General features: G+C 46.3%; 11 protein-coding genes across 15 annotated transcripts in view; 6 read left to right on the forward strand and 5 right to left on the reverse strand.

Moving 5' to 3' along the window:
* Window positions 1-931, reverse strand: part of foxd2 (forkhead box D2) — a 122,939-nt gene extending 122,008 nt beyond the window's left edge. Inside the window, exon 1 of the mRNA XM_076039655.1 lies at window positions 1-931. This exon is cut by the window's left edge and continues 1,322 nt beyond it. Within this exon, the coding sequence (XP_075895770.1) occupies window positions 1-443 (443 nt within the window). The 5' untranslated portion in view covers window positions 444-931.
* Window positions 932-4,723: 3,792 nt separating this feature from the next.
* On the reverse strand, window positions 4,724-6,211 carry foxe3 (forkhead box E3). The gene has a single exon (XM_076039314.1). The coding sequence runs from the start codon at window positions 6,167-6,169 to the stop codon at window positions 4,901-4,903; it is 1,269 nt and encodes a 422-aa protein (XP_075895429.1). The 5' UTR covers window positions 6,170-6,211; the 3' UTR covers window positions 4,724-4,900.
* Window positions 6,212-13,646: 7,435 nt separating this feature from the next.
* haus8 (HAUS augmin like complex subunit 8) lies at window positions 13,647-16,749 on the forward strand. The gene is made up of 10 exons (XM_076039508.1): window positions 13,647-13,802; window positions 14,204-14,271; window positions 14,406-14,467; window positions 14,629-14,755; window positions 14,900-15,010; window positions 15,101-15,204; window positions 15,331-15,489; window positions 15,787-15,928; window positions 16,177-16,318; window positions 16,527-16,749. The coding sequence occupies exons 1-10, from the start codon at window positions 13,738-13,740 to the stop codon at window positions 16,648-16,650; spliced, it is 1,104 nt and encodes a 367-aa protein (XP_075895623.1). The 5' UTR covers window positions 13,647-13,737; the 3' UTR covers window positions 16,651-16,749.
* Window positions 16,750-17,044: 295 nt separating this feature from the next.
* Window positions 17,045-19,578, forward strand: sac3d1 (SAC3 domain containing 1). The gene is made up of 4 exons (XM_076039430.1): window positions 17,045-17,137; window positions 17,786-18,191; window positions 18,311-18,593; window positions 18,753-19,578. Exons 1-4 carry the CDS (start codon window positions 17,109-17,111, stop codon window positions 19,217-19,219), a joined length of 1,185 nt encoding a protein of 394 aa, XP_075895545.1. The 5' UTR covers window positions 17,045-17,108; the 3' UTR covers window positions 19,220-19,578.
* Window positions 19,579-21,301: 1,723 nt separating this feature from the next.
* Window positions 21,302-59,894, forward strand: cpamd8 (C3 and PZP like alpha-2-macroglobulin domain containing 8). The gene is made up of 44 exons (XM_076039653.1): window positions 21,302-21,520; window positions 23,946-24,097; window positions 24,413-24,435; window positions 25,167-25,332; window positions 25,627-25,679; window positions 26,252-26,269; window positions 26,979-27,033; window positions 27,144-27,257; window positions 27,430-27,514; window positions 27,611-27,719; window positions 27,792-28,019; window positions 28,124-28,294; window positions 28,371-28,499; window positions 29,222-29,423; window positions 30,589-30,755; window positions 32,009-32,158; window positions 32,533-32,694; window positions 32,819-32,961; window positions 33,702-33,764; window positions 34,649-34,880; window positions 36,241-36,394; window positions 37,441-37,571; window positions 37,758-37,809; window positions 37,912-38,210; window positions 38,530-38,607; window positions 38,699-38,855; window positions 38,948-39,124; window positions 40,427-40,508; window positions 43,882-44,038; window positions 44,642-44,716; window positions 45,813-45,978; window positions 46,680-46,766; window positions 46,849-46,985; window positions 47,607-47,762; window positions 48,491-48,553; window positions 49,766-50,055; window positions 50,141-50,228; window positions 53,183-53,257; window positions 53,457-53,562; window positions 53,767-53,877; window positions 53,961-54,173; window positions 55,982-56,056; window positions 57,964-58,168; window positions 58,707-59,894. Coding segments are annotated over exons 1-44 (5,643 nt in total). The 5' UTR covers window positions 21,302-21,434; the 3' UTR covers window positions 58,708-59,894.
* Window positions 59,895-60,935: 1,041 nt separating this feature from the next.
* cimap1d (CIMAP1 family member D) lies at window positions 60,936-64,091 on the forward strand. Its single transcript, XM_076039436.1, has 5 exons — window positions 60,936-62,065; window positions 62,161-62,238; window positions 62,740-62,850; window positions 63,223-63,336; window positions 63,545-64,091. Exons 2-5 carry the CDS (start codon window positions 62,199-62,201, stop codon window positions 64,030-64,032), a joined length of 753 nt encoding a protein of 250 aa, XP_075895551.1. The 5' UTR covers window positions 60,936-62,065; window positions 62,161-62,198; the 3' UTR covers window positions 64,033-64,091.
* Window positions 64,092-64,126: 35 nt separating this feature from the next.
* cks2 (CDC28 protein kinase regulatory subunit 2) lies at window positions 64,127-66,366 on the reverse strand. The gene is made up of 3 exons (XM_076039437.1): window positions 66,208-66,366; window positions 65,590-65,717; window positions 64,127-64,607 (listed from the first exon to the last, which is right to left on the reverse strand). The coding sequence occupies exons 1-3, from the start codon at window positions 66,264-66,266 to the stop codon at window positions 64,564-64,566; spliced, it is 231 nt and encodes a 76-aa protein (XP_075895552.1). The 5' UTR covers window positions 66,267-66,366; the 3' UTR covers window positions 64,127-64,563.
* A 953-nt stretch (window positions 66,367-67,319) lies between these two features.
* Window positions 67,320-79,797, forward strand: shc2 (SHC (Src homology 2 domain containing) transforming protein 2). 2 transcript variants are annotated; one of them, XM_076039429.1, is made up of 13 exons: window positions 67,320-67,532; window positions 69,632-69,877; window positions 72,859-72,929; window positions 74,967-75,027; window positions 75,295-75,414; window positions 75,758-75,811; window positions 76,049-76,100; window positions 76,308-76,434; window positions 77,302-77,482; window positions 78,086-78,176; window positions 78,358-78,531; window positions 78,618-78,946; window positions 79,059-79,797. In XM_076039429.1, the coding sequence occupies exons 2-13, from the start codon at window positions 69,734-69,736 to the stop codon at window positions 79,185-79,187; spliced, it is 1,533 nt and encodes a 510-aa protein (XP_075895544.1). In that variant the 5' UTR covers window positions 67,320-67,532; window positions 69,632-69,733; the 3' UTR covers window positions 79,188-79,797. The 2 variants fall into 2 exon arrangements, with proteins under 2 accessions (XP_075895544.1, XP_075895543.1); XM_076039428.1 differs by lacking the exon at window positions 67,320-67,532 and having other exon boundaries at window positions 69,045-69,877.
* Window positions 79,798-80,503: 706 nt separating this feature from the next.
* ankrd24 (ankyrin repeat domain 24) lies at window positions 80,504-91,547 on the reverse strand. Its single transcript, XM_076039507.1, has 22 exons — window positions 91,424-91,547; window positions 91,124-91,254; window positions 90,563-90,651; window positions 90,415-90,479; window positions 90,249-90,306; window positions 90,027-90,097; window positions 89,841-89,947; window positions 89,477-89,649; window positions 88,899-88,921; window positions 88,550-88,639; window positions 88,238-88,357; window positions 88,013-88,132; window positions 87,760-87,889; window positions 87,472-87,644; window positions 86,653-86,816; window positions 85,608-86,377; window positions 84,384-84,700; window positions 83,785-84,018; window positions 82,162-82,338; window positions 81,924-82,085; window positions 81,758-81,823; window positions 80,504-81,312 (listed from the first exon to the last, which is right to left on the reverse strand). The coding sequence occupies exons 1-22, from the start codon at window positions 91,493-91,495 to the stop codon at window positions 81,244-81,246; spliced, it is 3,381 nt and encodes a 1,126-aa protein (XP_075895622.1). The 5' UTR covers window positions 91,496-91,547; the 3' UTR covers window positions 80,504-81,243.
* Window positions 91,548-93,371: 1,824 nt separating this feature from the next.
* shdb (Src homology 2 domain containing transforming protein D, b) lies at window positions 93,372-117,082 on the forward strand. Of its 3 annotated transcripts, none has more exons than XM_076039337.1 (8): window positions 93,372-93,568; window positions 97,571-97,948; window positions 99,770-99,920; window positions 102,531-102,752; window positions 111,084-111,161; window positions 111,824-111,998; window positions 113,105-113,224; window positions 115,768-117,082. In XM_076039337.1, the coding sequence occupies exons 2-8, from the start codon at window positions 97,622-97,624 to the stop codon at window positions 115,952-115,954; spliced, it is 1,260 nt and encodes a 419-aa protein (XP_075895452.1). In that variant the 5' UTR covers window positions 93,372-93,568; window positions 97,571-97,621; the 3' UTR covers window positions 115,955-117,082. The 3 variants fall into 3 exon arrangements, with proteins under 3 accessions (XP_075895452.1, XP_075895451.1, XP_075895453.1); XM_076039336.1 differs by lacking the exon at window positions 93,372-93,568 and adding an exon at window positions 96,605-96,855; XM_076039338.1 differs by lacking the exons at window positions 93,372-93,568; window positions 111,084-111,161 and adding an exon at window positions 96,608-96,855.
* A 6,217-nt stretch (window positions 117,083-123,299) lies between these two features.
* On the reverse strand, window positions 123,300-126,507 carry s1pr3a (sphingosine-1-phosphate receptor 3a). 2 transcript variants are annotated; one of them, XM_076039341.1, is made up of 2 exons: window positions 126,198-126,507; window positions 123,300-125,330 (listed from the first exon to the last, which is right to left on the reverse strand). In XM_076039341.1, the coding sequence occupies exon 2, from the start codon at window positions 125,165-125,167 to the stop codon at window positions 123,983-123,985; it is 1,185 nt and encodes a 394-aa protein (XP_075895456.1). In that variant the 5' UTR covers window positions 125,168-125,330; window positions 126,198-126,507; the 3' UTR covers window positions 123,300-123,982. The 2 variants fall into 2 exon arrangements, with proteins under 2 accessions (XP_075895456.1, XP_075895455.1); XM_076039340.1 differs by having other exon boundaries at window positions 126,180-126,507.
* Between the last annotated feature and the right edge of the window lie 6,850 nt (window positions 126,508-133,357).

Consider the following 133,357-nt stretch of genomic DNA (forward strand, 5'->3'; position numbering starts at 1 on the left):
TTGAGGGAGAGGTTGTGGCGGATGGAGTTCTGCCACGCCGGGAACTTCTCCCGGTAGTAGGGGAAGCGGTTGCTGATGAACTCGCAGATCTCGCTGAGAGTCAGGCGCTTCTTGGGGCTCTGCAGGATGGACATGGTGATGAGCGCGATGTACGAGTAGGGGGGCTTGACCAGCGCGCTCTTCCTGGGTTTGTCCGCGATCACGGTGCCCACCTCTGCGCCGGAGCCCATCTGGTCCGAGGGGCACTCGGAGCTGCTCAGCCCGGGAGAGGAGGCTCTCTCGGCGGCGTTCTGCGAGTAGTTGTCGTCCGAGTCGTTGTCCAAGTTGTAGTCGTGGTGGATGTACTTCCCGTCCTTGCCCACGGATACGTCGCCTCCGACCACGTCAATGTCCACATCTTCGGACAACGCAGAGCTGTCGGACATATCCGCCCCTAAAGTCATCCTTGAAGACGCCGCTCCGCTGTCTCCTCTCTCCCAGAGTTCCTCCTCCTCCTCCTCTTACCTCCGCTAAGGTCCGGTCGACTGAGTGAGAGCGCGAGCACACACTCCCCTCCCTTTTCCTCTTTCACGAGCAGCAGCAGCTTCAGCTCCGGCTACAGAATATGGCACGCATGGCTATAATCTATCGGGCGGGGGGGAACAAATAGCAATTTGACCTGTTGATGTGGAGTGCCTTCGTTCGTCCGGGTCTGGTCAAACAGCGGCTGCAGCACTGCGTTCTCAGGAAACTTCTGAAGTCGTTCAGGAGAGGGAGGGGGAAAAAACAAAAACAAAACAAAAATGGACCTCACAGCAAAGTTGCTTCGGCTTCAAAACGCTTCGGTCTCGGATCGGATTCCGTTTTCACCCACTTGAAGAGACAAGTTTTGGGTAGCCAAGGGTCTTCTCGTTTCGCACGGGATAGGGACGTATCCAGCCACACTGTCACACTCTGCTCCTAAGCCCTCAAAAGGTATATATAGGACCCCGCTGGTCACGTGGTGCTCGAGTCACTGTTACCAGGAACTAAACGGTATCACTGTGCAGAAAAGTAACCTTTAGATCCGCGTTTCGACCCTAAAATAATAATATTTATTCACTTTAAAAAAAATCACATGAAAATAAATATTGAATATGTAAATCGACCACGTGTTTTGATTATGTTATAATTTATTTTTGCTACGTTTCATTATCATTAAAAAATATGATTTATTAACATGCTGTAATTGAGGTAATTGACAACATACGACAAATGTCCTAATTGAATCAGTCATTGGGAAAAAAAAATCAATCGAATACTAAAATGCTCACTTTATATTATTATTTTACTCTTTTGAATATGGTTCGGACTCATTGACGCCAAAATATTTTTTTAGTGAAGACAAAAAGAAGAAGCCTCCGAGGCGCGGCTGTAAGTGGGATGATGGTGACCTTCATTTGAAAAAAAAAAACAGACCTGCTACAAGCACAGACAAGGAAAGGAAAGGAAAGGAATCTACACTAGAAATGAAATACGATTGATTTGAAAATGTATACTTATTCACTGTTTAATTCAATTTAGAATTTTTATTAGCTCGATTTAACATCAAAATGCGTGAAACTCAATATTAAAAACATTTCTGATTTAAACAGTGTAATTGCTTGGCTAACACTACATGTTCATGTAAGAAAACGAAGCTCATTATTAACTTCGGTATCCATTTTTTTTTTTTTTTTTTTTTAATTGTTTTTTCCCTTCTTTTTTGTTGTCTTTGGTTTTCCAGACACAGACTTACTTTTATTTTCGTCTCACAATATCGTACATCTGCACGTCCCTCGGTTTGGCACGGCTGGAGGAGGACACACACACACACACAAACACACACACACACAGCGGGCTGCTGCAGTTGGTCTTCATCGGCGGTGAAGGGACGAGATGACAACATGTAATGTGACCTGTAATGTCTGCGGGATTATCGAGAGCAGGTTGACATTCCACCTCATTAGGCTGCACAGACGCCAAATTAATGCCACGCGTGCGGCAGCGCGAGTCTAACGGCTCACAGACTGTCAGTTTGTCACATGTTGAATTCACATGTTGTGACTGTTGGCATAAATGTTTTCCCTCTTGAAAGCGTTTTAGACCGTAAGTTTTTTATTTTATCTTTTTTTATTTTTTTTGCTTTCGTGTATATCGATTTTATTCAAGGTTGCATGTCTGTACGTGAGTCTGTGTCCACTCCGTATTGAAGGAAATCGCTGTTCCAATGAGGAATTCAGTTCAAGTGGAGCTTGTTACGATGGCCGTGTGCTCCCCCTTTGTGACCTTCCCGAGACAGGGCCATTAGAATGCGAGTAAGACGCGCTGACACCTGACAGCTGCCCAGATCCGGCAAGTAGCTTTGAACCATACACTTTAATGTAATCACTATTTTAGAAGGCATTAATGTAATGGAAACATTGTCAGTATTTCTTTACTCATTCATTCATTCATGCATTCATTCATTCATTCATTCATTCATTCATTCATTCATGTTATTGCCCAGCACTGTAAGTGCTATTGTTAACTGCGAATTTTAAATATCTTGTGTCGATAAACAATATTCACGTTGTGTTGTATACTTAAATAATAATCTTATTTTAACAATTAAGAATATGTGTATTATTACCAAGGCTGCTATACCTGATGATAGTTTTGTCATGCATTATAAATGACGCTCTCCTTTGTATTCAGCAGCTCAGAATTTAACCGTACGTAATGGAATAATATTAGCTCTCTAATAGTTTCAGTTATGTGTACACCATCTCGTTAAACTCCAAAACCGGGCGCTGCTTTTCAGGCTCGGTCAAGGTTTGATCCCCATCACCACGTCCTTGATGAACCGGTTGTACAGTAGCTGCAGTTTGTGGTGCCGGAGCGCCCTCTGCTGTGTGACAGAGAAGACTGAAACGAGTGAAGTAGGATGTTGGATTTATCAAGTTTATTACGGACCAAAAGCAAGCGTGATATTGTCATCATTGTGTTTCAGTCTAAAGATGTAGAATGTTTAAGACATGTGCCGACAATGTTGGCGTACGAATGCAGTTTAATGACTTAGAATGTCTCTTTTTGCAATGATGCAAAATTTCGAAATTATCCAAGTTCAAGCGCCATATGTTGTCATTCACTGAAAGTTACAATAGTGAAAACTATGGATTCTTAATGAAGAGAATGGATGTAAACCAATGACGTCGGTCATGTTGGTGATGCAAATCGACTAAGAAACGCAACTTCCTTACGAAATCTGTGACGAATCTGACGAACCATTTTGTCTGCGCGTATAGCAAGTCATAAGTATATGAGCTCCTTAGTATTGCCCCTTTGGAGTTTTAGCGTAATGAATGTAACCCAGGGTAAGCGAGCTACTGAATATAGTTGACAATTTGCTTCCATCTAGCGGTCGAAGCTGTCACAATAGTGTTACCCCGAGCGATATTCACAATCTAGAATGGTCACTCAGAGCGTTGATTGGAAATGTAGTAATGAGATAGGTCAAATTCATGTTGTGTCTTGTCATTCTTCGTGGTCACGTGATTCATATGGGGGTAGCAACCAGACTGTTTGTTGTTTGTTTTTTTTGCTTGCTTGCTTGCTTGCTTGGTTGTTTGTTTTACTTTTGACGGTGTTCTGCCAAACACTGACAGGTTTTATAATCTTGTTTTCGCCGCCTTCTGGTTTGCTTATCTTTTTTTTTCTTTTTTTTAAATAGTATTTTTGTTGGTAAAATATTTTACCCCTTCCACTTTTCGTTAATTTATTGTGAACCACTGATGTTAGGAAGTCATGTCGTATTTAATATTAAATTACAAAACGAAAAAAACGGAAATTATTGCTCACACGAGGGATTATATATTGTTTATCTGTACCAAAAACGTATAACAATAGAGCTTCTGTCTCTGATTTGTAATTGCATCATTTGGAAATTAATTATGCAGCATCGAAATTAAAAAGTGTCACTCGTTTGCAATTTCCAATAACTTTTAACAAGTCAATCAAATGAATTTAAAATCATTTTATATCAAGAAAGGCACGTACATTAATATACATTATTATTTGTAGTTGGGAATGGACATGATCAAGAAATCAATGATACAATTTAAAGTAAGACATGAGATTGCAAATCTGTAAAACAGCTTGTTTGAAATGTCCATTTCGTTTACTTAACGGTTGTATTAGTGCATCTTTATTAGTGGACACTGAACTGATGGAAAACCATGACAAACTGTTGTTTACTTGCGTTCCATTCCAACAACAGGTTTTCCATAATCATTTTCACCACATTCTACTACCTTTGCCATGTGTTCTATGGCGGAGACGTGTCAGTTTTAACGGATTACATCTGTAAATGACAAAAACATATCATATGTTCGTGTTTTAAAATGAATTTATTTATGGGGCGACGTTGTCACCATTTATCAGCATTTATAGGAAAAAAATATTTACAAAAGAAAGAGATATACGACCTAGATGATGAAACTAACACATGTAAACTTCAATAAAAACAAAGATGTATGAAAAAACATAGATAAAATAAAAACAGTGATGGAATGTGTCAAATGGATTTTAAATGGCTTCGCACCTTTTACAAAAGGAATGTATTTTTTAAAGGCTCGGTTGTTTATTCACTTCTTTGCGGGGACTGTAGGACAATATCTTGTATATTTTGACAGGAATTTAAAACTAAAATATAATGAGATTTTGGTTGTTTTTTTTTTTATATATATATATACAGTCGCCAATTTGTCTGCATCTAATCCAAAATGCATGTCGTGTCTGAGAAACCATAAGGATTCCCTCAGAGCTGGAAAGGTTCGTGATAAATTTTCAACGAAAATGTTTTGGGTTTTTTAAAATCACAATTATTGTCATCATCGTCGTTTGTATAGCTGTCGTTATTATTTTACATATACCGCTCTAATCCTGACGCAAAGTTGGCTTGTCTCATGTAGCTGTTGTTGTAGGAGTTCATGGGGCTCGGGAGGCCCAGCAGCTGCTCCGTGTGCTCGGCGCACGACCCGGGCCGCAGAGCCGGCAAGGAGATACGGTTGCCCGAGCAGTACACCTGCGATCCGCCCTGCGAGAAGCCGGATTGCGTCATGGTGGACAGATTCGGAGGAGAGGCCGAGGAGGAGGCGTACGGGTACCCGGCAGCCAGGTTGGACGACAGGTTGCCGCTGTTCCGGTTCAGCATGTTGGCCGAGGGGTTCACAGTCTGGCTCTGGAAGCAGGCGGACGGCTCGGTGCCGTTCACCGAGCAGCTGGAGGTCATGCTGGTGCCCAGGTCACCCGCGCCCAGGCCCAGCGCCTGGGAGCCCAGCTCCCCTCCGGGCCCACCCTGCATCACCGTCTGCTGACTGATGATGTTGTCGATGCTGAACATGCGCGGCTGCCCTTGTCCGACCCCGGCCGAGGTCTGGTAGTGGTGCAGCATGGCCGGATGCGGAGACGTGGCGGTCAGCTGGGAACCGTAGCCCGAGCCGATCCCCGCGTACAGGGTGTTTGGGTACGAGGGCCTGCTCATCGGGGTCGGCGTGAACGCGCTGGAGCTCTGCATGTAACCCGGGTAGGTGCTCACATCCGTGCGCTTGAAGCGTTTCCTCCGCCGCAGGAAGCTGCCGTTGTCAAACATATCCTCCGCGGCCGGGTCCAAGGTCCAGTAGTTGCCCTTCCCGGGTCTGCCGGGCTCCCGAGGGATCTTGACGAAGCAGTCATTGAGGGTGAGGTTGTGACGGATGGAGTTCTGCCACTTCTTGGAGTTCTCCCTGTAGAAGGGGAAGCGCTCCATGATGAACTTGTAGATACCCCCCAGGGTGAGCTTCCTCTCGGGGGAGTTGGCGATCGCCATAGCGATGAGGGCGATGTAGCTGTAGGGAGGCTTGCCCCTCTGGACGGGCCTCTTCCTGCGGCGGCTCCCGGTGGGCAGGTGTTCCTCGGTCTGGCCCAGAGCGCCTCCATCCTCCGTGCCCGGACTGCTCCCGCGGGGCTCGGACTTGATCAGAACGTTGTCCTTGGTCCGGGCCTGCAGCATCAGAGGCGGCGGAGGAGGCAGCGGTGAGTCCAGGCTGACGTTCGGAGACATGATGACAGGACTCGCCTCGGCGGGCGAGTGCTGAGTCTCAGCGGTCATGTTGCACATGCCAGAGAAGTAGGTGTAATTTGCCAGATTCATAAAAATAACCAGTTGTGGCGATCGCCTCGTTGCAGGAAAAAAATAAAAATAAACACCCAATCAGGTTTGTTTGTTGTTGTTGTTGTTGTTTTTAAATCGCAGTGGAAGTATAAACTATGACGGCCGATTCCCCCCTCTATGTTGCTCTGGCCGAAAATAGCCCCTGTCCTGCCCTGACGTCTGGGCTGCTGCGTGTCAGTCCAGGTGAGAGGAAGGCGTTGACAGTTTTATAAAGCAGGGCGGGACTGACGCCACAGCCTGGCCAGTGACGGTGGAGGCAGGAGCACAAAAACCCAGCAGAAGTTTTATTTCTCCTCTAATCAGTTACACTGGACAACTGACATCTAATCAAATTGTTATCACCAAAACGTGGTTTAAATGATAAGCAGCTTGATTTTCAATTTTTGATAGATCTGCTGATTGACACAAGTAATCACATATAGGGAGAGTGAAATATAAAAAAAAATGCAGAAAAGAGAAAGAAAATTATTATATATGGAGCAGCCAAAAAAGCAAAGCAAAAGAAAGACTTCAATATGTAAACACATAGTAAAACATGAAATCGTTTTTTTATACATACAAAAAGCAGAGGCCCATAATTAGACAATTTAATATATATAAAGGAATAAATCAGAGTTTTCTTTATCAGTAAATTGTCATATAAACTGGTTCAGAAATAGTTTTTTTTTATTATTCTGTACCAGGTAAACAGAGTGTCAAAACTTTTTGATTGGCCCAAATAAACATCTTCACAAATGAGGCTGAATATCATCTCAAAGCTCCACACCACACACTACGTTGTCTGCAAATACACTGGAATTGATAATATACGGAAGCTGATAAATGTCTGAAAACCAAAGTAGAACAAGATGAAGGATTTTGGAATCTAATGATGGCCTCTCCCTTTTCCCCTCCTATTCAACCTATCTCCCTCTCTCTTTCCCCCTGCTTTCACTGACAGCTCTGTGTATATCCAGGGCAGAAACAACACTCGCACAGCCGCTCCGTGTTAGTCCAAACCCAACAGCCAATCCACCGATTGAAAAATAAAAACAAGCCACTGAAAACAAGCAATTGAGCTATCAAAGCTTTTGGGGAAGAAAAGTAAATATCCCCTCATTACATTTTCATTTTTGGAGAGCGATAATCAAACAGAGGCCTGCTCAGAGTGAGGAGGTGTTGTCTTATGGATTTTGTAAGTGAAAACACGGTTGTGCACACAGTTTGTATGCAGACAACACCGTTTAAACACTGGCATATGATAGTGCTTCTAATTGATTATTTAGGCAAATAGCAGGGTCGGGGTTGATTACAAAAGGGAAGAACCACAGAGCGGGGACCCGCTGCCGTCGCTTTTAACCACACAGGCCGATGTGTTGTGGCCTATGGGCCGCCTGGCCTGAGCCGAACACTGCAGAGTGATCATTTCAGCGATGCTATAGTTCAATTTGGGGTGGACACAGAAGAAAAAGTCAATAAAGGGCCATCATAGTTTAAGTGGAATCCTTCCAAAGCTATTTTAAGAGATCTTGGCAATCACCAGCCCATCATGATTTGATGCTCAAGTAGATTTTGGACCATATTTTAAAACCTTTCACACACTCTAGTGCACTGAATCTGAGGTGTTCTGAAAATAACATTTAGATTCGATGGTATATCAGTGGAAGATTTTTTTTCCAGTCCATCCTTTCCAACTATTACTTGAAATAAAATTTAAAAAAAAACAACAAAAACCTCAATGAATTCAAGTCAGTCATCTGACTGACATCCAGTTTGTGTTGATTTCTGACTCATTTGAATTGCATCTATCTATGTATGTTTTCCATTTTATCTATGTGAGCATCTTCCACAGCCTGATGTGGGGAATTGAATTCCATTCTAAGTTAATGCCTCCTTCAATGATTAGGAGTTTAAAGACGATAACATTTTTTTTGGTACATATGTAATCTCTAAAATAATAATTTATATATTTTCTACTCCAATGCTGGATTATAAGGTTATAAAAAATGTTTAAAAAATTAGGATAACAGGGCAAAGCACAAAAGATGACACACTTGTTCACCATTTTGTTTTTGGTTTTTTTGGTTGTTGTTTTTTTAAGCATCCAGAGATGTTAGCAAAATCAAAGTGGTTAATCATCCCTGGCTAGTGCTGGCCACAGCACTGACATCAAGTCGCTTCCCCCCACCCCATCCCACCCTACAACACCCACACATACAAATGTTTGGAGCGTTCCCAACCCAGCCGCAGCTCAGACATCACTAAGCCCAGCTAGCTACTCACAGCCAGTGGCTAACAGCTTCAGACAGGCGTGGGAGCGCGGCCGTATCCAAGCAGGATCTGGCCCCAGAGCTGCCAGGTCAGGCAGGACAAACAGGGGCTCAGGCCAGGAAATAGGCCCTATGCCTCAGGGTCCGCGGCCTCTTGTTAATCCCCTCTTCTGCTAAACCACCCCAGCAGAGCCTCTCTGCACCTCAGCGCTTCACATCAGGCTTATCCTCTTATTATTATATCATATCAGATCTTTAACCAGATAAAAAAAAAATATTTGAAAATAAAAAAACACTTTTTTTTCAAGGGCGACCCGACCAGGTGGGTTGTACAAAACTACACAATACATAAACACAAAAGAATTGGAAAATGTATGATAAACATTTTACTCTAAATTCCCATGAATAAAAATTGTTTATATTAATCTATGAACTCAGTTAAATGCAAACGCATGCATGGTGCTGCCAGCCCATTATGCTGGGATTATTTTGAGGATGTGAAGTTTCAGGGGCAAATTACAGTTAAATTTAAAGAAGTTATCTTCTGGTGGAGCCATCAAGAGAAAAGCTGTGGTAGGTGTTGGATGAATCCTGCTTTGAATTGTGCTGATTTTTAAAAGTACAGTAGGTGTTTCAATGTACATTTTTTTCAGTGTATTGACATAAAATACCCCAATAATTAGCATTTTTATAAACATAATAAACTTGTCAATTCACAATTTGTGTGTGTAGCTCAGAACGTGGATCTGCTCAGAGTTTCACGATTTAACCCTGACAACATGGCTGGTATAAAAAAAAAGATGTGAGCTGGATCAGGAGGAGCACCAAAATCAGGGAATGACACTTTGATACAGTAACTGTTTCCAATTGACTGACAAGATAAAAGTGACACTGGGGTCATCAATTCTCTGCATTGTAAGGGTCAATCAGTCTACCAGCCTGGTTGCATTGTATCTTGATATCAATCAGCATAAGGAACTCTTTAGGTAGTGTTTAACACTAACCTGTCCTCTTATATTACATCACGTTTCCTATGTTTTAGACAACAAGATCAAATGTCGATCAAAATGATTGAGACAGAAAACATAGTGGATGTGCATCTGAAGTTACTAATGCAAGTTGCAATGCAAAAAAAGGAAAACACAGAGTCAAACATTCTGCTGGCTTCTATTTGATGTGACCAGGTAGTTAGTGTGTGATGGCTGTGCAGGCGTCCTCCCTGTTTTCTGTGAAGTCCTGCGCAACATACAGGGGACAAGGCAGAGCTGCTGAGTAAACACTTGGAGTTCATTCATTCGCAAAGTGGCTTCAGGGGATGTTGAGTCGGGGGGGTGTGAGAAAAAGAAGGGAATAAAAGAGCGAGTGGGAGACAGTGAGAGAGAAACGCACGAGAGAGCGCAACCTTTTTCTTGCTCAAGCTCATCAAGTACGGGCCAGGGCTCCTGAAAACGCAGGGATTACCAGAGGACTGGCTCTGTCCTGGCCCGGGCCGCCTCTGCTCGCTCCTGAACTGCACGCTACACTGCTCCCATAAAGCACCGCGCACGGTTCTCACACACATACACACGAGCAAGTCGTGTTTGCTGCATGGTTTTCGCCTCGTATCCATGCGTTGGGCAGATGGACTGTAACGTGTGGGTAAAAGAGGCAGCTTTCAACATCCTCCCCTGACAAAACATGTTCTTCCTTCTAGACAAGTTTTTCCCATTAGACCCTGTAGAACATTATCTTGGCCTGGTTCAAGGTATTGTCTCAAAATATCTGTCCCAATAAATATTGTCTCGTGTACATGTACAGTAGGTCTCCATAGGAGGTGGTTTTTGCTCCATTTGGTTCTTCTATAACTGTTTACTGAGTTTTACTCAGTGAACTGAGTTTTATCACTTGAGAAAACCTCTTGAAATGTGTTTGAGGGGTCCAACTAACCATTTGCACAGAATAAAACTGAGCCTCATCTTAAAGCTCATAGAAAATACCATGTCCCTCATATACATCATCAACATGTTGCAATAATATGTCAAAAAAACAAAGAACAAAAAGATAAAGCATTTGAAGTTGTGCCTCAAGGACAGCTTCCTCAACATTTCTGCTTCAGTAGATGGTCGACTCCATCCGACCTCCAGCCACCAGGAGGAAATCCTCAAGGAGCCTGCAGCACCAGAGGCCACGGATGTGACGGTTCCTCTACATGAGCGGACGGCACTTCCTGCAGAGATAATGACAGCAATTTGCAGGTAAAGAAGCTCAAACTCGTTGACAAATTTGGCGCTGAAGTGAGAAAACAGCTTGTCATTAAAACTGGATAAAAAGTTATTTATGCATCTTTAATGTCAGCACGTGCTGCAGTCAGTCTTTCCTCACTATTTGTCTCTATGGTTGCCAGGTTGAAAGAGTAAATAATCTATAGAGGTTAATATGTTTAGCAGCACGTGATTTTTTTTTATTTTTATTTGGATTTTTCTATTGGTTATTGGATGGTTTATCTTAGATGTTTCGTGGGCAGCACGCCTTTCCAACAGAATAGTGGCCTCTTGGCACCTATTTATCCTTCAGCTACAACCACTGTGGAAATGCTGGACCTCTCCTGAGCCCAGCCTTCCTCCTTTGTTGATCCAACAGTATGTGAGATAAGACAGCGAGATTGAATTCAGATATCTCACTGATATCTGTAGATCCTGGTTATTGGCTTGACAGTGCATGTGTGTGTGTGTGTGTGTGTGTGTGTGTGTGTGTGTGTGTGTGTGTGTGTGTGTGTGTGTGAGTGTGTGAGTGTGTGTGTGTTTGAGGCATTCCTGGAAGGCTATGTGGACCAGACTGGCTAGTGATGACTAACAGTTTACCGCAAGGGGGAAGAAGGTCTGGTGTGTGGGCTGCATGGGCGGATTTGTCTGTCTGTATGTGTGTGTGTGTGTGTGTGTGTGTGTGTGTGTCCGCGCGCATGTCTAATCATTTGTGCATACACGCGGTAGCAGGATGAACCACAACTCTTTTTTCTTTCCTTTCTTTCTTCCCAGCAGGAATTTCTGAGCTGTTTCATCTCACCTTTTCATCCCGCTGAAAAGCTGTGAAGAGTATCAGTGAGGTCACTGTGACATAGACGATTCCTTCTTTGGACGTCAGAGTATCGGATGGGAGGGGAGGGAGGGGGAGAAACACGAAGAAGGTGGGCTCCGGCAACACACAAGGACTACCATTCAGCGACCCCCCGTGTCCCCCACAGTGCTGTCTGTCGTTCGACCTGCACTGCTCACTATTCCACTTCGGCCATGGACCAGATCTTGCTCCTCTGCTCTGGGAAAATCTATGGGAACAGCACCTTAGCATGAACATCTAGATTTTTATTCTGATACGTGAGACCATGGATTAGATCCAAAAGACTTCATATCGCTCTTGTGGCCTGCTGCTGGCATTGCTTGGTGTTGAGAGACAGCTGGCCGGTGTGCAGGCTCACAACAGCCATGTTCAAGGCGTCAGCAGAGAGAGAGAGAGAGAGAGGGAGAGAGAGAGAGAGAGAGAGAGAGAGAGAGAGAGAGAGAGAGAGAGAGAGGGGTCGGGAGGAGGGAATGATAAGACCTGGCCTTTAGACAGACAGATAAAGTGTCACTCATGTACACATGCGCATGTGCGTGCGCACACACACACACACACACAGCGACAGAGATGTGTTTGTGACAGTTTTGTTTTGGTGCCAAGTCCAAGTGCTCAACCCTCATCATGAAATTTTCATTAAAGCAGAAAGGTCAGGACTCCCTTTTGCCTCAACTGCATCCAGTTTGCAAATATGGCTGAAAACGGCCGATACAACCAAACGGATTTAAGTAAAGCACTGTTAAAATTACAGTAACTGCAGGACCCCCGGAGGACGCATGCTTTGACACAAGACACTTGACTGTATTGAGAACACAGTCTCACGCCCGCTCTCATTGCATTGTCCTTCCTGTCGTCTGAGTGCTGCTCAAACAGGTGGGGTCAGTGCCCACTGTGCTCCTTAGGACTCGTGCACACATCCACAACCAAAGAGCAAACAAACACTGTGGCAAGGAAAACAGTACATTTGCCATCATCCTCACAGCTGCCAAAAAAGAAAAGAAAAGAAAAGAAAAGAAAAGTTCATTTTTACACATTTTCTTATGTAATTTGATGCCCCACAGGAATTTATTTTACAGAATAGCATTTTGTTTTTATTCCTGCTAATTGATGTCCCCATTAACAGATCAGTGTTTCACAGCCTCTCATCTGTGTATTGTTGACTTGGATTACACCCACCCTGTCACTGGCACTGATCTGAAAATGGATGGTAGAGAAAACAGAAAAAACAAGTGCATAGTTGTATGACAGACTAAATACATGGTCAATAATATTGTGTAAGTATACTTTTTTCTTTGTTATTATTTTTATAGAGCAAATAAAAGAGGGACTAAATTGTTCTGTAGAACGACTTTGTTTGTTATAACTTTCTTTAATTATTCTGTTGTGTTTTTTTTTTTTTATTTAAAAAGCATCTGTTGACTTATTTATGTTTTAATTGTTTTTGTGATTGGGAGGGATTTAAGTCATTGAGGAGCCCTGAGGTTATCCTGGATGTGAGATCTGAGTCATCTGCTAGTATAATGGGAGTACATTTAAGAATTCTTCTTAATTACACTTTTATGCGCTTTGTTTGTTTTTATTTTTCTGTAAATAATTTCCCCACTAACTTATCCTTGCTCTTGAATTTTGGCTGCACCATCTGTCTTTCTTTCTTTCTTTCTTTCTTTCTTTTTCTTTCTTTCTTTCTTTCTTTCGAAACCACAGCATATTCTAACAATATAGTGAGTCATTAAACGACGGTATAAGACGGTCAGTGGTAACATTAGGACGTGTGCGATCAAAAATGCTGCGCCTAATTTTACTCAAGTGTATAATGAATACCTTTACCCCCATCTAGCGGTTATTAGAGGAACGGTAGATTAGTAGTTTTCTAAATATGCGCAAATAATAATAATAATAATAATTATTATTATTATTATTATTATTATTATTATTATTATTATTATTAGTAGTAGTAGTAGTAGTAGTAGTAGTAGTAGTATAGAATTTACAGTGGTTTTTGTTTTTATGTTTTTTGTTTTGTTTCGTTTTGGCTGGGGGTAGTGGGGGTATCCCGATGCGTCATTCGGTTTAGTTTTTCTGGATAATTATAATTTTCAGCATTTCTTGTAGTTTGACTTTCAAAAATCAGAGCGCGGAACTGAAAGACCAGCTTTTGTCTCAACCGGTCATTAAAACAGGAGTACAGGCGGTTCGTTTCAAAACATCATGGCGTCGAGAAGAACGGCAGCTGCGTCGAGCGGTTTCAAAAGTGGTTCTACCGACGCTAAAAGGTTTTTACTCTTCTTTTTTTTTTCTTTTAGGTAGACGTAATGTTTATGCTCTAAAATGTGTCTTGTCTCTTTCTTTAAATTATTAAATGCTTTCTTACACGGTGACCTGCTCAGTCCGTCTCTTTAGTTCCAGGAAACTGCATATTTAACTTTTTGTTTTGTTCTGTTTGTTCCTTTGTTACCAAAATGTTTTTGTTGTCCATTTATTTGTAAGTTAGCTGAGCGTGCCAATAAGAACAGACTAAACGCTAGTAGTGTTTTTGGATGTCAACATATTTTGGACTTTCACCTTAGCTAATAGCTTAGCTTTGGATTGACGACAATTTTGTAAACAAACGGAAGTTCCATGGCTACGCATGATTATAAAACACAACGTCAGCTCTGTCTCTATTTCTTTTCAGCTCAAAAGCTGTGAGCAATGTCAGTAGAGCTAACAACACCAGTGGAGGTGGGAAGAAAAGTACCACATGTAGGTATTTCCCTATGTTTTGTTGTTGTGATTCCCATCTAATGCTGTTACACGATTGCTGCATTATGTTATACCGTGAAATGCCTTTAAGCTTGTTTGTATTTATAAAAAAAAAAAAAAAAAAAAATCTTTAGCTGGTGGGACAATTGTCAAGTCAAGATATATGCAGGCAGCTGAGAAAACGTCTCTTTCAAAGGTAATTCATTTTTTTTCTCAGTTGCTTCTTGTGACTGGTATGCCAGATGTATACCATTTGATCCATGTGTTCAATAAACATAGTAATAGAGATGACTCTGCGGATGCTGGGTTCTAATGTTGCATACTTGTCTTTTTATGCTCCTGTCACACTATGACCAGAGTACCTCACTGACCAATGAGTCGATGACGTTACCATTGAAGCCTTGTTCACCCAAACCAAGTGGCCTCAAAACAAAGTTTGGAACTCCCCCAAGACGTTCAATGGCTCCACAGGCTGCATTAAGAGGTATTTCCCAAATACTTGGAATTGTTTTTCGGATGTTTTCATTGTTTGGTAACATTTATTATCCAGCACTGACAGAGCAAAGATTACTCACTTGAGGACTACCAGTGGTTTTAATGCATTACTAAAATGTGTTAATCTCAACAGCAACAGGTCTACAGGAGGCTGAGACAACCCTGCTCAGGAAAAGTATTTTGCAGTCTACTTTCTCAGATGGACACTTCATCCAACCAGATTTTGATATCTCCGTCATTAGAGGTAAACTAATGACCACCCTTTTTTAAAGTTAGTTACAAATGTGATATGTTTTTTATTTTTTCTAATATGTATACAATGTATGTCACTCAGATAAAACAGTATTTGAAAGTGCAGCAGAAACATACAAAAATGCAGAGACTGACAAGGAACACATTGAGATGATGACATTCTTACTGGCCCACCTCACAGCTAAGGTGAGTCTCTTCATATATATATTTGAAAACCATCCCCATATTAGAACTTGTGATAAATAAAAGATTCCTAAGTGCCCCACAATGAGTAAAATTAAGGATCTGGCTTTGGCTCTGTTTTGTTTTAAGATGGAGAACAATTTGGGGAAGCTGAAAGCAGATGCAGAGGCAAGGATCCTGCAGGTAATGGAGGAGGAAGAGACCTTGCGTAAAGAGGTTCACAAGAAGAAGTGTCAGTACCTCTCCATCGTAACGGAGGAGCGGATCAATAAATGCCTGAATATGCAGGTCAGAATACCATCTTTTCTGGTGATTTTGTTAAAGGAAGTAGAAGTTAAACAGCTACATTTGCTTATTAAAGTAAATATAGGGATTTTAACCTCCTTGCCAGTTTACCTGCTTTATTAGTAATGGCATATTACTTTACAAAGCTGTGATAACTGTTTGTGTAAGAAGGGCAAAGTAAATCACAGTTACTAAAATTACAGATGTGTGTCTCTTCTGGATGAAATGTGATATTTAATACTATCTTCTTTCTTTCTTTCTTTCTTTCTTTCTTTCTTTCTTTCTTTCTTTAAACTTCAGATTGATGCACTTACTCCCGTTGCAGAAGCTGTGCAGGAGTTCACAAAGGATTACACAACTTTTGCCACAGCTGTTGACACCACCCGACACAAACTTCCCGTCAAGAACTTCTATATTGATAAAGATGGACGAGAATTTCTAGGTTTTTGGGATTGCACTTGTTTTAAACCAAAAATGATTCAGGAAATGCAATTTGATGCCAAACTTTCTATGCCAATCCCCCTAATAAAATCAACAAAAACAAATAAATAAATCTAGTCAGTGAATCAGTAAACATTAATTTGAAGGCTTAAAAACTGTATAGTGCTTTTTCTGGTCTACAGATTTTAGACAGTGCACATCTACTTATTCTACAGTTTGTTAAAACAGTCTTTTCTTTTCTTTTTTCAGATACAGCTGAGGCATGCCTGAAAGAGAAAGAAGAGCTGCTATTGGAGTGCACTGAAGGGACTTATGAAGACAACCGCACTTCTCTGGAATGTCTGAGGGAGATTAAAACAACATCGAAAGACATCAGTCAGCATCTGTCACGGTAGGCATGTTGTATAGAGTACTGGTTACTAGTTTGGACCTCACGCTGTAATAAATCTTCTGACGACATAGATATTGTATGTACCTGGCCCTGTATGTTTTTTCAAATGATCATCAGCAGTATTTTTTTTTACCAACTCATGAAAAAAGTGTATGTGGACTAACTTCGGTGTTTTGATTCTAATCAAACCTGTTCTCCATATTTCTAGTGCATTCTCGGAGTTACATGAGTTATCATCCTTGGTATGCCAACACACAGTTTACGCACAGCAATCCATGGAGGAGGAAAAGCTTGGGCCTACCAGACTTCATGAGCTGTATTGGGAGAAATAGTAAAGGATAACCTCTCGGAATGAAATAGATAGATCCGAACATTGTTCCGATGTTTGAAAATGTTTCACTGTTGATAAATAAAATAATTTAAAAAAAGAAATTAGCTTTTATTTTTATTGTTTTTTTGTCAAACATTCTTATCTGTCACAACTATAATTTAAATGGGTGGGGTGAGGGTGTGGGGGGAATGGATAAAGTTGTGGAAAAAATAAAATTAAATGTTTTGTCGTGTAAATTTATAATATTTTTAAATGATTTAATTCGGAAATGGTAAAACATTCACATTTCATTCACTGTCATAACGTTGACAAAGTCGGATACGTCGAGTTTGTTGTTTTTTTGTTCCGCCTTTAACTCGTCGCCTTCACTTAAGGAAGTGACGTAGGAGTTGAGCATAATAACAACACGTTTGATTGGACATTACTCGGAAGTTGGCGACCGGGCTTCTTGAAGTGCCAATGAGCCATAGGAGGGGTCCTCGTCGTGCGTGAGTATTGTTGTTTATGTCACATGTAACCGCACATTTCGGCCCCAAAGTACTTAGCAAATCTGTGCGTCTAAAGCTGTACAGTTTTTACCTCTGCCAAAAAGTGACCGTTTATTGTCGAAACTCCATTCGTGTGCGATCTTTCGTTCGCAGCGACTTGTTAGCTACCTGCCTTTAGTTGGCTAATGCCAGCAAGGGGACTCTTAGCTCATTATGAATTTATAGTATGCACTTGGTCGACGCCTTTATTTTCGAGCGATTCATTTATTCATTCATTCATGCATCTTGCCACGAAGTCGTTGAATTCTCGCAAATGTTTGCAGGAACGTTAAGTAGTAATGTGCTGCCCTTTTTAAGAAGACGAACAGTCCATATTCTGTGTTGACCAGATATGTGACTTAGCTCGACTTTACAACAACCCTCATGTCATTGATTACATATGCATTTAAAGGCAAAAAGAACGAATCGCTACAAATAGATGAATCTTAGTTTTGCATTGTATAGTTACAAATGAATAACGGTATAGTTTCTAAACACAAGAAACATGTAAGATGTTTTTTTTTTTCTCTCCGACCCCTAATAAAATTATTGAAATAGACACCCCACGGATGCATCGAGAGATATGTGACATTGTCTTTCTTTGAGCAGCTCTCAGTGGAGAGACACACATGCTGGAGGCGAGGAGGGAAATCGAGGGCAGTGGCGAAGCCGAGGCAGAGCACAGCCAAGGGTGGTGGATGACCATGAGAAGCAGCGGCGGCAGCAAAATGAAACCGTGCCCGAGGGCGCCTGCCAGACCATGTGTCCAGCACGTGAGCTGCGTGATCGTGAGAGACAGAACCGCCTGCACCGCTTTGAGATGTTGCCAGGCACAGAAGGAGATCGCTTACCCAGAGGAGACCCCTCGCGGGCAGTCAAAGAGTATTCCAGACCAGCAGCTGGAAAAGACTCAACGAACCCAAGTGACCTCCGCCCACCTGAGGTGCTGCTGAGAACTGTGTGCTACCTCATCGACAGCATTGCCTCTTCCCCTGATCTGCATCTTTGGACTGAGGCGAGTACTGCTATAGCGCCATCTAGCCCACACATCACTTACACTTTTGTTCTGTGACAGTTTAGTCAACATCTGTATTGTTAGCAGCTATATTTATTAGGTTTTATTTTGTGTTCCAGATTTACAGCTTTGTCTTCGACCGGCTGCGTGGTGTGAAGCAGGATATGATCATCCAGAGGGTGTCTGGGTCAAAATGCGTGGCCATCCTGGAGCGAACGGTTCGTTTCCTCATCTATGCGTCTTATCGACTCTGTGGCGAACCCCTGCGGCTCTACGACCCGTGCATCAACAACACGCACCTACAGGAGAACCTGAGCTGGCTCGTGAATTGCTATGCAACCAAAGCAGGACCACATCCAAACCAGGAAGAATTTCAAGCTCTTGGACTTTTATACAATTTAGGTTTGTAACCTTATTTGCTCTATTAATACCAGACAGAAATGCTAAAGGAATGCTAAATGATCAGATAAAACATTCTATTTAAAATATTAGTCATTATTTGCAAGAGTTCACCTGAGACTTGTTTTTGCTTTGAATTAATTGATTCTTTGCCTCCCGCAGGTTCAGCTCGAGCCACGCAGCACATCCTGGAGTTACCAGAGAAGCTCCGCAGTTCTCCCGCCGTCTCACTCGCCCTGTCCATCAACAGAGCTTTCTTGGAACGAAATCCGGTGTGTCTGCTCCGATTGGCTAAGAGACTAACCCTTTTGCAGACCTGCGCTCTACACCGTCACCTGGTGGCGTGTCGTAGAGACCTGCTGCTGATCTACAGCCACGGATTCAGCAGTCGCAACTGTCGCTTCCCGCTCGGCAGACTGGCTCAGCTTCTGGACTTGGACACGTCGCTCGCAGTGCAGATCTGTCTCGCTCACGGACAAGAGGTTGACCAGGACAATCAAGTGGTTTTCTCCAAGGCTACATTTGCCGAGCCCGAACAGGAGAAGCTTCACTGCAAATTGTATCACAACACAGAGGCCAAGAACAACCAGGACATATCTGTTGGAAACATTATTCACGGTTGTGCTTAAGATATTAAAAGAGGCATCATTGCTCTTTTAATATCTTATAACAACACTTTTAACAACAACTAATTTGTCACTATGTGATCCTTCTGCACTTCTTGTTTTTGATGGTTTCCTTTGGGTTCCCACTGGAATGGTCAAACTCAGTGCCTTTCCAGGAAAATATCTGAAAGTGTAAACTGTCAATACAAGATTTAAGCTTGATATTTGTTTATCATGTTAAGAAACCCTCTTTTCAGTGTTTGATCAACCTCTTTGTATGTGTTTTTAAATGTTTTCTTTGTGCTGTAAAGATCAACCTTGGTGAAAAATTCTCAGCAATTCTCAGATAAACCTTTCAATAAATTGTGTAAACTAAACAAAAATGTATTGTTTTCTTTAAAGTGCCATTTATACCAATTTCTAGATCTTTAACTGTCATTGCAGACTCCAGTTGAACAATCTTGAACTGAAATACTATCCAAACAAACACTGGATTTCCAGACTTCCACAACAAATTGAACATTTAGATCTCTGTTTACAGCCTCCCATAAATCATTCAGTTATAGCTTACAAATAGTGAGGATGTTGTTACAAGCCTGGGGAACATATCTGTAGCTGTGTTTGCATTAACGTGAAGACTTTAAATAGGACAAATTGAAAGAAAAGGAAGGCCTCATGGCGTAGAACCAAGAGCTTTTGATTGAGCTGTTTTTTTTCCCCCCGGGAGCCAAAGGTCGATTCACATGTACTTGCTGTCAGAGTTAGTGGTGAGTTAGAACATGTTTTAATGGAGATTTTGTGCTGCTTTTTGTTTGCTATGCTAATGTTTTGTTTTTATCTTGTTGTGATGTTTCGTTAATGTGTTCTTTCAATTGTACATAGTTGCATTGGGGTTGGCGTTTGTTTTGGTATTTTAAATTTAAAAAAAAATGATTTTATTGATATCATACACACAAGATTAGACAAAAATAATATAAGCAACAAAACAAAACAAAAAATGTCAGGAGCCTCTTGGGAGCCAAAAGAACCGTCTCTTTTTAAGTGAGCTGAGCAAAAAGAACCGCTTCTCTGAAAAGAGCCAGAATTTCCAGCACCAGTGCAGGAAGAAGCGGGCATCGAAAATGGATGGATGGACGGACGGATGAACGGATGGATGCTTTTGGCGGACTCTGGCTGCATGTCCCCTCCTTCGCCGGAAGAGGGCAGCAGCTCTCCGCGCTGCGCACGGAACGGCGAGCAGAGGAAACACGGCATAACTTCCCCTCCGGAACGTTTGCCTTTTGTGCTCCTTTCCCCCCGAGTTTCCCGGCTTGTTGGGGGGAGTCTCGTGATGTTTTCCGAAGCGAAGGGCAGCTTTACGAGGCCGGTGGCTCTGCGGAGATGGCAGCAGCAGCCGGCGGGTTAAAGCCGAAGGGGAACGGTGCAACGCGCAGGTTGTTGACCGCGAGCCGCCCGGGGACCGCGGGCTCCGGCACACTGGGAGCGAGTCATGCTGCTCGCAGCTAAGACGTGAGAGGAGGTATCGAGGTGAATGAAGCGCAGCCTCCTGACTTGTTGCGTTGGAAGGTGGGGGGTAGAATAAAACACGAGCCGCCGACTTCGCGGAGGGACAGCCGGGGGAGAGGCAGCGAGGCAGAGGCGGCGTGCGCGGACCCCCGACGCCTCTTTCTTTACATTTTGTTGCTCGCTTCAAGTGGGAGGACGCTCGCAATTTGTAATGCTGAAATATGAGAGAACGGGACCGGGGCGGGTGAAGGCACATGGGAGAGGACTGCCCGTGTACTTTTGGCTCTGAAAGGGAAAAATAAAACACGCGCAAGATTTGCTTGATTTTTTTTCCCTTATTTTCTTGAGTGGGGGGGGGCGGGTGGGGGGGGAGAGAGACGAAGTGGGATGATTAGAAAAAGCTGATCTTGGCTGCTGCTTGCTTTTTCTTGACGGACGGACGGCGCTTCTTTTTTGCGCACCTTTTTTGAAACAGCAGCCGAGCTGAATGGAGACACAGACCGAGAAAGGACTTGGACGTTTAATTTAAAGTTTGATTAAAAGAAGATCCTCGGCGCGCTCTCTCAGTATTCCCGGTTCTTTTTTCTCTGTTTTTCTTTCTTTTTTTCTTTTTCTTTTTTTTTTTTTTTTAACCTTTTGTGGAAAACGCTGATAATCCCAGCGGTTTTTTGTTTTGTTTTGTTTTTGTTTTTGTTTTTTTGTTGCTTTTTTATCACGGTGACCGACGCCAAAAATGTCGCGCTCGCCGCTGACAGCTTGGAGCCTTTGGTGGACTTTGTTTATGTGCAGCGCAAGCCGAGCGTCAGCACAGGACAGACAGTAAGTAGCCTGTGTGTTCATGTGTTGATCCGTAGTGGGAATCTCACAACAGCAGCAGTGTACAAATCAAATGAGTGGGGGTGAGGAAATGCAGTGATCGAATTTGGATTCTCGAATAATCTCTAAATTATAGCTCATAGTATCACAAAAATAATTGAATTTAAGGCTGGGGAGAACTGCTGCTCAGAATGGCCACAGACAGTTGCTGGAGGATGTGGTTTGTGTGTGGAGTCAGGTTGTCATGACTGATTTTCGAAATGCCATCACAGCACACAAATGAACTATTACTGAGTGAGACTTTATTGGCGCTGCGCAAGTTGATCCATCATCAAATAGAGTGATTTGCCTTTATTCCTGCAGCTGGCCTTTTGTTTTATAGGTAGCCTATCAAAACATCTCAGCATCTCAGTCAGTAATAGTTTCAAGTATTTTCACCGCATGACACAGATACTGACGAGTGCAACAGTGCAATCAGTTTTTATTGGAGCTGTGAGCTGCTGCACAAGTTGGTCCATCACTTGCAAATCAGTGGAGAAAAAAAACTGATTTAATCTTATTTACACAACTGCTCTTTAAACTGTGGTCTATGCATTGCAAACCACCTTAGAGCACAATGCATATTCTGGATTGCACAAACAATCCTTTGTGTTTACTTTTTTTTCTGCGTATAAAGTGTTGCCAGTGGCGCAAAGCTGTCCATGCTTTCTAAGTTGTTCATTCAGGCAGCTTTTACAGAGGCTGTGAGCAGTCACACCAGTTGATCCGTCATGCTCACTCTTTTGCTATGGTGCTTTACAGCAGAGGTTTCATCATTTCCTGCCTTATTCCATCCTTTATTGCCATCCAGGCCCAGAGTCACCGTGGGCAAAACTGACTTTTTTGTCCATGCTGGTGCCATCAGACGGGCTTCTGTCAGCCACCGTGGAGTCTCTCCTCCAAGGTCGTGCACGGGATACAGTGACTGTGTGCAAGATCTGCCCTGTGAATTAACCAAATATGACTCACAGTTGCGGGCACAAAAGAGCTTAAGTCTGGCATTAGGACCTAACCGGCTCAGTTCAGGCAGAAATTTGGGCAATAGTCTGAGACCATTAAACCATGTGACTGAATTAAAACGAAAAAAAAAAGCCTAAGACTATCAGGGAATATAATTCCTCACTGGCTACAGCTCAACTCAGGACAAAAAAAAAAGGTTGGGTGCAAACGATGAAGACTTGACTCCATGTGACTGAAGTAAGCGTGGTCTCCACCACCTGATCCGCGGCTCATCCCAGACGTGGTTCAACTCACTGTAGATCAAACACACCAAGTCAATTTCCTCGTATTATCTCCCCTCTCCTGAAGCCTTATTTTTCAGGGGATTTTCTCATGACTCCCTCGCTCCCTCTCAGGAACTGCGCTTGCCCGCGGCTGTAATGCCGTCGTGCCATAATGCCAACCACCTGATCTTTCTCTCAGGCATGCAATTGGGTTTTTGCACCGGAGGCTTTGCTCACTCCTAATTTGTCTGATCTACACTTAAGTTGTCCGAGGTACGGTGGGGTGAGCAGGCCTGTTTCTGACTTTGAGATCAGCAGCAGCACCCCCCCCCCCCCGCCCCCCCCTCTTCGCCCCCTTCCCCACGGGGCAGCGAGTGGATCTGAGCTGAAGGCGTCTTCTGCATGATGCATATCTTCGGCCATCCGCCCCGTGTGCCCGGACTCTCTTATTCCCAGCGCCACATGGTCCTGGCAGGACACACAGCGCAGAATTTACTCACCCAGGAGCATCTATTATTCTGTATCCGTTGCCTCTCCAGGTCAGGTGACATAACGACTTCATCTGCATAAGGCTCATTCGTTTCGGCTGAGGACAGTTGTGTGCAGACAGAGGACGTTGTGTGCCCTGCAACTTCAATGACGTGCTATTAAACCGGTACCTGAACGTAATCTTGTTTGCTTTTCTTGTTGTTTTTTTTTTAAGAGATGCCAAAGTTCTCTGAGAGGCTCCCAGTCTGGCCAATCAGAACGTTGGAGCAGGTGCCTCACTGACTAGCAGGCAAACTGGTCTTCGTTTGTGATCTCACTCTAATCTCATCTCGCTGGAACATGACGTCCCTTGTTGTCAGAGTTCTTACATGCTAACGTGAATTTGCGCCCCTGTAGGATTTCTTGCAACACACTCCTTAAACTCCTTAAACTGCAAATTGTGTAAATATTGATGCCACCCCAGCTGAAAGTGCTGCATTGGTGCCAGAAACCTGTGCTGCCCACTGACTCTCCCTCATCATCGTCCACTCCTTCCTCCACTTTAGTTCTCTTCTAACTAAACCCCCCCCTGTTCTTGTTCTTCTTCTCCTTCTCCTCCTCGCTTTCCCTCCTCTCCACTCTTCACCGTCTCCACACCTCTCCTTTTTTATTTTTCCTTCCCCTCCGCTTTGCTCCAGGGGCTACTTGGTGGCAGCGCCCTCCGTGTTCCGGGCAGGCGTGGAGGAGAGTGTGAGCGTGACCATCTTCAACGCCAAGGCTGAGACTCGCGTCCAGGTGCAGCTGTCGGTGAAGGGGCAGACGGTCTCCCACAGCCATGGCTCTGTGCTCGGTGAGAATCAGTGCTAAAAAACAAAACAAACACTTGAATTGGGGCGCTCAGATTTTCGCACAACATCAGGACAAGTTGGGCAACACACATTACTTCTGCACTCGTGCAGTGTTGTGATTTGTTTGAGACGCCCCAAACTCAGCATGCTGCTGTTGCTGGATGTCTTTGCTAACTCAGGCCTAACACCTCCAGGCGAACTGAGCCCCAGCCTGGCAGCTCTCGAACTGAATGGCTCAGATATGCTGGCTGCAGATATGGCAAAAACACCAAACATCAACTTATTGCATGTCTTTTTGTTGTTGTTGTTTTTTGCAGACAAAGGCGTCATCAAGCTGCAGGTGAGTCTGCAAACTTTTTATTATTTCTTGTTGTTGTCGTCCAGTCGTTGCGTTAATTGTTTTGATATGCATGGTCCTGTTTCCGGGGGGGGGGTTGAGGGTGGGGGGGCGGGTGACAGCTGCACAGTAGTGAGAGCCCCTTGTCTGTTGTGTGCACATTCCTGCAGGCAACATGCAAATCAACACCAACATTATTTGTCATGTAACATCTGTCTTTTCTCATTCGTGGGGAATAAGGTAACAGCCTCGACGTAATACGCAACAGCTGTTGACGTGCATGTATGGTCCGCCGCCCCCGAAGGCTGGAATAGATCAACCTAGTATACACAATTCAATTATTCCTCTCTTCTTTCTTTCTTTCTTTCTTTCTTTTTCTTTCTTTCTTTCTTTTACTGTCATTTTGCTTCCTCTGCTTCTCTGTCTTTCCCTTATCATTTTTTGTCCTGTCTTCTTTGCCTGTGTAGCTCATCTTTTTCCTTCACCGTTTTTTTTTGTTGTCGCTGTATTTTGTTGTTTTCATATTCTGCGGTATTTGCTCGCTGGAGATGTTTGAGCACAAGTCGTTCGTCTCGGTGAATCATTTGTAATTGCAGCCCTCGGGCTTCGTACGTCAATCCTTCCCACAAATAGCATCATTCGCTCACGCCAGCCTCGCTCTCCTCGCGTTTGCTTTCCTGTGTGCTAATGGATTTGCGTGCGTGCGTGTTTGTGCGTGCATGTGACCCCACCAGGTTCCCTCTGGGCTGAGGGGCCAGGCCCACCTGAAGGTGTGGGGCAACCGGCACCTCACAGAAGGAGGCTACATCTTCCACAACTACACCACCGTCACAGTGGAGAGCAAGGGCACGGCCGTCTTCATCCAGACCGACAAGCCCGTCTACAAACCCAAACATAAAGGTTCAGCCGTTGTGCACTCGGAAATTAATCAGACACTGATGGCTGAGATGTCGAAAGCCTCTTTTGAGGTGTCAAAACGATTAGCATTGTCTGGTGTGTTCTAATTGGGAAATGGCATTTTAAATGTATGGAATTAATCCGTACAGTTCATTGAAGTCGTTTTTTGTAATGTCCCTTTAATACTCCACCAATTCATCCTTTAACTTTTAGAAATACAAGATATGTATATGCATGAAGCTCAAGCTGCTTTATCTAACGGTGACCTGTATCCTCCTCTATTCTTTTCACCCTCAGTGCTTGTCAACGTCTACACGGTCACGCCGGACTTGAGGCCGGTAAATCACAAGGTGAGTTGAAAAAAACCTCGCACCGAGGCCAGTAAAGTGCGCCTGGTCGTCATTGCTGGGTGGAAAAAAACAATCAAAGAGAGCGAGCGCGCACTTTATCGACGAGCACGCCAGCTGGTCGGCTCTCTGTTTAGATTAGATCCACTCGAGCGAAGTGAAGCAACATGGTCCTGCACGTTAGACGTTTTCTCTCTCTGTCTCTCCCTCTGCGGCTGCTGGTATCAGGAGGAGGGACTCGCTCCCCCTGGAAGCGCAGAGAAATGTACAGTTACCTATTTACAGAAGCCGAGCTCGAGTCATTTCTCTTGGAATGTCAGCAATGGCTCCAAATATACAGCGCAGGACAGACTGTTTATTGATGTGTGCAGCTATAAAGGCCTCCGCCGCCGCCGCTGCTGCAAGAGAGAGCGAGAGAAATAGAGAGAGTGACTTTAACTGATGCACTATTTTTGTAAAGAAGCAGCGGGAGAGCAACGCTCTCTGTTGCTTTTTAACAGTTTCAGAATCATCATGTCTCCTTCTTGTCTTTCTCTTTTGTGTGTGTTGTGTGTTGTGTGTGTGTGTGTGCGCAGATGGAGGCGTATGTTTTGGTGAGTGGAGGCTGACGGGACCACCCAGGGACAGCGGCAATTTGAGTTCCCAGCCTGGTGGGAGATTACAGAGCAGGAGTCAGGGCAGCTTACCTAGATAACAGGGTGCTCTGTGGAACAGTACAAGGATAAACAACATGAAAGGAACCTCTTCTTTTTTCCCCCCTCCTCTTCTTCTTCTCTCGGTTTCGTCTTCATCTCCCCCCCCCCCCCCCCCCCCCCCACACACACACCCCTGACGCACACACACACACACACTAAATCCTCCCCCCCTCCCTCTCTTACTTTCTGGTCTTCCTTATTTATTGTCTCTCTCCCCACATGCGCAAGATGTTTGCAGAACAAATAGCGGGCTGCCGCTGCGGCTTCGTCCGAGGCACAGCCACTTTGCCGCGGCACGACTGAAAAGCTGTAGCGACGAAAAGCACATTGGCGCGTCGCCGACCCCTCCCCCCTCAGACACACCTGGCGGAGAGCTGAACTCTGCCGAGTGCGCTCATCTGATTTACTGCTTTCTTACTTGCGGCCTATACATTAACTGACGGGGAGCCGTAAAAGTATTTTTGCCGCCGAGTCTGAGGTCTGTGGGTCAAGTTCAGTTCAGAAGCTGATTCAGCGAAAAGTCGCGCCGCCGCACGCGGTCACCTTTGTCATCAAAAGAGCGACCGACAGACGTGACTTTTATTTCAATTCTGATCTGATCCACCAGGACCCAAGAGGATCCCGGATGGTGCAGTGGAAAGGCCTCAGATCCGTCTGCTGCGGTGAGTCTCATCTTTTTTTCCCCCCGCTGTGCAGGGTTTGTGCAGAGGACGCCTTGATGTTCCACTGTCTGTACGCATCTGTGACAACAACGGTTTCTGTGTTCTTTTAGGCATCGTGAACATGAGCTTCCCGCTGTCCGACCAGCCCGTGTTCGGAGAGTGGTTCATCTTTGTGGAGGTTCAGGGCCACACCTACAACAAGTCGTTTGAAGTGCAGAAATACGGTGAGGCCCGGTATTCGCAGGACGCATTAAAAGCAGCGTTTATCAAGTTATTTGTCACCTTCCTGACACATAAAAGTGTTCTCTTGAAAAAAGTTCTCTTGCGTTGTTATTTTTGGCATGAACCAATGTTCGAAATAAGCCTCAAATTACGAATGTGATACATGTGTTGCAGTGATGCCCAAGTTTGAGTTGGTCATCGATCCGCCGCCCTACATCCGCGACCTGAACTCCTGCGAGCAGGCCACCGTCAGGGCCAGGTGAGTCGCTCGAAACAGAACCATTCAGCGTGTTAAATTGAAAAAACAGGCGGGAACTTCAGTTCAGCATACGGCTCCCCTCTCGACATCATGCAGGTACACCTTTGGGAAGCCGGTGGCAGGGAAGTTGACGGTGAACATGACAGTGAATGGTGTGGGCTACTACCGCCATGAGATGGGCCACCCGGTCATCAAAACCATGGAGGTCTGACTGTTTTTTTCTCCCTGGTTCCACCTTGACGGAGAATTTTCCTCACTTCCTCTTGATTCTTTTCAGATTAAGGGCTCTGCAAACTTCAGCTTGTGCGTGAAGGACATGATGCCGGTGGACGTGGCCGACCACTTCAGAGGCTCCGTCAGCATCTGGGCGTCGGTGACGAGCGTGGACGGCAGCAGGCAAACCACTTTCGACGACTCGACGCCGGTCCACAAGCAGCTCATCGACATCAAGTACTCCAAGCACACACGCAAGCAGTTCAAGCCCGGACTGCCTTACAAAGGGAAGGTGAGACCCCCGTCGTCCGATCCGATTGGATGGTTGCTCACCTGCTTGTCTTTTTGTTTCCCTGACGTTTCCCGACTGTCTCCCGCCGACCGCTCCCCCCACAGATTGAGGTGAGCTACCCCGACGGGAGCCCGGCGGACGGCGTCAGGGTTCGCGTCAAAGCCGAGCTCACGCCCAAGGACAACGTCTACACCAGCGAGCTGATCTCCAAGGATGGCCAGGCCAGCTTTGAGATCCCGTCCATCCCCACCGCCGCCCAGTACGTCTGGCTGGAGGTCAGTTCCTGCGCTCGCCCAAGTGAATCTCGAAAAGCTTTTCGCTTGATACGCTACCGTCCTCTTTTGACGTTAGACCAAAGTGACGTCCATCGACGACAAGGCCGTCGGGGACCAGTACCTGCCCAGTTACCTGTCCATCAGCAGCTGGTACTCTCCCAGCAGGTGCCACATCCAGATCCAGAGTCCCAGCGCCCCGCTGAAGGTCAGAGCTACCAGCAGTTTAAGAGATTTTTATTTTCAGGGAGAATCCGTTTTGTTCCACCTTCGCTGTTGTTTGGCCTCGTGATGGAACTTTTCTCATTCCATACCACCAACTGTCCCACTTTAGTATTTACCATCCTGTTATATGTGAATACTGTTGACGCGTCCTTGGTGTTCTCAGGTTTCTAAACACACAGGTGCTGAGAGACTGTTGTTTTACAGCAGATAGTTCCCAGTTAGAGTACAGGAGCTGACTGTGTGAATGCAGGGGTATCTGCATAATACCCCCCCCCAAAAAAAGTCTGACCTCTACTGGCAGTGGGTGATGATGACAAAGGGATGTGGAAGCGATGAGTCTGTAGAGCGCAACGAGTGTTTGGGTGGTGCAGGGCTGCACATTAGAAGTACACGGACAAACCAAAGGCAGAGACAGACGGACGGATAAATCTGATGGGAATGAGATGAAACCATCTGATGGAAATTATTTTCATATTAATCTTTTTTTTTGCCGCCGACAATGACAGCAGGAAATCATAAGTGAACATGTGTGAGCAGTGAATGGAATGAGAGGATGGTATGAGAAAAATAACTTCAGGCCTAAGCATGCAGCCCTAAAAAAATTCTTCTGACTCAACCTTTGCCAAATCTTCTCAATGCCAGTGTATTTGTTTCTTTCTGCGTGTGTGTGTGCGTGTGCGTGTGTGTGCGTGTGTGTCCCTTTAGGTTGGCCAACAAGCAGAAGTTGCCCTGAAATCCACCTGTCCCTGTAATTTCACCCTCCACTACGAGGTGACGTCCAGGGGGAACATTATCCTGTCAGGCCAGCAGTCGGCCAACTTCACAGCCTCCCACCGGGGCAAGAGAGCCACCGTCACCTTTGATAAGAACGTCCACACCACCACAATGACACCGTCCCCTGCTTCTGGTAAGCATCGCTAGATTTTCATAGTTTACTAAAGTGGATCGCCCCTTGTGTGATACCGTGCTTAAGCACCTAAGTATGGGCTGTCAAGGCATAATAATAATATAATAACAATAATTGGCCAGACATTCCATTTTCAAGCTCAGTTTTTGTCAGTTTAAAAACATATACAGTGTATATATATGTGTGTATATAATATATGTATATATATAATATATGTGTGTGTATATATGTATATGTATGTGTGTATATGTATATGTATGTATGTATGTATATATGTATGTGTATATATGTATATATATATACACATACATATATACACATATGTATGTATATATGTATATGTATATATGTATATATATATATATATGTATATATATATGTATGTATATATGTATATGTATATATGTATATATATATATGTATATATATATGTATATATATATATATATGTATATATATATGTGTATGTATATATGTATGTATATGTATATATGTATGTGTGTATGTATGTGTGTATATATGTGTGTATATATATATATATATACATATACATATATATATATATACATATATATATATATATATATGTGTGTGTGTATATATATATGTGTATATATACATATATATACATATATATGTATACGTTTGTGTATATGTATATATACATATGTGTGTGTGTGTGTGTGTGTGTGTTTTCAATGGACAAAAAGTGAGCTTGAAAATTGAATGTCTGGCCAATTATTATGCCTTAACAGCCCGTACTTAGGTGCTTAAGCACGGTGTCACACAATGGGCGATCTCCTGGTCTGCGCTCGTGTATAATTGTGGTAAAACATGGAGATCTTTGGAAGAATGCTTCAGCCAAAATACAGTTATCGAGGGCTCATCACCATGTTTACATGCAGTCAGGTGCAGTTCCTGAAAACACTTCCTCAGCACTTGGAGAAGAGACAATTCAATTTGCTGAATTCAAGACGTGAATGATCTGAGTTCTACTGAAATTAAACACTCAAAGTTGATAACTCACTTAAAGACAGACTCATCGCTGTTCATATTAAAGGATGAGCAGGAAAATGACTAACCTTGCATGTTCGGTGGAAGTTTTCTTTCACGTCAGATTCATAATCTCATGCGATAGGACGCTTGGTTCATGTGCTGTTGGCAGGCTCTTCCTCCCAGCTGGAGATGGACAGCTGCGTCTCCTACCTCCACTTCCCGGTGGGCCATAGCATGGCTCCTCTCAGCCACCTGTTGGTCTACTACGTGAGGGAAAACGGGGAAGGCGTCACGGACAGCGTGCAGATCCCCGTCCAGTCCGACTTTGAGAACCAGGTTTGCGCAATTCCAGAAACTGGGTGCCGCCACGCTGCTCACCTGAACAGCAAATCCAAATGCAGTCGCTCACGTCGCAGGATGTCCATTGGTGGAGCGATAGGGGTTAGAAATCAGCTGAGAGTGACAGCGTGTTTGTGCAAAAATAGCACAGCCTCTAGCGTATGTGTCTGTCTGTGCCTTATTGCTTTACATATATGTATGTATATATCCACAACAACAGTGGCTTTAGGGCCCTTTTGCTATAAAAAATAATGTTTTTTCCTTCCAGTTGATTTATGATGCGCAGCAGGGTGCACCAGAGAAACATTTTCTCTTTATTACGCCCATTAACTTGCGTTAATCACAACAAGATATTTTTTTTTGCCTCATGGTTAATGTTGCATTTATACAAGGTTATTAAATGAATGGTTTAATTATGTAACAAATGGTAATAACGATAATAAAAAAAAAAAAAGCTCAATAAAACAGAGTGAAGCTAGAAATGCACCAACTGTGTCCACACTGTAATGTCTGTAAACAAACAGCTGTCTTGGCTCGGGACGGCTCCCCAGTTCCTGCCTACATTAGGTGGAGTTAAGTCCCTGAAGTATTTACAGCTCCCTGGTATGACATTACAACACTCTGCGCGTGCGTGTGTGTGTGTGTGTGTTGCAGCAAGAAGAGAGGGAGAGGGAGGGGGCCTTGTTTTTGCGAGGGCATGATTAGACAGCGGCCGCGCAGAGCTCAGAGGCAGATGAGTGGGGTCGTGACAGGGGAGGATGACAGGTTGCCGAGTGGTGAAAGCAGAGCGGCGGAACCGATTAACGGGGCTAATTTGTGACTGCACGCAGCCGGGGAGGGGTAGGGGCGGCGGGGGAGAAAAAAAAAGCAAACAGTTTTGATGCGTGAAAGTTTATGGGCGACTCTCGCCGTCCCACCCCCTCCTCCTCGTCCTCCTCCCCCTCCTCTTCGCAGCCTGTAGTTTTCCACTCTGCCCTTTTGTCCCTCACCCCACCGTCTCACTATCTCACTGTTGTGAAGTAACGCGTTTCTTTATGTCCCTTATGACATGGAAATTGTTACCACAAAGAAGCAGCCAATAAGCAGTCTTTTTGCCATAAGATTAAACTAAAGACTAAACCATCACTTGCAATTAAGCAAACAAATTAAAAAATGTAGCCGTGAATAATAATTTATCACATTTTCAAAATGTTGCTTGAGGTTTCGATCTCTGTATTGAGGCTGAGTCTGTGATCTTGGTTGTGTTGCAGGTGTCCGTGTCGCTCTCAGCCAATGAGTCCATGCCTGGAGACCCTGTGACTCTTCATGTTCGAGGAGACAAAGGTTCTTGCGTGTGTGTGGCCGCTGTGGACAAGAGCCTGTATCTATTAAAACCAGACTTCCAGCTCAGCCCAGAAAAGGTCTGAATTAAGATGTTTCAGCGTCATGTGTTATGTATTGTATGACTGATTGGTGTTTTGAGTCGAGGTTCCATATTATGGAAAATTCAACTTGTCAATGTTTTCCGACAACATTGTGTGTCCCGCTCTGTGAACTCCTTAGGAATGAGAAAAAAAGTCCCGTTATCACTCGCTTTTTTCTGTTGACTAATTGTACAAGGCTGCTCCACTCAAGAGTGGGATGAAAAAAAGAGTCTGAAAATAGATTTGATATGAGACCTTTAACAAAGAAATTCTGCGTTCCAGTGATACAATTACATTATCATCATACCGTCACACACACGCAATAATAATAATTCAGTGTATTTCCTTTTTCCCCTCTCTTTTCTTCGCAGGTCTTTAAAGAGCTGCTGGACTTTCAAGTCTCCGATGCCTTCGGCCTTCCCAAAGATGACGGACACTTCTGGTGGCCGGGCCTGTCGTCAAGGAGACGCAGGCGGTCCTCCGTGTTCCCCTGGCACTGGGACATCACCAAGGACGCGCGCTTTGCTTTCACAGTGAGAACACGCACTCACTCGTGGCCAAGTTGTCCAAGAGTAAAAAAAAAATTATTTTTTTTTAAAAGTGAGTTGTAATCTTCGTCTGTGTGTGTGCTGTTGCTCCTCTGTATGTTTAACTCAGGAAACGGGGCTGGTGGTGATGACAGACGTTGTGAGTTTGAACCACCGACAGACGGGCGGCATGTACACCGACGAGGCCGTTCCGGCCTTTCAGCCGCACACCTCCACTGTGGTGGCCGCCACGCACCCTCGACCCACAGCCAGGTAAAGCAGCGGCTTGAAAGAGATCAGAGACCATCAGAAAAACCCCAAAACATCTTTGTCATATAGAAGTTTCAGTTCCTGCTGTTAGTTCTGTAAGGTTCCACATTATAATGCTCAAATAAACAACAAATAGCTCTCCAGAAAATAACGTGTTTAGCCCTCTGTTTGCAGCCTCCTGCAAAAAGACTTGACGTCATCCTTCTGCTAGAACTGATGCTTTGTCGGTCCTCCGACATGTTTGGAAGGGTCCAGAAAAACGAGGGCAGGAGAAGGTGCAGCATTGGTGCACTTTGTGACATCACAAAGGGATGATCGCCAGAACTGTGTTTTAGCAGACATCTTCTGAATAGTGGAGCAGGGAAAAGAAGTGAAGGATGCTTTCTGTCATCTCAAGGGACACATTCTCCCAAAACTACAGCAATATTACTTTTGCACGACACAAGACCTTTCGTTTATAACCACTTCATGGAATTCTTCTAATACGCCTTGATTCATTTATGTATTTCCCTATCAACTCAACACCGCACGACAGAAATCATTGATCCCTGCAGACGCACACAAGGTTCTCCAGAATGCCGTGAATGCAACAAATACTTCTCATTCTAGCGCCGAACACCAAACATGTGGCCTGGGCGATGTCAGTGTAGAATTCAGAATAATATATTGTCAACTATGCTTTTTTTGTATTTATTTTGAACAGCTGAATCTTTTATTGATGCCAGCTTGCGTTTTGGTTGCAGAGCAGAGAAGCGCAGGCGAACATTTTTCCCCGAGACTTGGGTGTGGCACTGCCTCAACGTCAGGTATTCACACTCCTTCTATATATGTACATGTATAAAAAAAACATTTAAAATGTACGTCTTTGTGTGATTTTGTGCTACATGCCTGTGGCTCAACATATCAGGTGTACCAGATTGTCTCTACTTATGTGGGATGTACTCAGAATTTAGGGGGTTTGTGGTGGGAAGAGCAATAAGTAGAGCAGAGGAAGAGCAGCAAACAATGTCAGGAGGGGGGAGAAGAAGTGAGCTGAAGAGGAGTTCTGGTATTCACAAGACAGAAAGATGGAAACTGTATGAAATGATTTCACTTAAAAGGAAAGATGGCAGTGGAAGGTACGATTGGAGTCTGTGTGCGACAACCCGAATCTTCAAGGCTTTGCCTCCTGTTTTGGGTGTGAATGCGCTTCATTTAAAATGAGGATCTTGGAACAGGTTGTCACTCTCCCAGCAGCTCTTCATTCATTCTCAGCCAAAGCAAATCAACTGCCCATGGATCTCCATATGCTTGCTTCCATTGGATGGGTTTTCAACTCGCCCCCAAATTTCCTGTCAAGTCCAAAGCTTTGGTTTTTGGTCTATTAAAGTGCAGTTTGGACAACTTTGATCAAGAGGAAGGGTGTGCATGCAGTTTTTTAGATTTATTATGCCGTGTGACGGGTTTCCAAGACCAACATTTAATATGTTTTGCCAATAATGAGCTCAGCTCGTTTGAGTCAAAAGAGCAGATGGGGTCACTGCTCGACTGCACCTCACACCTATCCATTTCAGAGTGTTTGCTGTCGCTACGCCGGTGCAGGTGTTGTTGTTACTGTCGTAAAATTGGAGTAAGGAGGTATTTTTTTTGCCTACATCTACAACTCCAGTTATGTCAACAAAATCATAAACGAAACCTCACCTGTTTTCAGTTCTGAAACCGGGGAGGCCGAGCTGCGACTGGACGTGCCAGATTCGATCACCACGTGGGTGACGGAAGCCGTGTCCCTGTCGGAGGAGAAGGGCCTGGGCTTGGCGAGGAGGACCGAGCTTCGCACCTTCAAGAACTTCTTTGTTGACTTCACGCTGCCCTACAGCTTGATCAGAGGGGAACAAACCAAAGTTCCACTCACCGTCTACAACTACCTGCCAACCTGCGCAGAGGTAACTGGTTCACCAAGAGGCCAACGTCCTCTGTCCTTCTGCTGACATTGTCCATAGGTGAACGTTGGATTTCACCCAGTAACTGTATCTGGTGTAATTGCTGGGAAATAATGGTGTTTATTGGTGATTTTAATTGATTAGTTAGGTTTCAGTATTCTGCCTTTAATTTGTATGAAGAATTATCAGAATTTGCTCTGTCCTCTTTATTGGCCACCAAGCGGATTGTTTTCCTGCAGGGTTAGCCTGGTTGCTCCAGGTTGAGACTTCTCATATTGGTGACCTTGCGTTGTTCATGAGCGTAGCTTACCATGTATGCTAATGTCCCTAGCCTTGGCCAGGCTTGCTGTTGCTTCTTGTTGTCTTCGTCTTCCTCTGAGGCCTTTAGCGTCAGCTAGTTACAATTTTCCCCCCGGTTCTAAACCCCACTCAATGAATCTAATCGGGAGGGTCATTTTAAGATGAAAATGTTAATTCTGGATGGTTAGTAGGTTTTAGTGCAGTTATTTTACATTTAAAATCTTTACAACTCTTAAAGAGGAGGTGAAAAATGTTGTCAGGTCAGAGAGATGAAGACTTCCAATATTGGAATTTACCTTGTTTTTTTTAGGTGATGACTTTGGATGTAGTCTCCATTTTGGCAATGTGATGGAAACTTTTTCATGGCTTTATTTAGAAGGCGTTCCAGTGAGCAAAACACTGTTCATCACTCTTGTTTTGTGACTCCAGAACGTGCTGATAAACAAGGCCTGCTTCTGAGATCACTGCAGGTATGTAGGTCAAGGAGTACGCAGGGACTGGGAATGGTGGCCAACGGAAGCTCGTGTTTGTGAAGCGGAGATGTGAGATTAGCCCAGAAGTGTGGACTTATTTTCTCACTCGAGCTGCCCTCCAAACTCCTAAATGGGTTCATCCTGCGCATCACACCGGTGACATCACATGTTTGCAGATGAGCCTGTTAAATGATGTGCGCGTGTGCTGCCCTGATGTCATGTTCCATGCAAACCAGAGTAACCTTTGCTTTGATCCCCACCCCAGAAACATGTGATTCCGATATTTTATGTTCCATTATTTACGACTTGTGGCATGTGAATAAAGAGCAGTTAATTGAGCCCTGTGCATTGCTGAGCCCTCTGTGAAAATTGGACGATGAGCGGAACTCTGTTCTTCAGGGAGCTCGAGGAGCATGAGTCAGGCAGCATGGAAAATTCACAATGCGATTGAAAAATTCAGCGCTCTTAGGAGAACACGCTATATGAGGGAGGGGTGTTCCTGCGCACATGATGTAATTGTGGCCAGTCACAGGACATCAGTTGCTCCTGAACGGCCTGTCCGACTCCTCTCATGCCCTCCGCTCTCACAGGTTCACGTGAAAGTCTCCGTTCCAAAAGGCATCAAGTTTGTGGGCCACCCTGGAAAGCATCACCTCACCAGGAAGAAGTGCGTCGCCCCCGGAGAGGCCACACCCACGTCCATCGTGCTGTCTGTTACTGAGCTGGGATCAGCAAACATCACAGGTTATTGTTCTTTTATTCTTGGAACTTTTTGGGATTTTTTTTTGTTTTGGTCCCTTTACTACCACTTGACTGACACAACAGGCGATTTGCTTTAGCTGGATGTAAAATTTGAGCATTTTTGCTGGAGACTGTAAAGAGAGCGCTTAGAATGAAAAAAACACACACACTTTCGCGTTGTATCGCCACAACGGGTCACCATTGCGGCTCTGACCGTGCTGGACTCGCCCAATCGCGTCATTAGGAATCCTCAACGGCGCAGCGCGCCATGTCACGGCGCCCGCTGCGACGCCAAACAAAAGGGCAAACCTTTGACTCAAGGGAGCTCCTCTGGCCGAGGAGCCGCGACTGTGTGTGATCCCGTCACCCACGCAGAGTTGCTCACAGTTCCCTCCAGAGCACATGTGAGAACAAAGCCGGCCAGCAGTGGGGGAGCGAGCGGAGCTGTGCTGTGACACTCAGTGGCATGTTGATGAGTTTGCAGGTCACTGGCGGTCAATGGGCCCCCCACGGCCCCACTCCTAGTCCCCTGGCCTCTTGTCTTTCCCTCTCACTACACACGCACAAAGAAAGGACACTGGCACGGGGCCACGTTTCTGATGTTCTTCCCAGAAAGAGAACTGGGAGTCCTCTTACAGACATGTTTGTCCTGTGTAACATAGTATATGCGTCGGCCTGCGTCATCACTGCAACGGCCTCATTTGGGTCCCGCTGAGGCTGACTCGCGCTTCTTAAAGGCGATGCGCCCCAACCCCTCATGTTCGCAGACGCATTAACACGCTCACCTGGCAGTCAAAGTCCGCAATGCCACATGTAAGACGATCCGAATGTGTAAGGAAGGAAGTAATTGAGATTCGGAAGTACTTTGTGTACTTGTACTGTCTGTAGCGTATAGAAACAAACCTGAAAAAATTGGTCGAAATTCTAAACAGCTCAGCGGAGCATCCTTACGGATTATTTTCTCTCCGGGCTGCCACAGATCATGAGGCAACTCATGACTCATGACACATGTCAAAGGAGGCTGACTCTGCTCTCCCCTGATCCAACAGCCCGTGCCATTGCCTACAGCGAGCCCAGCTGTTGCTCAGACGGACTCCAGGCTGGCAGGACGGCCAATGACGTTGACGACAGAAGGACCCCAGTTGGTCTGGACTTTGTCCGAAGAACCGTCCTGGTGGAGGTAAGAGAGCCGGTCCTGATGGATGACTCAAGAGGCAGGACTTCCCTTTTTTAAAAAAAAAAAAAATTGCATTGATGTAAGAATGGCTGGGGAATGTCTATATTTACAAATATACTGTATGTATTTATATATACAGTACCTCTAATTTCTGTTGCTTGTCTACCTCTCATTTGGCTCTCCCTGTAGCCAGAAGGCCTGCCGAGAGAATACACTTACAGCGTCTTCTTCTGTCCCAACGGTCAGTGAATGCACCTCCAGCCGTATCTTTCCCTCAAGCTCATTTATGTATTTACTCAAAGACTGCACACATCCTGAATGCGTCTCTCGTTCGCATTACCAGAGAGAATCCACATTTCCACCCCCAACAAGTACGAGTACCAGTACGTGAAGAAGCCGGCCCGGATGAACCTGTTCCAGGTGGCGGTGAAGACGCACAACGACGCCCATTTCGCCCTGTCCGCCTCGCCGCATGACAGTGCAGAAATGATAGAGATCGTGCTCGGGGGCAGGCAGAACACCCGCTCCTGGATCTCCTTGGGCAAGATGGGCGAGCCGTTGGTCAGCGCGGCCACGCCGGGGATCCTCTCCTGGGACGAGTTCCGGAGCTTCTGGATCAGCTGGAAGGGAGGCGTCGTTCAGGTAGTACTGAACACGAGAATTTTTTTTCCCCAAAATTTCCATTTTATGAAATTTTGACTTAATTCTCAAAATTTCCACTTTTTGATTTTTTTTTCACGAAATTTCAACTTCATTCTCCAATTGGAAACTTGAAAAAAATTATTTCTTAATATTTTTTTTTTCTCTTCAAGTCATTGAAAAGGACATTGTTGATCCTTGGCTGAGTAGTATTATTAAAATTGATGGTTGGTTCTGGGAAGTGATTAAAAGAAGAGTGTTCCGCTCACAATCTTTTCAATAGAAGAGCACAAATCATGTCTGTCTCCATTGTCTCCTCAAGGTTGGCCACGGTTTACATCCCTCCAATGAATCAGTGATCCTGCAGTGGGCAACAGGCAACGGGCAGTTCCCTGCACAGGTATCTTAAACCCTTGTGATGTGTTTTTGTCAGTGAACATTTGTCTTGAGAGACCAAATGACAACATATTTATTTTTTCTTGTTCCCTCAGGTGCGTCACATAGGGTTTTCGACAGGATGGGGTTCTGTCGGGGAGTTTAAGATCTGGAGGAAGGAGGACTCTGACGAGAACCACAACGAAGCCTTCACTCTGGGTGTCCCTCACAACACGGTTCCCGGGTCCGAAAGGGCCACGGCGTTCATGATCGGTAACACTGACCGTCAGGAAGGGCTCTCGTTCGGATCAACGAAGCTGGCAGGGTTGATTTTGTTTTTTTTGTCTGTGCGTGTTGACCAACAGGCGACGTGATGGGCCCGACCCTGAATAACCTGGACAAACTGTTGCGGTTGCCCTTTGGCTGTGGGGAGCAGAACATGATCCACTTTGCCCCCAACGTCTTTGTTCTGAAGTACCTGCAGAAAACCAGGCAGCTCAGCCCAGAGGTGGAGAACGAGGCCACCGACTACCTGCTGCAAGGTCAGCAAGTAAAACATCTTCACTTCTTTTGGTGTTTACTAATTTTTTAAATAGTGATGTGATTCATTCCTCTTATTCTTGCCAGCCTCTGATGTGAAACATTTAGATGATGGACAGCCTGCTGTGTTTATTAACCTCTTCCCTCATAATTCTGCCATCTGACCGCAAGCAGTTTTTTGTGTGTGCGTGTGCGTGTGCGTGTGCGTGTGCGTGTGCGTGTGCGTGTGCCTGTGCTAAACCAAAGTTCCAACGTGCTCTCAAAGAAGCCCATGTGTCTGTAAAAGTGAAATCTGTGTTGAGCGGAAGGAATGTTTTCTAATCGTTGGCAAAAAAGCACCTGGTTTTTTTTAGCGTCTTGTTTTTGTGGTGCGAAGTTTATCTTGGACAAAGGTTTTGTTTTTTCCTTGGACCTGTTGACCGCTCCGACCAAGGAAGCCTGGCTGCCACATGATGATTCATGGCTCATGTTAAGAACAAGGAGCTGGATGTTGTCGTTCACACTTAACCCGGACTCCGCCCTCGTTTGACCTCGCTGACTCCAAGTCCCCTCTTACCGGGAAGACGTGGCTGCGGTCTCGCCGTGCTCTCGCCTTGGACGGCGGCTGACACGAAAATTCGGCCGGCTGGTTCTGTAAAGTACAAACACGAAAAACAAGTTGCCAACCAGCCCTTGAAGGTCAGAAAGAGAAAGAAACACCTGTTGAAGCGTCACCTTCTCTGGCCCTCCTCCCTCCTATAAAACACACAACCAGCAGTGCAGTCTTGTTGAGTTTGAACTCCAGCCAGACTTCAAACACTCACTGACGCTTTTCAACTTCATCATTTAACACAATTTTAATGTTCAGTGTGAAGTTTAGGCTGTAGCAGGAATACTCCAATTTGGACTTTATAATCCATTGGAAACGGTGTCTCGTGATGAGGGCAACAATCAGCTGACAAGCTGATCATCCAATCAATAAGCTCCATTAATAGCAGCCCACTTGAGTGTTTCAAATACTTTTCTATTTCAAATACTGTCTTCAAATGGTGAAGATTCTAATTTATCTCGTGTTTGGTTTTTTTGTTATTAATATCCGTTGTTCTATATGGTGCATTTTTTTAATGGGTTAAACCAGGTAGAATATTGAACGCACATTTTCTGTTTTGTTTCATGAACGTTTCACAAAAAAAAACTCTTATTGTGTGAAGTTCCAGGATCTCCTGTTGCCGCCGCCACCGCTTTGCAACCTGATAGACTGTGTGAAAAAAAGAGTGACTTCTCTCCCTCACTCTCTTTCTCATTCTCTTTCATTATCTATTCAGGCTACCAGAGGCAGCTCACCTACAAGCGGCAGGACGGATCCTACAGCGCTTTCGGAGAGCGGGATTCCTCTGGCAGTATGTGGTGAGTCGTCATAAGTGCAGCTCCTTCAAGTTTACACAGCGCACAGCGCCTGAACTGTGGCAGCATACTTCAGCTTTAAATGGGACAGAGGTTACCGGCCGAAGTGATTCTGTTTTTTTGTGTTTTTGTTTTCATCAGCGTCCCGGTATGCTCAAATTAATCTATTCCTCTTGATGTGTTTAAATCCCCGGCCAGTGTTTATTTCACATTAGCACATCCTGGGGGCAGGCAGGCAGGCAGGCAGGCAGGCAGGCAGGCAGGCAGAACCACCTTGTGGTATTTATAAAAACTCCAAGCGGCGCTCTGGGCCGGGCGCCGCGCTGTTAGCATCTTGAGGCACCGCGCACAATGTGCATACCTGGGGTTGATTTATGAGCTGAGGTGGGTATTGTGATGTTTAATAGAGATAGGGCGGCGATACCGCACGATACGTAAACGGGAGGGGAGGAGAAGGGGGCGGGATCGCAAACAAACCGCGGAGCTGGATCCCCCGAGGGTGAGCGGCGGCGTCGAGATTTATTGGCCGTCAATCAGGGGTTCATATCTGTGGCGCTCGCTGGACTCCTGCTGCTACGGCCCCTTGCACAAGCGCTAACTGCCTCCGTGGACACAGTAAATTGTGTGGAGCCACGACTCCCAATGGCTTTTTTTTTTTACGTTTGTTTTTTTTTTGGGACGTGACCGAGAGAGGAAATAACGGCGCACGCTTCGTTATGACTCAGTACCTGTGTGCGTAATTGGTAACTTTAAACTACCATGGAAACCTTGAACGGTTCTCGTGATGCCTGCAAGAGGATATGAGGATGTAACAAGCTCCGGTCTGGAGTTTTTGTTGGCACCCGGGCCCACGAGTGTGGCTTTGTGGGCACGGTTCAGATGGTGCGCCTTCGCTAACTCTGCATCAGGCACTTTATGAATCCGTCATCCGAATGTAAAACAAGCCCGGCTTTTGTTTTGGTTCCAGGGTTCACCAGAAGAGCGGAGGCGCAGAGAGGCAAAGCGAGTAAATGATAGCGTTTTTAAGCACGGTTCTGCACGTCAACAGCCTCATCGTCCACATCGTCCACATCGTCCTGCGGTTTGATTCTTTTTCCTCCCTCTCTCGCCCCCTGACCTCTGCCTAGCCCAGTGTGAGCGCACAAACTTTATCTTTTATCACCAAGCGCATTAAATGAGAGCCACCTTCTTTGGCCGTCCGTGACGTCTTCGAGAAAGCACTTCAGTTTCCACGTGTTCCTTTTACATTTGTTAACGCAGACAGATGGTTGGCAGCTGAAACAACACATTTTTTGACAAAGATGTCAAACGTGTGCTCTCCTCTCCAGTAACTCTTCACTGCTTTGCAGAAGTGGGCCAGTTACTTCTTCATTTTCTGTTGACAGTCTCTGTCCTTGGCTCTGCGTGTTGAGGCTGGCATGGCATTTGTGTCTGATCTGAGAGCGGTTAGCAAGGTTGGGGATGGAATACCAGAGATGAAAAGAACTGATATCTGCCGGTGTATTAACGTAATAGCTATTTGTGGTCATGTGCCAAGCTGGCACATAAAACAGTGGTTGCAATCCTGAATTGGCATGAGCTGATTTATTTAAAAAATGTACTAATGATAAAAAGAAAACCCGAGACGGTGTGTGCTGTGTGTGGTATGGCTGCAATGCATCTTTACCCTGTTGCTCGTTATTAGCCTGACTTGTTGCGTTCAGCTGGAGAACTAAACCACTTTCCATTGATTTCCATGCGAGGAGAGCCAAGCTTAAGATTCCAGCTACAGCAGCGTGATAGCAACTATCTCTTGCATAAGAACCTCATTAGTTCTATGCTAGTAGCATCAACTAAAATACAAGTTTTACCCAAAACTCCATCGAGATGATGATTTAAAAAAGTGTGAACATTAGGAGAGGGGGAAAAAAAACAAACTTGAACTGTCCTCCTCCGAGTCCAACTCATAACATTCCCCCTTTAAACCCATCCAGCCGGGCTTTATCATAGAGCACACCCATGTATTGTCTTTAAAAAGTCCCTCTCGGAACGTGCTTCTCTTCTCCCCTTTGAAGCACGGCGCTGGCTCAGGGTAGCTCAGTGAGGGGATTTGGAAGTAGGAAGTCAGGAAGTCAGAAAACAGAAGGCAGAGCAGGGGAGGGGGCAGAATCCGGAGAGAGGGTGACCAGAGCCGGAGGCCAAGTGGTGGAAGTCAGCCTGTCTAGTGCTTCCTTCCTCCTCTAAACTAAATCATATTTACACTCTCCAGTCCTCTTCCCTCGGGCCCGGCGTCCAAAGCCAGTGACACGGTATTACTTAACATTATAAAAAAATTCCTGGAGACCTTCATCCCTACTTTTGTCTCACGGGAAGATAAAGATCCAGGTATCTCCTAATGAAATTGGTGGGGTTTTTTTCCCCTCCTTATCTTATCTCTGTGGCTCATCTTTGGACTCGCTCCCACTTTGGAGCTGTGTTTAAAAAAAATAAACAAATAAACTAGAGTGCGACACGTTTTCTCTCTTCTCTTTGTTTCTATCTTGTCTTTCTTCAGTAAGCAGCTTACCTCATCCTCTCAGGCAGTTGTGGTCAGAGGTGCTGTAATGGAATATCTCAGTGGCGCTGGGAAGCTGTTGGCCAAAGGCTGCAGCTCTCTCTAGCGCTACCAGGAGGTCTGCTGTTTATGGACGAGTGTGTGTGTGTTTATTAGTTCAGCCGTGCCCCCCGGGGCTGACCTTGGCCTTTCTCGCCGGTTCCCCTGGTCCCTCTCCGTCATGGCCCACTAAAACCAAGGCCCATAAACTATCAGTACTGCACCTCAAGGACAAGCAGATCTGTGTTTGTCTAAGTACTGGAATTTATTATTTTTTATTTTTTTGGTGGAATCTCTGAGATACATGAAGAGAGTCAGTTGATGGGATAACCTAATACCATAAGCAAGGATTACTGCATCCCAATGTGGTTTTCAAAGTCTGGACACTCCTTTTCTGTTTTCCGGCTTTAAATCCTTCTGCACATCAAAATTTCCCATTTTATTCCGTTAGTCTTAGATTCAATTCACATGTTTATTTTTCATGGCCTCAAAAGATTTTTTTCACCCCAAAAAAAAACTGTTTATGGCTGCCTGTAAAAGTTCTTGTTGCTTGTTGTAACTTCCACATGTTTGGGAGAGGACAAAAACAAAGCGGTCTAGCACCTGGGGGAGGTGTCAGTGCCCTTTGTGACACCACAAAGGGCTGTTTTCCAGCATGTTTCAACACGCTTTCTAAAAGGCGGAGAAAACAAAATAGGCAAAGAGAACTGCCAGTGTCTTTTTCAAATCCCAGGTCGAATGGCTCTTTCGCAATGCTGGACTTTGAAATTTTAACTCGTCTTCCATTTTCTTTGCACCTTCTAGGTTGACTGCGTTTGTCTTGAAGTCCTTCGCTCAGTCTCGTGGCTTCATCTTCATTGACCCAGAGGAGCTTCGTGCTGCCAAGTCGTGGCTCATCAAACACCAGAGAGACGACGGCTCTTTCCCCGCCATGGGACGCATCCTCAACAAAGACCTCCAGGTACGCACAGCTAACATCCCGGTCAAGGGAGGAGGCTAAGGGCAAGAAAGCCACACCAAAATCCTCTGGAGTCGTTTGTATCTAAAGTCACAATCATGTGACTTCCTCTAACTAGAAACTTCTGGTGTGACTTTATTCCCTCTTTAAAAGGATGTTTAGTTTTCATTTGTGTGTCAGGAGAGGGTTAGAAAACTTTCCACCAAGATGGAACGATGACGAACAGAGTTGGCTTTACCTCATGGTTGAAACCAACATGATGCTCGGCTACGTGGCTATCGCTACGTCCGAGCACGTTTTTTGCAGCAGCTGCTGCTGCTTTTAGTGCTCGCCCTATCACCGTCACGCCAGCTGTCTTTTCATCTGTAAAGAAAACTGATTGGTTATGAGGTCCAAGAGTGATTAAAACACCATCTGTGGGATTCTGGCTGGATGGATGAGCAAGATTTTCTTTGCGGAAGTCTTAGCGATTGAGCTCTCCTTCAAAGTTAGAGAGCTAGTTTGTCAGCTAGTGATTATAAAGCTGTGGTGTTGTTCACTTGTTGGATTGTGTTTTATATCCGTAACTAGATTAACGCTGCTTTTTTTTTCTTCTTGTACCCACAGGGAGGGATCCACGGCAAGATCTCACTTACAGCCTACGTGGTAGCAGCTCTCCTGGAGACCGGGATCACCACCGAGGTAGGCCGTCCAACAAAAACAGCCCAGTGTGAGATCTCGGCGATGGGAATGCGATGCAAAGAATCAGACGCCGCGGCAGTACAAGTTGGTTCATGATGTCAGCAGTTTAGCGTTGCGAGCCTTTGATCGGTGCGGAGCTGCAGGTACAAGCTGCAGCGACCGTAGCCCACCAGCCAGCCGTCGCTATAAGTGCAGGTCATGTGTGGACGTATCTGTGCATTCCAGGTAGTTGTGAAGATGGATGTGCTGGCAGTCGGCCAATATTAATATCTGATAGCGCTCCCGACCACATCAAAAGATGCGAGCTGGCGTGCAGAGACAATTAGGTTCTGTGAGAGAACCTCGCTCGCATTCCTGACCGGGTTCCCGCCGCCTCCTCCCATGCTGCTCCACCTTTTCCACACGACAATGTGTTCTTGAAAGCACTCCACTCTAGTGGAATTTATTATAAGCTGTAAACATGTTGTTCAGTTTGATCTTTCTATTTTCAACATTCAAGGCCCCACATTTCACCAATTTTCTAATGCTTTGTCGGACCTCTCACATGCTTGGAAATCAGAAGGAACACCCGTCTTATCACTTACCTGAAGTGGTTATAGCTACCATTCACTTTGTGACATCACAAGGGACTTTTCACATTTCTTCGAAGTTCAGTGATTGTAAAAAGTTAAATGTTACCAGTTGTATGTATGTGGAAGGTATCAGTGCCCCTTTTGACATCACAAAGGGTCGTCCCATTGGCTAGCATGAACGTCAGGGCTGAAAGAGGACAGGATTAAATCACTGTTCTATTCACCTGGAAGCTACACAGCAGTTGTAATTGTTTTTGATCGATCCATTCACATCTTTTAGCACTTAAAAACTTGTTTTCTCCATTGTACGCAAATTCTCATCTGTCTAATAATCTGTGCAGTCCTGTTTATTGCATCCCGCATGAGTTGCCTTCAGAGCAGAGTCATACCTCAACCCGGCATTTGCACATTTAAAAAGAAGCAGGTTCTGAGCCGCGGGCTGAGAAATACTCCCAAGTAAATTCACCAAGTTCAAGTTCACATCTGTCATCACCTTCGCGCGTGTTTTTTCTTCGGCGCGGCAGGAGGAGAAGGTGGCCGTGGCCAAAGCCAAGAGCTTTCTGGAGAGGAATACCTATTCGGCCGATGACCCGTACACCACGGCCCTGTCCGCGTACGCCCTGGCTCTGCTGCGCAGCCCCTACGCCCCGGTGGCCCTGCACCGCCTCAACCACATGGCCATCACACAAGGTAGTTCCATAGCAAACATCGCCAGTGCGTCACCGCACATTCCCCCTATTTATGGTCTGGCAGCCTGGCCCGCAGATGTTTCCACAGGTGACACGAGGCACGGGGTTGAAGTGCCGAGCGGAAGCGCTGCGTGACAACGAGGATGATGCACGATCCAAGCGTGTTTAAAAGTGGAAATATTTTGCATATTTCCACGGTCACATCTTCTGCGAGAGTGCAAACCATTAGAGGAGCTGCACGCGGTGGAGTCCACTCCTCCTTTTCCCCCTTTTGCTTATCTCACTGGCTTTCCTTTGGCCACTTCCTGTCCTTTCTCTCCACTCGCTGCAGGGTTGTTGTGCAGCTTTTTGCAACAACATTCTCAGTTAATAGTCCCACCTGTTTCCAGATCTCCATTTTTCATCCGGGCTAGAGAAGCAGCAGTGTACGATTATTTGTCCAAAGAACTCTGCAGATAAAAAAAGCCTTCTGTTTACAGCCTTCTGCTAAGCTCAGTTTTAAGATGGACTTTTCCCATCTCTGGGAAGTTCGTTGACAGACTAGGTTACCACTGGTAAATTGATTGCACAACACTGAGCCTTTTAAATGAAATAACCTTCACATGCATTGCACGATTATTGGGATTGGGAAGTGTTGAACGCGATTAGCACTGTAGCATCGTGTCCCATGAGACTTTACTCTTCCTGTGTGTGACTTTGTAGACGGACTCACCCACTGGAGTCTGACCGGCAGCACCATGACGGACGAGGACACGTTCATGGGTTTCAGCGATGGCCTCTCTCAGTCAGGTATGCCGCACACATACTGAACCTCTTTGACGGTCCAAAGACAAAACTAAAACGCACTGCGTAACACTTGTTTGGTTCCCAGTGGTGTCGGCCGAGGTGGAAATGACTGCCTATGGTCTCCTGACTTACACCCTGCTGGGCGACGTGGCCTCAGCCCTGCCTGTGGTCAAGTGGCTCTCCCAGCAGAGGAATTCCTTAGGTGGCTTTTCTTCCACGCAGGTAGGCGCGGCTCTCTGCCGCCAGGGGTTGTTTGATAAGCTCATACAATCTATTGCCATTGTTGTTTTTTACTCTAAATATAATACATATACAATCTGAATATTATAGCAAGCTTCTCTACCAGACATGGGCAGACTACGGCCCGGGGGCCATATGCGGCCTGTTGAGATTTTTAATCTGGCCCGAAAATAGCTGTATTTCATCAATTTTTTTCTTTTTCTTTGTCTTTTAAGAGTCGTTTCAATAAAGAGCTAAATTCCTTGTGGGTTCAAAGACACATATTTTGTTGTAACTTTGCTTTGGATTTTTTTCAATGACATTAAAGCACATGTTTTCTACATATCCCATGATATATTTTTTTCTCCTATGAGGTGGTTCACCATAAGTTCCATCCATCTGCTGCTGTTTCATTTTCCCACTTTTGGGAAAAAAGTGAAAAAAAAAGAGCCTTTTTAGCTGCAGACTGTAAACAGAAGGCTAAATAGGATCTGGAGGATCTGTAGTCTTTACAGACTTTAAAGGCTGCTCCACTAAAGTCCGGCCTGCTGGGATATTTCATTTTATGCATTCACGTCAACGTTGGCATGTTAAAAAAAACAATGCCTTGAACCATGTTTGCAGGACACCTGCGTGGCGCTGCAGGCCTTGTCCGAGTACGCCATCCTGTCCTATGTGGGCGGAGTCAACCTCACCATCTCGCTGGCCTCCACCAACCTGGACTTCCAGGAGACGTTTGAGCTCAACAGGGACAACAAGAAGCTCCTTCAGAGCGCCAGGGTAATGGGAGTGCACCGTACAGTGGTGGTGGGCATGAGGAAAAAGCTCTTCTCAATCGAGTTTAGACACGAGAAGCCATTTGTCCTGCCAATAGCTCCGAGTCTGCTGCGTTTCAATAACAAGTAAGGCAAAGTTTTAATGACAGTGAGGATTTTCCCCACTTCAAAGGAGGGTTTTCTAAGTGCAATTTCAAAAGCTCCTTTCCGTTTAATGCAGTGATTAATGAGCAGCTATGCAGCAGAACCGCACTCTGGCACAGGACATTAATCTCTGTGTTCCTATGTCCGGCCGTTTAGTAGCCAGGACCTTTTAGCACTGCCAAACCAAACCGGGCTGAACTGGGCTGGATTTCCCGAAAGCACCTTGTTGGTGCGCTGACTCAATAGCTGTGTTTTATTGGCACTTTTTTGCCCCGAGATCACAAACTGCACAGTGTGGACGTAAAGCGCCTTGGCGCCGGAGCGCTGCTGCGCGGCCGCACTGGCTGCTTCAGGTGAGAGTGCAGTCGCTCCCCTCGGCCCGGTCTGCTCTCCCGCTGTGATTAGGGGTGTCAGCTTAATTAGGGGGCAATTAAAGCCCTGCTGCTTTGTAGCCAGGCCACCCCCAGTGGCGGTGCAGCAGTCTGCGTCGTGCACTCACTCGGCAAATGTCTCATTCAACATTTCCTGCAGCCTCTCACCCTCTTTTGTTTTGCATTTTTTTTCCCTCTGTGTTGCTCTTGTTTTCAGATCCCCAGTATCCCCACGGGGCTTTTTGTCAGCGCTAAAGGAGAAGGCTGCTGCCTCATGCAGGTACTGAAGGCGCACACACACATTTGCAGTCTGTTTCCCCCCCCGGGAGGAAGTGTAATGATTACCTCAGCAAGCACAAAATGTGGCCAAAGGTAAATGAATTGCCATTGCACCATAATGCCCCAAATTCCTTCCTGTAAGCAGGATTTAATCTGGGAGAGTTTATCCACTTTTGGAATGTGTTGATCGTGTCTGTTTATTCCTGCGGCCCCCCCTTGGAAAAAAAAAGAGGTTGCCGTTTACTTCCTGCCATGCATGAAACATCCTCCAATCTTATCGTCCTCTGTCAGCCTCTCACACACAAACACACTGCTTTTTTTTTTTTTTTTTTCTTCGCGCCACTCTTCCCCTCCCCACTTTCTCTCGGCCCTTCCCTCAGGCCGGCAGCACCTGGGTGTTCATAAAACACAGGCAGTCAAAGGATCTCCCTGTGCTGCCGTGTCTGTTTTTGTGGGCAGAGTGCATGTGTTGAGAGTTTTCCCTGTGCCGCGGAATAATTATTTATTATTTTTGCAAAAGACTCCCAGGAGACTGAATGATTTGCTCAAAAAGTGCAAAGTTCAAGGAATGTTTTTTTTTCTTTTTAATTGAAGTTTAAAAGAGCATTAAAGTTGGTAAGTTGCCCTTTTGAATGATGGCCCAGGTTAGGATCTGGTCTTCAGGATCGGCAGAAATGAAAACATTCACGCATATTTGAATGACTGTAAGGCCTCACCAGGGCTGAGTTTCATAAAAAGTCAGAACTGGATCCCTGCTGTGGATATTAGAGGAGCTGGGTGTCAATAAAAGTTTTTTTGTTTCTTCTTCTGTGTGCGCTGTAACACACAGGAATGCAGATAAATTCAAATGTGAACATCAACATGAACCAAAACAACAAAGGGATCCACTGATCCATAAAGCCAGTGGAACTGATCTGAAACACAGCTCCTATATTATTCACACCATTCAATTGAAACTCCTGCAAATCGCAATTGCACTTTGTCAACGTTTTAGAAATATCGCTTTTATTTCGCGAAAACTGTAATGGAAACGCAGCTACTGTTGCCTTGTTTTATCCTCTTCCAAACACATGGATGGTCAAACAAACCTGTTTTTTTCTGCAGATTTTTGAATAATGCACCTTGTTAGGCTGTTGCACTGTATTCCAGGAGAACGGTTACAATACAGGAAATCATTAATAGTGTTACACCTTGGCTGCCTGCGTGTCTGCAGATTGACGTGTCCTACAACCTGCCCGACCCGGTGTCCAAGCCGGCCTTCCACCTCAAGGTGGACCTGAAGGAACCTTATCAGGAGCGACACCTGCAGCCTCCTTCCTCCACCTCCTCTTCCTCCTCCTCCTCATCCTCCTCTTCCCCACGCCACCCTTCCTCGCGCCCTCGGAGCCGAGCCGACAACCGCTCCGAGCTGAACCGGAAGCGGCGGGCGCCCATCGACGACGACGACCCGGCGGCCCACCAGGACAAAATGGACTTCCAAATTTCTTTAGAAGTCTGTGCCAGGTTGGCCAAAAATTACCAATATAAAAAAAGACCTTGTGTGTTGTGAGAGTGGAGAATTTGCTTGAATGTTTCTCACTCCGTCCAGGTGGCTCCACTCAGGCTCCTCCAACATGGCTGTCATTGAAGTTCCCATGATATCCGGCTTCCGGGCGGATGTCGAGAGTCTAGAGAGGGTAAAAAAAAAAAGAAAAAAATCTCACCTCATGCCAACATCCTCATCAGCATCACCTCCAGGAGGCTCAGGACGAATCATTACCCTAAACACTCACAGACGCACTTGCAGGCTGTCGTTAGCTCAGAAATTGCTCGGCCGTCAGCAGGTAAATGCCCCGGCGAGAGGCGCAGGTAGAGAGGAGCGAGAGGCCGAGGAGATCGGCCCACATCTGGAGGCCATTTGTTGAGAAGCATTATGTCATGGAATTCATTAGATTCCTCCCGTTTCCCTCGCAAACTGTCGGCCTCATGTAAACACACACACACACACACACACACACACACACACACACACACACACACACACACACACACACATGCATCCCCCGTAGAAACACACTTCAGCAAACACCGGCAGGCATTAACATACGAACGACCCCTTCAGCAAGGGATTATTAACCGGAGCAGGACGGAGTGCAGCGTTGGCCCCCCCGCTTTCCATCGCCGTGCTGAGGGCTTGTTAACAGGAGCTCTGGGAGGCTTCCTTCCTTCCAATGGTCAACAGGCCCTCAAGTGCTGCATGTTGTGCACATGTGCGGCGTGAAAGTATTTCACGTCTCTGCGCGCACGCTTCCAGCGTGTCGTAGCGGCAGGAAAGATCGTTAATACAAAAATATTCCGCCTTTGACTTTGTTTAGTTATTTATTTATTTATTTACTTAGTTATTTATTGTTTATCGTGGTTTGTTTTTTCAGGGGTTTCTTGGAGGGTGTGGGGTGATTACAAGAGTCCAGTGTGCTCTGGCACTGTGGGGGTTACACTGTCCCAGGGTCAGGGGGCCTCTCTCTCTCTTCTCTCTCTCGCTCTGTGTGTGTGTGTGTGTGTGTGTGTGTGTGTGTGTGTGTGTGTGTGTGTGTGTGTGTGTGTGTGTGTGTGTGTGTGTGTGTTTGGTCTTGTAGGCCCCATCAAGACTTACGTAGGACAAAAGGAAGCAACAGATGAGTCGGTAAATGAAAGACTGAAGCAAAGAGGCAGCAGGCATCTGTCAGACAGTCAAAGTGAGGGTCGTGCCGTCGCTAAGAAAGTGTGAAATGCGTCCTGGGTTTCAGGGATGGATCCAGGTCAGCTCCCCTGCGACCCATCACACGCCTCTCCCCCTCATTACCAGTCACTTATAGGGCCCTGGGCTGCAGGCTTCCCTGTTTTAAGGAGCCACCTCTCTGGCTTCCCGGGGACATTTAATACACACACACACACACATGCTGCTGTGAGTGTGTCAGCAGAGGCTGACCCGGGTTGTCGTGGCTAACAAGCTCAGTTTACACCCCGCTGGCCTCCCTCGGAGTTTTACTGCCGCCTGCCCGACTGCCACTTACATTCCTCAATTTATGGTGGCAAGCTTGGCTTCTACAGTCATGTCTAGTTGCGTCCATGAAAGCCGCAGTCATAAGTGATTAGCAACACCGACCGAGCGGGAGCCACCGCTGGCCCTCTTATCGCACCAGCGCGACGATTATTCCGTGGATGTGTAATCCCGGGACGCGGCGCAGCTCCGAGATTCCTGCAGCGGGAGTTCACTGGCAGCGTCTGCCGCTAGGAAAACAATCCTCGTGTAAACAAAAAGACCAATTGTGAGGAGGCGAGCGCACGCGCGTGTAAGTGTGTGTGTGTGTGTCTGCCCGCCCGCCCGCCCGCCCGTCTGCGTGTGTGTGTGCGTGTGTCTCGGTGGCGCCAGCTCAGGCTGAGCACCTCATAAACCCCTGCTGTCCAAAGGCTGCCACCTTTGACAGAAGGAAAAATCCCCCCAGTGGGGAGATTCAGTTCTGCTGGCTCTCCGTGCACACGCTCCACATTTTCAGTCAACAGCTTCCCTGTGAGCCATTCGCACGCTGATATTAAGCAGATATAGCCACGTGTGTGTGTGTGTGTGTGTGTGTGTGTGTGTGTGTGTGTGTGTGTGTGTGTGTGTGTGTGTGTGTGTGTGTGTGTGTGTGTGTGTGTGTGTGTGTGTGTGTGTGTGTGTTCTTTGTGAATACGGTGCCACGGGGGTCGGGATACCTTTTTAACCAGCAGAGTCAGGGACGTTTCAGTCTCAGGGCAAAGGGCAATTCAGAGTTGCTAGTTAGCCTAGCGTGCATGTCTTTGGACCCTTGCAGACACATTATAGGTTCATGTCCCACTGATTGTCTCACACACCCTGAAGGATGTGAGATTTTTCCTCCTCGAATGAGTAGCAGAGGCGCTGCACTCTGGAATTATTAGGTGATCCAACCCTAAATACTCAGTGCCAAACAAGGAGGCACTGCTCACCATGTTTTTAATAGTCTTTGGTTCACACCTGGCCAACCAGGACACTCAGCCTGACATTGAGATACTCAAACGATACTCGAGGTTTACTCACATATTTCAATATATTTAAAGTACGCCTCGTGTGGATTCAATATAGTTTTTCTTATTATTTTATAACATTTGAATCACATAAAAAAAAATTTTTTGACATCTCCTGGGAAAAACAAGATAGTATTAGCCACTGAGCAAGCACCTAGCCCATGTTAACCCCACACAGACAGGCCATAGCTGGGAAGCGAAGCCACAACCTTCTAGCTAGCTAACTCTGTTCAAAACTTGCTAAGGACTACCCAAAGATTTGTCACAATATTATTCTCTTATTCTCACCGATTCCTAAACAGTGGGAGCATCAGAGCACTGCAGCACTACCGCCGATTGCTACAGTGCAGTCTACTGCCCAGAGATTGAAGTCATGCTACATGTGGAGCTGGTAGCCAGCACTTAGTTTTTTGCAGAGTAACACTTAAAACCGCTGAGCCAAAGATAATTGCCGCCATAGTGCGTCATTACGGACACAAAACATCACTTACACAAGCCAGCTCGCAATCCTCCTGCACAGATTCGCTCGTCTGTTTTTCTGCTTGCTGAGCGTCTTTTTTTTCTCCCCCTGCGTGTTCCCCAACAGTTGCTGATGGACAAGCGAGTTGGCCTGAAGAGATACGAGCTGAACGGCAGAACGGTCCTGTTCTACTTTGATGAGGTAAGCTGAATCCAAAAGCCACACAGTGCTGCGTCCACAGGCTCTGCTCTCCGCCGAAGAAGAGAGAAAGTGTGTCGCGCCGGAGAGACGGAAAAAAACAACAAAAAACAACCCCAAAAAACCGTGCGAGTGTTTGTCCGAATGTTTTCCCACGATGTTTTTGCCAATTCTTGTCCTCCATTTGTCACCTCCTCCTCAGATCCCCAGCCAGTGCATGACATGTGTGGCCTTCCAAGCTGTCAGGGAATACATCGTGGGCAAGACGGCGCCTGTTCCGGTCAAGATCTACGACTACTACGAACCAGGTGTGCCTCCGATGAATATTTTAAGAAGTGCTCTTTAAAGAGGAAAACACTCCGGCTCGCTCGCCGTGATTTACGAAGCAGTTCCTTTTTTACTGGAAATGGGATTCTTTTTAAGTTGAAGTCCCAGTTTTTATTTTTTATTTTTTGTGAATGTGTGTCATCGCTGTCTCCGCGTGACGGCTGAGGCCTGTGCTCGTCTCGCAGCTTTCGAGGCCACCCGCTTTTACAACGTCAGCGAGAGCAGTCCGTTGGCCCGGGAGCTGTGTGACGGACCGACTTGCAACGAAGTGGAAAGCTCAACCAACCAGTGGACAGGTGAGTCTGAGGAGTCTCCAGGTACATGTCCATGTTGAAAGTGTGTCATTCTCATCTGTTTGTGTGTGTGTGTGTGTTTGCAGGATTTGCACAGGCGAACCAGTGCAACAGCGTGTTTGGCTGCCTGGAGGAGCAGCAGTTTGAGCGCTGCACTTGCCACAGGGACTGCGGCTACGACGGGGATCCGGTGTGCGGGTCGGACGGGCAGCTCTACCAGAACCTGTGCCAGATGGAGGTGTTCGCCTGTCGGAACGGCACGCGCATCAAGCAGGTCCCGCTGTCCCAGTGTCCACAGAGTAAGACGGCTTTGCCTCGCGGATGACCTGAGCGTCAACTCCCAGGATCAAGTTAGGAATTAGTTCATGTCCTGGAAGTCCGGGCTGTCAGGGAAACAGAAAGACTCCAAGCAGTCAAAGCTTTGTTGTTCTCATTTTATGAAGTCTTTTTTGCAATGAACTAAAAACATTTTGGGGCCACTCGATGGGCAGAACTGTCACTTGACAGCTACTAGGTCATGGGTTCGATTCCCAACTGGGTTTTTTTTGTGTGTGCGCATGTAGGTTCTCTCCAGGCACTCCGACTTCCTCCCACAGTCCATCGACACAGACGTTAGGCTAATTGGAAACTGAATCGTCCGTGGCCGTGGATGGTTTGTTTTGTTTCTGTAGCCCCGCCCTGCACCCTGAGATGTTCACTCTTAGCTCATAATTTGGGTTTCTCGTCTAATCTGACTTCTTTCCTTGTCCCAGTTTACATGCAGCTGAGAAACTCTCATTTTTCACGGGACTGTGTCCTCCCTCCCCAACACTAGGGGGCAATATGAGTCTTTTGAGCGCGCTAACTTCCAGTTAGCCTCTTTCGTCGCACAATAACTAAACAAAGCAACTGGAGCGCGATACAACACCGGTGTAATGTCTGCACTGGTCTTCAATTTAACGAGTTTCCGCACCGAACAGCTACAGATGTGCTTCGCCACCGTCAGCGCATCGGTCAGAAGCTGGACTTCATTTCACCCAGATAAAAAAACTCAGTAAAATATCTATCAGCTGTCAACCTCTGTCAGCTACCGAGACTCGCAGCAAGCACCGCGTTCTTCGGGTATTCTCGTGTCTTGGCATTTGGTCCGTTGTGACACTTTTTAATTCTTCAGATGAGTCAATGGGCTTCCGCGCCGCTGAGGATCTCTGCTGCTCCTCCGCTCGGCGGCCAAATTCTGCGCCGGCGGAAACAGCTGTTCAGGTGCTGAGCTGATTACTGGATGAGTTTTTTTTTGTTTTTTTTTCCTGAGGAGAGCTAAACACCGTTCCCCCCATGCCCCCCCCCCCCAACCCCTTTGCTATATTACAGATTACAGGGCGCTCACCAAATGACAGAGTGCTTTTGTCCAGCCCTTTGAAAAATCCCTGTCACATTCCTTTCCGACGCACAGCCCAACAACAAAGAAGCCTTCATATTGTAGAGCGGATTGGGGGGGTGGTGGTGGGGGGGGTTGTGTGTTTGGGGGGGTGGCGAAAAAAGAGACATAGACAAAACTTTGGTGGGAAAAGTTTTGCGGTTTTCTGCCAGGCGGTTTGGAAGCCGGCGCGGTCATCAGAAGAATCGTGTTTTTGTTTTCCGCGGCCGCCTCCGACCTTGTTTGTTTGTGTACGCTGGCGTAGGGGGGCAGAGTCATGGCACCGTTTTAAACCCTGTTTGGAAAAAGAAAAAGATACAATTTGTTTCCACACTCGGCCCCCGTGGCCACAGTTAGGCCCCTGCTATTTTTGGAATGATCCTAATGCAGGCCTCCGTTGAGACTTTGTTGAGTGTACATCATTGTTTTGCCAATAAATTAAAAAAAAAACGGGGGGGAGTTTGTTTTTTTTTGCTCAGCGGGATGGATAATGCTTCCGGGCAGCGTTTCGATTATGCAAGTCAGGGGGGAAACTCTGCTGAATTCATTACCGCTTATTTAGGCGCTCTGCTGCAGCACATGAGAGCGATGTTGATGTGTGTGTGTGTGTGTGTGTGTGTGTGTGTGTGTGTGTGTGTGTGTGTGTGTGTGTGTGTGTGTGTGTGTGTGTGTGTGTGTGTGTGTGTGTGTGTGTGTGTGTGTGTGTTCCAGTGGAGACCACAGTGGACGACAAGCAGGCGACGGCGATCCAGGAGACGGAGCAGCCCTCGGTACCTGTGCACACAGGTGAGTTCTGCAACTTCTCCTCTTTGTGTCTCCTTTCCTTTCCAAGCTCGGCTTCCTCGACCTGCAGCTGCAGAATGTTTTTTTTTTTGTTCATTTTTTGTATTTTTTTCTCCCCCGAAGTTGCTTTTACTGCTGTGGCCGGTTGTGCTTTTAATGACGGCCTTCTCGTTTAACTGCTTTTGCGTCAGCAGTAAATTTGCACGCCTTATCAGTGCAACCCTGCAACCATTACTTAACAAGTGTTAGCTTCCCATATCGGTTAAATCCAAGCTGTAAAAATACATCGTTGGTGAATAAATTATATTGCACTTTGTGGTTTTTTTCTGATGTGATGGGGATATTTACAAAAGCAGGAAGAGGGAGCACATAGTTGTGCTCCTTGGGGTTCGCAGGAGATACGAGGGAAGGGGGAAAAATGGAGCTGAAGAAGCTAAATGGTGGGTTGGAGAGGTTGAGAAGGGGACGAGTGGATGGAGAGGTGGGGTTTTTTGCGGCGGCACATTCCCCCGCAGCCACATCATGCATCTGCGGCAGGGTGATAAATAGGTGGACACGTTTCACCCTGCAGGCTTGATTGTTGTTGTGCCATGAGCTCAGATCAAATGCCTCCTCCGGAGAGGCAGCCAGGGAATTTCTCATAGAATGTTTGGCTGCGCGCGTGGAAGGAGTTGGTAGCTGCGTTTCTTCTTCTTCTTTCTTTTCTTTTCTTTTTTTTTTTTTCTTCAAGCAAGAATCACAAAGACGCTGCGTGCTTTCACAAGTTGCACAAATGCGGTGCGTTCTGTACTTTCACCCTGCTGTACCTACACAGGAGTCCTGACTCATCTTTAAGTTGCTGTGTGTGTGTGTGTGTGTGTGTGTGTGTGTGTGTGTGTGTGTGTGTGTGTGTGTGTGTGTGTGTGTGTGTGTGTGTGTGTGTGTGTGTGTGTGTGTGTGAAGCCTGCACTGACTTGTTTCCCTGCCTGCAGCTCCCAGTAGCTGCCGCTCTCAGTCAAAGGCCTCCTCCGTACAAAAGCTAACACTTCACACTCACCACAGGAATGCTGTTATGGACACACACACACACACATTTATAGGTGTGTGCGCACACACATACGTCTTGCATGCTAGCAAATTACATGCACTCGCAATCAACGGCGTGCGGCTGTAACGCGGCCACGACTCCCCCCCGCCCCCGGTAATGATTATGTTGCTTCGAGTGCAGCCATTAGAAACCATTACAGTGTTGCAGACATGCCCACAGAGTGCGCTCAGAGCGTTGTAGGTGAGGCCGGCCTGTGCCAAGGAAATGACAGTTTCCACTGGAAGAGCGGAGGAAGCTGAAGCTCTGGAATTAGCTTCCCTGTGCAGACTTGTCTTATTAGCGAACCTGTGCCGAGGGACAGCAGCAGCAGCAGCAGCAGCAGCAGCGTGAGAACATGCTGCAGCCTTTCATCTGGCTCTTGATTTTATTTTGTCATGTCAATGCACTCTGGACAGATCAACTTTTACATTTGTCTAACACAAATATGTAAATTATACTTTTGCCTGAGTGCGCGTGTGTCTGTGTCTGTGTGCGTGCGCGCGCGCAAATTTCTTCCTCGCCACACTTGCAATTATAAAATCAGATTATCTGGACTCAACATAATTGCTGATGGTAAATCATGTCATGAAGCTGAGCCCTTGCCCAAGGCACAAGTCAAAATGCAACTTATTTTTAGTACACAGAGACCCCTACTGTCTGCTCTTGGGTATTGCTGCTGCTGCTGCTGCTGCTGCTGCTGCTGCTGCTGCTGCTGTTGTGCTGCTGCTGCCTACCGCCGCTTACTTTATGTTTGTCAATGCAGAGGTTTTTAAAAAGGCAAACTGAGCGCATACTGAAGGTCTCGCTCACTGGCCGCCGCGTCTCGTCTCGTTCTCCCGTCCAGGCGAAGAGGAGCAGGGCTCCATGGCCGAGGTGTCCTACTACTCGTACGAGTACGACCCCGATTCGGAGCCTTTCCTGGCAGACGCAGATGGGGGGGCCCATTCTGAGCTGCTGGAAGGCGGAGGCGACGTGGAGCAGAAGGCGCCCCGGCCGACAGACGTCCAGCTACTGCCCCTTCCGGACACAAAGAGCACCCCTCAGCGATGGTACGACGCACTCACAGACCGCAAACGCTCCCTGTTTGTCTGTAGGTTTACAGGTTCTACATGACACAGAGTTCTGGTATCGGCCCTTTGTGATGTCACATCGCACTGATACCTCTCCTAGGCCAAGATTATTGAAAACACCAAGCGTCAGGAAAGCATCAAGACTAAGCATCAGTTTTGAAGAAGCTTTTTTCTGTCTTTTTGTTTGCAGAAGGGTGTAAACAGAGGGTTCTTTTTCCAATTGAGTAGAGGACTATTAGTCAAGTTGCTCCACTGCAGTCCAGGCTGAAAAAGAAAATATACAAATCTGAAAATGGGGAAACTGAGACCTTGAAGGCCTCACGTAAACTAAGTTAAATGGGGCATTAATTGGTCTCTACAAGTAGGACTTTGCATATTTATAGTAAAAAATAAATAAATAAATGAATAAATAAATGCAAACCCAACAGAATGTTTTTTCTTGTTGTATGTTTATTATGCAGCTTAGCCATCGGTGACGTTTCCACCTAAACGTGTCCTGTTCTCTCTCCGTCCGCAGAAACGCTGAAGATGGGAGAAGCCATATCCACATCCAAATTGTACATTACTTGTGAATATGCCAGTGAATGGAAAGAGAGAGCGAGAGAGAAAGAGAGAAAGAGAGAGAGGAGCGACTTGGGGACTTTCTCAGTTTCCTGAAAAACGAAGAGGCGGAGTCTGGAGAGCGGGAGCGCGACTGTGTGAGAGTGTGTGCGACGAGGCGTTTGCCAGTCCGGCCGTGAGCTTGTGTTTGGATGTAGATTGCGTATGAGTGCCGTTGAAGCTAGTCACTTCTCTAGACTTGGAGATTTTCTTCCTCCGGACCCCCCTCCCCCGCCCGTCACCGATAGGCACCATAGCGTCTATGTTATTCACTCTTCTGCCTTTATAATCACTAGCAAGAAATAATCAAGTATTTATGTTTGTAATTACACCTTTACGCAAAAATATTTTTGTTATATTTTCTATCTGTGGTATTTATTTGTAGCTAGATGTCGTATCATGGTTTTTTGATTGTCTTCATCACCGCTCGCCCGCCTGTCCATCCATCCATCCATCCATCCATCCATCCATCCATCCAGCCAGTCGACTTCACACCCGCCTGGTGTCTCTCAATCCAAACTGAATGTCTGGTCTTACACAACAAGCTTTAACCTGATTATTGAAATGTTTGATGGAATCCCTGAGCAGGTATCCTGCTGGAAAGAAAAAAAGACATGTGCTCACCACATGCTCGGAAGAGACACGGGCTCAGATGTTTCCCTCACCGCGGCGCAGCGGCGGCTGACAGGAAACACAGGGAACGAGAGGGGGACTGACACGCAACAATGGTCTCTGGCCAACCGCCAACTTTGACGTGAACTCGACAGCCTTCTTGACGAGTGGCATCACCGTAAATGCACAAGTCCAAACGCTCCTGGAACCGTCATCTACTCTCAAGTCACCTTCTTTTTTTTTTCTTCCTCTTTTTACCTACCTTTGAAATTTGATTGTACAGTTCATAAGCTATTTTGTTTCTCTTTTTTTTTTTTTTGTTTCGTTTTGTTTTTAATTTTGATTCGTGAAGCAATCAAGTTAAAAAAAAAAAAAAAAAAAATCAAGAATGAAGTTTAGAATTCCTGTAAATGTACCAAATTGAATTGCAACCACTCTTCATATCAAATATTGTGCTCTTTAAAAACAAACGTGAATAAACATTTGTATACAACGCGAGGTTTGGTGGTGCCTTCACGCTCTCCACTGCAGGGAGTGTTTATATCAAGTCTGCCGTCTATATCAAGGTTAGAAAAAATTTCTCATGCATCCCAGTCAGCTGGGCTTGGACTTCCTACTTCTGTTTGAGCTCGTGAGGGTTAAACATATGAAACAAGGGGACAAAAAAAGATCTGTGGAACACTGTGATCCTGACAGAAGCAGGACTGTGTGTGTGTGTGTGTGTGTGTGTGTGTGTGTGTGTGTGTGTGTGTGTGTGTGTGTGTGTGTGTGTGTGTGTGTGTGTGTGTGTGTGTGTGTGTGTGTGTGTGTGTGTGTGTCCCTCTCTGCTACCGGAGGAGCTGCGGTGCAACTTTATGAACACTGTGTTTGCTCCATTTCCTTTGAAAGGCTAGTTAGGTCTGGAGATGATTTCCTGTCAGCAGTGGGCTTTATTACAAGCCTGCTGCTTCAGAGGGACCTCTGCTTTGATAACTGACTCTGATCTCTTACACGCTCCTGCACTTGAGAGAGAATGCACGCTTCACCTCGCCGTGTTTGCACGCTGCGTATGCCCCACTTTAAATCCGTGTGTGTGTGTGTGCGAAAGACGAAAAATGAAACTGTTTTTTTTTCTTCCCTTAAAGCAGCAGCAGCAGCGAGAGTTGGGAGCCCGTTAAAGTTTAACGCTTTGTTTTCTGCACGTCTCTCGTTGACCCCTCTCGGTAACCGCGGCCTCTGGCTGTTTCGAGCCTTTAAAACGACTCCTTCAAAACCAGGCCACAAATCACGAGCGGCAGAGGATTAAAGGAGATCAAAGAGGGCTGAACTGTAACTGCATCTGGGTAATCAGCTTGACCCCAAGGTAAAGATGATAAAGGAAAGGCCTGTGCGTCGCCACTTCAATGGGGCCTGCCAAATGAAAGTACATGGCCTGTAACTGCTCCAGGTGTGCTGCACTGCGGCTGACCCAGAGCCTGTGTTGTGACTTTGTGGCTTTTCGCGTGTGCGTGTATGGGGGACGGGAGGTGGTGTTGTGTCTGAGCAGGACTGTGTTTGAGTTCACTTTGAGATATATGTATTACATATGTATTATAGTACAATATTTAAAGGTCCATGCACCACTTTTTTTTTTAAACACTAATCTTGAGTGTGTTATTGAACACACCAGAAATGAGAAACTTCATCCTTTGCTTCCTTTTTACTCTCTCCACTTTTCAGAAAATGTCTAGAGAGCAGCCCTTTATGATGTCACAAAGTGACACTGATACTTTTGGAAGGGCAGTGACAAGTTTTTGTCCAAACTAAGAAAGGTCCGACAGTGCAAGGAGCTTAGAAGGAAGTGGAAAGTCTGTAAGTTTTTAACTTCTCTTCGAAAAAGAAACAAAAACTCAGTGTTTTTGCAGTAGCCTGCAAACAGATGGCTAACAATGCAGTGTTCTGGAGCGCTATGGAGTTTTGTAGATAATGAACCACATGCAAAACTTCTCCCTCATAGTCTTGGACAAAAAAAGATATCTGAAAATCCTCCAGCTAGAATTTTTCTTTCTAGTCGAGATGGAAACAAACTGTGTCCCCGCAGTGACAACGAGCCAGCCAGCAGTGCAGGAGAGGGACCCGAGGATCTAACCCACGGCAGTCTCTGTGGCCGCCTCATGCATAGCTGAAGAGTGATATTGCATCTCTGCACTGCCATGAGAAGAACGAGTGAAAAGAGAAAGGGAGAGAGGAGGTCTTGGTTTCATCGTTGGCGGCGGGGAGCTAGCATTACACGAGAGTTAACCGGAGTGATGACATTGTTCCTGGGGAGCCAGCTGAGTGCACCCATACAACCCCAGCGGTGCGGGAGGGCCCGCTCACCTGTCTCAGCCCCTGCTGATTGAGTGCTCGGACGCTGCGGAGGCACAGAGGCCTGGCCAGTCTGTGCTCCGCTCCACCGTTGGCACTTCACTGTGAATTATATGTCTCAGGTTTCCCGATTGTTAAAAGAGGAAATTGGGGATTGATTCTGGATCATTCCGAGTTCTCAGTTTCACCGTCGGCCTCCAGAGGACGGGTTGCGCTGGGGACGTGGGAGGAATAATACACATATCTGGAGATCCACCAGAATGCACTTTAAGGATGGAAGTATGTCAGAACGGCCGTGCTCGGATTCTGCGCCAGTTTGGTTGACCCACCAGTGGAATGGTACTGGATTTTTATGTATTATTTTTAAATTTCATACCTGCTATTCAAACAAACAAAAAAACTAAATGCATTAAACTGCTGTCTTGGATTTTCAGTGGCATGTCAAACATCAAGAGATCCCTGAATTTGTGTGATGGAGAAAAAATACCCAGCAATTGCCGGAAGAGAAAGAGGTAGGTTCATGAAGTTCTAGTACAGAACAGTTTTGTTGTATATATTCTGGAAGGAGCCAGAATCGTTGAGTCGATGCGTGGAGTAAAACTGCTTGTGCAGCATCAAGGTTTTTCCAGTGCCACAACTTGCCAGTTTCTGTTAAAAAGAAGAAGAAGAAAGAAAAAAAAACACATACATTTAAAAAAAAATGTGATCTTCTCGTGCACACTTTGCTGATGTCATATTTTGCCACTGGATGTGCGCAGGCAGCAACTTGCATGCTTGACGTTTGTCTTACCCAGTGGACATGATAGATGAACAATCTGCAGCGTTCAGCTCAGGGCTGCGTGGCTGCCAGTCATGTGGTCGACAGGCAGACAAATGCCCTCCATTATTACATTTTGGGAATTGTACATTTGCTTGCTTTGAATATCCATGTGCAAAACTTTTTCGTGGAAAAAATGTTTGCTGGTGTGCCGCCACTTATCTCTTGAATATGATGTTTTACCCTGTGACTGCAGGTCCAGGTCCTGGACGCTACGGTCTTCCCCCAACCATCGGATTTGTTGGCCATGACTACACCAAGTCCACTAGTCCTGCGTATTCCTTTCATGGCAGGATGACTGACACCAGTAAGTTTTTCAGTTACTTTGCATTGAAACTCACAGGGGGACAAAACCCCAATAAAAATGCATGTTGATTTTGACAAATGGCTAAAAATAATACACGTTAGTTATATATAAGCTATCGTTGGAAAGCTATTGGGATTGTGATCCCTCCCCGTCTCTGCACACTCCTCGAGGGTTGTCAAATATGCAATACTATGCCACTTACTAACCACTAGGGGGAGACAACATTTCAACAGTTGGTTACTTTATTGGACTAATGTATGTTTTCTAAGTAATGTGACGTTATATTGTTGTCTTTCTTAGAACCATTTCATGTTCAAACCAACGTGAGAACATGATATACAGTACAAGCAATATGGTCTCCTCTTCCCCCAGTATATTGTGTGGACTCAAGTCCAGGCCCCAAGTATCATGTTGATGCAAAAATCACTCGATTTGGAAAAGACGGAACTCCCTCGTACTCAATGCTGGGCCGAATGAAGAAAGCAAGTATGATAAATTAGTTTTTTCTTTTTAAGCTACACACACTAAACAGTTCATTTGGATCAACAAACGAACTCCGGTGCAACAGCTGTTGTTGATGCAACTTCTAAACACAATGTGTCACCTGTTATAACTGAAAATCAGAGGCTTTGTGAAGAGGGCACACTCTGACCGACATGTGGCAGTGATGGTTGAACCGTTTTCTGTCCACTAGAGCAGCTACCCCAGACACCAGGGCCTGGAGCGTACAGCCCTGAACGAGCCCCACCGTGTAACCTCCAGCGGAGACCGCCATCGTACACAATGGGCTCGCGAACGCACTACAGGAGCACTGACGCGGTACCTGCCCCAAACAAGTACAGCCTCCCTCCGCTCATGGGCCCTCAAGTACCAAACAAGCCAGCCAGTGCAAGCTACACAATGTCTAGAAGTTACAGCACAGGGGGACCGTCGGTGGATTTAGCCAAGACGCCAGGGCCCTGCGGGTACAACAGTACAGATCCAAGCGTTTATCTACCCCGAAAACCTGCTTTTTCCATGCTGGGGCGTCACAGCCTGCCCAGAGACTCCACTCAGAAGCCTGGCCCTGGAGCGTACAACCCAGAGAAAGTGACAGTTGACAAGGCTCGAGCACCTGCCTACTCTCTAGGAGTCCGACACTCAGAGTTTGTTACTCCACTTGTAGTTCACGTTTCTGACTAATCACAATGACTGAAGATAAGAAGGACTGAAAAACAAACTGTATGATTCAGGTTTTTTTTATTTTGATCTTAACACAACAAGAAAGTTGCTGAATGGCTTGTGACTTATGACAAAAAGCATATTTTAAAATTCTATTTACAAAACAAACACAACTTCGACAGACAAGGAATGTTGAAACAGATGAAGCAGTTTTGTGGGATAACTTTAGCTCCAGAAACACGAAACCCTGTGTAACCACTCAACTTACAAGAGGAAATCAGAGAAATAATTAAAAAAAAACATTCAAATGAATCGGCAAATATTTAGCTTCATATTTTTTTTTTTTTAATGTTACTATTCACAGTGGCTATCTGCCTCTAATTACCTCTAAAAATTGAGGGAGTTTGTAAAGGCAAAAGAAAAAACCCACAGCACAACTAAAAAGACTTCTACACAAGTTGCGCATATTTGTAGAGTGTATGGGAGAGATCTGTGCCTCAAGATAACAAAATAATTGAAGGCGAAAGCTGGAGTTTGATGAAGGAGTCCTGTTCACTCTTTGGGAAGACGTCTTCGGAACAGGAGTATGTGTGGCTCTGGAGGGAAAAGGAAAACAGGACTCTTTTAGAAAGATAATCAGTAGTAAAAGCACTGGACAGCTAAATACAACATGTTTTTCTTCTACACTTACCCTGCTGTAATTATTATTTTTTTTTAATTCCAAAATAATTTCAATAAAATTAACCAATCGAGACAAGTGTTTCCTCCTCAAGTTTCAGCACGATATCATAAGAGGGAGACTTTGTTCTGGTGGCAACTTTGAATATACCCTTTCACACAATTTGAACAACAGACATCGTAAATCATAATTGCATTAGTTAATGTTATACTGGACTTATAGATGGAATCAAAAGTTCCTTTTCCATTTTGCTCCTGGACATGTCGACTATCCGCAGTCTGTTTGCACAGCAGATAAACAGAGCAAAAATATGGGACCATTTGGTTTGTAGTCCATAGTTTAGGGCTCGTGTGTCGCTGTCATATCATTGAACTAAAAATACTGTAATGGTAATGCACAGATGGAAATATTAATACATACCTTATGGTAGTAATAATGTCAAATTATCAGTTTAAAAACAAAAAACAAAATACCCATCCATTAATTTTCAATACCCGCTTCTTCCTGAGCTCAGGGTCACGGCGAAGTCGCCAGTTCATCCCTCATAGAGACAAAACAACTATTCGCTCTCACACACACTTGTGGTCAATTTAGAGTTTCCAATTCACCTCACATGCATGTTTTTGGACTGTGGGAGGAAGCCGGAGAACCCGGAGAGAACCCACGCACACACAGTGGGAGAACACGGAAACTCCACACAGAAAAGAAGAAGAATCGAACCCACAACCTTCTTGCTGTGAGGCGGCAGTGCTAACCACTACGACACCGAGTCCCCACCCCCCTAATAAGATTTTCTGCCATGTCGAGACTGTGAAGGTGTAATTTCCCCGTCTCCCATTCCTACGTTGGTGTGTTTGATTTGTATCACGTTCACACTTTGAGGTTACAGCTCACTGTACCTGGTTTGTGGATCATGTAGTGGATCCAGCCCTGGCTCTGTTGCACTCCCAGTCCTCTCCACTCATCTTCTGTCATCAAGTGGGAGGAGGGGACCAATTTAGACAGCTGCTTGGGAAGCACGACATGCCTGAACAGAGGATAAACACAGACACATGAATGGCTAAATAAAAGAAAATATACCCAATTGTAAGGCTGCATATGTTTAAAGTGATTACATAAGTGAGAGCTTAAACTAGGTCAACAGCCTTTGGACTCTTAAAATGAACGTTAAATTGACAATTAAAAAAAAAAAAAAAAAAAAAAAAATGTTAAACGATGAACAGTTTTCAACGTAAACATTAACATAAAGCAGTTAAAACGGCTAATGGTAAGAACTCGTGTTTTGAACGTCTACACCACATGTTAGTTAATTAGTTACGGAACTGAAAGTGACAACAAGCTTTAGAAATAAATCAAATGAGCGAACTTAATGTCAGTTGGCCGAAACAAGTTTCGGTCACGTATTTTATGCCGCGAGGTGAAGAAAATGCTAAAGTTAATCGAACCGAGCATTCGTGCTAGGTTAACATTTTTCTAAAACGTTGACGTCAACGACAACCCCAAAACGGCAGTTATACCTGTACTCGAAGTCCTCGTCGTTGTACTTGTCAGAGTAATAAATTTGTTTTTTCGACATCCTCGGTGGTTGGTAAGGCTGAAACCTAGAAAACTTGTTTTGGTTAGCGAAGGGGCTCTGAGTCTCGAGTGAGTGCGAGCGCAATAAGCGTCTGCCGTCTGCCGCTGACAATTCAAACCAAAGGGGCTGCTCTGATTGGCCAATCCAGCAGCATGTGATCCTCCTCCCTCGAATCGTGTTTGTTCGACATGATGACGCACTCCGCTGAGCAGTTGTTGTTTTTCCACAAATACAAAATAAATAAAGATATAAATAAATAAAAATAACAGGAAATGGAAAGTTTCCCCCCTCTCCCAATTCCAGTAAGATAACTTTTGAGCGTTTTTTTTTAATTTGTAGAAATTTAGTGGTAGATGGCCACTTATTATGAAAAGTGGGCCGTACGATAGCCCAGCCCATCATTTGATCCGCCCACAATCGGTCCAAATAAAAAAATAATAATAAAAAAAAAAAAAAAAAGTTGTAATTTTAATTTCATTCCCATTATTTTAAATACAATGTTTTATGTTATGTTACATATTTTTGTTTGCTTTTAATTTTTAATTATTTTTTTACATTTCCCTTCATTTTTTTCCCATCATTGCTAGCGGTGTAGCTTTTCTTCCTTCCTCACTTTGCTTTCGCCAATATTTTTTATTCAAACTGCACTGAGATAAATAAACATCCTTAATGTACAACCAACCAGCAAGCTTGTTGTTTGAGGATTCTGTCACCCATTGCTGTTGCTCTTATCTGCAACAACTGTTGTCAAGGCTGCTAATGAGTGGTTGGGTATTCACAGCATGATTTGTTCCACACGCAACCTGACAAAGTCAGGGGGTAAATGTATGTAAACATTTCACAGCCAGCAAGTCACAGCACCATTGAAAGTACTTGTTGTGTTTCTACACATTCAGAAGTAAGTTTGAATTTTAAAAGTTTAACATTTCCATGGGCAATGGATCAGATGACTAACTTTTTTCAATATTTGTGTTTGCAGGGGGAGTAGGACTAGCGAGAAGGGGCAGCGACATGTTCGTCTGTCAACAATCTGATTCTATCTGGTTTATCAGTAACGTCTTATACAAGCAAACCAGCAAAAAGTGTCCGGCTGTGTCATGGGATGCTTGTTACATGGGATGACCATGATGAGAGAGTCATGTCTGATTTTTGATGTTTTTTTTCTCTTCTCTAAAAATTGTTGATCATCTACTTGGAATACAGATGCTGACTTTCTGTTATTGCTTGATTGAATTTGGTATTTCTCCTCCTCAAAAGATGACATAGGTGAGTTTCCCATCTCTATTTCCATTCAAGTAACATATGAATCAGTTGTCTTTATTTCTTTTTTGTAAGTGATGTTTTTTATATATATAATATGTGAAATTTGCCTCAACTTTGATTCATCTAACATTTTTCTTTGAGTATTTGACCCATTTTTACATTGCAAGTGAACTCGGCCATTATTTCACAATCACAGCCTCGCTGTGTTTGCAGTCGCTTGTCTCCAAACCTCAGAGCCTCTTTTCCCCCTCAATTCCTTTCCAATCATTTTCACCTTTTTTTTTTTTCAGTTTGGTGATTTCTCGTCAGTCGCCTGATTTAAAACAACAAGCATGACTGTCATCTTGCATGTGCACAAAAAAAAAGAACATTTCTTGCAAATTGTACATCCCGCTCATGTGACAGATCTCCAATTAATACTATTAGACTGCTCGTGCACAACCTACATTGCATTGTTTTGCATTGCGGCAAGCCAAAGGTAGTGCATAAATAGAGTGGACGGAGTGGATTGGATGATTCCTCAGATGGGATGAATGCAAAGGGAGGGGATGAGGACGACATAAGGCTCTACAGTTTATTGTGCTGAAAGGGCCGACTGCTCTCCTGGGAGGCAGATGGAAGTGAATTTGGGAGGAGGAATCAGACAGATGGGATTTAGTGTTTCCTTACACACTGTCCCTTCTGAGAGAGGCTCCATTGCTGCCTTTGTTAAGTCCATTGTCGATTGCCTTTATTAATTGGAATTCCGCAAGCGTCCATACACATGCGGTGACACTGGATCTATCAACGCAGAGAAATGATACAAAATAACTGATAGGTTCAAGATTTTTCTATCCACTGATATGATAAAAATGTTTTTTTGGGGCATTAATGGAGCCTTTGCACACATATAAAAACTGATATCTCAGATTTAAAAATAGATAACTGAAGTAATTTAATTCAAAAATGTGCACAAATTAACCATGAAATCAGATTTTGCTAATATTATCTTTGATTTTATGAGCTTTCATATGTCACCGCTTGCCGAGTTGAGTGCACCCTGTCATTGCATTTACGCAGCCTGCCAAATATTGTGTGAAAACTGGAAGCTCTCCAGTGAGCGTGAGCAGTGCGGGGCGATTCAGGCAGATGTGTTTTCGCTAATGCAGAGTGAGAGCAGCTGGACAGGGCAGGGCTAATGACATCATCCACAGGGAGAGGGAGAGGGAGAGAGAAAGAGAAAGGGAGGGATGGGAGGGCGGGAGCGAGCCTGGCTGCCTCACAACACAGAGGAGCGTGGCATGAGAGCGGGACAGTGTGAGTGTGTGTGTGTGTGCGCACGCGCGTGTGTGTGCGAACAGAAGAAGACCAGGCGCTGTTGACTGCACGAGGAACGAGGACCCCCGTCTGGAAATATCCCCACTCCGGTTTTTACCCCCCCTTTTGTGTTCCATCACACAACCCCCCTTCTCCCCTTCCCCTCCCCCCTCCCCTATCCCACCCCTTCATCTCTTTTTTTTTTTTGGAAGACCCTCCCCCCCACCTCCACACACACGTCTTAGCCCCCGCTCCAGGCTGCTTCTCCGGGCATGCTCCTTAAGCCAAGGTATGGCCGCTTCCGCAACGAGTCTGTGACCTCCTCCGACGACCTGATGCAGAGCTTAGCCATGAGCGGCAGAGTTGTAGCCACGCCGATGGTCCCCTCCTCCACCCAGAGTCTCCCCCTGCCTCCGCTGCCCCCGCTGCCTCCGTTGCCTACACTGGACCCTGGCTCAAGACCGTCCTCCTCCTCCGCCGGGGCGGCAGCCCTGGCCGACTCCCCTTGCCTGGACGGGGAGCAGGATGCCACTACCACCTTCTGCATGCTCATCCCCAGGATGCCCCAGTGGAAGTTCTCCAACTCCTTGCTCAGCCGCAGCCCGTCCAACTCCAGCTCCAGCTCCAGCTCCAGCTCCAGCAAGGACTCGGGCAAGACGTCTACGGCGCCCTCCCAGACCTCTGCCCCTCTTTCTTCGTCGCCGCAGAGGGCTGGCGGGGGAAGCTCGGCCAGCGGTCCAGTGGCCAGTCTGGCTGCCGTGCTCAACTCCTGTGACCCTGTTTGTGTCACCCCGTGTGCCTTGCAGGCCATCCGAGGGCAAAGAACTGCTGCGGCGTCAAACTCCACGTTCGGGGCCACAGAGGTCATAGTGGGTGCAGGAACTGGTTCTAGCAGCTCCAGGTCAGGAATGAACCGCAGGACAAGAGTGGAAGGCATGTGGCTGGGGGGAGACGACTTCCCCCAGAAGGGCAGCTTCATCCACAAGCCCTCCCAAGGCTGGCTGCACCCTGACAAGAAGATCGCAGGGTCGGGCGCCTCTTATATTGTCAGGGTAAGTCCTTCGGCTCTTTTTGCGTTATCTGATCGGAAAGTGTACAGAGAAAGCAAAGGATTTCCTCGAGGTCGAGTTTTTTCACCATGTGACAATAATGAAAAGTTTGCACATGAAACGTTTGGTTCCACTTGGGCGGGAAACAAAAGGACATCACTGTGCAAGGTGGTTTGTTATGCAGCTCATGTGGCGAGGGCTGGGGAATACATAATTTAATCCAGATAAATGGCTGGATGTGGCCGGCCCGGGAGACTGCGTCAAGAGAGCGCACACGGGTGCACCAAGACCATTCAGGCAAACTGTTGTAGACAAGAGCTGCTTCATTGCACAGGATGCACCAGTTGGCGTCTCCTCCAACTTAGAGCATCTCTGTTTGCCTCGATTGTAACCTTGTTTACTTGGGAGGTCCCACTGCTCTATGGTAGCAGCGGTGCTCCTCCCTCATGTGGTGGCCTCAGGTTTGTTTACGTCCAGCGTGAGCCACGATCATAAGTATAATGCGGCACCCAATCTGGAGAGCCGAGGATCTGAATCCTTCTTTATTCTTATTATATTTTTCATTATTACAGATGCGCATAAATGAAATGTTCACACGTTTCCAAAGCTGAAGTGGATGGAACTGACTGGGGTCCCTAGAGATACAATCGCTAATACTGGGACGTCTTCTTCAGTGCATGATTTATGTTGCGCCTTTTCACCTCAGCCCTCCACGGAAACCCTCTATTCTTCTCCCCCTCCTCAAACTAATGACATGACCCTTGATTAGCAGAGTCTGGGCCCCGAGCAAGCTTTCTAATGCCATTATACAGGCACCATTCATTCCTCTATTCAATTACAGCTAATCACAGTCATTTGCATCATGTGATGAGGACGGTTGAACCCAGATGGGGAGGAGGGTGGGGGGCAGGGGGGGCATCACCTCATCTCGTCACCGTGCAGTGCTTTTACAGATTCAGACGTACGCGCCGCTGTCTTGCCGGCCGAGGCTTTTAGCAGCGTGTCCACAAGGCGCGCCGCCGCGATCGTCTCCCCCTTCACGTATTTGCTAATGTTAAAAAAAAGAGGTGGCCCACCACAGATGAAGCATCCGTGTATTTATGCATTTTAAGTAGTAAATCTATACAGGGAGGAGTGAGAGCGCCGCATGTATTAGTGTCAAAGTGACAGCGGATTTCTGCTGTGCCATGTCATTTTTAATCAGGCTGGCCTCCACAGCTCCCTCCATCTATTTATGTTTCCGCCTTCTCTTCCACTCACGAAAACACGGATACACAGTTGCTGGTATGCTGGAGTAAACACATCGCAACTTTTGTTTCTGTTTTTCCGAGCACATATGGCCACAACACACACAGTAAAGTGCTACACTATCTCTTTAGGCGTTGATCAATACGTCGCTTGTATATTCTTTTATTTTTTTTTATTTTATTCTTATATTTTGTTATTCTGTATGTATCTTTGTGTTTGGTCCATGTTTGAGCAAAGTTGACCCGATTTTAGAGTGCGACCCAACTACACGAACTGACCTCAGGGACACTACTTGCGTAATGAATTCCAAACAAGCCCCGGTTGGACATTATACACTGGGCTGAAAAACAAACTTCTACAGTCAGGTAGTGTTTGCAGTCACCCGCTGTCCTGACTGTCCATCATGGACACACACAGACACACAAATATCATTAAGAATGTCAGCGTTTGAGGCTTATATTTTCAACATGTCCCTCATTTGTTATCTTTGACAGCTCAGAGATCATGGCAACAATCAAGCAAAGCACTTCAGCCTTCAACACAAATAGAAACTATGTTGTATCACCCTCTTACAATCTGGTAAACAATTTAGTCTCATTGTAAAATTTGAATATTTGTGTATTTTTGGATTTGGTCCTACAATATTTTCCCACTGCTTCATAAGTTGTTCTGATATGCGTGCAGCATTTTGTGTCTGGAAAAAGCCACATTACAAACTGACCTTGGTGAAACTGCTTACAAAATCATTTACAAGCAAACTGGGACGGCAAATAATGCTGTGCTTAACTGTTATAAATCAAATTGCTCCTGTCCATGTTGCATTTGGTAACATTCCACTCTCTAAATTCAAAACTCGCTCACTTTTACCACAAAATTATGCTTGTTGTTCAATGATTTCTTTAATAGAATGCACATCTATATATATATATATAAAAAAAAAGGCCACAATTTGGCAAAGTATGTGTTCCGATGTTATTCAATTTCTCTGGAATGCTTCTTGGAAAGTCACTGTCCCATTAGTCAGGGACTAGTGCGTTGGAGAGTCAGTCCAAGTGATGGTCGCGCAGATAGGATGATGGAAGAGGGGATGCGTTGTATCAGCAGATGAGCGTGTGACAATGGGGCCATTGGCAGAGGGAGGAGAGGGAAAAAAAAGAGGCACGATTTTCCTGATGGAAGACTTCCCTCCGTCTGTAAATCTGGTTAGAAAGCTCATTAAGCTGCAGGCTCAAAGGTTGCTCTCTCTCTGCCTCTGTGTTCTTAGTTTGCTTCTTCTTCTTTTTTTGCTACACACCCAAACAAATCCACATTGATGCATTCGATTGTATTGGCAATTATGACGATAGGAAAGTAAGAGTTACTTCTAATACACTTTTTTTGATGTTATTTTATTTTACGCAAATGCGTGACCAACACCCTGAGTTCCATTTGTACACAAACAAACTCACACCCGTTGCATCTCCTAGAGCCCTCCGAGGCTGGTCCATTATTTGGAGCTCTTAGTGCAGCTAATCCAGTCAAGGTGCCATTAGCACCTCAACTCCGCAGCCATTAGGAAGCTTTTCTTGCTGGCTGTTACCCGCTGGAGAACACAGGATGTGGATCCGAGTTGGATTACAATGTGTATGTCGTGTTTTCTCAGAGCTGTTTAAATCCCCTCGTATCCATGTTTTTAAGTCTGTCTGTTGCAGGGCAGGATGTGAAATATATCTTTTGTTCTTTCAATTGTTTTTCAGTACATGGGATGCATCGAAGTACAGAAGTCTATGCGCTCCCTGGACTTCAACACAAGGACTCAGGTGACAAGGTAGGCTGGTGACCATCTGTGTTGTGCTGAGTCAGCAGAACTTGATCCAAAACACATGGGAATATCCGAAGTCACAGCTCGAATTGCAACATTTCTGGGCCGCTGATTGAAGAAATGATTTGGTTCTTATTCACAATGTTCAATTTCTGCCTGCACTTTCAAACTTAGCACCCTGCGCAGGCAGAGCGATTTAATGGCAAACAGCGCAGGCCGAGAAGCTCCAGCAGCCTAAATGTCCCTGTCTGTGTGTTTTCACGCTGTGCATGTGATGCTATTGCCATAAAAGTAGGCTTGTTTGTTTTTCTCATGCGGCGCCCTGGTCTCATTGGGGAAAGGTGCACGCCCCCGCTGCCCCCTACTCCATCTCTGCCTCTCACTCTCCTCCCTCTCTCCTCCGTGATCGATCAGCGGTAATCGGAGCCCACCGTGCATCCAAGGCTTAAGTGCACGGGGGAGGAGGGAGTGAGCAGCAGGAGCAGCAGCAGCAGCAGCAGGAGGAGGAGGAGGCAGCGGAGAGATGGAGTGATAGAGAGGGAGATCTATTATTGATGATGTTTGCTTATAGCTGTGGAAAGCTGCAGTGGCCTCCGTGAACGCGCCCTGCTGGATAGTGTCTGCAGCTGTAACTTGTTGAGGAGGGCGGCGGTGTCGCGATGTGACTGATTGCATGACATCATTTGAGCTGAGTTCTCTCCCCCCTCCCCACGTCCCCCACCACCACCACCTGGTTCAGCAGCATTTCAAGTTCAGTTTTTATTTATTGGTAATCAATGGCAACATTTTAGCGGATAAGAAAATTAAATGATGCTATGATTCACAAGACAATGGCAATTTGTCTTTGCAATCAATCACCTTCTTATTATTTAAATCAAAATTGTTTAAAATATAAATCGTACAATTTTACAATGTATATGTGTATGCCCATTTGTACTTTTGTAATTGTTTGTAATTTTTTTAACTGCATGCTAACATAAGGAGGTTCATTTTGTCCTAGATACCATCGTACAAGGTATTAGGTGCTTGTTTTCAGACGTCCAGGTTTTCAAAAATGTGCCCTTTCCCAGCAGCACTCTCTGTCTCGCATTGTCAAGAGTAACACCACTGGCATTTTATTGCTGAGCAGATACCAATCCTGCAGACAAAAACAACAGCCCATTTCTCCCCTCCCACTTCTTCTCCCCGCCCGCCTCCTCCGACGGCTCATCAGCATGACTCATACCAACACGGTGGTGTGTGTGTGTGTGTGTGTTTTTCAAAAATCCCTGAGAAGACCTTTACTCGAGATGAAGCCCGGGACGCTTCTTCTTAAATATTTACGAGCCACTTGATAGGGGCAGCGGGGCTCTCGACTGCTGTCCCCGCTGCCCCCTGTCAGTTCGAGAGCAAACTCCAGCCTCAAATCCACATAATGCCTCCCCGCCGCTATCAGACACACAGGGGACGGAGGCTTTAAAGGTCCATTAGGCTGCCATTCCCTAGAGTTATAGCGGCTCCAGTGCAAAGTGGTAGAAATCCTACAGAGGGAGAATTGCACTGTGGAAAATGAACCCTGAAAAAAAAAACATGCTGCTGGAGAGAAACCTGAGAAGACACAGCAGGGCTGTGCAGACCATATCCTCGAATTATGATATTTCAAAGGGTTGAACATGAGAATAATAAGAAACAAAATGGCTGCAAATCGTTGTTGAGTTTTTGTAGACACATTAGTTCACTGAAAGAATAAATCGAAGTCCAGTGTGCAACATTTAAATACATCTAAATGGAGCTAAAAGCATGTAATATCTTCACTTAATATCTTTAGTTACCAACCTAACCATACAGACTTAATCTTCAAGGTACAAACCTGCTGGAAAGCCTTTCTTGACCTTTGAGCTGTGACAGATCCATGACCTTTCACCACTGCCTGAGGTGGAGACACAAAGCTTGTCATCATGTTTAACCTGTGTGTGTTTTGTTTTTTTTTGGTTCAAACACGTATACTTGTAATATTTGTGTTACACTTTTTGACTTTTGATATTTCCTCACTCCCCCAATTAGGGAGGCCATCAACAGGCTGTGTGAAGCTGTGCCCGGTGGGAGGGGAGCTTGGAGGAAAAAGGTAAACCCTGTTGTTTTCCCTTCTTTGCAACAAAAAGGGTTCTGGCAGCACACTAGGCAAAAGGGGGAGGGAGGCGGGGTTGAGTTATCTATTGAGTTACACATGGAGGCTTGATTTAGCTAAAAAATGGTTCTGGGTTACATCTTTATCACAAAGCAAAGACTCAGTCTCGTGTGGCCAATCATTTAAAGAAGGAATGCCATATCTAATTCAAAATCAAGCAAAATGTTGTTTATCCTGCAATCTGTGCTTCCATCTCTCTTTTAGTCTCTGAACAAAGCTCTGCAGTCCGTTATGGGGAAGAGTAACTTACGATTTGCAGGCATGAGTATTGCAGTCAACATCTCCATAGACGGCCTCGGTTTGCTCGTCCCAACCACACGGCAGGTATGACGCTGAAAGCGTGAATTCATCTGAAGACCATGTTGATGTGATGCTATTTTCCTTCGCTGAGACAAAGAAGAAGTTTCCATCCCGATAAAATTCAAATGTTTTTAAAATAACAAGTTTGGATTTGCATTCTTATTACTTGACTTGCATATGATATATAACAAATTCACACTTGCATTTAATCCGTAATGTGTCTGCCTACGTTGCGACAGTGGAAGAAATGTAGCACTTTAACTTTGTGCTGCATTTTCTGCCAGGCAAAAATGTTGATTAAATAAAAGAAAAAAAAACATGGTATGTTAGCTTCTTTGCTTCTCATTGAGCCTCCTGCTTCTTCCAGGTGATAGCGCACCATCCCATGCAGTCCATCTCTTTTGCTTCTGGGGGAGACACAGTGAGTGCAGCATTTTAACTCTGCCTCCTTCACGTTTCTGCTTGCCATTGTTGTTGTTGTTGTTGTTTGAGAATACATTTTGGCAGACAGCATATATCAGATTGAGCTCCGCTTTACTGCTTTGCGATCCCGCGACTGAAGAATCAATGAGGGCTTTAATTTAGTTATATGGCTCCAATTTATGTGGCTAAATTGATTTTTTTTTCTCAATTTTTTCCCCCCTCCTGTCTGTTGCAGGACACCCCAGACTATGTTGCATACGTGGCCAAAGATCCAGTGAACCAAAGAGGTAATACTCTCTCTTCAGAGTCAACTCAGTCAGACCAGTCTACTTCTGAAAGTGGAATTATATTTGGCACCAAAACATTGTCTGTTTTAATGGATCTACTCACTATATTTTCAAGCTAATTTAATTTAAAAGACATTTCAAAGACAATTAGATGAAAAAATGGCCATGCAGCTTCTCTCGTAAAAGTATTTTTCTTCTTTCCCTAAGCTTGTCATATCCTGGAGTGTGCAGATGGTTTAGCCCAGAGCGTCATCAGTACCATCGGTCAAGCATTCGAACTGCAGTTCAAACAGTACCTGCACAGTCCTCCCAAAACAATGACGTCCATGGAGAGGTAATGTTGCATGGGGATCCCCTTAACAAAAACATTTTTAAAATGATATCATTTGATATTACCTTCTTCCGTGTGACCACAAGTAGTGATATGGATGGATGGATGGATGGATGGATGGATGGATGATGGATGGACTATCTTATTTGCTGCTGATAAGGATGATGCGCAACCCAATATGTGGTTTAGAGCACAATTCTACATACAAATTTCACCATGTTATATATACTTTTGAGTACCGTAGATACTTGCTAGAAAATACATGTCATTTTGATCCCGAGAATTGAACGAGCTGCTTCTTTATTTGTAAGTCATTAATCTTTTATCATATTGATGCTTATAGAAAGTCTTAAAACCCCATGGAGCAAAAACTTGGGGACTGAGTTTGCATTGACGTTACAGCAGCTGCTGACCCAGAAGGAACTCTTTTTCTCTCCTTTTATTCTGGTTTTCGAGTGAGCGCCTCCTTTCCGCCTGCAGCAAGCAGCTCTGTACATCTATTTATGACCGTTCTGGATGTGTATGGGTCACTTCCATATGAATTTTATCACATCAAATCCATACTAGAACCAAGCCTACAACTATAAATATCACAATTGAATGTCCTGTGTTACTGCCAGTACAGCATCCCCCAATGATTAAGTATCCAGAAAAAGTGATCAGAAAATGGCATATTTAGCCCTCTGTTTACAGCCTTCACTCTTTTGCACACATCCACTGAAAATTGGAGACAAAATTAGTCAAACATAGGACTTTATGGGGGGAGATTATTTACAGGCTAAAGACACATTATTGGTATTAATAAACATGTAATTTAGCTTTAGTTTTCAAATGTGTCTCTTACATACAAGCACCTGCGTTGTTGCTCAGGTCCGCTAGGGTGGAGGAACCAGTGTGGGGGGAAGAGGAGGATTTCGCGGACCACGATTACTACAACAGCATCCCGGGGAAGGAGCCTCCTATTGGGGGTGTGGTGGACTCCCGGCTGAGGATGAGCGGAGCCATGCCGGGCCACATCCACACCCAGCCACAGAGCAAGACTGCGGCACAGGTGAGTCTCCATAAGAACCCTCCTCATCCTCCAACAATGCCAGCACCACAGTTCTCGATTATTTGGCATGAGAACCTGCGTCACCATCGAATGTTATTTGAAATGGAATTAAAGCTGTGTCTGCTCACCGTCACGAAATGGCAAGGCTATCTGGTAAATCAGGTAATAATCCTCGATACGTCACTTTTGCTCTGGTGACTCATATCTTCTCTCGATGTCCCCCTCACCCCCTCATCCATGTGCCTTCTATTGAATTAACCAATAACAGCATGGGAACCTAGCCCTCCACAGACTCCCTGATACTCCTGCAGCATAATTGCCAAAGGCAGATGTGATTAGAGAGAGAGGCCTGGCTCTTTTTAGGGCTCCAGGTGAGGTGTGAGAGGAGGTCTCTCCAGCAGCTTGTTCAACATATGGGGGACATAACGTGCTGCTGCTTCAGATAGAGTGCTGGAAAACCGCATTATGTAGGGGCGGAACATGGGGGAGGCTATACCCTCCAGGTACAGAGCGATACAAACATGTTTATGATATGTCTCAAGGTGTCCGTGTGTGTGTGTGTGTGTGTGTGTGTGTGTGTGTGTGTGTGTGTGTGTGTTTTAGATGGGCTCTCCAGCCAGACGGGAGCAAACCTCCTATCCTCCAGGCCAGCTGTGCTACGAACTCCACTGGGACACTGAAACGAGCAGTTCAGGTGAGACACTCTGTGGCAGCACACGTGTAAAACATCTAGAAATATATACGTATATACGACTTCTAGTTTTGGGGGAAAATAAATTAGCATTATGCATGACGCAGTGGAAACAAAGCAGACTAGAGATTAAGCAGATTAGACCTCTAATGTAACAAATAGCCCTGCTGCTTATGTTTTGCAGGTCTGACCTCAGATGGTTACCTCTGCGCTGACGGCCAGCCAACAGGAAGCAAAGACTATGAGGAGCATCAGTACGTTAACACCCAGAACTTGGACAACATGAACCTAGAGGGGAGCGAGGCTGCCAGAGCAGGCAGACCACCGGACAGCCCCAAAAAGGACCTATTTGACATGAGTGAGCTTTTGACATGTTTGATAGGTGCAATCTTACTTCTTCCAGTCGTCCTTGTGTGTGATTGTGTAATGTTGCCGTCCATGAAGGGCCCTTCGAGGACGCCCTGAAGCTTCACGAGGCGTGCGGCGGAGCTGTTGGCTCCGGTGGCTCGGCTGCAGCCGCGGGCGTCCAGGTCCTGGAGGACCAATGGCCCAGCCCCCCTCGTCGACGCGCCCCTGTGGCCCCCAACGAGGAGCAGCTCCGGAGGGAGACGTGGTACCACAGCCGGATGAGCAGGCGGGACGCGGAGAGGCTGCTGGTGCGAGACGGGGATTTCCTGGTGCGGGAGAGCACGACCAACCCGGGCCAGTATGTGCTGACTGGGATGCACTGCGGCCTGCCCAAACACCTGCTGCTGGTGGACCCGGAGGGAGTGGTGAGTCCTGCTGGGTTTCCTTCCTGGATGAACCCTGAGCACCATATCACAAGACAAACAGATTACGAGTGTGTTCCAATGCTGTGTGTGTCTCTCGCTGTCCTCCACGCAGGTCCGAACCAAAGACATGCTCTTCGAGAGCATCAGCCACCTCATCTCGTACCACCTGCAGAACCAGCTGCCCATCGTGGCGGCGGAGAGCGAGCTCCACCTCCGGCAGGTGGTGAGGAGGAAGTATTGAGCTTTTTCGGGCCGCACAGTGCAAGGCCTTTGACTGCTCTGTCTTTCTTTCTAAATTCTACGTCTTCCTACGCAAAACAAACGCGGAGATACGTCTCCAGACAGGATGGTAGTCTGGATCGGAGGACTTCGCTGTCCCTTCCCCGTTCCTGGACAATTCCACCGTGGAAGATAATCTGACACACGTTTTCTACCTTTTTCGCCCACCTGGATGAACAACCTATCCCTCTTTGATCACAAACTCCTCAGCATGTGGCTGTTAAGATAATGAACAAATGAAAAACGTCAGCGATCGAGATGAATTGAACACGAACTGACTGCGGAAATGAGGATTTCTTTCATGGAGATGTGAAGTTCTACATTTGTTTGCGCGGGCAAAGCAGTCATGTTGCCCATAGAACAAAACAAAACAAAAAAAATCCCCTTTCATCTGCGGGGGGAGACTGTTCAATTCTCTGCTGTTGATAGCTGTATTAATAAAGCAAATGAGCATTCTTTAATTGCCAGGGACAGCTGAAAAATGTGAGTTTCGCGAGGACCTAAGGACTGTTTGCATCGGACTGTGAGATGGCACAATAAGAACTCGATGAACATGTTTCAGTCACCAAATCCCACTTTTGTTTTTTTTGTCATTTTTCTTTAAAGTCATGCATCCATGCCATCTTCATGTAAACAGCCAAGTAGAACTGCAACACGTTGTCCTTGAATGGGGCAGCTTGCATCACATTTACCATAAATGTCAATATTTGTTGTTTGTAAGGGCTGCTCTACCTTTGGTTGTGTTGCATAAGCCTGTGAAAACTATTATTCCAACTGCACTAAAGTTCCGCGTCTCTGTCTGCAGTGACCCTCCGCCTGTACCCCCCCCCCCCCCCCCCCCCCGACTTCAGTGCCTTAATACATACGGACGCAGGCAATTGTCTCAGAGTGCATATGGTGTGCGTTTTGTGTCTCGCTCTGCTATTAAACAGGGGAAGAAACCACAGGACGATTAAGCTCTCATACTTGAGAACAGTCACGTAAGCTGCTCTTATCATACACATACACTTCCTGTGTTGTTTGCTGTCAGGTGTTGATGTGCACTCTACAAAAACAATCCCATCCCGCTCCCACCTTCTGGTGCACTACAGTCAGCGGGGACTGATATTGAAGTTATGTGATGGACTTTGTTTGTCTCAGCTCAGGGGAATGCTCACTGTATGCCATGTCTGCGTCTGTTCTCACTGTATATATTACCTCTCTGACCGCAGCGCCGGTTTAATTTCCTGACTTCACTTTTGCAAATGAAAAGCTGAAAATATCTATCAGTGTCATTGCTTATGTCCACCGTGACAAACTGTAAATGTTCTAGGACGCAGCCTCGTGAAAATGCACAAAGAAACGAGGTGAGCTTCAGGGTGAGGCCTACATGTCATTACTTTAAATCATTTTTATTTTATTTCTCAGGAATCTCCTCTATGTCTTTATTCCTTCTTTTTTCAACTCTAATTGCTTTTTGTCAATAAAACAAATTAAAAGAGGGTGTTTTGGCTTTCATGGATTTATCTGGCATGCCAAACTGATACCTTTAACGTCTACAACCCAAAATTGCTGCAGGGAACAGTGAAGAAGTGTGAATTTTAAAACCTGATTTGCTCACAATATCCCTTTTTTTTTTTTAGTGAGTATGAACAAGCAGGGTCAGCAAAAGAGCAATTTGTCTTCTTCTTGTTTTATTATAACAGTATTGTATAAAATCAATACACACAATCAATCACCTTGATCTTCTAATTAAAGACCGTCTTTTAACATCGACTTTCTGCTACAAGAACCCCCCCCCCCCCAGACTTACGGGCTGCTGTTTCAGTTGTGCAGCCACAAAGGCACTCTTTAGTTTTATTTTTGTCATAGTTTAGTATCAGCCAGTGCTTTAGGGTGCTGTATGCATGCAGATATGTCTGGCTACAGGACAGTTGGGTTTGGCTGTTGAGATGAGCTCTATAGTACAATGCTGATAACGGTTGCAGCTGCCCTCTGCTGACGTGGTAAAAGAGCTGCAGGAAGAGGAAGAGAGCAGCTCACTGATCCTGATGCGATATCCTCAGGATTTGGAGGAGAAGATTCTGCACCTCCACGTCCATCCGACCCTGCCAAGTGTAGAACACCATGAGGGTAAAAGGCAAACATGCAGGCTAAGCATGAATTTTTATACTGTAATATACATTGAGGGTGTTATGTGAGTGCTGGTAATGTGATTAGACGGTACAAATCGAGAAATCTGCAGTGAAAGCAAAAATCCTTTAAACCCTTTAAGTAAATTAAGCTATTGCCACATATTCTGACCAGGTCGCCAACCATTGGAGGACACCATTGCGGTGAAATATGATAAAGAAAATTCCGTCCCACTTAAACAATAAATCAAACAGTGCAATAACTGTTAGTAATAAGCTGTGAGACACCCATCTGTCCTTGCACTGGTGTATCCTGAGCCAGGACGGGACCAGGTAAATAATGAATGTAAGCATGTTAAGAGAAAGTGTACACTCTGACATGTAAAGATAAAGACATTCACACTGTTTGAACTGAACTGACCTGAACAGCTGACAATAAGTGAGACCGGTATATTGTCACCACGTGTTTGTGCTTTTTCTCCCAGTCCTGCAATAATGGAAACACATTACATGCTCAAGGCCAGTCTTTCAGGATTTCTGTCTGCTTTTCCAACCTCATCGGACTCTCCTGTCTGCCTTCTTCTCACCTGGAGCTGCTGGGTGAGTATAGAAATCCTATTTTGCAATGCCACTTGCTGCCCAGGGTTACTATGGTGAGTAGTGAAGGAAGAGGACGTGATGCCCAAAGGAGGTGTCAGAGCTCCTAAAGCCTCCTTCAGCCGAAAAACTTCTTTGGACAACTCAGTTATCTGCAAAGAAAAGCAGACATCAGACCTGGCATTGTATTCGGAGCAGTTGTCATGATCTGGCCGGTGGAATTCACACCTTTCTGTCCTTTTCCTTGACCAGACCTTGGGATTCCTGGATGTTGTTGTGGAGCTCCTGAATGTGGCTGGATTGGGCCTTTAACTCGGCTAGCTGCTGCTGCACAGTGGCCAGCTGAGACTCTGCTACCTGCCGCTCACTTTTGTTAAACAGAGCCTCCCTCTGCACCTGGAACACCTGCGGGCACGGCACAGTAAGGTTACATTGGAACATTTGATGGATTTGAAATGGCCCAGATTCTTAATTGGTGAGTTTCCAGTCTTCATCTGGACGATACACAATACAATTTAAGAATTTATTTTTTTTCAATCCTTTGTTATACGAATGGGACGTAATCATACTCCTTCACAAGAAGGTGGTGATAATGCTTCGCAATGCCAATTGACACCCGCTATATTTCCTCGCATAGAAGATGCTCCCCTCAGTAGTTGAACTAAATTCCATGTTTGTGCATGAAAGCACTTTTCAATCGGTTTAAAACGGCTGAGGTACCTGTTAGGATTAAGAGTGATTAAAAGTCATTTAATAAAGAAAATATAAATGAACCATTTTGAAGTTATAGCAGTTCCTGCAGGGCTAGCAAACACTGCAGATCAATAGCAGTGATTTTGGCAGGCAGCATAGGCAAACGTTCATAAATCCAGGAGGTGACCAGTAATGACAAGGCAAAGACAGTGGTCACTCATACACAGCGCACTGTTCTTTGAGTACTCGGTTGAGTGGTTGCTCAAATAAGGCACAGGACACTCAACCAAAAATCACTGTCCTTCCTCCAAAGCATTGGAAGGAAGGGGAGTTTGACCTTTTTCTGTTTAGGTGACGATTCCTCCTTCTTTCTCTTAATCTGTCATACTCTCAGGGCATCAACTGTTTCCATCCGGAGGGTCGAGAGGAAGCCAATCAGAGGGGTTAAGCTTGAACCATGACCCATGAGTATGTTGGGTTGAATATAATTAATAAGGGCCATAGCAGGTGCTTATTTGTTTTTTTAAAACCTTCTTTGCCTAAGATTTTTTGTTTTGTTTTGTGAAAATGCTAAGTGCAAAAGGGACTCTTTGCCTCTTAAGCATCGCCACCTGCTGGTCGTTTGGATTTATCATCAAACTTTTTTGTGAGTAGGCATATAATGTAGCACCTCAGGTTCAAGCTGATCAGCCTTTACATTAAATTTCAGAGTTTGAAGTTTCTCCTCCATTGGGTTCATGTTTGTCATGAACAGGCGATGGTGACTCCGGAAGTCCGACCAGCTGAGAACCGCTGAGGATTCCATAAGATACTCAGTGTGCGCTCAAATTGAATTGATGGCTTAAGTGTGTCTGAAACGTGCTTGCAGATATTTATGCGCATTTTAGAAGATGAAAGCCTTCTTCTGGAAGATCTGAAGTGCACAATTAAAGGCGCTTCATTGAGCACATGCAGAAGGGGAGGGTAATGAAAACAGGGAGGAACAATAGAGAAAGTAATGCAGTTATGAATAATGTACAGGCAGGAAAGAGGCCATTATGGAAGACGGCTCACTTTGTGGCAAACACAATAACATCTAATTAGGATTTGGGTGGTATTAGAAAGGTTTGAGTGGGCAGGCACAATGCCGCGCTTGCAGACACACACATGCACGCGTACCTCTGTGCAGGTCTTCTCATGTTTGCGCGTCAGATCATTGAAGCGAGCCGTGACGGCGTTAATCTCCGCTTGCAGTGAGAGCCGCAGGGCCTCGTGATCCTCCTTGGAGATGAGACCTTTCTCGGCAGCCTTTTGGGACTTCAGTTCTCTCAGCTCCGTCTCCTTTTCGCTCAGGGCCTCCTGAGCTGCTGCTGCACTGCTCTCACTGGCCTGCAGAGAGCGCTGCAGCTCTGCCTGAGAGCCACAAACAAAATTCAACTCAGTGAAAGCGGCAACCTGTGAAATTTTGCAACAGAAGTTAGGTAAAGTGAAGCTTTTTCAAACAGAATTCTGGCAGAGAATGCTTCTGCGTCCAGGCTAAAGCCAAAGAAAAGGTCGTTTGGCAGATCTAATCCTCAATATGGTGCAAAGTAAACGTTCAAATGGAAAAGGTCCTGGGTGTTGTATATATAGTGTATAGTGTGTGTATAGTGTGTTTTGGAGATAAGGTGACATTAGGAAATCATCAGATACTAAATACATAAATAAATACAAAATTTAGCACTAATTTAAACAGTGTTGTTCCCTGTCAATCCCATCACCACATCCCGCCTGCAGACCTTGATGTTCTCGTGCGCCTCCTTGGGGATGCTGTCCTGCATGGCTTGCAGTCTGGCCTCCAGTCCGGCAGCTCGCTCCTCCGCCTGGCCCCGGAGGCTCTTCTCCTCCTGAAGCTCTTGCAGGGTCTGGGCTAGCTGTTCTGACACTGCGGACAGCGCCTCCTTGTGTTTTGAGAGGGGCACTGCATCTTCCAGCTGCAGGGCGTCCTGTGCTCGACTCTCCCGCTCGGCACACAGGCAGTCCAGAGCCTGTGCTGCTTCCTGCCGCGCGACCTCCAGCTCTTCCCTCACTGCTGCCAGAGAACACCTGGAGCGCTCTGATTGGACAGAGGTTGATAGCAATCACAAAATGATCAAAAGATTTGGACATTTCAAAGGTGCACGTTTCTCTGTCTGTGTTCACTTTCACGGTAACTTTCGCTCTCGCTGTTGCTCCATCTTTCCTGTGAAAAGTCATGTCCCGAAGCCATTTAGGCGTAAGTTGCCAGAACTTCACTTCATGTCATGTCATGTGTGACACTCTATAACTTTGCCAATTTTGTTTCGTTTTCACTAACTTTCCTTTGCAGTTTTATTTTTGTTTTCCTCCATCATAGAGGACATTCAATATTAGCCTTTAGCTTGTTCTGTAGCTCGTTCATTTGTTTTTCAGTCTTTCGCAGTGGTTGTGTTTTCATTGTTAGCTACTGAAACTACTGTCCGGGATAAAAGTTGGCAAGTAGCTGCAAACATTTAAAGGTAACACAAGTAGTAGGTAAAACAAGTAGTTTCTCAAACACTAGACATTACGAGAAGAAGAATTGATTAAACATATAGAAACATATACTTATCAATCACAGACACACGTTGACCAGCTATCATCTTTTAACTGACTCCTCCATGTCAAAGTATATGCTCTCTACTGGCACTGCACTCGTGGCCTAAATTCACTAATTGTTTAATTCTTGTAACGATTGTGTTTCCCGTCTGCTAATGAACTCTTTTCAGGAAGTGTACGCTCAAGTACACAGTTTTGTAATTAGGCCTTTGTGTTGTCTCAAAGATCATAGCTGCATCTCCCAGGTCGGGAAGAACTCCTCTCGTGCTCATCGTGAAACCATTTCCTCGCCTCTTTTCAACTCCTTCCAAAGGTGGAATGTGCAACTAAGCTTCTAGCCAGAGGCCTTGAAAAGATCAAAAATGGTCACGGTTGCAGGGTCTTTAAATGTTGCCGTGACTGCTCACCTGATGCGACTGAGGGCTCCGAGCTCCCCGAGCGCTCCTCCTCCTCCTCTTCCTCCTCCTCCCCAGGTGAAGGAGGCCTGAGTCTCTCCAGATCCAGCAGAGCGTCGTTGAGCTTCCTCGCCACGTCGGCCCTCTCCCTCGCCAGCTGCTCACACTGGAGGCCCAGAGTCACCTGCACCTCCTCCAGCTCCGAGCGGGGCACGCTCTTCCTCAGCTGCGCCTCCAGCTCTGCCAGGCGGTCCTGGAGACGACGGACCCGGTCGCCATCCCCCACCGCTGCCCCCTCCCTCGCCGACGTCCTGCTCTCGGCCAGGGCTCCCCGCAGCTCAGCCACTTCCTCGCGGAGGCGCTTCACTGTTTCTGCCTCGTCTCCCTCGTGTTCCGCCCCCCTCGTGCAGTCTTTATGGGCCAGAGCAGCTTGCAGTCGCTCTACTTTCTCTGTCAGCTGCTCCACCGTGTCACCACCCGGGCTTCTTTGACCCCCGGCCTCGCCCCGGCTTGCCGCTAGCTCCTCCTCCAGCTCCGCCGCCCTCGCTTTCAGCTGCCGCGCCTCTTGGCTCGGACTCTCCCCTGCCTCACCACCTGTTGCGGCCGCGCGCGCCCCCTCGCCGCATTCGACGGAGAGCACCCCGAGCTGCATCTGCTCCTTCAGTTCCTCCACCTCGGCCCGAGAGGAGGCCAACTGCTCCTTTAGCTCGTGCAGCTCCTCCTTCAGAGCCTCGGCGCCCTCTGCTGCATCTGCGCTTCCGTCGGGAGACTTCTCATCACCGCTGCAGAGGAGGAAAGATAATCAATCTTTAAGTGCTGGGAGTAGAATCAGCAAAACATGCACTACAACTTGAAAATCCCTGGACAGACGCCAAACATGAAGGGTTAGCTGTGTGCATAAAATAAAAAAAGCCCAATTTCTGTAATAGCAAATTTTAAAGAACTCAAAACCCCCCCAAAAAACATATATTTATCTTATTCATTAGTGTAAGTATTTCGCTTTTACAGCGAATGCAATGAACACATGTCTGAAACAAAAACAAGTAGCAGATCTTACCGCTCCTCTGCCATGCTGGAGGCCTCGTCGCAGGCCTGCACCCGAGCAAAGCGCTCCTGAAGGGCTTCAAACTCCTTCCTCAGCGTCTCGTACTGGACCAGGGGGACGGAGTCCGAGCTGGAGGCCTGCATGTCTGTGTCATCCTTCTCAAACATTTCCAGCATCTAAGCGACAATAAAGGAGGCATCATTTATTGAAGCCCCTGCTGATGTCACCAGGGTGACGTCAGCCCTCGGTACCGTTTCAAACACGAGAAAGCTCTTCCACAAGCCACAGACGACAGTTTACAGGCGTCACAGGATGCTACCTCACTAGGTGGTAAACAAAAATAAACCCCCTTCTACTAATGGTGTCAGACTGCATTTAATCCGCTCTTTTATGGCCGGCAGAGCTGCGCCCCTTGTAGTGGTAAATGAATCATGGGAGACCACAAATTCTGACCTACAGCCAGTCTGACCCAGTTAGTGAATTATTTCTACAAAGAGCCCCTATGGCTGCGTCTGATGCGGCTCTATTTATACCTGCAGTACATGAACACCAGTGTTGTAGTGCATTAGTGTAGCCGAGCGCAGCCTCATAAATTTTAAGTGCTCATGAGTTCCTGTTTGAGTCATGAGCGTTACGCATCTCTCGAGCCGTCCGCCATCTTTATCTCCTGCCAAGGAACCATTTAATAATCACTACCCCGTCAATCTGTCCTCAAAGATCACTGAAGTGTGTGTCTGTGGGCATGTTTGTCAGTGTGGGACATTTCAGTTGACTATTTTCAGAGCGGCGTAATCAAGATCGTCAAAGTCTGTGAATGCAGACTCGCCTCACCTTCACTTTTAGAGCCAGTTCTGAATTTTGAGAGGTCAGTTCCTCTATTTGTTTGCGCAGCTCCGCGACAGTGCCTGACTCCGCAGGTTCAGGGGAGGGCTGGGCTGAGTCAGGGTCACCTTGGCATGTAGCTTCATCCTGAGCGGCTTTGGAGCGCTTGGAGAGCAGCTTCTCTGGGGGCGAAGTTGGAAAACAGGAAAACGGAATATGTGATCTTCCTGACGTGACTCACAGGAATGTCAGTGTACACTGGAGGAGTTTTGGTTTGGATAAATACCCACTGCATACCTGGGAAGTCAAACATTTCTTCCAGGTCGTCAGAATCGCTGGTCTCCACTCCATGACCTCCCCTCAGCTCCTCCAGCAGCTTGTCTCTCTCTGCCTCCGCCTCCCCGAGACGCTGCTTCAGCTCGGACAACTACAGTGCAGGCACACGAGACAAGGAGGCCGACAGCACCCAAACCTCAGTCTTACAAATGTGGCACAAATCTGGATCCAGTGAATGAAGTCGGAGTTCTGTGCATCAGTTGTAATGCAGTACCTCCTTCATGGCAGAGAGGGCGCTCTGTTGCTGTTGCTCCAAAACTTTAATCTTCTGGAGCAGACGGCCTCTTTCCAGACGCAGCCGTCGAATTTCCTCAAACACCTCTTCATCCTCTGTCTGAAACAGACCAAAACAAACAACGCTGAATGCCTGGACCCCAGGAACAAAGCTGTAAAACAACAGCTAAGTAAAAGAATACCGGTGGTATTGATGGTTGCCTACCGGTGATGGTTGTTGTGTGTCTGAAGGCTGATGGGAGGGAGAGGGAGACCTGGGTTTAGGGGACGGTGCCGGTGGAGCAGGGTGCTGAGACTGCGGGGAGGTTGACAGACCCTGGATCTGCTGTTGAGTTGGGAAATCAAAAAGAATCAATTAAAAAAATTACGATAACAATAACGTGACCCTCTTAAAACTCAATCTCTTCTGAAGCATTGGTGTAAAATCAAAAAAGATTGCATTCTCGTAGCATGTTTGTGCCCACAATGGCCGAGGTAAATGAATGCAGCAGTGACCAACCAGCATTTGTGATGATACCTGCAGTGGAGATCGGGGTGGTGGAGGAGCTTTCCTCTTGCGGGGTGTTGTACCTTGTACTGATGAAGTGCTCGATGGAACATGTGGAGGCTGCAACAGGGTTAGAATTGGAGTGTAGGAGGAATCTCAATCAAATAGGGGTGGAGCTCCAAACAAAACAGGGAAATTCTAAAAAGATCTAAGGGTGGACAACAAAGGCAAGAGATAGCCAGCAAAGACAAAGTCCACAAAAGACAATGACCTCATATTGGAAAACATGCACAATATGATGGGCCAAAGTAGGCCATGATGTCACTGGATAAGGGAGGGGGGGGTGACTTTAACTCCACACATGGTTATAGAACATTACCTCCTCTCCTGTGGCCTCAGGAGCTTCACGTGCAGATGGAAAAGATACACAACAAGCGCTTTAAACCCTTTGTGCACACGACAGACCTTAAAAGTTTCATTCGTACAATCTGCAGTAAATCCTCAAAAATCCAAATATTCAATTGTAGAATAAAAACTTATTTGGTGAAGCATCAAATGTGCCCCAAATACTCTCTTTTATCTCCTTCTCGGATCCGCCGCACATCTGCTTCAGCTTTAAATGCAACGACTTTCCTGGGAGATGAAAGCAAAATGAGCCCTTCGTCGCCCTCTGTTTCTCTTTCTGAAAATCCCACATCACAATCGCACCCAGCTGGTCGTCTTAGTTATTTCCATGGGGGGGAGCAGACACAGAACCAGAGGCAGGAGGTTCACAGTCACGCCAGAAGTCTTCAGAATCTCTGAGCTTATATATTGATGGACTTTTAAGCAGGGGAAACAAAGTTTGAGTAAATTTGCTTGATTTTAAAGAACTGGCTCGGCTTGGCCTGTTAAACTGCTGTGTCTATCTCTTCAAAAATACATGTAATCGTAGCTACAAGCAATAAGTCTTCGTACCCGGTGGTGGTCCATTCTTCAACATGTTTAAGATGCGTTGGTTGCCCGTAGTCACACTGTAGTCCATGGCTTTGTGTCCGAGGGCATCGACGAGCTGCGTGTCGGCTTCGCCTCTTAGTAGCGCTTCAACAGTCTCGACGCTGTCACTCTCACAGGCCAGCATCAGCGCAGACCTGCCGTTGCAAGATTTCAGACTCAAACTCTTAAAACTTAAAACAGCAGCAAGAGAATGACACCAGTATTTCATCTGCACATAAAAGGTGTTATTCCATCTGACACTGCTTTAAGAGATGCACACAGGACAATCTTTTGGCCCTGCTGCTTCACCATCAGCAGCGGAGGAATAAAACTCTGGGTCCAGTACCTTCCCTCGTTGTCCTGGATGTTCACACTGGCGCCTCGGCCCAGGAGGAAGACGCACAGCTCCACTCTGCTCATCTGGGCTGCCAAAATCAGTGGGGTGGCTCCGTCCTGACACAGTAACATAAATCCTGATCATTGTCGATATAAAGAATGATTTGTCAACTGTAAAATGCACTGTGCAGCCTACCCCATCCTGGACATCCAGATTGGCATTAAAGTCCCACAAGATCTCAGTGCAGGGCAAACAGCCACTGACAGCTGCAGGAGATAATAAGAGTTGTGCACAGTCTGACATCCTGTAGTTGTGTCAAAATCTTCTATATGCTTCTGCGCACAACTCCAGTCCACTGCTTGGATGGTAAAGGTTTCAAAATGTGCTGAGGTTGATCTATGATAAAGGAGCCGGTACCTGCATGGTGAAGTGGCGTTCTACCAATGCTGTCAGTGCAATCGACTGCCAGTCGCTCCTGTCAGAAATGACAGAAACAGAAGTGAGAACCAGACCAACAAGGTGTAGACTATGAAACAGCATGAATTCCTGCCCGACTGTTTATGCTTCTTTTTTTTGTTTTTACCTGCAGGAGTCTCTTCAAACACTCTGGCTGGCTGTTCCTAGCTGCGAGGTGAAGGGTACTGAAGCCTGGAATCATTTAACAGTTGCACAATTGTTATAAAACACATGTTGGTCGAGGAAATAAGAGTTTGTTGACTAAAACATCGTACCATTTCCATCATTGACATTTAGTTCTGCTCCTAGAGCGATGATGACTTCCAGGCAGTCTGGTCGCCCTCGAGACGCACACAGGTGGACTCTGCCCGGCAACCAAAGACAGCAAGGTGAGAGATTGAAAATGAAAAACGAGGACTTTTGTCAAATGAAGAATTAACGGGAAGTATTCTGCTGTACAACAGAGGTTTCTATTCAGACGTTAGGGACCACTTTTAGTGAGACACACTCACTAATTTGGACAAGGACCAAAGAAAAATGTCAAAAGTCATTCATTCATTCGTCTTCTATACCCGCTTATTCCTATTCAGGGTCACGGGGGTCTGCTGGAGCCTATCCCAGCTGTCTTAGGGCGAAGGCAGGGTACACCCTGGACAAGTCGCCAGTTCATCGCAGGTCAAAAGTAATTTAACAGAATTTTCATTGTTAAATTGTTATGGAATGTTTATGTTGCTCCCTTATCTCTCATTCAGTCATTGAAACTGGGTTCTTGCCAATGAAAGTGCAGAAAACTTTGCAAACCAAGAGAGAAAATTCATCCAAGATGCACGACTTACGCTGACTTGCCCTCAGCATCCAGCTTGGTGGGACAGAGGCCTTTTTTGGCGATGAGAGCGGAGACTTTGTCGGGCTCGTTCTGCTCCACGGCCTGCAGGAGTCTCTCATCGCTCTTAGTCCAGTCTGGACTCTAAACAGGGAGACAATGCCAGAGAGGTCATGACTGTAAACTGGCTGAACAAACCACACTGCTTATCTCATGAAATGCACGAACAATGACAACTTTAACATAAGGAATAACACATCATACCAACTTTATATTCCTATTCCTGTGATCAGCTGTGAAAGAAGATACCTACGGGCAGTGGCAGCAGGCCAAAACAAGGACAGAGCCGCTTCATCAGGCTAAAAACAGGCTTCTGGGGATCCATAATAGTGACCAGGGCTACAGCAGAAAAAGGCTACGAAAAAGTCTCCTCAAAAGCCGCACGCTAAGACTGAATAGCAATTGCAACTTTTGAGATCAGTCAGCAATTCATTTTAAATGCACTTATCTTGCCCCCAAAAAACTCTTTGCTGCATCACAAAATCGTCCCCCCCGCGCAGTATTTCCTGTCCGTGTCCAGAAGACATCCTGCCTGCACTGATAGCAGGGACACACGGCTGCTGCTATCAGCTGCTGCACCAATCACATTGTCACCTCCCTCCTCTCCTTACTGTCCTCCTTTCTCTAACCTAATCATTTCTCTGTAGCCATCTTCTTCTTCCTCTCATTAGACTTTTTTTTCTTCCAGGTCTTGCATAGTTCCCCCTAGCACCGTCTCACACAGTGAATCTGTTTCTCTGCTGCAGCTACAGAGCAGGGCCAGAGTCATGTGAGGACTCAGCAAAAAGAGAGAAAGGGGAGCCGACTGCCCTCCCAGTCCAGAAAGTCATTTTATATACAGAAAAGCAAAGCCCAATGAAGTGAATAAAAACTAAACAACGCCAAAACTGAACAGCTGTTTATACACTATATTAAATTCTGCATTATAGGTGCATGCAGAATATCTTAAAATCTACCAGACTCATCGCACTGTTGGGCTTTAATCAACATAGAAAAGAGAAGTTACAATATGATTGTGATGGTGTAGATGAGAAGCAGATGATACGAACATACACTAATAATACTAATAATAATCACCAGGATCTTTTGGTTTGGTAGAATTTGCAAGCCTGAATGAGACATAGCTGTCCTTGTGTGCTGCAAGGGAGTAGGAGACAGTCTCCAAGACAAGTGGTTACGTGAAGTTTGAAAAAAAAAAGAAGAAGTAAATTAGGGAACAGAACAAAGCCCGCCATAATACAAAAGCCTTGAGAGCATCAGTCTAATGACAGCTGGGAAGTGGGGACTCTTTCAATGAGAAAGAGAGAGAGTGAGTGTGTGTGTGTGCGCGTCTGTGCGCGCGTGTGCACGCTCCTTATTAATAATTGAATGCTACCTGAGCTCAGGTTCCAGCAGCAGTCTGGAGGCAGCATTGCTCCCCTGCTGCTGCTAAGTGACACTGAAGCCCAATTCCCCTCAGGTACACACTCGCAACGTGCGCCCACAGAAACACACAGGGGGAACCCTAGATAAAAACACTACTTGATGTGTGTACCACTGTAAATTATCTCCATAGAGCTTATGAATAGAGAACACCAGTGTCAAAACATCAAAATGCACTTGATGATCTTACTTCATTCTTTTTAAACTTTGCCTTGAGACTCTTCATCGTGGTCCAAGCTTCTCCTGTCTTGACAGCAACCCTGAAACAAGCAAGATGACTGACTTAAAATCTGTATATGTGTACGTATATATATATATATATATATATATATATATATATATATATATATATATATATATATATATATATATATATATATATATATATAGCAATAAAAAATATTTTTAAAAACATCCACCAATAACAAATGTTATTGCAGTTGCAGTAATAATAGTACACTTTTCTGTTAATAACAATATTCTGTTATATAATAATATAATAATAATAATAATAATAATAATAATAATAATAATAATAATAATGAGAGCAGGCCTTCGCTGTGGCTCAGTTTCGAATAATAATCTGTACCTGTAGCCTACCTGTGGAGGACTGTCCTGCTCCAGGTGAGAACCTCCTCTGGCCCATAAGATGCTCAACACAAAAACCCAAGTCACTGCAGCCTGGCAGGCAGCAAAATACGTGCCCGCCCTTGACGGTGAAGCAGCCAATCAGAAACCGCGAAAAACTTTAGCTTAAGCGAATGATTGTGCCCCGCAGGCACAAATACACACATTTGATATTTTCACGGACAATTTGTGCACCTCCAAGACTATTGAGCTCTGAAGAAATACTACATAATGTACGACGAGCGTATGACATGTGTGTGTGTTTGCTGTGGACTGGGACCCTGGAATAGCGTGAGTGAATTTGACCGGAAGAATTAAACCCGGAAGTGAAGAATGTGACGAAAGACAGGTGAGATGGGGCAGTTAAACATTTACTAACTTATTTTTGGTTTTGTCACTGAGCATGTTCTTATTATAGTCTATAATATTTATTTGGAAAAATTACTTTAATTATTTTTTTTTCATCTTTTTATTTATGTACGAGGATACACGCTGTTCGGCGACGTCGCCGTTTTGTCAAACCCAAATGTATTACAGCCGTATCGCCAAACGGGGGCAGTAAATGCAAGGCAAATTAACGTCTTTCTTCTTCCTTTGTCACAGATGAGCGTTGCCACATTTTCATCCCCTGAAATTCACTTGAATATCCACCGATGAGTTGAGAATATTGTTGGTTTTAACTTTTAGGACATATTTGTCAATGATTGGCGCCCTTCAGCACGCCAAATAGCGATTTGAATGTCGGGGATTATGGGGTTCAAAGTGTGTAAAGCATCAACTAAGCCGGAAGTTCAGACAGATGCAGAGATCTATGTTCCATCCATATTTAGCCCTGTCTAATGAGGTAGTCTTAATAACTCCGGGGGTTTCCATGCCGCTTTGTTGTTTCTGTTTGATTAAATTAAACCTCCAGCTTCCAAGAAGCAACTGGGGGGAAAAGCAAGCACAATAGTATAGCCTATCTGTTTGCCTGTCTGTCTGTTTGAGATAATCTCTCACTGGGAGAGACCCCGGCTTTCAATTTATGCTTTTTCCCCTCTTCCGTCTCTCCCCATGTGGCTTCCTCTTGCTCAGCACGACAGCTTGCCTCTCTCCATGTCTCTGATTTTCCATCTCCCTTTCGATTTTAAATATTTTCCTCCGCACAGCTGCGGTGCTCAGCCTGACTGGGATGAAAACAAAAATTAAATGTATGTGTTACTTGAGTCATAGGCAGGCTCTTTCTCTGAGCAGCTTGTGCTGAAAATGGGGGGATGTTGGGGGTTAATTGCAGACTTAAAGATCAAACACAGAATTGAAAGTGTTGCAGTCAGGAAAATGTAAGTAAAACAGTTGGTGCAGGAAGAGCAAGAGTATTTTTCAGTAAGAATGCTGGGTTTCTGGTGGTAAGATTTATGGGAATACATCATATCAGATTATCATCAATCAAGATGCCATGTTGTGTCAACAAGATCTGTATCAACATACTGAAAAGGTGGATCTAATTTCGAGCAGATAAAATCTCTAGAGCAACATATTGATCTTGTTCTCACAAGATATCCGTGGTGTGAATCTTCAGCTTCTGACAGACAAGATTTAAATTACATTGACATGACACAGGATTTCAACCACTGATCAACTTTTTTTTTGTTATGTGCGAAACCGATAACCTCTTGACATGAAACGTTATTCAAAATTATTTTAAATGTCTTTTCAGATGCATACGCAGTAAGTATTTTTTGATATTTTGCTGCTTGGCTACCAAGTTATTGGTCCCAAATTAATATTTCTTCCATCACATTAAAGACTCCACATTGAAGCTATTCCCAGCTCTTCATTTTTCAGCCCACGCACAAGTGGAGCAGTGTTATGTGATTAATTATCCACAAAACTCTATCGATATCTAAACAAAAACAACATGTTTAGCTTCCAAGTTTCCTTGTTCCATACACAATCTGATTCTTTGTTGTACCCTCCGGTAAGCAGTTGTGAGGAAGTCGGGTGAAACACTGAGTCGCCTGGTAATGTTACGAAGCAGAGAGAAGGATCAATGAGCTTCGTGACATCACAAAGGGTTATTTCCCACAACTGTTTGAGCATGCATACACACGTGCATTAAACAGTTCTGTGAAAATGTTTTTGGTTACTGTTTTGAAGGAGATCCGTGTTTAACTCATACCAGGTGCATACTTACATCTACATAATTGACCCCATTCTCTGCCAAAAGTCAGCCAAGCCATTAATTCAGCTCAGCCCTATCTGTACTTTTTATATGAAATCCTGTATCTGATACCAGATGCCATTAAAAACAGATTATTGGACTGACTGATGTCATGAAATCAATAATAGTCTCAATTTTATGGCTGCTGTATCTTAATCCTTAAGAAAAAAAAAAGACTGGAGGTCGCTGTGCTGTTTTCACTGACACGCCTGCTGTGACATTAGTATTCGCACACTAACAGTTTGAAACCTGTTCCTGATGCTTAAGACTCTCTGGGGATGGGGCTCTGTGAACACTGGAGCAGAAGCACATGGCAGGCGGTCTTGGTTGGATAATACTATCGGCTGGGGCTTGATTGTAGCATGGGGGGGTGGGGGGGGATTCTACTTCATTGACCTCATCCTGTCCCCCGCCCCTTGGAGAAAAGTGAGCTCATGAGTGTCGTAAAGACACAGGCGTTTAAAGTCTCTGAACGCACTGCGAGGGCCACAGCGGGTCACACTATGGTGCAAAAATGCATTTTACCTGCCTTGATGTTGATGAGAGGATGTGACTAACTGAATACAGGATAACTGAATCAATCATACAGTGAACAACAGGCCTCTTTGATCAGAGACAGGCTCCAGTGTTTTGGTGTTTTTGTTTTTGTAAGAAGAAATGTTCTGATGTCTGTTGAAACGTTGCTCCGTCACTGTTCAAGTTCCCCCACAGGATGATCAGATCCTCCAAATCCTGGTAACAGCTCTGCTCTGCTCTGCTCTGCTCTGTCCTGGGGCTTTTGCAAAAGTTGTTTTTCTTCTTCTATTAGCGGTGAACATTTTGTAAAAACTAAAAAAAAAAAAAATCCTCCAGTGATGTCATGAACATAAATTATGCACATCTCTGGTGCACATTCTCGTTTGCTGTTTCTCTTGTATTTCTTGAAACGACACAATTTCTTGTTCTGCCCTTTTGTTTTCCCATGTGCAGTCGAAGAGTTTTTCTTTCTTTTTTTTTAACAAAGTCTCTTGTTGCTCGTCTGGAGCCTTGTCTCTGATGTGCAGATATTTCGATGAACGATGGCTTTCTGAGAGAGAGAGAGAGAGAGAGAGAGAGAGAGAGAGAGAGAGAGAGAGAGAGAGAGAGAGCAGGAGGAGAGGAGGGGTATTCCTGCGGGAACGAAGCGCCTCCCCTTAAATCCGCTCGCTGAGTTTGTCTCGCGGCTCCCACTCGCTCCGCTCACTAGCGCGTTTGCCGTCGCTCGATGCAGGATCTCTCGCCTCCACTTTATTTCCCTACAAAGGCTCCGGCTTCAGAGGGGTTTTTTCCTCTGCGCATTTTTGGAAAAGTGAAAGCGGCGCGCGGCTCTGTCGATTTCCAGGCGCTCTTTCATTTGGATCGACATGGAAAAGCGTGTTGTAAATGGTCTAAAGTGGCTGAAGGACTGACCGAGATCGGTGAGTGAGGTGGCAGCGCTCACTGTTCTTTATCCCACTGTTGTCTGTCTGGCTGTTAGTTGTAGCAGTTTAGAAGAGGAAAGCTCTTATTTTGCGCTTTGCATGGCGCGTGGCTGCACTCGGGGCTGCGCTCAAACCTGCAACACGTTTTTGGAAAATACTTCACTTTTAATCACAAACGGGATATAAACGCCACAGAACACAGAACGGACTCCTGTTTATCCTGTTTATTTTGTCGGTCTCTGTTTGTCGCCAACATGTTACACTAATCAGGCTGAACTTTTTATTACGAGGTTGTGAAATTTAATTGCTGCCCGGGAGCAAAGTCCAGATGCTCCATATCCAGATGATATTGTAAAACAAACGCAGCGTGCACTACCCAGTTGCATCGTGTAGTTTAACGTCACGCGAGCGCGAGTAAACACGCGGGTTGCTATTATTTGGCGTGTAGGAAGTTACACAATAGGAGATAGGGGAGGATGAGGACCTGTGGGTTTTCTGTTATGAAAAAAAGTTATCTTATCTCCAAATTTCTGCAATGTGGGATTAATAAGGATTTCGTCTTCTTCTTTTTCTTCTTCTAATACTTAGACTGTCTTATGTCAGAAACACGCCTTTAGAAATAAGCGCACCTCACTCAAAATCCAACCCTTTTGCTCACACATCACAGGTCAGCAAATAAATGCATGACTTGTCCCTGTCTGCCTCCCTGCAGCCTCCTGCTCTCACTCCTCCGCACACCACCGCGCCGGGCAGCAGAGCCGCCATGGCCAAGTGGCTGAAAGACTACCTGAGTTTTGGCAGCAGGAAGGTGCCGCCGCAGCCGCCCACGCCCGACTACACCGAGAGCGAGATCCTCAAAGCCTACCGGCTCCAGAGGGACCTGGACTTCGAGGACCCCTACGAGGACCCGGAGAACAGGCTCAGGAGCGAGTCCTCGGAGCCGGCCACGCCGGTGTACGGCTCTCCCATGAAGTCGTCCAGCGTGGACGTGAAGTCGCCCAAACACAGACTGATCAAGGTGGACTCTCAGGAGCTGGGCCGCACCAAGATCCTCCTCAGCGCCATCTCTTTGGAGGAGCACGCGGAACCTGTAAGAGCCTCTTGACGCTCGGCCGGGTCGTGATGTGACGGTGCTGATGGGAAATTTTATATGTGAATGAAGTATAAAATGCATCCTGTGCACTTCTCTCCCTCTCACACTCTCTCTCGGGCCATTTTCATCACCACGACAGCTTTATTGATCAGACTACATCAGCCAGCGGTTGCTTATGCATGTCATCACAGATATGCGTTCTTTTCATAAATCACATTATGCCCCATGCGCCTCGTAAGCTCCCCGGGCCCCGGATGGAAGTCGTTACTATTGATGGCTCGAGCGGGCCGATGAGTTGGAGAGGGCCACACTCTCTTGAGTTTATATCCCTTCCATAAATAATGAATGGGGTTTGGATTTCCAAGCTGGGAGAGAGAGAGAGAGAGAGAACCCCCCACCTCCACCTCCACCACCTCCTCCACCCCTACACAAGCACGTTTGGGGCCATAAAAACGGATGCTGTGTGGCAACGTGCCAAGGGGTCACCGCGCCGAGGCAGGATTTATACCCCGGCGCTGTTTGTGTCACCGGTGCAGCGACGCATTCCTGGGAAACGGTGCCCTGCTACGTCCTTCTGTGTAGGGAAAGTCAACCAGGCAGCCACCAGGAAATAGACAGATTCCAAAAGGGAAAGAGGCAGCGGGTTTAACAAGACCATGGACTTCGCATTAACGCTGCTTCACATCTGCTGAGTAAGTTAAGCGTCCCAGGGTGGATTCTTTTTTTTTTTTTTTTTTAAATCCCAGCAGTGAAATCCATGAGTCGGCTCACGGGGAGAGAAAAAAAATGCTACAAGTGCGAAAGACCTGAAGTGGATTGAAGTAATAGTCTTAACTCCAGTCGATAGCCGCCCCCGCTCGGCTTCCGCCGACTCGTTAATTTCCCAGGGTCTGTGGGAACAACCGCACTGCTGATTAACATCGCAGACGTCCGCTCATCGATGGGTAACCTGTTACGGAATCAACAAGGGATTAGGACGTGATTGGTTTATTTATTTATTTATCTATTAATTCTCTTACAAGGGCGTGTGCGCGTTATGTAAGAACTTTTAGGAAGCTGGCCCTCGCTGCAGCAATTTCCTCTGTCGGAGAGGCCGAGATGGGAAAGGAGCTCTTTGCCAGAGGTGTGTGGGTTTGTGTCCGCCACCGCAGTTGTGTGTGCGTGAGGGGAAAGGGAGAATCAGCGACCATATGGCCGCCTTCGTGGCTGTCACCGCGCCAGCTGACCACTGTTTTCCACCTGTGCTCGCAGGAAGGAACAAAAGCCCCTTCCGATCAGGCAGCCTTCTCGCTCCCTTTTAACTTTGCGCCGCTTTCTTCCCAACGCCAGGAAAACGTCCTCTGACAGGACGACGGCGACGTGTCGGCGCTGCGTGTGGCCTGCGGGAGGCAACAGAGTTGCCAGTTAATGTTTTTTTTTTTCGTGCTGTCTGCAAGCAAACTTGCTTTTAAGCCCGTTGTAATGTGAGGATCGGGTTGTTTGTCAAGAATCCTGCAGTGCTTGCATCCTGATGAGCCACTGTTTGTACTCACCGCTTCCTTCTTGTTTTTTGTTTTGTATTTATTCATATGTGACAGGCTGCGACAGCCATTTCTGCTAATTATCGGGAAACATTCGGTCCCCAGCGTGCTGTAACTCAGGTGTTCAGGTGTGATTGAGAGTATTTGAAGTGGAGCTTGACGGTGCTGGATAAATTTGGGCTCATTATAGACCAGGACTTAAACATCTCTTATTTTTTTGTGCACTCCTGCTTTATTTAACCCTCCCAAAAAATGTCTCTTGCAAGTGCGCTTTAACGGCTGTGTGTCTGCCTCTCAGGTGGTACCATCGGCTCCGTTGGCAGGAGACACAGACTACTCGGACCCTTTCGACGCTCGCTTGGACCACCGGTCGGAATTGGATCTCAGGACCGTTCCCTGCGAGAACAATGGCTACATGGAACCGTATGAGGCACAGAGGGTCATAACGGGTGAGAACCAGTTCAGTTATAATATCGAAATACAGTGTTAAGTTGCTCGCTTTGCTACACTTTATTTTCTTCTTACTTTTAAAAAGAAGCGTGTATGTCCACTGACAATAAACCCAGACTCCCAGACCGACTTCAAACCAGACCCAAGAAATGGAGTTTAAAGCATTCGTCACGGACAGCCAGTGTATTGCATGACGTCATAAATAACATGTACACCTGTGGCATGGAGTAATAGAGCCTGACATTAATACTCTGACAGCAATTTCATGAATGCCGACCTGTTAACTGATCAGATACGTCCCTTCTCATCCCTCCTTCCCTTTCTTGTACTGTCCTATTACCATGTCCTTATTATTATGCCTTTTTCTGCTCTTTTATTCTCTGAAGCACCAGTGTTATTTTGGCTATTTTAACCGTCTTGTGGTCACTGCCGACTCCGCCACAGAAAGCCCCTTTTCCAAGAGCCTTCTCGCTCCGTATCCAGACTCCCCCCCCCCCCCCCCCCTTCCTCGCTCTCCTCCCATGTGATTTTCTCCCACATCGTAGCTCACTTCTATCGTTTTCCATTTGTCTCCCCTCCCATAACATCTCTGTCTGGCCGTTCTCCACCCCCCTGCTCCATGCCTGCTCTGTCCCAGTCATTTAGTGTAAAAGCCTTCCCCCTTCCTGCCTCTCCATTTCTCTATCTCTGCTCATCTCCAGTGCCCTCTCTCGCTCTCGCTCTCTCTCTCTCCAGCCCTGAGGGGAGCCTCACTGTCTCTCTAATCTGTCCTTTAGCCAATTGCTTGTCCTGTCCTCCCTCTCTCTCTCTCTATTTTCACTCGTGCTGCCTTTTCGGTGTCCAAACCAAGCCTGTAGAATGAGCTTTACAGAAAATGACACCTTCCTTCTCCGCTCAGACCTTCAAGAAAGTGTTTCTTTTTCCTTTTCTCCATCTGTGGCAACATAACGAACGACGATGATGAGGTTTGATTTGCGGCGGTGATTGCAGGCAGTTCGGCACCAGAGTTGTTAAGGCTCTTTCACTGTTGTTAAATTGCGGCTGTCAGTCCTGAGCCGTTTTGCTGCCTGCTTCTGTCTGGGTCTTAGTGCAGCTGTTCCTAAAACACACACGTCTTATTTGAAAAAAAGGACAGATGTCTTATTAAAATAGTACTTACCCTTTACATTGGCTGTTAGTAAAACATATTAACGAGCTTCTTAATCGTCCTCCTCCTCATTGTCATCTTCATTTGAAAAAAAAAAGACAGATTTCTTTGCCTTCCCGCTGCCACGTGTATCTGTATGCGCAAACAGTCCCCTGCGCACTTACTCCCCTCAATCTGCTGTCACGTCTATGTCAAAATTGCCAGTTTCCCCGCTCCCCGCCAGTGTCTCCCGCCGCCGTGTTTCCTGTGACTTCCTCATTTTATTGCCTTGGTGCCTGTTTTTTCTTCCCCTTTTTATCTCCACACCTTCATCTTCTCCATCTCCGCGCTGCCGCCGCCACCGCGGGTTCCCAGAGCAGGTAGAGCCACATTCAGGCCCGCTGCGCTTCTGTCTCAATGACTTAACATCAAACGCTGACAGACCCCGCCTCCCCCCCAGCTGCCTCCCTTGTCCCCGAGCCCCGTCACCCTCCCTTCTTTCTTTTTTTTTTGCCGCCTCTCTCCACACACCACTTCCTTTTCCACTTCCTTTCTCTCGTGCTTGTTGTCACCTCCTCTTTGCCATCCTCCTTCCCCCCCGCCGCCTTGCTCCGCCCCTCTCCGTTCCGCCCTACGCCCGCCTCCCCCCTCCTCTTTATAACCTCAGGGCCTTTCCCCAGGGCCCCCACTTGGTCGCCATGGTGACAAAAGGGTCGCCCAATAGCGGCTTCTTCGTCTCCTCATGTGAAGGTTAAAGTTTTTTCATTGCCTTCTACTAGTGAACGCTTCCATTTAGTCCTGCTTGCTTTCCTCCGGAGGGCACTCTCATTGTGAGTGAACACAAAAGATGCCCGCTTCTTCATTTCTCCCTCATTTTCCTCCCTTTTGTACCATCTGTTTATTAATAAGGGGTACATTTTCGAGGTCAGCGTATCAAAGCCCCTCTGCTGATTGCTTCTGCAGCTCGGAAGCTCCGACTGACACACTCAGAAATCAGATTCCGTCCTCCCGCTTGCTTCCGCAAACGCGTTGCTTTTTATCCCTGGAAGCGGCGCAACAGTTGCAGGTGCAAACAACATTTCTTGGCTCGGATCCCGCTGAGAAAGTGATGAAAATCTGAACGGGCAAACACTGATGCAGTCGTGAGGCGCGCCGGATTACTGCTGGGATCCAGAATGGACAACGGAAGGGGGGCTGGGTTTTCCACACTGTTGCTACTTTGCATCTCGCCCAAGGCTTTGTTAAGCCCCTTATATGAGATTTTGAGCCGGCGGCATGCTGTGCACACATCATTTAATTCCAGTCATGTCAGAGCTCAACAGGCATTTTTGATTTTCTTCCTAGAACAAAATGAAATCGGTGAGGTGTTGGAGGAATCCTCGCTGTCACGGGGAAATTGCGTTGCTTTGTGCAACCTGGTTTTCTTGCAGTCGAGAGTACAAATTTATATCTTGTGTTTTTTTTCTCTCTCTTCTTTTCAAAGAGCTGCAGCGTGGCCCAGGAGTGGGGCGGCCACGAGGTGGGGTGCAGCTCTATGACACCCCTTATGAAGATGAGCGGGGCAGGCGCCTGGGAGCGCTGTACACCGAACTGCAGGAGGAGTGCAAGGAGAGCAGCAGGCTGCCGCAGGACGACGAGAGACCTGCGGATGAGTACGACCAGCCCTGGGAGTGGAAGAAGGACAACATCTCCAAGGCTTTTGCAGGTGACCACAGACATTGCTAGTGTGAAAAGGGCGACAAATAAGATTGGATAATGTTCTGGCAAAGGCTCTACCACATTTGTATCATATGGGGGAAATATTGAATGATAATTTCAGCCTCTTTGTGCCTAACAAAAAAACACTCAAATTATTCTTTTACTTCTAAACTAAATTTTTCCTTTTTCAGTTGAACTTGTAAAATGTTTTTAAACGTCAAAGCCCTTGCAGGAGCCCAATGTGAGCCCTGATGCGGATACAACACTGTGAAATACTCATCTAACTGTCCTGACCTTTTAATATAGTGTCTGCACACCATCACCAAAAGCCTCTTTGTCGATCTATTCGGACGGAGAGTGCTGTGACCTTCACTTTTTCAGAGAGCGTGACACGTATATCTCTTACTGCTTTCAGGCTCCTGCTGGTGACTATTGATTTCTTAATTCCTTCCCTCTGACATGCGTGTCAGACGGCGGGTCCTGAATATCTCTGAGATGATCGTTAGAACTGGCGAGGGCAGAAGGACTGAACCACGGCAAGGTTCCATCTGTTGGAAAAACTGCAGCACTTTTGAAAAAAAAAAAAAAAAGAATAACTGGCTTGCTGGTGTTCTTGCAAGGTTTCTCTCACATCCCTTCACACCTTCATTAATTTGTGTTTCATGGAATGTAATTGGAGTAACTTGGCGCGCCAGATGGAACGTTCCTTTTGATTTACTTCATCGATCCATCTGGTTAAGGACCCATAAAGGCGTTTGGAAAGGGCAGGCTCAAATTTTGGACGGGACCGGACTAGACCTCCGTCTCTCACATTTAGGCAGACCGCTCCGATGTGATAATGCGGGTTCATCTTCTATCGTGTAGATGAACATGGTTTAGCGTTGGGAGTCCGACTGCTGTGCACAGTTGTGATTTGAGGGGAATCGGGGAGAAGTAAAAGAGCCGCTGAGGCAGAGAAGAAAGAGAAGCAGCAGACTGAAGGGTCATTTAGGAGTGGATCAGCCCGGAGGAACGCCGGGCCAACTTGACTTAATTGAGCTGCATCTCTGTGTCACAAGGTCAAGGTGGTGGGATAATAAATCAACCCTGTCTCATATGCAACCCCCCCCCCCTCCAGCTGCACCACCACCCTCTCTTTGAATTTGCACCCCCCTCCTTTTCTCATTTAATTACATGCCTGTGTGTGCATGACCGATCCAGTGGTAATAAGAGAGCGCAGCGCAGATTTACTCATTCACACCGTGTTGATGCTCAATCACATTTATTAGAGGAGCCGCGGCGAGCCACTGTAACTTATTCCGGAGAGGGAATGATTTCAAAGGAGGGGAGTGGGGGGGGGACAGTTAATTTAAAAGCCAATATCACCTCTCTCCCACTTCGCCAATCGTTCCCGCCTTTATCTGTCGTCGTCCTCCTCCTCCACCGAGCCTGAGCCCACATGCAGAGGAGCGTTTTGCAGCACCATTAGAGAGCGCAGCAGCGGAGGGAAAGACTCAAGATGTCTGACCCCTTGTTTTTTTTTCCATTTGGAGCCGGAGCTGCGAGCTGACGCACTGGAGTGTAAACACACAACAACAGTATTTTCCTTTCTCGCATTTAATCCATATTCCCAGGCCTGCTCCACGTTGCTAGGCACAGCCAGCGTGCGAGGGACGAGGGGGGTGGGTCGGAGAACAGAGCGGGGAAAAGGCGGAAATGTGGCATTTTGATTTTGATACACTTCATTGGCCACCTTTTGTGCTGGGGTTGGAGGGGTTTGTCTTCAGCTTCTTGTCATGCAGACGCTCACAAACCTCCCCTGAAAGCACACGGCATGTACGACGTACACTAAAGCATAGAGCAAAGAGAAGTGACAGACAGAGAAACGAGGGGAAAAAAACCATAAAGAGAGTGGCCATAGACGGGGGGGATAATGGGGATGGGACATCCAAGGTTACGGTTTTGTTCGTGGCAGTGCTCGATGCTTGTTTGTGAGGGCCTATGGCTTCGGAGGGGTGGGGAGGGGAGGGGAGGGGAGGGGCATCCAGCCAGGAGAATTAATGGTCGGGGATTGTGGTGAGGTGAGGCGAAGCAAGAGGAGGGACGGAGGGGGTAGGGGGTGGGGGGGGGGGGGGGGGACTCAGGGCCATTGTGGCAGGGTGCAATCAGTCATCTGCTAACACAGGCACCCACACCACACTCTCACACGAACACACACCAGCCACGCAGCAGCAGCAGCAGCGGTGGTGACAGGGTTGTCCCCGCAGCCCCGCCTGCCTCCCGGCGGACGTGACACACTCACTCAGATAACCCACTGCGGGGAGGCAGAGGGGGTGGAGAGGTGGGGGGGGGCATCGCCATCATCACCGACACACACACACACGTGTGGATTCTCAGCTATTTTTTTTCCCCTTCCTCTCCTGCTTTGATTGTCAGCCACCTAAATCAGGGGTGAGAGGAGGTTGAGTGCGTGCTGGCATAAATGAGTGAGTGGGTTGGGGGGTGGGGGGGGGGACTGTCGCTGTTGCATATTGTATGCGGATTTGCGTGCAGTGCATTTGTGCGAGTACTTCCTCTGAGCGGAATTTCTTCTCATTATAGTTTTTCACAGCTCCGCTGCTTAAATGTAATCCCCGGGGGGGCCGACTGCGGCGAGTCGCGAGTTTTTTTTGTTTTTTTTTCCCAAGCAACCAGAAAATAAGCTTGCCTCCAAAACGTTTTTTATTTATTTTGCCATTTGGACGTGAGAATACAACACCGCCAGCTGCGGCGTAAGCGTAATCACCTGGCCGCCGGAGGGCTCTGACGTCACGGGGCCCCTCCCACTCCGCAGGGTTCTAATTACAGCGTTAGAAACGCTGCCGCCAGTCAACACCGTCCGGCTCAAATTCCGGCCGAAATTAATTACTTGAAGTCCAGAGACAGTCCGGCAGTGAGATTTCGGCCCTGCAGCCATTCAGCACCAATTAGTGAGCTAATGAAAGCTGCAATCTTATTGCCTTGTCCGATAGCTGTACGTAACGGACGGATGAGGGAGTGTTTCAGATGGTGCAGATGACGTTTGCCTGAAGGACGGATGGAGGAGCGGGCTTCAAATCAGGCGGAAATGAGGGAGCGAATGATTAACTGTGTGACCTCTAGCAATTACTATTATAGTTCCATTCTGTTCACTCTGCAGCTGCTCAGTAGAAAGCAGTGTGCACGACCAACTTCCTGCTGATGAAAATCTTCCTTTTTTGGTCATTCCAATGCCTTTCGGCCTTCAAAGAGGTCATATTTTGACCCTTTCCAGATTCACAAAATTTTTTTGGGCCCTCTTCTGTCAATAAACAAGGTTTGATTGTTCATAAACTCCTAGTTTGAGGTGTACAGGCCTTACTAAACAAGCATTTATCTTTCCTGGCTCTCTTTCCCCTCCCCCTGCTGCATCCATGGCTCCGCCTTGGAACAGGCCACTCCTGTCTGATTGGCCAGCCACTCACTGCTAGCGAGGAAGCTAGCGGGGAAGCTCGCGGGGAAGATGGCTTCCAGTTCTCACGCAGTGATGTTTTGAAAAAAAAAAAAAAGGTCTGATGAGGCGTCAATATGATAATCAGGTTGGCTTGTGATATAGAAAGTTGAGCAAAATCCGAACGGCTTGTTGCAGCACAGATGAAGCTAGCCCATCTAGAAATGCGTAATGTGTTGTTTTTCATACTTAAGAAATTAAATTGGTTAGTTTTTCATAATAGGGGCCCTTTATACATCACTGAGACACCTTGAGACACAACATTATCGATATACTTATATGTGATACACATTACATGCTTTGTTTCGAGAAAAATAATTCCACTCAGGTGCCATATAAATTGAAGTGTTTTCTGCTACTTGCAACACAGTTACACTTTGCATTTAAAAGTTGGCCTAGGTCGCAGGTTGTTCTAAATCTGCCTGTGTGGAAGAAAAGAAAAAAGAAAAAGAAAAGATTTTTCAAAGAAAAAGATTTTCTGAGCTAATTTTGAGAGTTTTTTTCTGAATAGCACCATTCATTTAACAGCTTGTACTATGTACTGTAAAGCAGCAAAATCATTTACACTGATGATCCTGCGGTGTGTCCAGGCAGAACAGCAGCAGCCTCTAACAGACTGCTTTGCATGCGTGCATCACAAAATGAGAGATGCCTGTGTGCGTGTGAGCCACGAATGAGTAAATATCAAAAGAAAATGAAATTTTCATTCCGTCTCTGGAAGTGGCTGCAAGATGCTGCTTTCCTTGGATGTAACCAGCCTCCCCCTGGGCGCATTTGACCAGTGTGTTGTTCATCAATTTACTGGCAGAGTGGAAGTACTCCAGTTGCTCTCCTTCACACTTACCTCCTTTTTCTCTCTGGCACGTTTCCTCTCTCCTGCTCTCGTCTCGCTCTCAGCCGCTCGCCTTACTGCTCTTTCTTTTCTCCTTTGGCGTGACCCATCTGCCACATTAATGAAAAGGCAGGTCCTCTGTGATTCCGCCTCGCCTGTCGGTGTGACGAGATGCAGAGATGATGGAAGCGGAGCAGGGCAGTAGACTAATGCAAGGGAATATGGAAAAGGAGATAATACCTCTCCCCCCACTTACGTGAGGGCTGATAAAAGGGGGAGAATAAAAGAAAAAATGCCGTCAGAACTCTGAATTAGTAATGGAGGTATACCTATGAAAATAGAAGTCATCTCTGATGTGCACTGCTGATGTCAACATGAGGCAAAATCCACATGATTAAATTGGAACTTGTGTGAATGTTTTTTTTTTCTTCCTTTTTCTCTTTCCTTACCGGCATAAGGTGTTAATTGTTTGCCCTTATGGGATCCGTTTTGCTCGGCAGAAGGTCTCAGTGTGCACAGAGGAGATGAGATGGCAGGGCTGTTAGACAAACAGATGTCTTCATTATTGGGCCTAATGAAGCGGCTCCATTGTTTTTGCCTGTTCCTCGTGCACGACAGGAACAAAGAAAGCAGCTGCCGCGCTTTGAAATGTCAGCTATCCATCACTCACGTCAATCCGAGTCCGAGACACGGTAAGAAAAACCTCATCTGGTTGTCGGCGCCCGCTTGGATAATTTCTGTGATAATTGTTAGCAGGCAGGCGAGGCAGGAGGCTCGTGGGATTTTGACAAAAATATTGAGTTGCTGTCTTGCGCTCCCATCACGGGGGCAAAAAATGAGTGAAAAAAAACACCTCTTTGTTTCAGCACCTTCTGAATAGAACAAAAGAAAAACATTCAAGTTGTGAATGTAAACGGCGAGCCCTGGAGTGACTGAGGGCTTTGTCCGTAATCCATTAGGGCGCCTCATTGTCTTGCGTTGAAGAACAAAGCGGAGGCAGCAACAGCCCTTCACGTGTGACAGAGCCACAGGTTGCTATTAGCCCTGAATGGAAGCCAGATGTTCTCCTTTCGCCAGCGAGTGGCATGGCTTGATTGTCTGTATTCATTGCGCACTCAGCCGTTTTGTTTTCAGACAGTTCAGAAGTCTGGTGTGGGCTGCGTTGATGTCTGTTCTGTAATGAGCCGTTGACTTTGAGATTTTTTTATTTTTCTTATTTTTTTTCCCCAGACCTCCAAAGACTTGGTGTCAATGTTTGATTTAAACAGAGTCTTCTGTCGTTGGTTTGCAACCAGTGAACACATTTTCCTGTTTTCCTCTGGTATTAACATAACCGTGCCATCGCTGTCCACTCCATAATGTCACATCGCCCCTGGAGCCACAGTCAAGGACAAGTTGTCTTCCTTGTAATTACTGCCTTAGTCAGCAGCAGGAACCTGCAGCAGTATGCTAAGATGGAACAGAGCTCCGTCAGTTCTGCCACACATCTGCAAATTTATCACCCTGCCATGTTGCTTGTGCCCTGTGTGAGGCCCCTCCAATGTGTGGAAATAGATTCAAAAAGATAGATGTTCTTAACAAAGGACAAAATGTTCCGTTTCAGTCTAATTTTTTTTTGTGATTTTTATCTTTTTAAAACTGCTGTAATGCAGCCAACAAACTGATCGCACAACTGGGAGAAACAAAGCTCCGAGCAATTAGCAGCATTAACAGTGCAACAGAAGTACAACTGTCTCGTGAATTAGATTAATTAAGTAGCTGTAATTTGATAATGAACTTGGATGAATTACCTGAGTTTTGGGGAATTTGTGTCCCCTCGCGGCCTCACAATGAAGAAAAAGTTGTGGGTGAAACAAACATTACACAAAACGTATGTGGCAGCAATGTGGAGAAGAAGCTCATTAATATAGCGATATAAAACGTAGACTTTGCTGATGTACGTCTAGTCGGCAAAACCAGTGCACTCACTCTGCAAGTAGCAGAAGCGCTTTTTTAGGAAAATAAAGTTAAAAACGAAAGTACAGAGATGTCTGCAGACAGACGGTGGACTGCACGACACATTCTAACAACCTTTCAAGTATTTTATTAAGCAGACAACACGTCTGTAATCATACGAAATCCAATCCCTGGATGGTGTTTGAGGAAAGCGCTGTGTGCACAGTCGGCTGAACAGAAACGCTCCTGCCGCCTGTTTGATGTCTGCTTTGATGACAGCAGCTGCTGGCTCTTCTCTCCCCTCTTTGCGTGGCTGCATTGCTAAATTTAACCAGACCTAAAGACCACTCTGTCACCTGAGTCTCTTTTCATCGGGTCCAAAAATAATTGCGGCTCTTAGACGCGGAGTTGATGCAATTTCCCTCTGCAGCGACGACGCGCTTGATTACACTGTGCTGCGGCCTGATCAAGTGAACAAGAAGATCTGCATTTCTAAAAAAAAATAAAAAGCAAAAAAATAAACCTTTGGGGAGAACTTTTTTTGGGGGCCAATCTAATTGTCTGGCTGCTGTCAACAGCTGTCTTGTGCTCGCTAGAGAGGAATCTTGATGGAATTTCACCAACCACTGCCGGGGCTTATCTGTCACTCAGTAGGCTGAGCACAGTCCCGTCTCCTCCCTCCTTGTGCCCCCCCCCCCCCTTCTTCCCCCTTTTTCTCATTTACACCCCTCTTCGCTGCTGTCACGCTCCTCTCAGGTTTAAAGGTGTGACATGTGATGTGATGGCGAGTGGACGGGCAGCAGAATGTGGCGGCGGCCATATTTATTTATCTATTTCTGTGTGCGAGCGTCTGCGATGAGAACCTGTGCGCTTTTGCATGCGTGTGTTACCCGCTGAGCGGTGCCAGGCCGACCACACTTGAATTCTGGCTTTGGCGGCGGCGGCGGCAGCAGCCCGCTCCAGATGGGGCCATTGTACTGCGCCATGCATCAATAATTCACAGGGAGCTGGGGAAAGTGGCGGAGTGTGTCTGCCTGCTCAATAATTAACGAGGGAAGGGGGCGAAAGGCATGTATGTACAGACCCGGGGTCCTCTCTCCAAAACGCCCGTTCAAGTGGCCTTTGATGTCGCAGGGCCTGGGGGGGGGGGTTGATGATGGTGGGAGGTGGCGGGGGCGGGCGCGGCGGGGGGGTCCTTTGGATATGTCGACTCATTAAGTCATCACCCCTCTTTTCCTCTATTATTTGTTTTGTAGTCCGCTTCCCTCCCCAGGAGCCGGCTGGGGGGAGGGGAGGCCTCGCACGTGCGGCGCCCAAACTGTGGAAATTGCATAATGCACGTGGTAGGTGGCAGCTGGTAGGTGGTAGCTGGTTCGTCGCCGAGGCCGGAGCGAAGCAGGAACAGTAGATGGCTGCACGCCACGGCGGATAATGAGCTATTTTCAGGTCCTGCCCGCCTCTCACGGCGCACCTCCTGAAGGTAGGTCAATGAACGTGCGGGGCATTATTCTGCATCCCTGCTCCTGGAAGCTGCGCGTGCCACAGCGCTGGCATAAGCAGTCCCGTTTTGTTTTGCACACCACCACCACCACCACCACCCCAGACAGTTTTCTTTACTATAAATAATACAGACGCCGATGTCTCTCCCGTACCCTCAGCTCTATCTGCTGCTTCCCAGTCTGTTCCGCGTGATGAACGGCTTTTGAATGGTGACGGGGATTTTTTTTTTTCTCTTCCTACGAGTGCGATGAAGTGGGGAACCACGAGGACGAGAATCGATCCGTCCTGTTTACCATGACATGTGGGACGGAGCGAACCACGTGCAGCGGCCTCCTCATTATCCCAACAGGAGCGTCGGTTTCCTCGCACACTCCTCCGCATCGCACCTCTCGCCCTCGCTCAAATCCTGCACCTGATTTCTCTTAATTACCGCCGACTTCCTCGCAACGCCGCTTCGGCAACTTGATTTTGTTCCAGGCCCATCTGCTGTGTTCTCACTCTGTCGCTCCCTTTCTTTTTTCCCCCTCCCTCTCCTTTTTCACCTTTTCCTCCTCCTCCTCCGCCTCCTCCCCCTCCTCTGTCAGAAATGAGGGAGATGTCGGAGTTGCCCTGGCCTGCCCCGGTGGGTCAGCTGGAGGAGGAGCCCACCGTCAAAGAGCAAGGTGACCCCACCCCGCACCCTCGACACAAACCCCACCCCCTCACCCTGCTCTCCTTCATAACTGCTAACATGTGCACCGGGAGTCACCCTGACATCCTTGACCTCATCTGTTGCTCTGCATCTGCTCTGCCTCCATCCTACGCCTGTCTGTCACCACTTTAAAGCCCCACCCCCTCCGACCCCTCCGCCTCTCACCGTGTTGCAGTTTTCTTTTTTTTTTCTGCGGCAGCCGGTTGTTTTTGCCGTATTCATAAGGGGCCGCTTAGCAGCACTGTGGTACACTTAATTTCTAATTACAAGCTCGGGGGATTGACTGGCATGAAAATGGGCACGAAAAGGGATAATGGGCACCACAGTCTGCTGGTGTGATTAATTCCAGAAAGGAATTGGAATCGCCAACAAAACAAGTCGTCGACAGTGCGGCGTGCGGGAAGGAAAAGATGAACAAGGGAACAAGGGAAGAGACGACGTCTGTCACGCAAAAAGTTTTTCATCACGGTGACGTTAACGCTGTTTGTCAGGCCTAGGACCCGCTCCGTGCTCTGGCTGGTTTCCACAGCGGCCAGATGTCTGGTGTTTACACACGTCTGGCTCGGAGGTTTTTATCCCCTTTTGTTATCACACTGTGTAAATATTGTGCCCCCCCCCCCCTTCTGCCAACAGCGCAGTTTGACGGCGCAGAGTGGGACCGCTCCTCGTCCCCCACCGAGCGCCTCCGTCCCCCGGGGCCCAGGTCCAGCCCGCTGGCGGGAGGCGGGATGAAGTTCCGCATGCCGCAGGAGGGCCTGTCGCTGGTCGGGGAGAGAGTGGACCCGGCGCTGCCGCTGGAGAAGCAGGTGTATGTAATGCAGTCGCTCCGCAGAAGCCGTCGTTCCGTTGGGATTTAATCAGATTAAGAGATTTGCATGCTTTTGTACTTAATGCCTTTGATTGAGTGTCTCTGCTGCCCTGGATTTAATTACCTGCAACATAAAAAAAAAAATCGACCTTTGGTCGGGAGCAGCACGAGCATTGGCGAACCGGCTAAGACGTGTAGCATCATTCTAAGTTCTGCTGCTAATGTGCCGAAAACGAATCCTCTAAATCTCTGCGTGGCTTTAATTGCTGTTGTCTTGGGCATGCATGGGGCAATGTAATTATAGGGGGTTTTGATTATTTTCAGCAGAACAGAGTCTTGCATTGCGCGAATCAGGCCAAAATCGGCTTTATTGCCCCGCTTTGATCTATTAAGGGGGCCGCGGCCACATTAAATCGTAGCCGTTATGCGTTTCGACTAAGCAGCACTCATCAGAGCTTACAGAACTGCAAAAGGTTAAGAGTGAGAACTAATTAAGTCGGAACATTAAAAACACGCATTTACTTTGGTCTTGTAATTCCAGACATCATTGGCGTTATTTACGGGCTGTTTACGTGCACATAAAAGGCGGTTTCGCTAATGAAATCCGAGCACGACACCCCATAAGCACACATGACGCAAGAGGCAGTTTTCCCTCGAGGATGCTGCTTGATTATTAATGCCCCATTGCTCCCTTATGACTAAACAGAGAACCAGCATCACTTTGAACCTGTAGCACTCTGTCCACGGCCCCGGCCAATTTGTGTTCAACGCAGTCCCATTGCTGATTGCTGCTCCCAAACAATTTCCTATTAACTCAGTTGTGCTTTACTGAACCAATATTTAGGTTTATTGCATCAATTAATTAGTAAGGCTTATTAGGTTTATTGCATCGTTAATAGTGTTGGTCAAAACCCAACTATCTTAATATTCATGAAACACGCAAAGTGAAAGAAGCGATGCATTTCTTTCTCTCCTGTGAAGCACATCGATTCATTTTCTCCTGAAAAGAAATGAATAGCGTATTACACTCCGGCATGTACAGTATGTTCACGATCACATGAATCACACGTGTGTGTGTGGTGTGTGTGTGTGTGTGTGTCTTTCAGATGGTATCACGGCTCGCTGTCCCGCTCCGAGGCCGAGTCGCTGCTCACGCTCTGTAAAGAGTGCAGCTACCTGGTGCGGAACAGCCAGACCAACCGCTCTGACTTCTCCCTGTCTCTGCGGTAACTTGCACGCAAACATGCACACTCACACACACACACTCACACGTGCACACTCTCCAATCAACATCTTTACAATTTCATTTCACACTTCTCTTTTCTCCACCGAGCCGTGTGTGTGTGTGTGTGTGTGTGTGTGTGTGTGTGTGTGTGTGTGTGTGTGTGTGTGTGTGTGTGTGTGTGTGTGTGTGAGAGAGACAACCCCCCAACCCACTATTTCTTTTTTTTTTTTGCAGTCTCCACACCTCCCCATCTGTCTCTCCCCCGCTCCCACTCCCCCACCCTCACCCCCACCCCCACCGAAGATCATTGCAGCACTGATTCTTCGCCCGATACTCATTTGCAGGGCCACAATACTGCTTATCTGGTCAAATCTCTCCCTTGTAATTAGTGCCGCGATCTATCGTCTCGGGCCCCACAGCCGCTTTCCCATCATCCCTCTGTCCTCACCCTATCCTTGGCTCCTCTCTGTGACCCCCCCCCCCCCCGACTCCCGCCACCCTCCCTCGTCAGCCCCAGTGGGCCCTCTAAGTGGTAATCAGGCAGGTAGAGCACACTTCAGTGCACACATCATCCTCCCCGTAATCACTAATGAATATGAATCACCTTCTGCGGGCCACACAAGAAGGGAATCGGGGAGGAGAGGGGGGGTGGATGGCGAGGGCTGGGATTTGGGAGGTGGGGGGGCGTGGTGGAGCAGCGGGACGGGGTGCAGTTGTGTCACTGGTGTTGTAGTGACACGTAAACAAGCTCATGCATTACTTATTGAAAGGAGCCAGGAATGTTTGACACGCTGGAGGAGGTCACCGCTTCTGTCTGCTTGTGCGTCTCCCCAACGCAACGTCTCGCCCAAACCTAGCTAACATCTGGCCGCTTTTCACGCAAAAAACGCGCGGACTTTGCATTTGCCGCACGAGTTTCAGAAGGAACCGAAGGGGAGACGAGGCACAATTGGAAGAGTTGAAACAAATCCCACAGGGCTTGTGCCACATAATCCTGAGCACCAGACAAAACAGCATCAGGGACTTCAGGCAGGCTTGTATACAATGACAGCCTGAAGCCTGCAACACAACACACTCAAATGAGGTGGCAGTGGGTACTTTGACCTCTCTAATTAATGGATAACCGCCAGCCCAACGCCGCCGCCCTGCAGGCCTTCTGGATGTTGACTTTGTGTCATTAAAAAAAAGAAGAAAAAAAGTCCTGTCCACCAGCAGTACCTCGGCCTCTCTGTCTTCACATTTTGGTTTCTGAGAGTTTTTTTTTATTGTGTATGGCAAACAGAATAATCTGCGTGTTTGAAATAAGTGTCTCCGCTTTCGTCGCCTCTCACAGAGGGCATCCCACATCCTCCATCTCGGCAACCCGCACACAATACCCTTGATTGTAGCCCTGTGTCACATGCTTTTATCAGGTCCATTCAGTGGAATGTGTAAACACTGCGAGCGCTCTCGCCCCCTCCCGCTGCAAAACCCTGTTTATGTGAACGACGGCTTGTTTGGCCGTTAGATCACCTTGCCAACTTGTTTTTTTTTTTCTTTTTTTCTTTTTTTTTTTTTAGACGAGATAAGATACCATGACATTAGGCATTTGCGTATTTTGAAAAAGATGTGGGCAAAAAAAAAGTAACTCAAATGGAATTTCCCTTGCATTTGTCTTTATCGCGGTGGTGTGACTTTTCCAAGCATGCCACTCATGTCACGTGGAGACGTTCAAGCAAGGTCTCTGCGTCAGTGAATCACGACGTGTCAATCTCTCACTTATGTGGACAGCGTGGACGAAAATGAGATATCTAATAAAAAAGAAACAACCACTCCAAAGTCAGACAGAGTTAAAGAAACTTTAATATTTGTAGTTGGAAGCTTTTAATAGAGATTGAACTACAAAAACCCAAGCATGACTGGATGAAAGCAGGTGGAAGACGACAGATGTGTTGGAGGGTCAGCCCTCAGTGGGCCAGAGAGTGATGGAAACTGAGTCTTTTCTGGCTTTATTGAATCACAGCCAGTAATTCTGGCTGTGCGGCTCTTCAAATTAAGTGCAGTTTACCCAAGCAGCGACAGTTACAGGCCCCCGTTTCCGCCTTTATCTACCCCGGTCCTGCTATAATTAGACACACAGCGCAAGTGTCTGGCCAGCTCTTAAAGGGGAAGTCCGTGTGATGCTGCCTGACAGGAAGACATGCGGTTCTCTCTGCGAGGCCTCTTTCACAGTTTAGGTGCCTCCGTCTCCACCCTTCCCGTCTTTGTCGTCCCTTTTCTGTGCCATTACGCGGCCGCTCGTCCATCACCGTGTCCCTTCCTGCCGCACTTGTGACACGGCGATAATTCTCGGTTAGAGTTCCACTCTCGGAGGGCAGGAGAGAGATGTCGAGGTGGACCCAGGCTATCATTTCCTCCTTGACATAACGTGCGGGAAGCCTTCGGTGGCGATGCGCCTGGCCCACATTTCACGTCACCTGCACTTTCTCCTTCTCCCTAACATTAGAGTCTTTTCATTCTCTTGTCTTTTCTCTTATCCCGTCCTCCTGTTTGCTTCCCCCGCAGGAGCTGCCAGGGCTTCATGCATATGAAGTTCACCCATTTAAAGGACGGGAAGTACGTCCTGGGACAGAACAGCCCTCCATTTGACACCATCCCAGAGGTCATCCACTTCTACACCACACACAAACTCCCCATCCGGGGCGCCGAGCACCTCTCGCTGCTCTTCCCCGTGCTCGTGCAGACACTCTGACTGACCCGGACCCTCTTCTGGACCTCCGGAGTTGAATTGTGGTGGAAAACGTAAATCCAAAGTGTTTGGCAGGGTGCTGCTGTGTTGCTCGCTCTATTTTTGGGAAGCGGACTACTCTAATGATTCAACACACCAGGGGGTTTTGAAGCCCACAGCCACCACTGCTGTTGTACCTGTGCCAAGAGTGTTGTGGAGGAACTATTCAAATGAAATGCCTGAACTTTTGGCCACTGTTGGGACTGAAAGGAGCCAAACCCAGGACATGTGAAATCCTCCCCTCTCACTGAGTTTAACCAACAACCGCTGAATGAAGCGCAGAAGAAGTCGGCCGTGCTCTGGAATGCCTCTGTTCTGTTCTGAATGTATTGGTGCTTCGGTTTGCAGGGGATTCTTTTTTTTTTAACATGAATTACTGCTGTTTCACAAAAAAAAAAAAAAAACACCTCATCATTATGACTGCTGGTGAAAAATCACCTCGCTGTATTCTGCAAGTTTTTTTCCCTCACCCAGTCAGTTAGTTAATTGGAAAAAGTGTTCAAGAGTTTGGGATCATCTTTTTTATTAACAGTAATAACTGTATATTTCTGATACTCTTCTACACAATCCTGCTAATTTCCTGTCTCTCACGATGAAGCTGCTTTTCTTTGAGTGTTTGCCCGACTTTTTCTGTAGGTTTGGTGCATCTTGTTTCTTGTAACAAAGAAGTTGTGCTTCATCGGTTTGTTCATTGGGCTCTGTGACCTGTTTTTCTCTTGCAATGCTGGTGCTTTGTAAAAAAAAAACAAAAAAAACAAAACAAAAAAGTCCTCTCTCACTGCTCTCATCTCATCATTGCCATGAGCCCATATCAGATGGATCTGGAGACGACACCTGGCACGATAGCTTTAGACTTTCTCCAAATAGTCTGCTGACAGAGTCACTTTATGTTGATTTGTGGGGAGGTCGCACTTGAGTTAATGGACCGATACAATCTAAATTCAGATTACGATTCTGACCCCCCCAGGACAATATCAATAACGTACACCATCATTTCTTCATCTTCACATTTATCATTTGGTGTATTGATGACGATCATTGTGATTATTCCTGGATTTGTCACCAGTAAAAGATGATGAGCTGTATAAATTACCTCCCGTGTTGTGGCGTCTCATCCATATTCAAGGCGGTGGTTTAAAAAAAAAAAACGGAGTCTCGATTCTACTTGTAGATCTTTATGTAGATCAAACGCTCTGAACCTGTGGGGCTGGAAAAAGCCCACAAGGGCTTTGGATGGTCGTGGGAGGAAATAATGAAAACTTCTGTGACACAGTTTTATGTTAATTTTCCAGCCTTTCATCTGATCATTATCTTGTGAATAACTCGGTTCTCACGCTCCGTGTTTGTATCTCACCTCTGTAGTTCCTAATGTGAAAGAAGCAAAGTTTTTGGACCTGATGGGGAAGAGGAAAAAAAAAATCATCAAAACGTGACCTGTGAGTTTCAGCTTTGTACTCGAAGGTCAGTATTCACAGAACTGCCAGTTTAGAAAAAAAAAAAGAAAAAACCTTTTGGGTACGTATTTAATTAAGAAAGAAAACATTCCAGGATGTTGCGATCTGAGAGTGTAGCGTTCTTCTGCAACGGCCTCATTTGCAGGCATAAAGGAAAAAGGGGGAAGAGACACAAAGGACTTGGCGAGGCTGCGTGCCTCGCACACTCAAGCACCCCGCGCGCACATTTGCTCGCGTTCATCCATTAACAGCCGGGCTGGGAGAGGAGAGGAGAGGGTGGGGACGGTGGTTTTCCGGGGGAGGGGTGTGGCTGAGGGAAGGGGGCGAGGCAGCCCCTCATTATTTGGGCGGCGAGACGCGCTGGGATTGCTTTCATTACGCAGCCAAATGAAATGGCAGAGGCTGATTACCCGCGTGACGGAGGGAAGGAGGCGAGCTGGATCCCCGTCTGTGGGGAGACGGAGGGGGAGGATGGTGCGGGTGGGAGGGGGCCCCGCCAGGCTGTACTTCCCAAACAAGACTGCAAACAAGTGTGTGTGTGTGTGTGGAGACTGTGCCACAGAAAGGGGGAGGTTCGGGGGGGGCAGTGGGGGGCGGCTGCTTCAGTCCCATTTTTCAAACAAGGCTCCCTGGGGATGCATATGAATGATGATGACGGCGGCATTGCAGCCTGTAGAAATCAAGCAAATATCACACTTGCATTTTTACCTCCCCTCCTCCTCTCCCACCTCGTCTCCGCTTCGACTTCATTCTCTGCCATCAACTGCTTCGTGAGAGCCAGAGGATGCAGAACGTTGAAGCTTTTATTTTTGCGGGCGCGTTTGCATGGGTTGGAACTAATGATGAATCGCCCGCGCGGTTCTGCTCCGTGTAAATTGTCTGTCTGTCTGTGTGTGTGTGTGTGTGTGTGTGTGTGTGTGTGTGTGTGTGTGTGTGTGTGTGTGTGTGTGTATTAAGTGTGTGCAGCTGTCATATCCAAATCAGAATGCGAATGTGTGTGTGTGTTGTGTGATGTTGGCTCTGTAGGGTGACAGATTACACGGGGACGGCAGCTGTTAATCCTTCAGACCGGCTCGGAGGAATGAACACCTGTGACCAGTGCCGAGCCAGGGAACATGTGGGGTGGGGTGGGAGGGTGAGGATCGGAGGGGGCGCGCACGGCGCCCTGAGACAGACGCGGTCAGACAGTAAACATGTCCGTCGGTGTGAACGTTTAAACATGTCGGGAGTCGTTGAAATGGCAGATGTAAATAGCAACGTTGAACACACGGCACAAAGTCGATACAGTGTATTTGGTTTCCCAAATGCATTCTGGGTCACCGTCACGATGCCTTCATTTAAATAGAAGTGGTGGACCGATGCAGAAATGCTTTTGGAGGCCAAAAGAAGGGTGAGAAAAGGCAGGAATTCACTGTAAGAAAGGAAAGAACTTAACATCCAACCCAAATAATTTAATAGCCAGATAGTTGGCAATTTGCCCTTTATTATAACCTTGTATTCACAGAAGATGGTCATTTTCACAGCTATGAAAGCATATGAACTAAATTAGTTGCATTGTTCCTTTTAAAATGTCATCTGTGTCAGGCCTAAAATAACGAGGCGGCTTCTAAAAGTCATGAATCAGCTAGTAGTAGTGCACCTTTTCCTGTTAAAATAAGCACTTCCTTTAGTAGGCTCTGCTTTGTTTTGAGATCATTTATATTCTTCCTTTTGGATTCTTCCTCTGTGCTCTAAGATTGAATCAAATTCAATGTTTTCTCGGTGATTAATCTGTTCGTACTTCCTGCTAACAAACATCAGGGTGGTTTTCGCCTTCATTTAATGTTACAGATCACTGCGAGTTGTCCCGGACTCAGCACTGATTAAGCCTGTTCGTGTTAAGCTCCGAGCTGCTCTCACACAGCCCACAATCCTCCGGGCAGCTCGCATCCACGGCGGCTGAGAACCAGCCAGCTGTGCACACACGCTCCGCGCCACAAGTGAAGGACGGGACCAGGCATTTTAGAGGCAGAGGAGGGGCCGCCGTCCTCCCTCCCTCACTTATCCTTTATTCCAGACATGCTAATCCCTGCAGTTGTGGCGGTGCAGGCGCGGAGGAGATAGATGGGAGGTCAGCGTGAGCAGGTGCGCGCATGCCGTCAGGCTCCGCCGGAGGACCGCAATCAGAGAAGGTCTGGAGCAAAAGCAGCTGCTGCTGTGGTGGGATTTGGGAGATTGTGTGTGCGTGTGTGTGTGTGTGTGTGTGCGTGTGTGTGTGTGTTTGGGGGAGGTGGGGGAGGATGGGGGCCGGCGAAGTGACTAATGTGGAGGAGATTGCTTGTCCGCTCCCGCCATCTATCTGCCGTGACAAGATGGTATTAAGATTGGCACATAGATGTATTGGAGGGAAAAAACTGGTAATTCTGGCTGGGCGACGCGTTCCTATAGGAAAAAAAAGATGACGATGGCATCAGGAATTATCTCAAACTTGTCTTTCTGAGCCACCCAACCCATCCTAAAAAAAAAAGAGAACAATTTTCATGTTAAAGAATCTTAATGTTGAAATCCTATTCATCCCATATTATGTGGATGTCCCAGTCTTCGTGTTTCAACCAGTGAGGCGTTGAATGGGCTGTGAATTGCAAGATGGAATAGCAGAGCATGAATGGGCCAGGGCCAGAAATGATAGTTTACAGTATCACACAGTATCTGATCTCAACACAGCTGTGTGTGTGGCTATTGTGACACTACCCTGTGATACTGCAGGGCTCATGGGTGTCTGACACCCTGTATTTGAATCATTTTGGAGAGCAAACAAACATTGAATTGTGTTAAAATTGATTACGAGTAGTTTCACTCGCAGCCTGACAGTACACTGTCTTCTGTTTTTTTTTTTTTTTTGCAGAATGCCAGTCCAGCTTTGTGTTTTGTCTTCTTGCTATTGCAGCAGGAGGAGCTAGGTGGCATAAGCTGCTGCAACTCGCCTTGATCTGTCCACGGGACAATTAATGGCAGCGGGAGGGATTTTTCTTTTTTTGGGGGGCGGGCAAGTCGTGCCGCTCCAAAATCTTTCCCCCACTTAGTCTCCTCCCAACGTGACCTTTGCCTCCGCTCCCCCAGCTGCTCCCTGGATAAAAGCCCTCTGATCTCTGGGAGCTTATCAGCCAAGTCTGCCGGCCCTCTTCGCTCCCTTTGTTGCGGGTGTAATCACGCTGTATTGAACCGGGGGGTTTGGGGGGGCCGTGGAGGTGAGCGTATGGGGAAGCAGGGAAAGTGTGTCTCCTCCGGAGGGAGGTGCTGCCGCTAAGCCGCCGAGGAGTAAATGGCTTCAGCCCAGGAGGGGAGGCGCTCCCACAATCGGGACCCCTGACTGCTCCCGGCCTGGTGCCACTCCACCTCAAGAAAAGGGGGCTTCAGAATGACAGCATGTGCTTCATACTGGCACACTCACCGGCTCAGACCAGATGGACTCTTTGTTCCTGCCTTCAAACGCACACAAAATGCTCGTCCTCGCAAAAAATAGAAGAAGAAAAAAAAAAAAGCGTCACACGTGCAAGTGTCCGCACACGCTTCCACACACACGCTTCCACACACAGCGCTCCCCCTTCATCGCACGGATCACGATGACAGGGGAGGGCGGAGTAATTCTCTTGTCCTCCACCGTGTTCGCATTAGTCATATGCAAATCGGCATTGTGCACGGAGAATGACACAAATCCACCGTGTCTAAGTCCTCAAACGCAGGCCGGCGGTGACGGCTATTTAGTTAACACGATTTCTGAAGGTATTTGACCCAGTTAGCTTGCGCAGCCACTAAATTATGTTTTATTTGGAGTTTTTTGGGGCTGATTTGTTTATGATAGAAGCATAACGAAGATTTGCAAAATGGTAGAAGACATATTAGCAAAAGTCAAAGCTGGTGTGATTGGACAGGACCATTTCAGATATCAGCTATTGGCTAGATGTCAAAATATGATGCTGAATATTAACTTTTAGCAGATTTCAGATTTCGTGGCATAGATATAAATTGCTAAGAGGTGAAAAAAAGAAGTCTAAACTTTCCATCTTAACTTAAACTAGCTTTAGATTTCCTCTGAAAATTTGTTGCCAATTTAACCGAATGGTTGAAGTCCATACACCTGACTATTGAATTAACATTTCAGTCAACCCCTGCATCTTCAGTTGAGGTCATTAGAATTGCTGAATGGTTTCAATTTAAATGTCAGGTGAAACCAACGTCGACGGCGCTGCTCTCGCCTCTCACTGACTGCAAATGATGCGTTCCAAAGATGAAAATCTCCCATTTTCTAATCTTCCAGATGGCATTAGTCTCCCCCCTCCCACCACCATCGCTCGGCCTGCTCAGGAAGGAGAGAGTTTCAAATGTTTCTGACGGGAAGCAGTCAGTGACCTTTAAGCCAGGAGCGCTCGGCTCTTCCTCCCGTCCCTCGCTGTCTTTTTCCATCAGATCTGGAGGTGCGGCGCAGAGACACATCCTTTAGCTGAGGTGAGTGTGAAATGCCAGTCTGTCAGATCGGCTCTGCTCTCCGCTGTGCAGCGTGGTATAAACGACAAACTCCGCCGCAATCGGCTCATCTGGCGGCCGGTGCAGCTGGAAACCTTCGCTGCAGCAGGTTCAGTGCAATTAAAACGGTGAAATGTCGTCTGTTATCAGCATCTGAAAAACAACTTGAAAGGAAAGAAAAAATCCTTCCCTGTCAGTGAAATGAAAAATCATCCTTACTTTGTGACATCACAAAGGGCACTGACCCCCGTAAGTGTCAACACCGCCAGCCTTCTTACTTTGGCTCCACCTACAAACATATAAAAGGTCCAACAAAACATCAGTTGTAGCAGAAAGATAAAAGTGTTTTTTGCAGGATGCTGTAAACAGAGGGCTAAACATGCTGGTTTCTGGAGATGTATAGATTTGCCTGCATGATTGATAAGACACAGATACTGTCACAGAAACACACTGTCCAAAAAAAATAAAAATATAAACCTGAAAAGTAGCAGTAGAATATGTAACCTTCAGTCTGTAACTGGTCCCTCAACATCCCTGGAGTTTGTCACGGAAAATTTGACAGGTTTTTAATAAGGCCTTCGATCTCCCTCTCATGACGTGACCTCATCTGACCCGACTCGGCTGGAAATCCTCCGTTTAAATAAATATCAAACAAAAAGTTACCTTGCATTATTCATCAATTGGCTGACCCGGGTCCAGCCCTGACTGGGAATAAGGCATCAATGGGCCTCCCAGCAGGGCGGCGCCTGAGTGCGGTGAGTTGAGTCAGGTGACATTCCCCTCCTTCTGTCTGCATGGCAAAAAACGCCCGCCTGCCAAATCAGAGCGTTTAACCTTTCATACACGGCGAAAGCGACACTTTCATGTGAGACGTCTCGGCGACAGGAGAAGCGGAGAGCCGTCGCCGAGCACTGAGCCCGTGCACGTTATTGATTCAATATAAAAACATGAGGCATGAGAGAGAACCCAATAAAGGTAGTAGAATTTTTTTTTTATTATTTTGTTTTATATATAATGTAACAGGCACTACATCACCCGCGGCAGAAATGTAATTCACTGTCTGCCACCGTTTAATAATTCACATCCAGCACTTCGACGCTCTAGTGGTTGGTTTGACGTGCGAGTGGTCTCCAGACGTGCTGACGAGTGAAAGCAAAAGTGTCCTTATTAGCCACGCTAATCCGCCTCACGGTGACACTAATACTGATGAGGTGGAGCGATTAAATACGAATCCTTTTTCCGGACACAGGAGTTCACAATCTGAGTGCTGGATTCATTTTTTTGTTTGTTTGTTTGTTTGTTTGTTTGTTTTTTATTTCCCCTGCAGCAGCGCCACCATCAGGAGACTGTCTGCGCTCTCTTTGTTGTGGTGAAAGTCTGATAATACTGACAAAACCAACAGGCTCCGTCGCAGCCTCTGGAGGAGGCCACTTGTCCGACAAACGTTTCAAACAGTGCATCTAAGATCATAACACGGAATCTGTAATGAAGTCCTTTGTACCGTGACTGTTGGGAATGAACGCGCGCACTCTCTGGCAAAAAACAACAGACAGCGACAGCATTAAGACCACGAAATGTTTTCACAGAAAATAAATAACTTGATTTGGACAAAGTCAAAATATTTGCCTCTGGTACTGTACGTGCTCAAGTGCCCACATTTTAGAGACTATTACTAATGTGGTATTATTATACCTTTGTGTTGCTTTGCCAAGCGTGAAGCTTTGCAGCCTAGTCTAAATGAAGCCTTGGCTCTGTCTGTGTTTATCAAAAGTATTTCATAGCTTGAAGTAAAAAGTGTGGCTGGAAAATCGATTTACTCCGGTGCTGTGTGTGTGTGTGTGTGTGTGTGTCCCGCAAAATCATTGTCATTAGTGGCTTTAGATGATGGCGAATGTCCTCAAAATCGACATTTCCTTCTGAGCTGCGACTCGTTACTTCATCCTGTCTGTGCCACGCTGGCCGTAGTGCATAAACAACATAGAGGCAACACGTCCGTGACTTTAAGAAGAAGAAGAAGAAGAAAAGGTGCTTCCGCTCAGAACTTGTTGAGAGGCGGCAGGGCCCCGGCCTTCACCAGCACAGCAGACAGCAGGTCTGCCGGTCCGGAGGGGAGCGGCAGCGCCGTGGTCGAAGGGTCAGCGCACTTCTCAGAGTTCACAGCAGCGGGAACCTTCCCCCTGCCCGGGGCGGACTTCCCGGCCCCTCCGCCAAAACTGGTCTTGCTGTTCTCCGCCGTGGGGATGATGGTGCCCAGGTGTGGGTTCCCCCCCTGGGGCGTCCCCGAGGACTCCATCCCCGCTTGGCAGCAGCACAGCAGCCGGAAGAAGGCCGCCCTCATCTCCCTGCTGGACAGGGTGTAGATGAGGGGGTTGAGCGCCGAGTTGAGCACGGCCAGGGCGATGAACCAGTCCACCTGGTAGAGCACTGGGCACCTGACGGGCATGCAGCCCACGTCCAGCAGCAGCAGCAGGAAGAGCGGCGTCCAGCACATCACAAACACCCCCAGGACGATCACCACCGTCCGCAGCAGCGCCAGCGAGCGCTCTGACGGCCGGCTGCTCACCCGCCGCCCGCTGGAGGTCACCAGGCGGTAGATCCGGATGTAGAGGATGACGATGGCCAGCAGCAGGGCGCTGAACACGCTGATGCAGAAGGCCACGTAGCTCTTGGCGTAGAGCGGCAGCACGGTGGAGCACAACTCCATCCGGTCCAGGCAGTTCCAGCCCAGGCTCGGCAGGGCGCTGATCAGCACCGACACCAGCCAGCAGGCGGCCAGCAGGCCCAGCAGCCTCCCGCGGCCCGCCGCCTCGCACGGGCGCAGCCGCACCATGGTCATGTGCCTCTCGATGCCGATGGCCAGCAGGCTGAAGGTGGAGGCGCTGAGCGCCACGAACATGCTGCCCTCCCTGGCCAGCCACTGCACTGGCGTCAGGAAGAAGGTGTTGCTGCCCGACGTGAAGATGTTCACCACGTAGGCCACGCCGGCCAGCAGGTCCGACAGGGCCAGGTTGCCGATGAGGAAGTACATGCGGCTGTGGAAGCGCTTGTTCCTCCAGAGGGCGAGCAGCACGGTGACGTTCTCCAGGACGATCAGCACGCAGATGAAGAGCAGCACGGCCATCTTGCAGGCGCCGCCCGTCCGCGGCCGGTCCCACTTGCCCGAGTAGTTGTAGTGGGCCACGATGACCGGGTTCATGCCTTCCTCCAGCGTGTTCCCCATGTTGGCTCGCTGACCCTTTTCCCCCCTCTCCCGCCTGGCCTTCCTCGCTCAGGCAGCAGAGGGCGCCACAGCACCGGTCAGAGGAGGACGAGGAGGAGGAGGAGGAGGAGGAGGCTCAGCCAGGCAGAGGCACAGTTCGCATCTTGGAGCCTCTTCAGTGGATCTGCCAATCAAAGGAGAAGTTGCTCAGAGACACGAGGGCCACAGGAAAACACAGGTATGGAAAGACCACCTAACCCACTAAAAACAAACAAACAAACTAATAAATAAACAACAATGTTTCATGAAACACTTTTCAAAGTCATCATCTAGCCTAAAACCTAACCTAAAAACGTATTTAATATATGGAGAGAAATGTTAGAAATACCATCCGAGCCAACCCTTATCCCCGAACTCCAAATTTTGATAAATACAAAAAAAATGTGTTTACAGTCCTTTTAAAATTATAAACTAATCTCCAAATACACAGAGAAAAACCTGTTGATGGATAATCGTCTGTTTTTGTCCTTCCTAAACAGTCAAACAAACAAACAAAAAACCCGAAGCGATATAATCTACAAGCACCGTCTTGCTGTTCTTGCATATATCACATAATGATTCGGTCAGGTGAACACACCGCACGGTCAACCGCTGGGAAAAATCAGCTCCACCATAAAAGAACACAAAAGAACGCGGAGTCATCCATCTGCACGGTATAATCCTGCGGTTGGATAAACTGGTTCTTCTCATAATTGAACTCTTTTATAATCATCCTGCACAAAGAAAAGCCGTATCAGACACTCTTGAGAGTTTGAAGTCGATCACAGATCGATACGCACTTGGTGGAAACCTCCAGTAAGTTAAAATAATTAAATAATAATAATAATAATAATAATAATAATAATAATAATAATAATAATAATAATAATAATAATAATAATAATAATAAAGTACACTTAAAGTTGTCGTCGTATTTCTCCAGTCAAAACGCAGCATGGTGTTAAATGTTGCACGGACACAGACAGACTAATACCTCAGTGTGTTGTGGTACCTTCCGTACAGGGCGTCCTGTGTCACATCGCAGTGAAGTATGTTGCAGATGCTAAACTCTTCCTCCCTCCCGTGCGTAAAAAGGAAAAAAAGTTATCCAAAACGGAATCACTTTGATTTTAATCTTCGAGTCTCTGCATTAAAAGTCAAAATTTCCTCCTCGGCGTCGATCCTCATAGAACCTCCTCATTGTTCTCGTCCAAACATCCACTCTGTGTGATGCAGCGCCTCGTCCACCCGTTGCTCTTTTTCCTGCGTCCTCTCCAAAACTGTCGGCAACTCCTCCAGCTTTGACCGAGTCGTCCTCACCCTTCCCAGCCGGGCGGGCGGGGCGGGACCTTCCCCCAACCTCCCCCGCTCCTCTGAACCTCCCATCCACCTACAGCATTATAATTACGAGGGGTTAAAGCCACGCGCCAGACGATGGAGTGTTTTCACAGATGTGTCACTTAATGTTTCTGTCGCGTCTTTGATTTTTTTTTTCTTCTCTCGATTCGTGAGGCAACGCTCAGGGCGAATTTTGGGAGTTTCTCCGCCGACAACACCTCGTTTGTCTGCGTCATAAAGCTGCCTGTCACAACACATGTTCTGTTTTTTTGGTTTGTTTGGCTTTTGGTTGAGTTTGCCTCCAAACTCATGTGCGCTGCCCACAAAATCAAGGCGAATTTCTTCAAGAGTTTGTGTGCAAACTTTGTCCTTCATTGTTGTTTCTTTTTATAATGTAATGCAAGTTGCACACATTTTTTAAAAATAAATAATAACAATGATACCAAGTTTCCTACCAAACAGCCCACCCCAAATATGCGAAAAATTAATTCTCTGAGACCTCAGATATTTGGACACCACAAGTGCTGAAAGGCAAACAAACTGAGTTATGTTTGTTTGCCTTTGTGTGGAACTCATTCCATCCAGTGACAAGCCAAGAAATATCTCCTTTTTTATTATATCTTGGACAAGATGACTCACTGGTCTTCAAAGTCAAATGAAACACTGCTGGGTCCGCTTACAGTGTGAGATAGGTCAGACCTCTGTGGCACAGTGGATGGGAAGCAGAGTCTCAGTTTTCTCCATTGTTACTTGGGGAGTTTCTACGTGGATTCGTCTGCATCGTGTCACCAGCTGAAGGCGAAATAGTGAAGAAAAGTCTGTCCTCCCCTTCAGCAACTTCCTGCTGTTAACGGACCAGAGGAGCCAATTGGCAGGTTAGACACCAGAGAGGAGCCACAGCTGGGTGTGGACGGTGACAGAAGCAACTACTCATCATCGCCAGATCATTGACCACCCACACAAACGCCTCCCCCCGACCCCCCTAAGCTCTCTGGCACTGGCTCTTTGGATTTTTTTTTTATCTTTGTTTTTTTTAAGTATAGGGTGTGTCTCCAAGGACGCGAGTGGGAAATGAATGGGAATTAATTGTTTATGCCTTGTGCTTTACGACAGCGTTCCCCGAAAATGACGGACGCTGAATCATCAATTCTCAGACTTCGGGGAAGAGTGAGCAACATGGGAATGATGGGAGAGAGGTTGGAACTTAGACCGTCGGAGATGACATGAAGCCACGAGTCCACAAAAAACATGGGAAAGACTGATGAGAAAGGAAAAATTATCATCGGCTCAAATGTTTGTTCCTGAATTTGGAATTCTAACTGAGTTTACTGTTTGACAAATGAGAAAGCCAGTACTTGCTCCATGTTTCAGTGTGCTCAAATAGCACACTGAAATCAGCCTTTTGTGATGTCATAAAGGTCACTGATGATAACGCCCACGTTAGTAGCTTCTTGCTCACACAGGTGCCCTTTCATCACAGCAGGCTTGATTTTGTCCTCCCCCGTATATTTTTGCCAGAGGCTGCAAACAGCAGGCTAAATGTGCTGGTTTCTGGACATCTGTGTAGCGTGTTGGGATCATTAATCATTTGAAGCAGCACCACTGTAGTCTGGGGTAAAAATACCTACTTACTTCAATGATATATATATATATATATATATATATATATATATATATATATATATATATATATATGTATGTCTTGGTTTTCATTTTTGCCTTTAGCAGACACTATTTGCTCTCTAAACTGCCATATAAGCATTATTAGCGCTTCACACACACACACACACACACACACACACACACACACTTTAATCTTTATTTTCTGAAGAACTTTCCTCTTGGGATATAATAGACTGGTTTTGTGTGTTCAGGCAGTTGCAGCTCAATACACATCACATCAACTGTGAGGGGGAATTGCCTTTTTTCATTACATTTTCTTTTAGGTCTGATCTCTGCTATGTTTATGAAACTGTCCATTTCTCCTCCGTTTGTTTTTGCTAGCTCTAAGTGGCTAAAATAAAACAGAATGGCTCCGGCAGTGGAGGCCGTGATGGATGACAGACTGGGCGAACAGCGACAGATGCCAGTGCAGCTAGCTGATAAAAAGAAGCGGTGATGAGAAAGAGGAAGAGATTAAGGCGCTAACGGAGCTGACAGTCTTCGCTTCTTCTTCTCTGTCGCTGCGCTATCACTGATTGGAAGAGGTTAAAAACAGCCCAGCCCTCTTGCACACGTCAGGTCAGAGTGGATTAATGAATGACCCCCAGAGCTGTTGACTTTACCCTGAGCTGTACAGACACCCTGTCCAATCATCAATTTATAACCATATAAAAACAGCCAGAGGGCCTTGGCTGTGTGTTGTTGCAAGCCGGTTTGCGGCTTCCTGGATGTTTGGCACTGGAGGGTGGGAAGAGGAAATGTAGCTACAGGTCACCAGATGTTGGAAAGAAAAAAAAAATGGGCCTCGTTAAAAAGTTTTGCAACATTGAAGTTGTTCCTGCATTTTTGTGTGTGTTTTCCGCATAAGTGTGTGTGTGTAGCACTGTGAGTCAGGCCTCTGTGACGTCATTGGCGCTGATGGTGATTTAGATGTTGGGGAATGTAAAGTGCGGTGGGAAAAATCGAAGGACATGTAGCAGGAGTGGAAAAGGAAGAACTCTCAGTGCCCTGCACTCCTGCACGTGGCCCTCACCCACTGCAAAAAAACCCGTCAACATACTGCACCTCGGCCAGGTTCTAGACGAGACAACTTCCTCTGAACCCCCGTTATTTTATGCTCCTGTTGTGATTCCGCGTGGATGATGGACGTCCACAACCCAGAAAACATTTTTCTAAGCAAAAATGCCTGGTTGATGCCAGAGGTTGGAGGGGAATGAACGGATTGGTTTCAGATGACAGAATGTCAACGGCAACTCGAATGAGCACTCGTTACAACCAAGCAGCTCTAAAGTCCATCCCTGAACACAGAACATTGAAGCTGACACAGCAGCAGTCGATCATGGCGGGTGCTGCCACTGTCAGCTCAGTGGAACTGATGCTTCAGTTCACTTTGAATGACCAAAATTGGGCAACAGAAGAACATGTTCTGGTCTGACGGACCACATTTGGGTTGTAGATTAGAATTTGGATCCTTCCTGCCCTTTTACCAACATTTCAGGCTGCTTGAGTTTTGTTTTTGTTTCTTCGGCCTTAGTAGCAATTAAAAATACACTCCATGTGAGTGTTGGTGCCGACCATGTCCATCCATCCGTCCATCTTCTTCCAGCAGGATGTCCAATCATAAAGTAGAAGAGTTGTGTTAGGGCAACTGGACTTGTTCTTGCGATCAGAGTCACCAGATCTCTATCCAGTTTGGCACCTTTGGAATGTTATCGAGCGTAAGATTGGCATTGTGGACGTGCAGCAACTTTGTGATGATGTCATGTCAACATGGATCAACATCTCTCAGCAAGTGAATCTGTTGGGTTGAGAGAAATCATAGAATTTGTCCAAAGGAAGCAGATCTCTTAGGTGAACCTTTCCTAAACGTTGTCTTTACTGGCATTGGAACCATGTAGCAACAGTTTGATGGAGAGAGGTGATATTGGATATGTCGCAATCCCCTGTGGTGAGCTCCATTGTGTTGCAGCGTTAACTGAACTCTTGCCAAAGTCAGTCAGAACAAAAGCGAAAACATCTTAACAACACATTTTTAAAAAGCCTTCGGTGTCGTTCTTTCTTCTCCTCAAACTTGGAAATGCCACCCAGTTCCACAAAAAAACAACCACCACTGCCACGTGCATAAAAATAATCAGCTTGGCTCCAGGTCGCTTCCTCTACTGCTGCTTTGTCCTTCTGTGGCTTCGCAGGGCATCAACCAAAGGAAGCTGACTGGTTATGCAATACTAAAAATTAACAAAAACATTTAAAGTTGGAACTTGTGGGAGATTTAAGAGGCTCCCAGCTGAGCCTTGCCACATCCCATCATCACCACGCAGGTCACATTGCCAGTGCTGGTGGCAAAAACACCACGAAGTCATGAACTTCTCCCTTGTGTGAGTTTATTTTTGTCACTTCCTGAATTTTTTTTGTCTGTGTTCCAACCTCCATGGTTTCCCCTGGTATTGACTGGCTACTGTGATTCACCTGTGTGTTTCTTTTCTCTGCCTCCTTGCTGACATTTATACATCTTTATCAGATGACGACGTCATCTCACTGTTTCACCGTCTCACCTTTGCTCGTATTTCCTTGAGAGCCAATGATATGCAATCCTTTTCTTCCTTTTTTTTGGCCACTGTATTTCCAATATTCTGCCCAGCTGGACATTTTACCTTTAAAAACACTCAGGTAATTCAGGCAGAACTCTCTTTGTAAAAGCAGTGTCCCAGCTTCTGCACAAGTTGGACTACAACACAGAGGCTCTGCAGAACAAGTCAAACCACTTTCTCCGCTCAGGATGAGTGTGGCAAAACGATTAAAACTTGCTAACTCACAGTGATTCATGTCCACAAACCTCAGGAATTACTGCACTCACCAGTCGCTTTATGGATTTGTGTTTTTTGCAGAAGGCCCCAGTGTCCGTGTCGTGAGCTGTATCTGAAGTTTTCCACATGGCTAATGTGCAACATACCTAACATATTGCGACAGGAGTACCAGCAAGCTCGGTACCTGACAACTGTATCTGCACCTCAGCGGGTTACGTCTCTGCAGGAGAATGTGAGTGGAGCTCTGGGGGCTGATAGTGTATCTGGAGCGAAGGCTCTGCCAGTGGGTTATCAGTGGAACTCTGAGGTCCTTAAGAGCACCAGGTGACTGCCTGTCTGAGGAACAGCCTGCTCCTCCCAGATAACCTTTTTATCAGCATCCAGCTCATTGTGGCTGCATCAAAGGATGTGCAGATGAAGGTGGATTTAGGTGAATGACTGACATGGGTAATTAGTAGAGAATTATTATACATCCTGAGGTGGGTCACAGTGTGAGAGTTTTAGCATTGGTGCTTGATTAAAAGCAGGCGAGAGTAAATTGGACTCAGTCTATAAACAGCTGCATCTTTTTAAACTTGCCAGGATGTGATTGAATACTATGCAAAATGTGTAGATACCAAAGAATTACAGTTTTCCTTTCATTGCAGTGTCATGGAAACGGTGCATTGTTGTGGGCCTGTGGGCTTCCGTGACATGCACGTCACGGAAGCCCACATCTTCATGGCATTTACTCTCTTTACCAGAAAGGGAACAACAACATGCAAAAAAAATGCCCTCCAGGTCACTTAGAGGCCCAGATATTTCAAAAATAACTGTGACCTCAGTCATGTAAACAATCGTGCCCAATTTTCTCAGAGAGCCGTACGTGATGTCTGGGAAAGTTTGCAAAGGATTCTTGTACGTGCACGTGTGTACGTGTGTGTGTGTGTGTGTGGGTGTGTGAAAAAGTCAGACAAATGACTTTCTGCATAAAATGAGTAGGCCAGCGCGGGCGTTGGGATGCGTGTCTTTGCTTGTCCGCGTCCGTGTGCTTTTGTAAGCACACAGAACTTTTTGTTTTGTTTGTATGCACCAGAAATGTCAATTCCTTCGTCCCTTAATTAAGTTCAAGCATATTGGACTGTCACACTGTGTGGAAAAAGGCCCATGCCATGCACAAAGGATTTATGGACACTATTTTTGGATGTTCATATTTCGGGCGACCTGGCCTGCGTTTCTATAAGAAAAGGTCAAAGGAACATTTCCCTTGAGATAAGAGGCAGTTCAGCGAGAGTTTCTCCGCTTATGGTCCCCTGTCTCAACACCCTCCTGCCCAGCCTTGTTGATCCAGCCCATCCTTCAGCTGCATGGAGCAAAACGCACAGGCGCCTCCACAGTGACACCAGTCACAGACTTAAACAAATAAATGGAAGCAAACACTCAAATGTCGGTAATATCCTCTCCCTCCGCTTTTATTGGGGCTATAATGGCTGAGGATTATCTTTGCATTTCCCCTTGGTGACTGAGTGAGTAGGAGTTGTTAGCAGTTGCTAGTAGCTAGCAGACAGGTGGCCTTTATTGACTTATTTTCTTTACAATGTTTTTGCAAAACCAAAGTTGATGCGTTATCAGGATGTTGAGCACATAAGCTTGTGACGTCTTTTGTTCTTTTAATGGAAAATGAAGGGGTGGCTAGCATTAAGACGTCATGGTTGGAAACTTTTCAACCATGATATATGGCTAAGCAAGAATTTCAGAACTGAAATCTCTGAAATCCAAGATCCTGGCAATGCCAGTTGTTGCATCCAGTGAGAAATGTGATGCATTTATCGAGCGCTCGATGAAAAACCTGATGCTACGTGACGTTGCCTCGGTTGTATCCAAAGTGAGGCCTTTCACTGTTGTGTGCTGACCTATAAAAAGGTCAGAGGGTGGACCAGTGATCACATTCACTCCAGGGGTTATTTCCACTACCCCCGTGTGTATGTTTTGTGAATGACTTACTGTGTGAATGGCGCATCGGTGACAGCGACAGTGAGCTCGGTGGCCTGTGTGACGCGCTGATGCGACACATAAAGCGAGACTCGATAGAAATCTGCAGCGGTGGTAAAGGCCGCCACCATGAGCGCTCAACCAGCAGGAACAATACGACAGGCGGCCCATCCTAAAGCTCCCCGGCTCCGGGCGCACACTGGACGACATAAAGGCTGAAAACACACACTTCACATCCCATCAGGCAGCTCACGTTGACAGCTGACTGAGGGGCCAAAACAGCACTGCCCCTCCAAATAATCCCAACAAAATGTTGTTATTAGTTGGTGAAAAGTGTTTAGCGGTGGACTTGCTTTTGGGGAGATTAGCGAAGTCTATATTTAACATTATATCAAAA

This window comes from Nelusetta ayraudi, unplaced genomic scaffold (assembly GCF_046127955.1).
Source record: "Nelusetta ayraudi isolate G7.1 ecotype Tasmania unplaced genomic scaffold, CSIRO-AGI_Nayr_v1 ptg000059l, whole genome shotgun sequence".
NCBI lineage: Eukaryota > Metazoa > Chordata > Actinopteri > Tetraodontiformes > Monacanthidae > Nelusetta > Nelusetta ayraudi.

Bases quoted from the DNA above. Each gene is read 5' to 3' on its own strand.
- cpamd8 (XM_076039653.1), top strand. From the start codon at position 21,435: ATGTCGCGCTCGCCGCTGACAGCTTGGAGCCTTTGGTGGACTTTGTTT. The intron at 27,720-27,791 runs GTCTGACTGTTT...GATTCTTTTCAG, and splicing joins CGGTCATCAAAACCATGGAG to ATTAAGGGCTCTGCAAACTT. The intron at 50,229-53,182 runs GTAAAAAAAAAA...GTTCCCCAACAG, and splicing joins ATGTCGAGAGTCTAGAGAGG to TTGCTGATGGACAAGCGAGT.
- shc2 (XM_076039428.1), top strand. From the start codon at position 69,098: ATGCTCCTTAAGCCAAGGTATGGCCGCTTCCGCAACGAGTCTGTGACC. The intron at 75,812-76,048 runs GTGAGTGCAGCA...TGTCTGTTGCAG, and splicing joins TTGCTTCTGGGGGAGACACA to GACACCCCAGACTATGTTGC. The intron at 76,435-77,301 runs GTAATGTTGCAT...GTTGTTGCTCAG, and splicing joins ACAATGACGTCCATGGAGAG to GTCCGCTAGGGTGGAGGAAC.
- cimap1d (XM_076039436.1), top strand. From the start codon at position 62,199: ATGGAGAAAAAATACCCAGCAATTGCCGGAAGAGAAAGAG. The intron at 62,851-63,222 runs GTAAGTTTTTCA...CTCTTCCCCCAG, and splicing joins TGGCAGGATGACTGACACCA to TATATTGTGTGGACTCAAGT. The intron at 63,337-63,544 runs GTATGATAAATT...TCTGTCCACTAG, and splicing joins GGGCCGAATGAAGAAAGCAA to AGCAGCTACCCCAGACACCA.
- s1pr3a (XM_076039341.1), bottom strand. From the start codon at position 125,167: ATGGGGAACACGCTGGAGGAAGGCATGAACCCGGTCATCGTGGCCCAC.
- sac3d1 (XM_076039430.1), top strand. From the start codon at position 17,109: ATGAGCCATAGGAGGGGTCCTCGTCGTGC. The intron at 17,138-17,785 runs GTGAGTATTGTT...TTCTTTGAGCAG, and splicing joins AGGAGGGGTCCTCGTCGTGC to CTCTCAGTGGAGAGACACAC. The intron at 18,594-18,752 runs GTTTGTAACCTT...TGCCTCCCGCAG, and splicing joins TGGACTTTTATACAATTTAG to GTTCAGCTCGAGCCACGCAG.
- shdb (XM_076039337.1), top strand. From the start codon at position 97,622: ATGGCCAAGTGGCTGAAAGACTACCTGAGTTTTGGCAGCAGGAAGGTG. The intron at 99,921-102,530 runs GTGAGAACCAGT...TTCTTTTCAAAG, and splicing joins GGCACAGAGGGTCATAACGG to AGCTGCAGCGTGGCCCAGGA. The intron at 111,162-111,823 runs GTGACCCCACCC...TTCTGCCAACAG, and splicing joins GCCCACCGTCAAAGAGCAAG to CGCAGTTTGACGGCGCAGAG.
- foxe3 (XM_076039314.1), bottom strand. From the start codon at position 6,169: ATGAATCTGGCAAATTACACCTACTTCTCTGGCATGTGCAACATGACC.
- haus8 (XM_076039508.1), top strand. From the start codon at position 13,738: ATGGCGTCGAGAAGAACGGCAGCTGCGTCGAGCGGTTTCAAAAGTGGT. The intron at 14,468-14,628 runs GTAATTCATTTT...CACTATGACCAG, and splicing joins AGAAAACGTCTCTTTCAAAG to AGTACCTCACTGACCAATGA. The intron at 16,319-16,526 runs GTAGGCATGTTG...CCATATTTCTAG, and splicing joins ATCAGTCAGCATCTGTCACG to TGCATTCTCGGAGTTACATG.
- cks2 (XM_076039437.1), bottom strand. From the start codon at position 66,266: ATGTCGAAAAAACAAATTTATTACTCTGACAAGTACAACGACGAGGAC. The intron at 65,718-66,207 runs GTATAACTGCCG...TCCTCTGTTCAG, and splicing joins GACGAGGACTTCGAGTACAG to GCATGTCGTGCTTCCCAAGC. The intron at 64,608-65,589 runs GTACAGTGAGCT...TTTTCCCTCCAG, and splicing joins CTACATGATCCACAAACCAG to AGCCACACATACTCCTGTTC.
- ankrd24 (XM_076039507.1), bottom strand. From the start codon at position 91,495: ATGGATCCCCAGAAGCCTGTTTTTAGCCTGATGAAGCGGCTCTGTCCT. The intron at 90,307-90,414 runs GTAAAAACAAAA...CATTTCTGACAG, and splicing joins GTTTGAAGAGACTCCTGCAG to GAGCGACTGGCAGTCGATTG. The intron at 89,948-90,026 runs GTAGGCTGCACA...TTACTGTGTCAG, and splicing joins ATCTGGATGTCCAGGATGGG to GACGGAGCCACCCCACTGAT.